The 112,413-nt window shown below is 42.7% G+C and overlaps 3 protein-coding genes across 5 annotated transcripts; 1 reads left to right on the forward strand and 2 right to left on the reverse strand.

Annotated features, from left to right (window-relative positions):
- Window positions 1–3,648: 3,648 nt before the first annotated feature.
- LOC127582106 (probable galactarate/D-glucarate transporter GarP) lies at window positions 3,649–30,285 on the reverse strand. 2 transcript variants are annotated; one of them, XM_052037117.1, is made up of 9 exons: window positions 30,030–30,285; window positions 25,002–25,120; window positions 21,967–22,114; window positions 20,534–20,696; window positions 18,909–19,134; window positions 10,564–10,757; window positions 8,407–8,491; window positions 7,522–7,719; window positions 3,649–3,824 (listed from the first exon to the last, which is right to left on the reverse strand). In XM_052037117.1, exons 1-9 carry the CDS (start codon window positions 30,245–30,247, stop codon window positions 3,676–3,678), a joined length of 1,500 nt encoding a protein of 499 aa, XP_051893077.1. In that variant the 5' UTR covers window positions 30,248–30,285; the 3' UTR covers window positions 3,649–3,675. The 2 variants fall into 2 exon arrangements, with proteins under 2 accessions (XP_051893077.1, XP_051893078.1); XM_052037118.1 differs by lacking the exon at window positions 30,030–30,285 and adding an exon at window positions 28,748–28,917.
- Window positions 30,286–31,909: 1,624 nt separating this feature from the next.
- On the reverse strand, window positions 31,910–69,888 carry wdr5 (WD repeat domain 5). The gene is made up of 14 exons (XM_052036866.1): window positions 69,672–69,888; window positions 64,437–64,617; window positions 54,632–54,740; window positions 53,207–53,280; window positions 47,026–47,115; window positions 45,438–45,527; window positions 44,199–44,282; window positions 42,607–42,662; window positions 41,560–41,606; window positions 39,190–39,265; window positions 38,382–38,415; window positions 37,161–37,235; window positions 36,024–36,111; window positions 31,910–34,085 (listed from the first exon to the last, which is right to left on the reverse strand). The coding sequence occupies exons 2-14, from the start codon at window positions 64,512–64,514 to the stop codon at window positions 33,985–33,987; spliced, it is 1,002 nt and encodes a 333-aa protein (XP_051892826.1). The 5' UTR covers window positions 64,515–64,617; window positions 69,672–69,888; the 3' UTR covers window positions 31,910–33,984.
- A 9,226-nt stretch (window positions 69,889–79,114) lies between these two features.
- Window positions 79,115–109,429, forward strand: LOC127581988 (bromodomain-containing protein 3-like). 2 transcript variants are annotated; one of them, XM_052036867.1, is made up of 13 exons: window positions 79,115–79,244; window positions 86,939–87,260; window positions 88,911–89,048; window positions 90,707–90,836; window positions 91,746–91,945; window positions 92,971–93,342; window positions 98,169–98,297; window positions 98,615–98,809; window positions 99,993–100,222; window positions 101,598–101,890; window positions 103,912–104,010; window positions 106,685–106,813; window positions 107,768–109,429. In XM_052036867.1, the coding sequence occupies exons 2-13, from the start codon at window positions 87,027–87,029 to the stop codon at window positions 107,893–107,895; spliced, it is 2,277 nt and encodes a 758-aa protein (XP_051892827.1). In that variant the 5' UTR covers window positions 79,115–79,244; window positions 86,939–87,026; the 3' UTR covers window positions 107,896–109,429. The 2 variants fall into 2 exon arrangements, with proteins under 2 accessions (XP_051892827.1, XP_051892828.1); XM_052036868.1 differs by lacking the exon at window positions 103,912–104,010.
- The last annotated feature ends 2,984 nt before the right edge of the window (window positions 109,430–112,413 follow it).

Consider the following 112,413-nt stretch of genomic DNA (forward strand, 5'->3'; position numbering starts at 1 on the left):
ATGGAGCCCCACCCACTTCCAGCCAAGGGATGGAGCAGCAAGAGCTGATGTATTAACAGATTGCTAATGGGGGATAGAGAGGGTGAAGTGAGGTAATCCCATAGCAATGCCTAATAATCTGATAATGGTGGAGAGAAGCGGAGCTGACAGCCTGTTACTAGTAGCCTTGCCCTGGTATTGATTGAAAGAAGGTCAGCTGTCGCTTAGTAGTGGGTTACTGAGTCCAGGGGAGAACATCCTCAGTCTCGTCTTGTTTTTACCCAATCTTCCCTCTAGTCCCAGTTTGGAAATACATTGGTGCCCCTTCATCGTCCATGGGTCAAAATCCTGGAACACATAACTGTGGGGCAGCTTCACAGCATCACCTGTAGTGGTTCAAGAAAGTAGTTCAACATCTCAAGGGCAAGTGCTGGGTAATGAATGCTGGATGCCAACAATGACTAAATCTTGCAGATGTATTTGCAACAAGTGTTTTTTTCTCTGTACTCAACATACTGTAAAGATTATTGGTCAGACCTGGGGATGGTTAGACTAGAGAGTGGCATAGAGGCTTAGAGCATGGAAACAGGCCCATCAGCCCGTTGAGTCCACGCCAACCACCAACCGTCCATTTACACTAATCCAACATTAATCCCACTTTTATTATCCCCACATTCTCATCAACTTCCCCCAGAATCTACCATTCACCTGTATACTCGGGTGATTTCCAGAGGCCAATTAACCTACCAACCCGCACATGTTTGGGCTGTGGAAGGAAACCGGAGCATCCAGAGGAAACCCATGTAGTCACAGGGAGACCGTGCAATCTCCACACAGACAGCACCCAAGGTCAGGTTTGAGGCTGGGTTGCTGGCGCTGTGAGGCAGAGGCTCTACTAGCTGTGCCAAAATCATTCAGAACCCCTCATTACTGGTTTGTTGTCAGTTAGTTGAGGTTAGCAACAATCCTGGTCAGGGGAGGTTAGTGCCAATCAAAGGTCTCTAGTGCCCATTGGTGGTGGCCAATGGTTGCCATAGCCTGTTGGTTGTGATCATTGGCAATCAGTACTAGTCAGCGCCAAACAGTAGCCGGCAATGGTGATGGGTCTGTCACGGTGGACGGTTGGTGTTGGAGACAGTCGGTGATAGTTAGTGCTAGTCAGTCCAGTTAGTCAGTGTTTCTCAGGGCCTTTTGAGTAGCTCAGTACTGATTAGTGCCAAACGGTGCTGGGCAATACGAGTCAATACTGGACCATGGTGGTCAGTGTCACTGATTGCTGGCCAGTGAAAATGTACCTGCTCAATCAACCAGTTTCTCCCTCTATCACACTGTTTTAGCCTCCAAGTTCTGAGGGATCACCAAGCCCCAGACTTGTTTTCCATACAGCAAAGGCAGGATCAGAAGAGCAGCCAGGAACCTCCACAGTTCAAAATCCCTCAAGCTGCCACCATTCCACGCCAGAAACTCTCTCCCACCCATTCCTATCCAGTGCACAAACCCATCCTGACCCAGGTACAGTGCTAATTCCTGGAGCAGGGTGTGTGGTGTCAAACACTGGCAGTTCACACACAACACACACGCACATGCATGTGCACCCACACACAGTTCACGTGCATGCATGCACAGAGTGCATGTGCACACACAGGTAAACACGTGTATGTGCACAGACACATACGCACAATGCATGCACACAGAGTGCATGGGTGTGTATGCACACGGACCACACGTGCACATACACAGAGTGCAATTATATGTAGAGTGCATGTGCGCGCGCGCACACACACACACACACACACACACACACACAAAGTGCTGGCCCAGTTGAGCCCAATGCTGAGTCTGACCCATGTTATATGGTGGACAGCATTCTGACTGGTTGCATCACAGCCTGGTATGGAGGCTCCAATGCACAGAATTGCAAGAGGCTGCAGAGGGTTGTAGACTTAGCCAGCTCCATCACGGGCTCAACCCTCCCCACCATTGAGGACATCTTCAAAAGGCGATACCTCAAGAAGGTGGCATCCATCACTAAGGACCCTCACCATCCGGGACATGCCCTCTTCTCATTACTACCATCGGGGAGGAGGTACAGGAGCTCGAAGACTCACACTCAATGATTCAGGAACAGCTTCTTCTCCTCTGCCATCAGATTTCTGAATGGTCCATGAACCCATGAACACAATCTCGTTATTCCTTTTTTTTTGGACTATTTATTTATTTTTGTAATTTATAATAATTGTATATCTTTGCACTGTACTTCCACCACAAAACAACACATTTCACGTCATAAAGCCAGTGATAATAAGTCTGATTCCGATTAACCACTCTGTGGAGTGGGTGAGTGTACTGTCAAACTGTCCCAGCCTGTTATACTTGTGTGAGCCATGCAAGATCATTCAGCAAGTGAGTTCCCTCATTCAATTGATGACTCCAACACGTGGGATGGGTCGGAGTGGCCATTTGTGAAAGAGCCAGAGGAACAAGTTTAATATTTTGGATCCAAGGCAAACAATGAAATTCAGGAAAACTGAAGAATGAGTGAATTTTTACACTGTGAGCAGGCAGCAGACACAACAACAGATAGTTCCAGCACATTCCCTCACTGGAACAGAAACATGAGGTGCAGAGACGCAATGTTGCTGTTTAGCAATGACCTTTATCAGCTAAAAGCTCACTTATTGCATTCAGCAGGGTGATCCCATCGGACTACTCCTCCTCTCCCAATTCCCCAGGAGCCCTGCAATTCTCTCTCGCCCATCAACTCACCTTTGATTCTTTTTGCTAATTACCAAACCGAGGGATAATCTACAGTAAGAAATTAAGTCATAGATCATACAGCACAGAAACAGGCCCTTCAGCCCATTGACTCCGCACTGACCATCAAGCATCCATTTACATTAATCCCATTTTATTCTTGCCACACTCCCATTAACTCCCCCACAGATTCTACCACTGACCCACACACTAGGGGCCGTTCACCAAACCATGGGATATAGGAGGAAACCGGAGCACCCAGGGGAATCCCATACAGTCACAGGGAGACCATGCAAACTTCACATAGACAGTGCCCAAGGTCAGGACTGAACCCGGATCACTGGAGTTTTACAAGCTGTACTACGGTGCCAAATGAACCTCCCAGCCCATCTTTGGGAGGTGGGAGGAAAGTGGAGCACCCAGCAGAGACCCACGGGGAAAATGTGCGAACTCCAGACACACTGCACCCAGGTCGATCCAAGATCGAACCCAGGTCACTGAAGCTGAAAGGCAGCAGCACTAACTGCTGCACCAGCCTGGCATTGGGAAGGTGGGAACTGTGGGGGAGCAGAGAGATTGGGAGATGCAAGAACAGAAAACACAAGAGCTAGTATCAGACACCAAGAAAAGATTTAAAAGGCCAGGTGTTATTGACCTGGTCCTGGTAATCTGTGTCTGTCACAGAAGATGCTCTCTGGAGTTTGCTCAAAGAATAAAATCATTTTTAAACATAGTGTTACATTAATTTACATCTTCCCAAACAGCAGGAAACCTTCATGACGGGCTGAAGGGCCTGTTTCTGTGCTGTATGACTCATTTTGCAGCACCTCAGAGCTCACTGTGCAATAGGCTAATTTCCCCTCCCCCCCCCAACGCCCCCCACAATCCTTGTACACAATCCCCAAGAAACCAAATCCCCGAGGCAGCGTCTAATAGAAAACATCAGCTGTCGTCGTGAAGCTCCAAATCCCCTATTAACCCATGGTCGAGGTCCAAACTCTCAAATCCCAACAGCGGGCGTGATTCCTCCTCAGAGACCTTCTTCTGTTCCCAGCGCATTACAATGAGGGAAAGAAGGAAGAGCAAGGACCCTGAAAGAAAAGACAGCCACTCGATATTAACATGTGCAGCAAAAGCATTTGGAGAAACTTTAACAGCAGAACAGCTTAACTACAGCTAAAGGAAAGATTGGTCAAAGAAGGGGGTTTCTGCAAAAGTATCTGAAAATCAAAAATCTGTTGGAAATCAGAAATAAGATCAGAAAATGCTGCAAGAACCCGACTGGTAAGGCTGCATCTGTAGAAAGAGAAACAGAGTTAACATTTCAGGTCAGGGCTCCTGCGTCAGAACAGGGAAGGAGCGATAATCAAGGCATTCAATGTCCTGTTAGCAGTTAGCAATGAATAAATCATGAGAAGGTACAGACCAGAGGTAAGGGTCCAGGTGGGTCCAGACTGCAGTGAGGACTCCTGGCCAGAGAAATAGGCACAGAGGTGAAGACAATGGAAAAAGAGTTCAACACTATGTTGGGCTCTCTTTCCCAGTTCTGATGAAGACTCCTGGACCTGAAGAGTTAACTGTTTCTCTTTCCATGGATGCTGCCTGACCTGCTGAGTGTTTCCAGTATTTTTTGTCAAAAGTACTTCAGGATGCCCACAATCATGACGCCTCATAATCCAGGTCTTCCTTTCTAATTTGCGTTTGTATAACAGCTTTTCACATTGTAGAATGTCCTAAGGCTGCTCACAAGAGCAAGTATCACCAAGGGTTGGACTTTGGTCAAAGAGGCAGAGTTTATGAAGCATGTTAAAGGAAGAGAGAGAGGTACAAAGGTAGAGAAGTTTAGGGAGGGATCTCCAGTGATCAGTAACAACCATCAGTGGTAGAGCAACTTAAATCAGACGGCACAGCGAGGAAGCCCAGATATATCTGAGGGTTTGAAAGACTGGAGGAGGGTACAAACTAAGAGTAGGATGGATGGTGGGGGAGGGAATTATATGAACATACAAATTAGGAGCAGGGATGGGCCAATTGGACCCTCAAGCCTTCTACGGCACAGTAGCATAGTGGTTAGCACAATGCTTTACAGCGCCGGCGACCCGGGTTCAAATCTGGCCACTGTCTATAAGGAGTTTGTATGTTGTCTGTGTGGGTTTCCTCCGGGTGCTCTAGTTTCCTCCCGTATTCCAAAGACGTACGGGTTAGGAAGTTATGGGTATGCTATGTAGGCGCCGGAAGTGTGGTGACACTTGTGGGCTGCCCCCCAAAATCACTATGCAAAAGATGTATTTCACTGTGTGTTTTGATGTACCTGTGACTAATAAAGATCTGATCTGATCTGATCTTATCTTATCTTTCATTCAATAAGGTTGTAGCTGGTCTGACTGCAACCCTGGCTCTGTTTTCCCACCTTCCCCAGTAACCTTTCACCTCCTTGCTTATCAACTATTGATCCAATTCTGCCATAAGATATTCAAAGACCCTGCTTCCACCACCCCTTGAGGAAGAGAGTTCGCATGACCCTTGGAAAGAAAAAACAATTGACTCAGCTCTGTTTTAAATGGGCACACCCATAATTTTAAACAGTGACCTCCAGTGCCAGATTCTCCACATTCTGCTGGTCAAGACCTCACAGGATTCTGCTAACCTTCCTGTAGACCAGCCTTCTGTGAATCATGTACTGAGACACTCAGAGCCACTGCATCCACAGCTCTGCAACCTCGCACCTTTTATATAATGTTTCTTTTTTTATTTTTCCTACCAAAATGGATAATTTCACATTTTCCAACATTATACCATTTGCTGGATCTTTGCCCATTCACTTAACCAATTTATATCCCTTTGTAGCCTCCTTGTGTCATCCTCTTCACAACTTCCTTTCCTGTCTAACATTGTATTATCAGCAACCATTCTGTTGATGCCTTCAGCCAAGTCATTAATACAATTTGTAAACAGCTAAGGACCCAGCACCAATCTCCATCATCACACCTTACCAACCTGTAAAAGACCTACTTCTGCCTGGTCGGTTTCCTGTTCCTGGATGGTGTAGTGATTGAAAGGTTTACACGGATAAAGGAGATGTGGGGTTGAAGAAGTTTCAGAGAAAAGGAGGGATGTAATCAAGGAGGTTACAGAGATAGAGAGTGGTGTGCCACTGGTGGAAGTTTCATACAGAGAGAGGGGCAAGGCTCTGGCCCTAAGCAGTAGCAGAGAGGGGAAAAGAGATAGGGGAATAAAGACACAGTGGCAGAAACTGCAGATGTCCTGCTCCATTTGTGGAATGAAACCCCTATCAGTCCAGGCAGAGGTGACCCACTGCACACAATCGCATCAATGTGAAGATTTAACTGGCTGGGCCAGACTTATCAATTCAGCAAATCACGAACAGGACAAGATCATCAGTTCCTTCAGCAAGTTCTTGTCAATTAGATCAGAGGTGATCAGTCGGTGTGGGACCTGAGCCATGAACAGGTCCAAACTAGATAGAGATAATAAGTTCCCTTCCCCAAATGGTACTGATAAAATACTTGTTTTTGTTTTTCGAAGATCAAATTTGAAGGCAGAATACAAGGTTAATGGCAGGACTCTTAGCAGTGTGGAGGAACAGCAGGATCTTGGGGTCCACATCCATAGATCCCTCAAGGTTGCCGTGCAGGTCAATAGGGTTGTTAAGAAGGCGTATGGTGTGTTGGCCTTCATTAGTCAGGGTATTGAGGTCAAGAGCTGCCAGGTAATGTTGCAGCTCTATAGAACTCTGGTTAGACCACACTTGGAGTATTGTGTTCAGTTCTGGTCACCTCATTATAGGAAGGATGTGGAGGTTTTAGAGAGGGTGCAGAGGAGATTTACCAGGATATTTGGAGATTTGCCTGGATTGGAGAGCATGTCTTATGAGGAAAGGTTGAGTGAGCTTGGGCTTTTGTCTTTGGAGAGAAGGAGGATGAGAGGTGACCTGATAGAGGTGTACAAGATGATAAGAGGCAGAGATCGAGTGGACAGTCAGAGACTTTTTCCCAGGGTGAAAATGGATCACGCGAGGGGGCATAATTTTAAGGCAATTGGAGGAAGGTATAAGGGGGATGTCAGGGGTAAGTTTTTTACACAGAGAGTGGTGGGTGCGTGGAACACACTGCCGGCAGAAGTGGCGGAGGCAGATATACTAGGGACATTCAAGAGACTCTTAGCTAGACACATGAATGATAGAGACATGGAGGGCTATGTGGGAGGGAAGGGTTAGGGAGATCTTGGAGCAGGATGAAATGTCGGCACAACATTGTGGGCCGAAGGGCCTGTACTGTGCTGTAATGTTCTTCTTCAGAAAGTTCCATTTTTGTGTTTACCTTTACTGATCCAAAAAGTTTTTTCCAGATTTTTTAAAAAAACTAAATTTAAGTTCTTATTCTGCCCACAGCGTAATTAGAACCTGGTTTCTCTGCATTCTCAGAATTCCCACAGGCTCACCTTTTTCTCCTCACCTTTTCAATGCACATTCCCTGATGGCACAAAATCCAAGCGGCACAAGTGGAGCAAAAAGGAGAGTGAGACCGTGAAAGAAGAAAGAGTGGAGGGAAATGAGGAATGGGAAAGGGGAGAAAGGAGATAGTGAGGTGGGTGAAGTGGGGTTGGAGAGAGTAGTGGAGGGACAAAGAGGCTGCGGTGGAGACTGAAAGGGGAGCCGGAGGGGGAAAGGAACATAATGTTCTGGCTGAAATGATTTTGTTACAACCACTTGGCCTATGGAATTATCACTGCAGAATCTGCCTGCCAATAAATGGAGCTTGGACGTACCAGCGATGTACATGCCAGGGCACAGGACCAGCAAGGCAAGCCGCAGGTTCCAACGCCTGGTTAGTGGAGTGACCAGCAATGGGGCATTGCCACCAATATTGGAAATGATGAAGATGTAGATGGCCACAACAGGAGTGCGAACTGTGGGTGAAACCAGCTCCACAACAATAGTCAGTGCGACCCCGATCCCCATCTCACCTGGAGTGCAAAGAGAAGGGTTAAAGCTCAAACCAAGAGAAACCTAATCTAGCAACATCGAGGGAGAGCAGAGACTCTCACATCACAGTAAAATCCATGTGCACAGATGCTCACTGGACATACAGCCTCTCAATGTGCACACAAACCTTCTACATGTGTGCAGAACTCCTCCGTGTGCACAGATTCACTCTGCACACAGCATCCATGAACACAGGAGCTCACCCTGCACTGTAGCTCAGCACATAGGGACCCTCTCCACAGCCACAGAATCTCAGAGAGCGACACAGATTTTCACCACATACAGTATGTTGTGCTCCCTGTCCATTGCTCCCAACATCTGCAGGGACACACATAGTGGTATAAAATCAACCAGCAGGAAGGAGATGTTGGACATTAATGAACACAGCACAACTGCACGTATTTACAACATGCTGTATGATTTTTGGGGATGGGCTTGGGAGTGGGGCGTCACAGGCTGTTCTCCTGATTGAACCCTGCCCCGGTGAATGTCTCTGCCTCTTTCACACTAAGTGCGCGCGCATGTGCGCGCGCGCACACACACACACACACACACACACACACACACACACACACACACACACACACACACACACACACACACACACACACACCCATCACCATGATTCCACAGAAGGTTAATCCCAGTTCCAACCACACGACACTCACCAATTATATTGGCTGGGATTAAAGAGAGGAAGGCATACGGGGGCTTCAGCCAGAGGGCTCCAGCGACAAAGGGAGCTGCTGCTACCTGTAAGAGAGAGACCATGACTACACAGGATAATCACACCAGCACGGAAACAAACCACGGGTCATGTGGAGATCAGCACAGGCTGGGAATGGAGCCTGTGCTGTCAAAGACCTGCCATCACTGAGGTGTCCTTCCAAAGCACTTTTTGGCCAATTAAGCACATTTTTAAAGGGTAATCATTGTTGCAATATCAGAATTGCAGAAACCAACCAGCAAATGGCAAGCTCCCACAAATGGCAGTCTGATTGAATAATTGAAATCAAAAGTGAAAAAGGGAGCGTTCACGGCCAATGTTCTCAGACGGTTGAAAAGTAAGGTCAACATGTCCAAGGAACCCTGACTTACGGAAAGATTAATGGATAAATAAAGAAAGAAAAGGATGCATAAGACACGTATAGGGAACAAAAAACGGAGGCTGTTCTTCGGGAGTACAAGTAGTGTGGGGTTCTTAAAAAAGAAACCAGGAGGGCAAAAAGGAGGCACAAAGCATCACTGACTGAAATATTATGGAAAATCCCAAAGCATTTCATAAGTATATTAAGAACAAGAGGGTAACCAGTGAAAGAATGGTGCCCATTGGGAAGGAGAGGGGCAACCTGTGTGTGGAACTGGTTTGGTCTTCAATAAATACTTCCCATCTATGTTTACAATGGAGAAGGGCACAGAAGGGCACTGTGTGTTTCGATGTATGTGTGACTAATAAAGGCACCTTAATCTTAAATTGGAGAATTCATGTGGTGTCTTTATTCAAGAGGGGCAGCTGGGAAAAGCCAAGTAATCACAGTCCTGTGAGTCTAACTTGAATGGTAGGAGAAGTTCTGAGCTTGGAGAGGAAGGATAATCAAAGATAGTCAGCATGGTTTTATTAGGGGGAAGTCCTGCCTTGCCTGAATATTTTGAAAAGGTATTGATGAGGTCGGTGCAGTTGATCTAGTCCACATGGACTTCACTTAGACCTTTGACAACATCCCACTTGGGAAAGTGGCACAAAAGTTACAACTCATGGGATCCAAGGCAAGTTGAAAATTTGGATCCAAAATTGGCTTGGTAATAGAAGACAGCAGATGAAGGTGGTGGGTTGCTCTTGTGATTGGAAGCCTGTGACTAGAGACCAGATGAATTGCTGCTGGGACCTTCATTATTTGAGGAATACATTGTGAATACGCCTGCCCAATTTGCACAGACAATTTGGATATGAATGTTGGAGGATTAGTAAGTTCACAGATAACATGAAAAATAGTGGTGTTGATAGTGAAGTGAATAGTATTTGGTTACAGGACAATACTAATGAATTGGTAAGATGAGCAGAGCAATGGAGGATGGAATTTAATCCAGATAGGTGTGATGATGAATTAGAACATAGCCAATGAATAATATGGCCCTTGGGCATATTGATGAACAGAGGGAGCTTGGTGTACACCCCAAGTATCCCTGAAGGTGGCAGCATGGGTAAATAGATTGGTGATGAAAACATATGGCATACTCGCCATTATAGCTGGGGTTTTGACTATAAGACCTGGGAGGTTGTGGTACAACATTGGTTGGGCCATAATGGAGCAATGTGTGCAGTTCAAGTTGCCACACATTGGAAGGATGTGATTGCACTGGAGAGGGTGCAGAGGAGATTCACCAGGAGAGACTGGATAGGCGGATTTATTCTCCTTGAAGCAGAGGAGGCTGATGGGGGAACCTGATAGAGGTGTGCAAGATTATAAGCAGCCTAGGTAAACCAGATAGTGCAGTGTGTCTTCTGTACTGCCCCTCTGACAGTACAGCACTCCCTCAGTACTGCCCCTCTGACAGTGCTGCAGTCCCTCAGTACTGCCCCTCTGACAGTGCTGCAGTCCCTCAGTACTGCCCCTCTGACAGTGCAGCACTCCCTCAGTACTGCCCCTCTGACAGTGCAGCACTCCCTCAGTACTGCCCCTCTGATGGTGCAGCACTCAACATACTACACCTGATACTGTGTATGACATACATCTTATCATATCATATGAACTTTCTTGGGTCTGAAGGACGGGTGGTTCTATTTGCCCTGCAGTGTGTGAGATAGCGACCGTGGAATTGCTCACCTGACTGAAGACCAAGACCCATACACGTGCGTACAAGCCTCTTCTTTTGACTAATTGATCCGCAATAAACCCTCCAGTAACAGCTCCAATGCAGCCCCCGACTAGCGGTATCCATGACAACCAGCGGCCCACATCCACACCACTATAGTACAGATTGAAATACACTTGGGTATTGTAGGCCCAAACGTACCCTCCTGAAAAGAGAAAAAAGCAGTCTATCAACTGATGTTGTTATACCAACCCCAGCCAGTGAGCGAGTGAGATGTAGTGGCAGAAACTGTGTACTGATCACATATCTTTTTCTATTATCCTGGGAGATGCTTACAGTTTAGTGTCTCACTTAGACATTTCCAAGGGCAATTAAGGTTCAGCCATACTGTAAGTAAATCAGCCTTGGTAAGGAAAGCAGGTTTCCTTCTCTACAAGATTTAATGAACCAATTGTACCTTGATGACAATCCCACAACATTCTGCTCATTGTTATTGATCTCATCTTTGTAATGACAAATCTTGAACTCAAACCCACAAACTGTCCATTGTGGGTTTTGAATTCCCAGCTTCTGGATTTCAATCCAGGATTGGAATCACAACAGGGATCAACTCTAACTCATATGGGCCAGCAGGCAGTGTACAGGTCCTGCCGTGTGTGGTACGTTCAGGGAATTCCATGACATTCCATCTTCCTTGATCTCAATGTGGACTGAGGCAGCTTCGGCCTATCGGACTTCTCTGTCAGGTGACTTTCTGGGAGAATATTGGGTCAAAAGCAGATTGAGGTGGCCCTGTGTGAAATGAGCCTGCAACAACCCCAGCCCACATCCCAGATAGACGAGGCAGAACGAACATTACCTTATGGTTAAAAATAACTCAACTGTGAAAGGTTTAAATACACAGCAAGAAGATAGATCCTGGTGCAAGTGCTTCATGTGAGTGTTTAATGGCACATTGTCGAGGGAATTTTATGCTGTGTGTTACGGACTCAGTGAAAGTCCCTTTAAGATAGAGAGTGGGTGTGTATGTGTGTGTGGGGCGTGCTTACGTCAATAGAAGATAAAGGACGTAATGACGTTGTTGAAGAAGAAGAAGAAAGAGAGAGAGAGAAGGGAGAGAGACACCAGCCTGCTTGTTTTCTCTATCGATGGATGAGAAACAATAACTGTGTTTACCACTGAAATCCATGTATGGAAGTTGGAAGTAATCCGGTGGAGTTCACTTTGTTGCTGACCTGTAGAAGGAAACAGGTATTTGTATGTGGACGACCACGGTTCGGATGCTTTTCGGGGTGAGGAAGTCACTACCGAGTAAACACTGAAGTGTCGTTTGGGTTCCATCGTGGAACATTTGGATTTCGTATGTACTCTCTCTATGTTTTTCTACATCTACATCTTATCTTCAGACAACGGTGGTTGTTGAAGAAGCCCTTGCTCATGTTTCACCTTATGGCTTGCGGAACTGAACTTTAAGAACCATTCAGGAACTGGGAGTTTTGGACTTTGTCACACACACACACGAAGAGTTTAGTTTTGGGGTTAACGTTCGAGGTTTAACATTTTTGAATTCTAACATACTAACATTTTTACTTTTATTTTACGTATTATCAATAGTAGTGATTAATAAAATAGTTTTTAACACTAAATCATGCTCAGTGTGTTTCTTTTGTTGCTGGTTCGTGACAAAATTGGGGGCTCGTCCGGGATAGTTCCCAAGGTTAATGAGTGTCGTCTGGGATTGTACCCCAGATTGATGAGATTTGTTCGGGATTCAATCCAAAGATTTTTGAGGGAGGTCTGATAAATTCTTTTTAATTGGCTTGTGTGTGTGGAAACCAGCAGCAATGGATATTAAGGCATTTTTGGAGTCACCAACCCAAAAGGGATTGGAGGTGGCGAAAAAGGATGATCTGATAAAGATTGCTACAAGGCTAAACCTTACAGAAGTAAAGCAGTCTATGAGAAAGGCAGATATTCAGAGACTGATAGCTGGCCATTATGTGGAAAAGAAGGTGTTTGAGAAGGAAGTGTTAAAACAGTTTCCTGGCAGTGAAATAGCAATTTCTGAGGCACAGGTGCAGCTGGCAAAGATAGAGGCTGAACGAGAGCAAACCCAGTTAAAGATAGAAGCTGAACGAGAGCAAAATAAATTAGAGGCCGAACAAAAGATAACTCAGATGAAGTTAGAGGCTGAACGGGAACGAGAGATAACTCGGATGAAGTTAGAGGCTGAACGGGAACGGGAACTAATTCGGTTAAAGTTTGAGGCAGAGGAGAAGGAAAAACAGAGGCAGCATGAGTTACAAATGAAGCGTAGGAGTTCGGAATCTGATTCTGATGATGGTTTTTCAGCCAGCAGGGAGGTTCGATTAGTCCCTCCGTTTGAAGAAGATCAGGTTGATCAGTATTTCCAACATTTTGAAAAGGTTGCTGTGAGTTCAAACTGGCCAAGGAAAGGATGGGCTCTTATGGTACAGAGTGTGATTAAAGGTAAAGCTCAAAAAGCTTATTCTGCTTTGTCTGTTGAGGATGCAGCTGATTATACCAAGGTAAAACAAGCTATATTGAAGGCCTATGAATTGGTTCCTGAGGCTTATAGACAAAAATTCAGAGACTTGAGGAAATCTGCAGATCAAACTTATATGGAATTTGCCAATGGAAAGAGAATATGTTTTGAACGATGGTGCCTGGCTAAAAATGTAGATGGGGATTATGATAAATTGACAGAATTGATACTAGTGGAAGACTTTAAAAGATGTGTTCCAGCTGAATTAACAACATATTTAAATGAAAAGGCAGTGGAAACTTTACAAGAAACTGCTAGGTTGGCAGATGATTATGCTTTAACCCATAAATCCAAATGGGGACAACCTAAAACCTTTCAAAAGAGTTACAAAGACAATCCAGGGAAACCGGAGAGTAAATTGGGAGGTAATCAAAAAGGAAAAGATGAAAAGAAGCCAGGGCTGGAGAAACCTGTTGAGCGTACTTGTTATTACTGTAGGAAACCTGGCCACGTGATATCTAATTGTGCCCTTTTGAAGAAAAAGAAGGAAGCTGGGCCCAATGCTTGCTTTCAGGCAATTAAAAATCAAGAAGGTTTAGGAGATGCTGTTAAAGATCAGTCCTTGCAAGAGGTAAAAGCGGAAAAGTTGGAGGAGGTGAGAAAAGAATTCCGTTCGTATGTATCAGAGGGTTTTGTTTCACTGAATGATGAGTCACCCCAGGTGCCAGTGAAAATTCTTAGAGATACTGGGGCTAGTCAATCTCTCTTGCTGGACAGTGTTTTAAATTTTGGTGAAGAAAGTGACACTGGTGAAGTAAATCTAATACGAGGCGTTACAGGTGAGACCATGTCTGTCCCTTTTCACAGGGTGATTTTAAAGTCAAAGTTCGTAGAAGGACCAGTCGAGATAGGGATAAGACCTAGTTTGCCAGTGGAAGGAGTTTCTTTGTTATTGGGAAATGACCTTGCAAATGGAGAAAGTGATCCTGTGGTACGGTTAACAACCAAACCAAGGATTGATGAGTCTGAGGATGATTCAGATGTTTACCCATCATGTGCGGTGACTCGAGCTAGAGCTAAAGAATTAGCCAAGACAGACAGTCCGGTGCAGTCTGATGTAGTTCCTTGTGACAGTCCTAAACAGGAAGAAAATTTTGATGCCTTATCTGAGACTTTTCTGTCTTCACTGGAGGATCAACATCCTTACAGTGAGCCTGAATTTAAAGATTTGTCTTTGTCGAGGAAGGATTTTATGGTGGAACAGACAAAGGACCCTGAGTTGACAGAATTGAAAGAAAAAGCTCTCTCATGTGAAGAGATTGAAAAAGTGCCAACTGGATACTATGTCAAAAATGGAGTGTTAATGAGGAAATGGAGACCTCCTCATGTTCCTGTTACTGAGGAATGGGAAGTTATTCATCAGGTTGTTGTTCCAAAAGTTTATAGGGATGAGATTTTAAACCTGGCCCATAGTATGCCTTTGGGTGGTCATTTTGGTGTGAATAAAACTGTAGGGAAGATCTTGAAACAATTCTATTGGCCTGGTTTGAGAAAAGATGTGGTGATGTTTTGTCGAACCTGCCACACATGTCAGATGGTAGGTAAACCAAATCAAAAACCCCCTGTGGCTCCTTTGAAACCAATTCCTGCTTTTGGTGAGCCCTTTTCGAAGGTGATTGTGGACTGTGTTGGCCCCTTACCAAAGTCTAAGACTGGAAATCAGTATTTGTTAACCATCATGTGTGCCACTTCTAGATTTCCAGAGGCAATACCCCTTAGAAATATTAAGGCCAAGACGGTGTCAAAGGCTCTTGTAAAATTTTTTACCTTGTTTGGTTTGCCAAAAGAAATCCAATCTGATCAAGGTAGTAATTTTATGTCAAAAATTTTTCAACAAATAGTCTATGAGCTGGGAGCAAAGCAGATTGTATCATCTGCATATCACCCAGAATCTCAAGGAGCTCTGGAGAGATTTCATTCTACTCTCAAAAATATGCTAAAGACTTATTGCTTTGAAAACACCAAGGATTGGGACGAAGGTATCCATTTACTTTTGTTTGCCGTTAGAGAATCGATCCAGGAGTCAATCGGATTTAGTCCGTTTGAGCTTGTGTTTGGACATAGGGTGAGAGGACCTTTGGAGTTGTTAAGAGAGCAATGGGTTAATGAGGAAGTTCACTTGAGTCTGTTGGACTATGTCCAAAAATTTAAAACTCGGTTGGAGAGAGTCTGCCAGCTAGCGAGAGAGAATCTGAAAACAAGCCAGATAAGAATGAAGACATATTTTGATAGACGTGCTCGGCCTAGGACATTCGCAGTGGGGCAAAAGGTGTTGGTATTTTTCCCTAGCCAAAATAATCCCTTGCAAGCTCGTTTTTCTGGACCCTATGTTATTGAATCTCGAGTGACTGATCTAACATATATAATCAAAACACCAGATAGACGCAAGAAAACACAACTCTGTCATGTAAACATGCTAAAACCTTATTATGAGAGGGATTCAGTTGTGGCCTTGGTGGATGGTGTAAAGGTTGTTTCTAGAATGCCTGATGTTGATGTTGAGGAAGGCCAATTTAGACCAAATATTGTTCCATCGAAACTAAAAAACCAAAATATCCTGGAGAACCTTGAAACGAAGTTGGACCATTTACAAGTTTCACAAAAACAACAGATGAGAGAATTAATTTTAAAATTTAAAAATCTGTTCCCAGATGTTCCAAACAGAACATCGATAATTACCCATGATGTTGATGTTGGGGATGCAAAACCAATCAAACAACACCCATATCGAATGAATGTGGAAAAAAGTAAACTTGTTGATCAGGAAATAAAATACATGTTGGAAAATGATATTATTAGACATTCTACTTCAAATTGGAGTTCGCCCTGTGTTATTGTACCTAAACCTGATGGAACTGTTAGATTTTGCACAGATTACAGGAAAGTGAATGCTGTAACAAAGTCAGATGCTTACCCTATTCCTAGAGTGGATGATTGCATAGACAGAGTGGGAAAGGCAAAATTTCTTACAAAGATTGACTTATTAAAAGGGTACTGGTGTGTTCCATTAACAGATAGAGGAAGGGAGATTTCAGCCTTCGTAACCCCTTCTGGATTGTATGAATACAATGTTTTGCCATTTGGAATGAAAAATGCTCCGGCAACATTTCAAAGAATGATTAATTCAGTGATTCATGGGTTAAAACATACAGATGCCTACATTGACGACTTAGTGACTGGGAATGATACTTGGGAAGATCACATCTCTGCGTTAGAAAGGTTGTTTGAAAGACTTTCCAAGGCTAACCTTACAGTTAACTTGGCTAAAAGTGAATTTGGCCATGCCACTGTGACGTATCTTGGTTATGTTGTAGGTCAAGGCAAGCAAGCTCCTGTTCAGGCAAAAGTTCAAGCAATATCTGAGTTCCCTATTCCCACAGGTACAAGGACTGTTAGAAGATTTTTGGGAATGGTTGGATATTATCGAAAATTTTGTAAAAATTTTGCTGATATTGCTCTTCCCCTAACTAATCTTCAGAAGAAGGGAGTAAAGTTTGTTTGGACAGATTCTTGTCAAGAAGCATTTAAGAAGCTGAAAGCCATTTTATGCTACCATCCTGTGCTCAGAACACCTGACTTTGAAAAGCCATTTTCATTAGCAGTAGATGCCAGTGATGAAGCTGCAGGAGCTGTGTTGTTGCAGAAGGGTGACCTTGATGATATTGACCATCCTGTAGCTTACTTTTCAAAGAAATTTAATGAGCATCAAAAGAATTATTCCACCATAGAGAAAGAATTACTGTCGCTTGTTTTAGCCTTGCAACATTTCAGTGTATATGTTTGCACCGCTCAGAAACCATTGACTGTGTATACAGATCATAACCCATTGGTGTTTCTGAGCCGAGTCAAAAACAAAAACAGAAGGCTGTTAAACTGGAGTTTAATTTTCCAAGAGTTTGATCTCATGATAACTCACATTAAAGGCAAAGATAATGTGATTGCTGATTGTCTTTCCCGATGTTAAATGGGAAACATGTATCTGTACTAATCTGATAGTCTGTAGTTGTGTAGCATGATAATTATTAACATTACTAACTGTATGCGCGGTTAAAATTTTCTTGGAAATTTTTTTTTTAGGTGGGAGGTGTTACGGACTCAGTGAAAGTCCCTTTAAGATAGAGAGTGTGTGTGTATGTGTGTGTGGGGCGTGCTTACGTCAATAGAAGATAAAGGACGTAATGACGTTGTTGAAGAAGAAGAAGAAAGAGAGAGAGAGAAGGGAGAGAGACACCAGCCTGCTTGTTTTCTCTATCGATGGATGAGAAACAATAACTGTGTTTACCACTGAAATCCATGTATGGAAGTTGGAAGTAATCCGGTGGAGTTCACTTTGTTGCTGACCTGTAGAAGGAAACAGGTATTTGTATGTGGACGACCACGGTTCGGATGCTTTTCGGGGTGAGGAAGTCACTACCGAGTAAACACTGAAGTGTCGTTTGGGTTCCATCGTGGAACATTTGGATTTCGTATGTACTCTCTCTATGTTTTTCTACATCTACATCTTATCTTCAGACAACGGTGGTTGTTGAAGAAGCCCTTGCTCATGTTTCACCTTATGGCTTGCGGAACTGAACTTTAAGAACCATTCAGGAACTGGGAGTTTTGGACTTTGTCACACACACACACGAAGAGTTTAGTTTTGGGGTTAACGTTCGAGGTTTAACATTTTTGAATTCTAACATACTAACATTTTTACTTTTATTTTACGTATTATCAATAGTAGTGATTAATAAAATAGTTTTTAACACTAAATCATGCTCAGTGTGTTTCTTTTGTTGCTGGTTCGTGACATGTGTCTAACCTGTGCTGTAACTGCCTCAGGAATGTTTGATGAAACAGTACAGAGGGAACTTTACCCTGTCTCTAACCCGTGCTGTACCTGCTCTGGGAGTGCTTGATGGCACATTGTAGAGGGAGATTTGTGTCTAACATTGGGTAGTTTCTCTTTGGTTGAGCTGACAGTGAGCTGTCATGGTAACAGATGGTGCTCGCTGATCCTTAGAACAGACCTGGTGCTTCTGAAAAGTTCATTTCAGAGCACAGGGATTGAGTGAGGCAAATGGAACAGAACGACTGAGGACTGGAGCTGGTGATAAATAGAATGAAATTGTTCCCTGGTGGGATATTGATGGGTGAGTGGATTGAACAGGAAATTGGGAATAGAATGGGTGCTGAACTAAAGGATATTGGGAGGGGGTTAGGCAGTGTGGGATATTAAACATTACAGGGAGCAAAGATTAGACTAGGTGCAATATTAATGGTAAAAGAATTGAGCAGAGATTGCAAACAGAATGGAAGGACATTAAAGGAAATGGGGACTGTGTTGATTAACACATAAAACGCTGGAGGAACTTCTGTGGAGGGAAATGGACAGTCAACATTTCGGATTGAGACCCTTCATCTGGACCCAAAATGTTGACTGTCCATTTCCCTCCATAGATGCTGTCTGACCCATTGAGTTCCTCCAGCATTTTACATGTTGCTCTAGATTCCAGCAGCTGCAGTCTCTTGCGTCTGCACAGCGTAGACTGCAGCTGCTGGGTTGAGTATTAAAGGGAATGGGGAGTGACCAGGAGGTGGACTGGACTGAAAGGACACTAAAGGGAATGGGGATGGAGGGCGACAAGCCAGGGTTGGGGGAGGGGTTGAAGGGCAAGTGCTATGTGCTAGAACATTCCATATATCCATGAAGCATTTCCATTTAACCTATGGTCTTGTGGTGTTTCTCAGCTCTGATAAGATGCAGGTTAAACACAGCTCCGTCTGTGTCTCTGTCTCCCACTCATTTACCTGCATTCCTGACTGAGCCAGCGAGAGAGAAGAGCAGGAGCGAGGGTGTCAGGAACGGCCGCAGACCCTGCAACAGTTTCTGCCTGAGGCCGAGGCTTCGTGTTGTGGTACGGAGTGGATCGTCATCTCTTCCCTTCCTGGATGGAACTTCCCGAACAGTCAGTAGCAGGATGGCGCTAACGATGAACCCTGGGATGGCGCTGAGGAAGAAGGTCCATCTCCAGCCCTGAGACAGACACGGCATCAGAAATCTTCCCTAAACTGCTCAGATTAAATCAGGGAGTGTCACTAACAGCAGAAAACCCATTCCCTCTCTCTGCTGGGGTTTCACATGGGAAATAATATTTTTCCCTTCCTGTCAATTCTGTCCTAAACACCTTACGTCATCCCTGGCTTGGACCAGTGGAGTAGTTGCCTGGATTAATGTGTGATTAGTGTGAAAGGGTGGTTGGTGGCCAGCATGGATGATGGGCCGAAGGACCTGTTTCTGTGCTGTGTCTTTCTCCATGACTCCTTTGGTCCAACATGCAACACAGAACCCTTTGATCCAATAAGTGTAATAATAGGGAATGCAGCAGCCAAACTGTATGCAGCAAGTTGTCACAAACAGCAATGAGATAATGAGCAGAAAGAGATGTTTGCAGGATAAATGCTGACTTGAACACACAGTCATAGAGCTATACAGCACAGAAACAGGCCCTTCGGCCCAACTCGTCCATGCCAACCAAGTTGTCCACCTGAGTTTGTCCCATTTCCATGCATTTGGCCCATATCTCTCTGAACCTTTACTATCCATGTATCTGTCAAAATGTCTTTTAAACATTGCAACTGTACCCGCCCCTACAGCTTCCTCTGACAGTTTGTTCCACATACCCGTCTCTATGTGAAAAACTTGCCCCTCAGGTCCCTTTCTTTTAAATCTTTTCCCTCTCACCTTAAATCTGTGTCCTCTAGTTTTAGACCCTACCATCCTGGGAAAAAGATTGTGACCATCCACCGTATCTATACCTCTTGTGATTTAAAAAACCTCTATAAGGTCACCCCTCAGCCTCGTACTCTCCAGGGGAAATACATCCCAGCCTATCCAGCCTCTCCTTATAACTCAAATCCTCCAGTCCTGGCAACATCCTCGTGAAATTTTTCTGCACCCTTTCCAGCTTAATGACAGCCCTCCTACAGCTGGGCGACCAGAACTGCACACAGTACTCCAAGTGTGGTCTCACCAATGACTTGTACAGTTGTAACATGACCTCCCAACTTCTGTATTCAATGCCTTGACCAACGAAGGCCAGTGTGCCAAATGCCGCCTTCATCGCCCTGTCTACCTGTGTCACCACTTTCAGGGAACTATGTACCTGTACCCCTGTAATGCCACTCTCCTATGAATAATGTCATAGGAACTATTACATCCACTTCAGAGGCTGAGGGCACATCATTTTAATTTTTGGGAGACAATCCCAGCTTGTTTCAATGATCTGTCCGACTGGGCTGTCCGTTGCATCTTAAGCTTTTACGTTTTGGGTTCTACCCCCAGAGAGTCTCCATTTGGGGAAACAGTGGTAGGAAGGGGGAGGGTTTTGCCAGTCAGTGGCTACAAGAACCACAAGACTGGAGATGAATCTTACCTGTCCCAGAATGTTGGCCCTCGTGACATAGTTCCCGACAGCATATGATAGACTGTAGCCAGCGTAGATCCCCCAGTTATAGAAACCAATGGCTGAGCCTCGAATCGCCTTTGGGAAGTAATCCACAATCAGACTGATTGCAAACGGTGTGCATCCAGCCTCACTGTGAACGGAGACACAAGGTGTGAAAATTCAAAACAAAAGTCACAACGTTCATGATATTGGGGAACCTGCTGGCACAGAGAAAGTTTTCAATCCATTGGGCCTGTGCCTTCTCTTGAAGGAGCTTTCAATCAGGCCCACTCTGTGCTCTTGACCCACTTTCCACCTGAAAGCTGTGACTGAATCTGCTTCCCCACCTTGTCAATCGATGCATCTGGATCATAAATACATGCAGTTCAAAATAATTCCATCTCCCTCAAGCTCTTTTGTCAATTATGTTAAATGGCTGATGATGGCCCCTTCTGCCAATTGGAATGGTTTCTCATGTATCCCAATATAACCCTTCACAAACCTGAATGTTACATCTCAAACGTCTCTGCTCCAAAACAACTGGCTCCAGCTTCCCTAGTCTCTCCACATAACTGGTCCATAATTGCAGGCACCATTTGAATAAATCTCTTCCAACATTCTGATGCCCTGGAGTGTGAAAGGAACCCTCACATGTACAGCCCTTCATGAGAATGAACAAGGTTCCAGGCTTAGCTTGCCTCTTGCTGATTCATCACTCCAACTGTTGCACTTGTTTAGATGAGTTAACCCGGCACAATGCCCCACTCCTTGAACCACACCCAGTCAGGCCCAGCTATCAAACCCAGCGATCCGCTCACCATGCTCAAAACAAAGCTTGCTGCCTCTAATTTCTTCCAGTCTGACCACCCCTCCTACCCATCCTGTCCCACCTCTATCCCAGTTCCCTTGGCATCATCAACCCTGCCCTCTTCCTTTCCAGTCCTGATGAAGGGTCTCGGCCTGAAACATTGACTGTTCATTTCCTTCCAGAGATGCTGTCTGACCTGCTGAGTTCCTCCAGCATTCCATGTGTGTTGCTCAATGTACCCCATACTCAGTTCTCCCTCACCCAATACGCTGCTCTGTCCTCATATAAGGTACAAATACTATACATAGTTGAATTCCTTTATTACTCCATTTGTTGCAGTCAAGGCACAGACAGGGGAACCTCCAACAACATCCCGATATCCACCCCTAATTGGTACTTCCAGTGGGGCTCCATGTGAAGTGGACCATTATCCCAGAGCCACGCCATTTACATCTCATTCCAAACACCACACCCAGACAGAGTGCTGAAGATACTACTGAGGAGAGATGGCCCCAGGCTGGTGATCATTGGCCTGGCTCCAGGAATTGCAGTAACCAGGACACAGACTGACAAATGGCAGTGAGGGTAAGGCAACACGGAGTGTGGGCATCACCTGATCCCTTGCCCAAAACGCAGCAGCACCAGGTGCCAGTAACGCTTGGCGAATCCCATCAGAAACGTCATGAGACTCCAGAGGAAGAGACTGGCTGACAGGAAATGCTTCCGATTCACAGAATCAGCCACGAATCCAATGAAAATCCCTGAGGCAAGAAGAGGAGAAATCGAGCATTAAGATGTAGCAATAAGATGTGGGGGATAGATCCGAACATTGGAGAATCTCTGATTCAAACACCACAACTCACACTCTCAAACACTGAGGTCAAGCCCATGAAAAAGCAGCAATGCAAAATCACACGTTGGACTCAGATCAAAGTCTCTGCTTTATGTTGAACCAAATTTGACCTCATCGCCTGTCGAATCTGGAGGGCACACCTGTTGGGGTTCTTGATTGCCGGCTGCCATCCTGTCTTATAAAATCATACATGCCCATTGTACTTGTACTACCCATCATATCTGTACCAACCCACAGCACCTACACCAGCCCACCACACCCGTATCTATCACTGTACCTGTACCTGCTCATCGTATTTATACAAAATCATTCTCTGTACCAGCTCCTTCTGCCCGCTCCAACCTAATATACTGTACCAGCTATCCAATTAATCCCACATCCAGTGGCCCTGAAAAACCATCCCCTTCGAGTATTTATCCAGTCCCATTGAAAGGTCATTACTGACTGAGCTTCCACAACCCCTTCAGGCTGTGCAATACAACTCACTGCATGAAAATACCTCCCTCGTGTCACTCCTGATCTTGGAAGGTGATATTGACGTTCTGAACAAGTGCTACTTGCTCACCAAAAACAAATTCATAAATGCTCAAGATCATTACATGGAGATCCAGAATTGGATAAAAGAGCTGAACTCCGGAGGTGAGGCAGTTATGTTGCCCTTGACATCAGGCAGTGTTTGACTCAAGGAGTTCAAAATCAAAGTCAAGGTAAATCAAGGGGAAATCTCTCACTGCACAAGCCATTCCGAGCATAAATGTGCTAGTAATTTGACAATGATCGTCTTTGCCCCAGGACATTGCTGCAGGAGTTCCTAGGGTCAGCGTTCTATGCCAAAACATCTGCACCCACTTCACCAATAACCTTTCTTCTGTCATAATGTCAGACCGCATTTAATCCCATTCGTAAACCACAAATAATGAAGCAGTCCATGCTGCAACAAGACCTGAAAAAGACCTCAACATTTAAATTTGTGTTGATAAGTAGCCAGAACAGGCATGTCACACAACTGCCAGCAATGACCATCTCCAATCAAAGAGAGTCTATACACTTCCCATTATCACTTGGCATTATCATTGTATTATCCCCACCATCAAAACCCTGACTGAAAACTTAACTGTGCCAGCAACATAAATATTGCGGCTCCAGGAACAGATGCTAAATATTTTGCAGCAAGTCACTCATGTCCTGACCCTCCAAAACCTTCCCACCACCACAGAGTTAGGAGTGGGATGGAATACTTGCTCCTTTACTGGATGCACAGCTTCAATAATGTTTAAGACAGAGCAGGCCACCTGACTGGCTCCCAAATACTGGCTCACCACCTTCAACATTCACTTTCTCCATTAACGTCATATTGGGGCTGCATTTGTAACATCAACAAGATGTACTACAATGAAACAAAACCTCCAAAGCCATGACCTCTAGCACCTAGAGGGAAAATGACAGCAGGTACATGGGGTCCCCATCTACATGTTCCCCTCCAAGTCATGTAGCAGCCTAACTTGTAATACAACACCAATCCATTGTCAGTAGGTAAAAAACCCAGAACACACTACTCTACAGCACCTCTGTGACAGGAGGTTGAAGGTGGGGATATTTATGGAGCTTCCTCCTCCCATTCATTGTCTAGGATGTAGTAGGACTGTAGAGCTTTGTTCTGATCCATTGCTTGTGGGGTACTTGGACATGACATCACCTGCAGTGGGTTCTGCTACTTTAGCATTTACAGTAAAACTCCAATAATCTGCAATCCGGCCATTCAGAAATCCCAATGATTCGGCATTTGGCTCACCAGGTAATGCTTGCCATGTTCCATTCTGACTCACCGACGCCCCATCTCCTGCTTTCTCTTCCACCTGCTGGGGCTCAGGATCCTGCACTCCTTTTCAACTCACTGGGGCCCTGTTTCCCACCCTCTCTTCAAAGTGACCAGGGTCCTGTTTCTCGTACTTCTTTTAGACTCACTGAGTTCACTGGAAAATTTAGTACAATAGTACCTCACGTCTAAAAAATGTGAATTTAAAAATGTGTTGGCATACTAATAATAGTATAAATTCATGAATACCAGATTTTGAACTGTAATAACCTATCTCATTTACAATAATGATAGTCTCATGTCACGTGATTAGATGCGCCTTCAATGTGAAGGGAGGACTAGTTTCCACAAGGATTATGCAGTGCTCAATCCCATTAATACAGATGTGGCAAAATGTATTTGCAACAGAAAAATTGATGAGGACAGCTAAAGTAAGGTGCATAGCTTTCTTGTTTGTTTACCTTACGTTTCTGTTAGTAAAGCCAAGAGTTCTATTTGCTTTTTGAACAGTCATCTTTATTAGTTCTACTATATTCAAAGATTTATATAAATATCCCCTCAGGTTCTGTATTTTAAAATTGTACTATTTGATTTATATTGGATCCCATTACAGTGGAATCTCCCTCTAGTATATGATGCTCACGGTTACATCTCAAAGATATTAAAATATTGGACAACTGCTAAAGTAATGAATGTTATAGCCAAGTCCAATCTTGTCTTCATGACCCACACTAATAGGCACTTTCCCACAGGAACAGAACCCTTGGCTTTCCTGCAACACCTCTGTAACCTGGAGTAGCATCACACCAGGACTGGTGTCCTCTGGTACCATGTGCCTCACACTCAGCAGGTGAGTCAATGCTTCTCAGATTTACAGAGATTGAGAAGAACAGGAAATGCCTGCTCCAAGCTCCAGTCGCTGGTTCTCTCATGTGCTTCTTAGATTAGACAACATTATTTCATTGATTGAGACACTGACCTGCGAAGGTGAAAATGAGGACGAAGACAGGACCAGCCATGATCTGATACTCCCATCCAGTCCCATCGTAGTTCCATTGACAATATTGTGTCTTGTTCTCATTCTGGAGGGACAGGCAGCTGGGAATCAATGTTAGGTTTGGTTACAAAAATATAAAACACACATAACTCACAGCTATTCTGTGCCTCTTCCTCTTTCATTCATTTTAATTGATGTTTCTTCCACTCCATGCCTCTCTCCCATGAATGATACCTGACTATTCAAACATCTATCTTAAGTCTTAGCCAGTTCCACAACATTCACATAGTGTCCAGGACTCATCTGTGGTCAATTTCACCTGTCACCATTTGTGTATTTCATGTAGTTCCTTCCCTGAGATGTCCTTCAAGAAATACCTAACAAATAAACTTGTGAATGATATAATGGGCAATGGTAGAGATATTTATACATATACTGCCTGTAATTACCTGGCTTATCCCTTTCTTGAACAAAGGTACCACATTTGCTGCCCTCCAGTCATCTCCCCTGTGGCCAGAGAAGATACAAAATTTTTTGTCAGATCTCTCATGCAGCCAGAGATACATCTGATCAGGCTCTGGGGATTTCTCCACCTTTAAGCTCAATAAGAGATCTAATATTACCTCCTTTTCAATAGGAATTTGTTCAGAATTCCATCATCCCTCTCCCTGAATTCTCCAACTACAGTTTCCTTCATAATGAACGCAGATGAGAAATATTCATCTAAAACCTCACCTTTGTTCCCTAGCTCCTTGCACAGATTGCCACTCTAGTCCCGGATGGGTCCTCTCATTCCCCAGATTACTCCTTGCCCTTAATTTACTTATAAAAGGCAATCTGCTGGTCACAGCCTTTCAACTCAGAAATTATTCCTGCTCCCTGTTTTCTGTCCATGAACCACTCCCCAATCCATGCCAGTATATTTCATCAGTACATTAATAGCAGATTAACTCAATGTGTACTTTGTATCTATTTATGTTCTCAAAGATAGAGCAGAAACTAAAACTAAATCAAATGGAGGAATGTACTGACTTCAATATTAGTTCTAGAATGGAAATGAGGAAGACAGTGGGACTTAGAATGGATAAATTTACTGGCCACTAACATTTCTATTCTGGGATGTTGAAAAAAGTTGGTAAGAAAATTGGAAATTATGAATATTGGTGTGTGTAATTTGGCAAAGGACATAGTTTTGGATTGTGAATAACACAAGATTAAAAATAAGTGCACACACACATTTGCACACAGTCGCACACAGGCAAACATGCACAAAACAAACTCACAGAAGCCTCAGCACACATACACTCATTCCATTATAGACACATATTCAGTCACACACTCACAGATCCATTGCTTTCTGTTAGGCTTAGATTAAAAGGTCGTTCAAAAAGCACCAAGACAAAGCTTTGGAAAGGCTCTGAAGGAGATTGAAAGAGGATTATTAGAAGTTATTTTGATAAGTCAGGCAGTATGATCCACTGATGTGGGAAGCCCTGGTGTGGTTATTATGTGCTTTTATCACAGAAAAACACATCGTACTGATCAGACTAGCAAGTCCAATCATACCTGTATGTCTATCATCTATGAATAAAGCAGTTTAATCAATCATAGATTAATAGAGTCATAGAGTTACGCAGCAGGGAAAATGCCCTTCAGCCCAACTCGTCCATGCCAAACAAGATGCCCATCTATGCTAATCCCATTTGCCTGCTTTTGGCCTATATCCATCTAAACCTTCCCTATCCATCTACCTGTCTAAAAGTTTTTTAAACGTTGTAATTGTGCCCACCCATAATATATCCTCTGGCAGGTCATTCCACATACTCACAACTGTGTGAAAAACCTACCCCTCAGATTCCATTTAAATCTTTCCCCTCTCACCTTAAAATTATGCCCTCTGGTTTTAGACTCACCAACCTTGGGACAAAGACTGTAACTACCTATGCTGTCAGTGGCCCTCATCATTTTAGAAACCTCTGTAAGGTCACTGGTCCAGGGAAAACAACTTCAGCCCATTGAAACTTTCCTTATAACTCAAGCCCTCCAGTCCAGGCAACATTTCTGTGAATCTTTTCTGCACCCTCACTAGCTTAATCACATCCTTCTGATAGTGTGGTGACCAGAATTACACACAATACTCCAAGTGCAGCCTAACCAAGAATTTGTACAACTGTAACATGATGTCCCAACTCGTATACTCAATGCCTTGGTCGATGAAGGCAAACATACCATAAGCCTTCTTCACCACTCTGTCTACCTATGTCACCACTTTCAGTGAACTAGGTATTTGTACCTCAAGGTTTTGCTTCAATAACACTCCCCAAGGCCTTGTCATTCACTGTGTATGTCCTGGCCTGGTTTAACTTCCCAAAATGCATCACCTCACACTCGTCTGAGTTAAATTTCATCTGTCATTCTCTTGCCCACTTTCCCAGATGATTTAGATATTGTTGTAACCTCAGACAGCCTTCTTCACTGTCCACTATGCCACCAATTTTGGTGTCATCTGCAGACTTACTAATCATGCCACCTACATCCTTTTCTAATATACATGAAGAATAAAGGATCCAGCACTGATCTCTGTGGCACATCACTTGTTACAGGTCTCCAATCTGAAAAGCAAGAGTGGGAGAAGGTAGAAGGTTCTGTTGCCACACCAAGGTTACGTTAATACGTAGTTACATATAGGACATCATGAGACCACTCCTGATCGTAAAGAGCTCAGATTACATGTAAGAGTGATCAGCATAATACTAAGTGGATGTGTATGGAAGACCTTAAAGTTGTAACAGATTATTTTTAACATCTCATATTGCATATGCATTTGTAATCTGAATCCAGTCACAAGGCCCCATCTAATTCTTGATTTATTCCCTTTGACATGTGACTAAGAACTTGAGCTGCCCAGTCACTGAGATTGGCTGGTTTAAGTAACATGGGTTCACCGCAGTAATTTCACTGAGTCACTAACACCCCTGCTTATTAACAGTTTCTGGAGAGAAAAGCTCATTTTAGGGGCTACTTCAATCCAGTGTTCCCTATGAGGGACATCCCTACCTGGGAGCATGCTAGAAATCACAGGTGCACAGAATACAATTTTCCACTCACTTATTTAACACATCCCCAGTAATTTTTAAGAAGTGACATTAATTTTTCATGTAGCAAGTGGTTATGAACTGGGGTGCCCCATTGAAATATGCTTGCATATTCATTGCTAGCTTTCAAAAAATGATTAAATAAGTCGTTAAAGAGGAAAAACGTCCCTGGTGCTAGGAGAGAGTAGCTCAGTAGGATTAATTGGATAACTCTTTCAAAGGGCCTGCACAGATAGGATGGGAGGAATGGCCTCCTATCTGTGTGATTCCAATGCCCATTCAGCCCCCACTCAGCTCTGCATTAAGCTCTCAATTCAATGTGAAGATTTTTTACTGATTTCCATTTGAGATTCTTGTCAATGATTTTCCCAGTGAATTGGTTTAAACTCATATCTCCAAAGGTGGCCTTTTAAACACCACGTGTGGGAGCTTGGGCCTCCCCAGCTATCAGCCTGTCCCACCCATCACTTTCGGGTTAGATGGAGAGTGAAGATTTCCCCAGATTGTGCCAAAATCAAGAACGTTCCTCTCCCGTTACCAGTTCAGCTCAGAAGGCTGGATTTCCAAAACCCCACATTTCAAAATTGAATGCTAAATCAAGACACAATTGAGTGGAGTACCACATTGTCAAACCTTCTGCTGAGAGGTCAGACCGAGGTCGGGTTTCACCTCTCACACATCCCCACTCTGATACTCCGGGAAAAAAAAGCGGGGCAAATCCTCCCCGCTGCTGTAGCCGGCGGTCGCCCCTCAGTCATTCATCGCCGATCTGCTCACGAAAACGCAGCCACCTTTCTGACAACAACGACCCATCGTAAGTAGTTAGTGGGACGCGAATCACTTGGGCTGCCTCGAAGTTATGAAAAGTGTTGCCGAAATATAAGGTTCTGATGAAAGGTCATTGATCAGAAGCTCGAACTCCGTTTCTTTCTGCTCCCTGACCTGTAGATCATTTCAGCATTTTCTGAGTTCTAACTTCTTTCTCAGTGGCACTGAATCCAAACCCCTCCGTCCATGATCATTGCCATTTCAACTTCCTAAAAGCTCAGTCACTCACCACCTGCCACTTTCATGGGTTCAATGCTCGGAAACCGCAGACCTACTTCCGAGTTCTAATTAAATTGGCTGAAAATCCCCATGAAAATAACCTTCCTGTTTCCACGTACCCCGACCGCTTCCTAAAATGTACGCTTTTGATCTGGCGTCCTCGTCCTCCACCAGATTCTTGCCCCACGGTCATGCCCGCGTCCCGGGCCAGCACCTCCCCAACGCCGCGCTCCGGATTCCTGGCTCACATGAGCTGACTCCACCTGTTCCTCAAACATCTTGTTACCTCCACACTCGACATTTCCCTCTCAGGCCCTTCCAAAATATCCAGACTCCAAGCCCATTGACACCTAATACCCGAATCTCTCAACTTGTTCTCTTCCCCCAAGGGTTGGAGATGTCATGGCCACATGAACCCCAACTGCATCCCTCCCACCACAATCCCGTTTATTCCCAATCCTAATCCTCACTGTGCTATCGACTCTGTGCCCCAATCCTCCCCTCTTTCTCAATCACCTCTCCCTCGAGCTCATTCATCCTCTCACTTCCCGAGCTCACTTCCCGCTCATCCACCCCCCCCCCCCGACTCTATTCAAGACTCCCCAAACCAGGTTCCCGAATATCCCCTCCATTGATTCCCCCCAACCTCATTCCCCAATCTCCCTGATCCCATTCCCCATCTCCCCTGACTCAGGAGATGCCGGAACACTCAGCAGGTCGGGCAGCGTCCGTGGAGAGAAACAGAATTGACGCCTCAGGTCGCAGCCCCCTTTGTGAGTTCGGATTCCCGATTCCCCAGCCCTGGTCCCTCCCGCAGCCCCGGTCCCTCACGCAGCCCCGGTCCCTCACGCAGCCCCGAGGTTCTCACCTCTCCTGGGAACTGGCGTTACGGCACTGCACCCCGCTCCGCTCCGCACTGTCGACCGGGAGACAACTTTTGTCCCCAAACTCAAGCTCCTGGGACAGGGGCTGGATTACGATGGCGAGGTCATAGCGATCAAGTTGGTTGAGGAGGTAAGCAACGAGGAGGCAGCAGAGCACGTAGACGGGATAGGCGCCCGCCTGGCAGAAGCCTAGAGCGCCCATCTACCGAGGTTGGGGCAGAGGTCCCAGAGCAGGTTCAACCAGAACTCTTCGCTCAGCCTCAAAGACTGAACAAGACTCGCAGTTTCTCGCGTTTGTAGAAACATTTCCCCAAAATTACGGGAGCTCAGCGTGGAGGCAAACGGCTTGATCGCAGGTTAATTTCACTTCCTGAAACCTTCCAGAACCACATATGGTAAGTCAAGGTCGAAGGCGCCCGGAGACTCCAACTACTCAACGGGGAAAAAACTCCTGCATGGAGTCGGTTGGGGGAAAGAGATCATTGGAGAGGCAGCTGGGATAATGAGACTTCAGATCCTCAGAGAGAGTGGGCTGGGGGAAAGAAATCGCTCAGCGAGACACAAGAGATTCTGTAGATGCTGGAATCTGGAGCAAGACACACAAAATATTGGAGGAACCCAACAGGTCAGACAGCATCTATGGAGGGAAATAAACAGTCGACGTTCTTTATCAGGACTGACGAGGGGTCTCGACCCAAAACGTCGACCGTTGATTCCCCCTCCATTGATGCTACCTGACCTGGTGAGGTCTCTCAACGAGTCACTCGGCTGGGAGGGAAAGTAAGCAACCAGATAGACAGGAATGACAGATCCGAGAAGGGGCTCCTGAAAAACATGAGCGGAAGGAAGGGATGCCAGACTGACAGCCGGCGAGGAGACAACCCGAGAAAGAGAAAGCCACCCGGAGAAGATACCGTCGCAGGAACAGCTTTTTTTTGGGGGGGGGGGGGGGGGGGTGGTTGGCACGTGTATATATACCATTCCATTAAATTTTGGACAATTTAAAAGTGACCCCAAGGGTGCTATGATTTGATAACGGTGGTATCATTGCACATCAGAGGTTGATGGTTAAACTCTGTTTAAGTTTCTCATTGTTCAGTGTCAATCTCAGGGTTTGCAGTATCTTGATAGCTAGTGGTGATACTCGCGTAACACAGTTACTACCTGGCATTATTAGTCAAAACCTGGATGATGCCGAGCTGAATTTGGAACAGAATTTAATAATCTACAATTATCAGCAGATTGACAAAGAGCTGAAGATAGTCGAACCTTGTAGTTTTCTTAGGAACTTAGTATCTTTGGGCCGAGATGAACTGTCCCCAACAAATACATTCTTTGAGCTCAGTGACTCCAGCCAGCAGTGTTCCCTTCAATTCCCATTGACTAGTTTTGCCCCTTGAAACCAGTTGTTCAAGTTAGTTCCTTCATGTCAATGCATTCAGATCACACCTGGACATCAGCTTCTGTACACGTTTGGACTGCGGTTTGTAGTGTGCCTTGGTTCCAGCTTCTGGTCATGATCTAGTCACTCAATATGCAAAGAAACGAACGATCTTACACCCTTGGACAAAAACAATGCTGAAAGATGGTACAGACACTTGGATCATACATCCTGGTAAACACAAGTGGAGTCAGTACCCATATTATAATGATTGACCCATATCCAAGTGAGCCAATGTTCACTGAACCCTTACTCCAGTGAGTCAATGCCCATGAATGCTGTATCTCATTGGGTCAGTGCCTGTGGAACTGTTCAATGCAGTGTGTTACAGTGGCAACTCTGCACCTATCAATACTTTCCCCCCATGCTACAGATTTCAAAATATCTGTGCAGCCACTGAGCTTAGATAGCAATTTGAAGGCACCATTAGAATTAAAGTCTCCATTATGCAAGGATCTGCATATTTTACAGAAGTAGATCACAGCTCAGTACCTGTTCCCAGTTGACATGTCACTGACACCTGGCTAAAACAATACAAACACAAGTTTTATGTTCAAACTTCTTGTATTAACAGGAAATCAAGGGGAAATTACACCAAAACCTCAGAGAGCTGGAAGGACTCAACTCCAATGCTCCAGGAGAGATCATCACTACTATAACACTATTCACAGGTAATGGAAAGATTTCCACAGTGTCTACTTATTACATAGTACTGTCATCAACTCAAACTAAAATATTAAAAGGTACTGGCTCCACAAAATCATGAGGCCCTGTACAAACCATGACCAGGAAAATCTGTCAGTGCTGGAGATCAGAGGAAAATCTGGGGGGAAAATTTCAACCCCAATTTCCATACAACCCTTCCATCTCCCACATTACTCCAGACATCTCCCTGCTTCAAACTCCCTCAATTATCACCAATTCGGAGGATGCTATAAATTTCAGCCATGGCTCTGCCACGTTGCCTTGTTCAAATAGCTCAGATGAGGAAGATCCAGGTCTCAATCCTGATCTGTGACTTCAGCTGATTCCAAGCAGTCTTGGGGAACCTGTTTACGAATTGAAGGCTCTGGTCAGGGGCAGGGACCCTGGCTGGTTTAAAGCCTCTTTGCCAAGTGGCATTGAGACCACAGATAAGCCTCACCTGCCATAAGCCAGAGCTGGCGGGGTGAACCAGGGGCCTGTTGTATCACACAGTCCCGCATTGAGAGGCACACCTAGCCCCAAAACCATCCACCGACTTGGAATGCTAACCTTCTGATGCTAAAATGAGTTAAAAATGTCTCCCTATTCAATCAAATGCTTGCTTAGGAGACTTTTTTCCTGATTTGGGTCTGTGCAATGGAAATCGAATCACAATTATTCCCACATATTTCTGAACTGAACTTCAGAGCTACTAGTGCCACATGTCCGATCCCTAATGCTCTCACCCCAGGAGACCTATCACAAAAGAGGCGGGTGAATGGAGAGAACCATAAAGGCACCCAAAGTTACAAGCAACAATCAGCTACAAAATTGCTTTGAAACCTGGAGGTATGGTACATGTGAGCAACTCATAACTTGGCTCCTTCTGGCAACCTCAAACACAAGAGCCCTGCAGATGACTATCAATACTATGTAAGGGCAGGTGGGGAATGACACCAATACATCTCTCTTGGCAGAGCTGTTTCACTCAAAACCTACAGGCAGGGGGAGGCCATCATGTAGCACCAATCCCAAAACAGCTCACCCCCAAGCCATGCCCAGGATAGCTGGGAGCACTGCCTATAATGCTGTGATGGCTAAATACTGTTGGGAGTATTCTGTATGGAGAAAGCAGCAAGGGTACATTTACCAATCGGAATCTTCCCAGAAGGTATAAACTATCTTATCCTGGGGGAAAGAGTTTGGCAAACCTGTAGCAGGACTCTCCAATGTCCCTAGGCCAGAGGCAGTGACTGATCATTATAACTGGTATGTTACTCAGGGTCAAGGCCATAGCAGCACTTGAGGCAAGGGCAGGGAAATGTGGAGGGCAAGAGCAAAGGGTGATGGTGGACAATCAAATACCAAGAGACACACAAGAAGAGGAATTTAAAAGACAAAAAAAAAGGTTGACTGGCTAATTTTAAAAACACAGCCAACCATCAACATCAAGTTATATAAAAACATTCCACTACCAACTAAACCCACTAATTAAAAGAGAATTTTCACAAGAATGGAGATGGGATAAAGTCACAAGTGATTTGGTCACAAAAAAAATCTTTAGTCAGGGGAGTTTGTGAGGGTGCATTTCTGTGCACGCGCGGGAGTGTGTTTTAAGCATACAATAACTCGCTAAGTGTTATGAATCCGCAGTAAAAATGGGATTTGTTGCAATGCTCCCACAGGGTCTGTAATCCTGTGTCACCAGTTCAAGCAGGGACTGCACAGTCTCAGACGTCAGGAGTACGAGGGGCCTGCCCCTGTGTCAGCCAAGCAGGGACAGGGCACAGTTCTCATGGTGGTAACGGTGCTCTCTAACAGTCACTTCTCCACAATTTGATCGTCTTGTCGTTCTCCAGTGCCGCTGAAGCAATGATGTTTTCTGTTGGGTGACAGGCTGTGGAGATAACAACGTCTGCAACAGAAGAGAAAACTCATGAGACAAACCCCAGAAGTGGGATGGTGGGTAGGGGTGAGACTGGGGTAGAGAAGGGAAAAAAGAAAATCGCTTCAAGAAAAGACACAAGTGAATTTAAAGAGCCATTAGTCACAAGACTGAACATACAACTGCTCAATCTCAGGAATAAAATGCTAATCTGACTCAGAGCTGTGTGTTCAGGGACTCTGGTTTGAGGACACCGTGTTCTGTCTAACACGAAGGAGCTATCGACGTCTAGAACATGAGACATATCTAGAATTAGCACAAAGAAATTCGGGAAGGATGCCTTAAACCACATTTTCACATGCAGTGCATAATGGCTTTCTCCAATTCTTACGTTCCCAGTATTTCTGAGAGTGGATAGCCCAACCCAGGTCATAGGAATTGAGCATGACTGTAACAGGTTTTAGCTAACCATGGCTGCACAATGGCAAAGCTCGTGGAGCTGCCGCCTCACAGCTTCAGCGACTTGGACTCAATCCTAACCTCTGATACTGTTCATCGAATTTGCACATTCTCCCTGATCAGGTGGGTTTCCTCTAGGTGCTGTTTCCTCCCACATCCCAAAGATGGGCAGGTTGGTAGGTTAATTGGCCACTGTAAATTACCCAAAGTTTAGGTGAGTGGTAGAATCTAGGGGGAAGTTGATGGTTGGCATGGACTCAGTGGGCCAAAGGGCCTGTTTCTATAGTGTATAACATCATGCACTCTGTAATTGGGAGACTCTGAGGAATCTAGTTAAAGGTGGATATAATGTACAAGAAACCTTCACAGTGTAGTGTAGCGCAAGAATAAGTCTTCATTTATATCACTGTTGTCACATCACTGGGTTGTCCCAAAGCATTCCAAGTATAAAGGACTTTTAAAAAGTAACCCAAAATTCTGTGGGAAACATGCCAGAAAAGATTTCAACAAAAGGGTTTTAAAGCACACTTTTAAAATTCTACTTCACAATTACATTGCCTGCACCTCCATCACAAAATCCTCTCTGACATTGCCCTTTCCCTCAGTCACCTTCACAATGTGAGACCTGATCCCTTTCCTACATCTCAGAAGAACATGCACCCTCAAAGATTCTATTCCATCTTTAAACCATATTTATTCCTTTAACCAAGTGATTTATGGAGAGCCACATGGGGCGGCAAATTGGGAGTAATAATTTGCAGAGGGACATCAATGGATTAAAGCAGTGAAAAAAAACTTTGGCAGACAAAGCTCAGTGCAGGGAGGCTGGGGCTTGGGGGGCAGGAGAGCATGCAGTTATTTAAAGATAGATAGATCAGAGGATTCTCTAAATGGTGAGACACTTGGAACTGAGGACGAGGACAACAGCAAAAAAAAAATCATTAAAAACAAGGAAACAAGCACAAAAATTTAAAGCAAATGGAATGTTATCTTTCATCTTATGGGACTAGAATACAATGGGAGAAATTTACATTAGAGCTGCTAGTTCTGTTGGAACCCATATGGAGCACTGCATTGAGTTCTGGATACTGCATCTCAGTGAGAATGTATTGAGTTTGGAAGGATGTGAGCCCAGTTCACTTAAATGAGCTAAGATTAATAAGGGTCACGTTGTGAGAATTTGATATTGCCTCGTGCGAGTGATCTCCTTGGTGTTAAGATGGAAGGATTTGATAAGGTAGAGGCCAGAACAAGGAGGAATGACATTAAACAGCTACCCAAAGGTTGCATCAAGAATCACTTCATCAGATAAAAGGTAGTGGAAATCTGAGAACATCCCTCCCTCTCTTATACATATACACACGCGCGCGCGCGCACACACACACACAGTATATATAGATTCTGCTGCACTTCCAGTACTTCACTGAACAAGGGGAGTGTCCATATTGAGCCATTAACATGTCTAATCCCGCAAGCATTGAGCACAGGCAGGGGTTCCTAGTTGCTCACCTGTGTGACCCTGTAACTTCTGCACTATCTCCTTTGTCTGGAGATTCCAGATATAAACAAAGTTGTCCTCAGATCCTGAAACGATCCACTTCAAAAAGGAAAACCAGCATTATTCATCAAAGGAAAGAAGAGTTACAGATTGAGATGGCTCAGGAACAAACCATGCACCCCAACAGGTCTGTATGTGTTTATGTTCCACAAGAGCCATCTTCCATTCTATTTCATTCATTTTATATGGATCTTCTTCCATTCCTTGCCCCCAAACCTTGCTTCCCCTTAAATGCTTTTCTTATTCATTTCAACCATTCCATGAGCTGGAAGTTTCACATTCTCACCAATTGCCCACTGAAGAATTCTGACTTCCTCATTGATCTGTGTCACCATTCTCTTCATAGATTAAAACTAGAAATGAAGCCACTGCACCTCTTGGAATGACTCACCCAAATTCACACTGTTGCCTCAGAGCTGTTGCCAATCTGTACACTGTCAGGACAGCGGGCTAAGCTACAACTGCTCTCAAGGCCTCTGCCTTGCTATCCAGTGAGCATCCCATTCTACGGACACATCCTTGTTTGAAACTGATGGCATCAGACCCAAGTGCATTGCCTGGCATGGTTCATCAGCTCGCCAACCCTGCTCACCTGGGGGCTTGCAGAAAGAACAACCAAGACACTGGCAGAGAGCCAAAAGGTAAACAGGGAACTACAGCCTCACCACAAAAGCTGGGCAATGGCCCTGCAATAAAAACTGCACAACAAGGAGGGTCCATTATACTAAAGTCTTGTAATGAAAGCTGGCGGATGAGAAGCCTCACAACAGTATAAAAAATACATAAATTTAAAAAAAAACACTAAATATGCTAGACTCATTAAGTCAGGCAGTATCTGTGGACATAAAAACAGTTAACGTACTTTGTTCATCATTACAATTATATAATAAAAGCTGGATGAAAGGGAGAACTGATTATGCTTCAGTCCTGTAATAAATACTGGGTGGAAGGCAGTTCCAATATAGTCCTACAATCAAAGCTAAATTATAGGCAACTGCAAAGCACTACAGTCTTGAAATAAAAGCTATGTGATGATGGAATGTCACTTAACCACAGTTCTGTGACCAAAAGCAAACAGTTGGTCTTACCTTCCCACCAGTAACAGAGAAGTTGGCAAATATGCAGTACTTCTCATTCTTATGCCCAGTGTAGGTCTTTAAACACTGCAACACAACATTAGCACAATCACCTCATCTCAGCCAGAGTCACGTACACAATCAGCAAACATCAGCTAAAGGCAACACACAAAGGCAAATTAACAATCATTTTACTAAAACAAAATGTTCAGACAACAAATGTTTTACTAAGACAAACTCTTGCAACCTTGCTACACTGAAGCCCAAAGCAAGGGGTGCATTGCAGAGTAGCAGTGGCTACTCAAATGCCTTTTTGGTGCTGGCACAGAAATCAAGGACTCTACTGCCTGAGTCTTGAGGTAGGAACATGGTGGAGCAGGTAGACATTTGCAAACAATTAAAAAAGAATTGTAGGCCTCCTTGTGGAGTGAATGATAAAATTATCTTCAGAATAATAGTGTAGAGAGAGGTCTTTCTGCCCATCCTGCTTACATTCCTTTGAAGAGTTGTTCCACTAGTTGCACTCCTGCTGCTTTTTCCTCATAATCCTATTATTGAGTTCTTTTCCTATATATTTCCAAATTCTCTTTCTAAAGTTACAATCAAATTTGCTTCCAGTGCTTTCTGATAATAAAAGCTTAGTAAAAGAAAAATCCCTTCAAGTTTTTAATCCTTTATTTCTTAAATTTCAATGTCAGGTGCAGAGCTCTGGAGACAAGGCAAGTCCCAGGTTCCATTACCTAACTGTGGTGTGCACCGATCAGAAAGGGATAACGAGGTAAAAACTGTTCATAACATATGACCTGTTCAATGCTGCTAGAAAGTGCAATGCAACTGAACACCAGACAGGATGGCACAGCTGGGATTCCACCAATCCACACTGACATTCAGCAACTATGAACAATGCTCAGCTGAGACTGCTGAGGGTCAGTGTGTGGGACCCGCCCCCAGCGAAGGTCAGTGTGTGTGGGACCCGTCCCCCAGCGAGGGTCAGCATGTGTGGGACCCGTCCCCCAGCGAGGGTCAGCATGTGTGGGACCCGTCCCCTCACAGCAATCAGCATCCCCTGCAATCCATAACCAAGTGAAATGCCCACAGAACCTGTATTCCATTTGTCAGTCTCCATGGGGCTAGTGCCCCTGGAAACTGTGCTCCAGCACCACTAGATTATGCACACCAGTGAATGTAAGTCGCAACAGAACTAGTCAGAAAATCCAAAAGTGGAATATGTACCTTTCCTTTACTGTAGTCCCAAAGCTTCAGAGTGCTGGAAAACACAAACATTTATTTTAGAAAATAAAATTCAAGCTGGGAAGATGGATCCCAGTCACAAATCCCAGGTCACTGCCATTCATCCTTGAACATTTGCCCAGGTTACTGGCTGCACTGGATCACTGAGATTTGCTTGCCCAACACAACTCAAATCATGCCCAAAGTGCAGCCCAGAATCGCCCCCTACCACCAACATAGGCCAGCTGGCTCAATTACTGTGTCTCTACTACAGTGTCAGAGAACTACACTTGAAATATGAGAAGACCATCCATAGACCTATCCTTTCTCTTAGTGCTTGTTACTAAGTCCACAAGGAAATGGGCCTGGGCACAAGGCCAACCATTACTCAGAGTCTACTTGGATCAATGGGCCCATTATATTGCGTTAAACCTCTCACTGGAGTAATACCAGTATGTGATCCAGCCTGGTGTTAGATCAGGAGACAGAGAGATAGGCAGTAGAATGGTATGGGACACTGGAGGAGATACGTAGAATCATGTTAATCCCTTCCTGAGCTGCATCTTCTGTCCCCCAAGTGAGGAGATTTCAGAATGGAGAGGTTAGAATGAGCTGACACTCAGGAACTGGACCACAGGGTGCCTCCCAATGAAAATGGGAAGAACACCAGTGGCATGGGAGAATGGATGACTGTCCTTGCTCTAGTAACTACTCAGCTTTGTCTCAATACATTTGAGCTTCAGGTTGATCTAGTTGTGATCATTGATCTAGATGTGATCATTGAACAAGTGCTTGATAGGAGTTTCCTTACTTGTCAAGTGTTGCTGCCAAAATGTATTTCCCATTTGGGGAGAATTTCACAAAAGACACAGGAGGATTATCATCATCTGTTGAGAAAGAGACCATTAGTGGGGGCTTAAGGTAGCCCTGGACAAACCAAGGCTGCACAGAGAACTGAAATAATTTATGAACATAACCATATTAAACAGTTACATCTGTGTGCACACTGCTAAATGTTATTAACTCAATTCCCAAGCTCTGATTAATGAAGACGCTACCTGGTGTGCACCTGAGCTCTGCAGACCCAGAGGATTCCAGGCTCCTCACCTTGGCTAGAGCAGGGTTACTCCAAGATGGCAATAGTGATTAGAGTAGAATTGTAGTGTTGGAAAGGTTGGATGCCCTTCTAGGGCAAGGACAATAAACTAATACAGAGTTAATTTGGTTTTGAAATATTACCGGCAATATTTTATAGACCTCAAAATAGTGGAAGTGGATGCGAAAGAGGAGCAAGTCGGCAGGGAAACTACAGTGACATGCAACAACAAAAGAAAGGAGAAATTGGGGCTCTTTAGTTTACAGAGAGGGAGGAACTTCTTGGATGCAATTAGAAGAACCTCCTTTTTCAGTATAATCTTGGTCCAACTAAGAAAGAGGAGATGTTTGTGCTACAGGTTAGGTATATTCTCAGAAGACACAAGAGTAGGGGATCCAAAGTCTCCTTAGATTATGAGGCTGACTAATATAATGAAACAACAAAACATGGGTGCCTAATTCTTGTCAGATAAATAATTTAAGCAAGAATCAGGCTAAATACTACAAGGGAGAGAGGAAGTGAAGACTGGCAAAATAAGTCTATGAGAATGGTCTGGCAGGGAACCAAAAGTCACTTACCAGCATGTAAATATTAAGTGGTGGGGAAGTGGCAGGGTGGGACCTAACAGGGACAAAGTAGTGCAGTGCAAGGTTAGAATACCTAATGAGTACTTTATTTTTCCTTTTCACTCCCCCCATCAACTTCTTAAGCTTAGCCTGGTTCTCACTTGAAAAATTCACCTGACGTGCATCATAAATCTACTTTCATCATATTCTCCATATCCCTCCTCAACCAAGGCAGGACACACTGGAAAGGCTGGCTGCAGAGTAAAATTTCAAAATGTGTCAATGACACCAAACGTGGAGTTGTGTCAAATAGTAATAACAGTGCCAATCAACCGCAAAATGACATGGGCAGGCTAGTAGAATGGCTGCAGACATGGCAAATGGATGGAATTTAGTACGTGTGAGATGATGCATTTTGGAAGAAGGGATGGGAGGAGGCAGCACAAACTAAATAGTAGAGTTCCAAAAAGGAACCCAAGGATTAGTGTACATAGATCATTGAAGGAGGCTGGACATATCAAGCACATGGCTATGAAAGCACATGGGATACTGGACTTGTTAAATAAAGACATTGAATACGAAGGCAGAGGAACCATGTTAAACTTTTACAATTCTCAGGTTATGCCACAACAGCAGAATTATGTCCAATTCTGGTCACCACCCTATAGAAAGGATTAAAAAGTGCTTGAGGCGCTGAAAAAGAGATTTATCAGTATAGTTCCTGGTATGAGCGATTTTAGCTACAGCGTGAGGTCAAAGAATTTGAACTTTTTTTCTTTTAAACAAAGGAGGTTCGGGGAGATTTGATTAAGTGCACAAGACTGTGAAGAGGTTTAAATAAGGATGGCAAAAATCTGTTCCTATTATTTAATGGTGATACAAAACTGGGATTTAACATTCTGAGAGATACAAGAAAGGCGTAAAGAATAGTCTTTATTCCAAATGAGTTATAATAACCTGGAACTAGTTACCTGAGGGTGGTGGAACTGAAGACAACTAATGATTTCTAAAGGAAATTTGAAAGGCACTTGTGGCAGCAAACCTGCAGGTCTACAGGGATTGAATGGGGTCACAGTACTGACTGGAATGCGCTTCAGAGTGCTAGCGCAGACTTGATAAGTGTAACAGCTGTCTCCTGTGTCATAATATCTATGCCTTTACTCCACCTGACTGCTGCTCACTGACTCTCATGGTTACTGACAGAGGTAGAACCAGAGTTTCTGCTCACAAACTCCAGGAGAAAATATGAATGAGTCAAAGTACAACTTAAGCTACAACATCTGACCCAAGGGAATACTTTGCCAATGCTCACTATTTCAGCTCACCTACAACTCAGGGAGAGACAAGCTGAGATGCCCCACCGGCATTTAATATGTTGGCTTGCTGAGTGCCACCGTGTAGCTAGATCCCAATGAACTTGGCGATCACATCAGCCGTGGCTGGTGAGAGCAGGGTGGATTTCTACTGTTCCCTGCTTACTTGCCCCACAATATCATGATCAGGTTTGACAATCACTTACCAATCAGTGTTTTAAGGCATTGCCCTGATGCAGTGTCCCAAATTCGGCTGCAAAAACAGAAATAGGTACTTAAAAACAATCTCTGACCTAAGTGTATCTTTCTTTCAGATGTTGACCAACATTCAAATTTTGGCCACTGAATAAGACATATGTATGAATGTGGGACTTCAGTGTTCCCAGTGGGAGAAAACTACAGGGGACAGATTCTTGATAACTGAGCAAAGAACCCAAAGGAAAGTTGGGAAGAATCTATATAGTTTTCAAAAACAGTTATCTTTTTGGGAGTTTGATGCAAATTCAAAAACATTCAAAAGAGAACTGGATAAACACCTGATTTTGACAGAGCAGGGGTGGATGGGAACTTTGGAGCTCTGAGGAAAGTTGGGGCTGTGGAACTGATTAGATAACTCTACCAAAAAGCAAGACAAGCCAACTGGCTTCCACCTGTGCTGAAATATTTTTAAGATTCTATGAGGCTCTGCTAAAATTCTTTCAAATTACTAAAATTATTCTGCATTTAATTGGAAGCTTCAATACTAAACATACTACACAATCTGGAGCAGTCAAGGGCACCACATGCTGCTTGTTTATCTTTGTGCTTCAGAATAAGTGAAAAGGAACTTCAGACATTCACTGGTGCTGCTTGAGAGACAACACTCCTCAGAGGCGTGTAATTACTCCGAAATTGCAATAGTAATTACACTTCAAAAATACTCCATTAACCACAAAAGTGTTGAGATGTGGAAAATGACTATGTAAATAAGACATTTATTTATTAGTCACATGTACATCAAAACATACAGTGAAATGCATCTTTTTGTGTTACTGAGAATGTGCTGGGGGCAGCCCGCAAGTGTCACCACTCTTCTGGCGCCAACATAGCATGCCCACAGCTCTCAATCTGTACTTCTTTGGAATGTGGGAGGAAACCTGAGCACTTGGAGGAAACTTCTTTCCCCTTTATTGTGGCCCAGATTCTGGTCACTTCAAGGTTTCTTATCAGTTAGCAAAATATGAACCAGGCAAAATTCAGAAAGTAACACTTACCACAGGCCATCATAACTACTGGAGACAATGAGGGATCCATCTCTGTTAAAATGTACCTGAGAGGATGAATTCAACATACATCTCGTCATACAAACAGCTAAGAGAGCATTACCGTGCCACATGAACTTCCCTATTTCCACATCCACATATTTCTCTCCAACAATATCTAGTTCATGATAAAGTAAACCTGTGCTGTGGGAAGGATGATGCTATAATGAGGTGAATTTTCCATAACGGAATAATGGTAATTATTTTACAAACAGGGGCAATCCAAGGCTGAAGTTATGATGAATCTATGCAAACTAATAGTATCTTCAATGTTAGAGCATGCAGTTTAGGCAGAAATAGAGTTTTAAAGTCATAGATGGCAGATGCAGAGCGATGCTCCTGAGGATGGGCAATTCTAGTTAAAAACAGGCTCATATGCTTGGTTTTTTCAACTAGTGAAGAAATAATTTAACACTGGCAATTCATGTTATGGGAAGGACTGCAATCAGGTGAATTGGAAAAACTTTAGTTCTCTAGCGGGGGACTTGGTGAGGACAGACCAAAAAAAATTAACAACATTCAGGGGGTAAAATCAGGAAAAATTGCTTCTCAGAGGGTCACTGTACTAGAATACTTTGCCATAGGAAAAGGCTATTGAATCTTTTCATATATAACTAACATAGAAAGTGATAACTGGAAACAGAGGGGACGTGGTGGAAACAGGAAATGGGATTGGGAATGGGAAGACTGGGAATGCTGCAAGCTCTTAGTTTGAGGTGGATGTAGGCAATGCAAAGGAAGTGACACAATGGGATTGGTGCAAGCTAAATAGAGCAAAACTTCAATTAGTCACTAACCCGTTATTCAGAAATCCTGATGGTTTGGCAACTGGCTCAGCAGGTGGTTTTCCACCCTCCCCCAAGACTCACCGGAACCCTGGTTCCAGAGGACCCAGTGATTGTTCCCCAAGCAATCACTGGGTCCACTGGAAAATGTATTGAAATACTGAGTAATGTCTAAAAATACTAATTAAAAATGAGTTGGGGTATCAAAAAGATTAAGATCAAATAATCTGGAAAACCTACCAGCCTGGCATGACCTAATTGCTGGGCATGCCAGATCATTAGAATTTTACTGCATATGACTACTGGGAGAAAATGGGGCAGTGGAATTAGTGTGGCATTGACGCAAGGTTATGCAAATATGGAAAGTTTAGGATTAATACAAGAATCTGACACAACTGGGGATCCAACAATTGATACAAGAAGGTGGGGAACATGCATGTCAACAGAATGAGTCTGGGGTTGATACGAGGCTTTGTGGAGAGCGTGAGGTACTTTGGGATTGATACAGGGCTGTGGGGAGTGTGTGTGTGTTCTCACGTGTCGGGGGGGGGGGGGGGTTGGCAGGGGAGGAAATTATCTGGGATTGTGAGCGCTGTCAATTTGAGAATGAGATAGGTCCACGGATTTTTTTCCTGCACTGTAAAACTCTCTGGATCAAAGTAATACCTTACTGTAAAGTATAACAAAGCTAAAACCCAAATATTTTCAGCTTCTGATTTAACTCTGCTTCCTCGGTGAGTCTAAGATATCAACACTTACAGCAGATACAGGGTCAGAATGAGCTGGCAGGGTCTTCAGGCACTTCCCAGTCTTCACGTCCCAGATCCTTACACTCTCATCAAACTGTTACAACAGAAAAGTAAAATTTAAGATCAACCAAGGAACGCAAACGGAGCAGTTGAAAAGCTTGGACACTTGTCTACACTGTGAGAGTAGATCAACAATTACAGAGCACCTTAATATGGGAAAACATTCAAGGGGTTTCAGGAACTTTACAAGAGATTGGAGGAGTCTGAAAAATTGAAGGACTAAAAGGGAATTCAGAAACATCCACACACATTTTTCATCTCTAATGTGAAAAATAATTGGCTTTAAAAATAAAAAAAAGTTGTTTTGATTCGACAGCTTTACCTCTGTACTGAATCAGAACAATAAGAACAATTGTGCTTCAGCATCAAGAATCAGTCCTGGTTCAGCTGGTAGCAGTCCCATACAAATGTTTCCCAATGGGTGAAAGTTCCCAGGTCTGGGACATGAACAGAAAGCCCAGGCTAACACCCCCAGCACAATGAAAAAGGTATGCTGCACCTCCAGATGAAGCAGGCTGAGGGACTGATGCACTCTCAGAGGTGACACCTTTTGAAGGAAACACTAAATGCATGTGAATTTAAAAGACCCTGCAGTATTTTTCTGAGTTTGAAAAGCTGTAGGGAGTCAGAAAGAGATACGCAATGTGAGACCCTGGACTTAAATTAAGGACATGAATCTCAAAATCAAATGGCAGCCAAATGAAGAGCCAACGCAGAGTTAATGATTTAAGTAATAACAAGTAAAGTGGATGAGGTACAAATTATGATGGGTCAGACTTCAGGATAAGTTGAAACCAGGACTACTTTGAAAACTTGCATTGCAGGGAGAACAGGCATCACTGACTAGGTAAACCAGTACAGGGTCAGTGCCCTATGGGGGCCCACACCCCAGTGAAGGATCAGTGCCCGTTGGAGGGGCCCCCACACCCCAGCGAAGGGTCAGCGCCCGTTGGGGGGGCCACACACCAGCGAAGGGTCAGCACCTGATGGGGGCCACACCCAAGGACCAGTGCCTTTGGAGCATTCGCATTGAGAAAAGTATCCATACAACCGATATCCCCACTGAGGGTCACAACCTTCCCCAAATAAGTAACTACACTCTCAACAATCAGGATCAATGCTTGAACATTTGCAGATTAACACCCAAAACGGCAAGAAGAAACTTCTAATCCTTGAACCAGCTACTCACCGATCCTGAAACAATCAGGTTAGATTGAGGGTTGAAATTACAGCAGAAAACATAATTACTGTGACCTTTCAGCGTCTTCAAACATTTTCCCTGAAATCACAGTCACAGCCAGAGGTCAATTCAATGTGCTAACAGGAAACTTACATCTTTACAGTACATTTCACAACCCTACTCCAAAAGCACTACACAACCAAATGATACAAAGTCGCTAGCGTAATATTGGAGGCTCAGCACCCAAATTGGGCAGATCGCAGTGCTACAAATAGCAATGTTAAAACCCACAGATTACCTGCTTCAGTCATGTTGGTTGAAGAGTAAACATTGGCTAGGGCATTTGTGAAAACTAACCAGATCTAATATATATGAGGGAGACTAAATTCATCCTAAAGACAGAAACTTCCTTATAAAATAGAACTAGAAATAGAACTACAAAATAGTTCTTTAGTGCCATCTCTCTGACATGCTCATAATTGCATTCGTCTCAATTAATGGATCAAATCTCCAAAATGGAATGCAGCCTTCTGACTGAGATGAGATCCACATACTGGGATGGTTGATATTCTGCAGGGGGAGGGGTGGGGTGATGGATAAGCAGCAACACATCCAGAAAGAACTGCAGGAATTGAAATCGAGCTCCTCATGATTCTAGCCATAGCATGTTTACAACATCAGTCCCAGAGCAACAGAGTGCATTTACATGGCATTCCCAAGATATCATTCACTGGCACTTCACAAGGGTGGTATCAGAGAACAAACTATGTTCTCCTGGCTTTGTTCTAGATGTGAACAGTGTGGTTTAACTTGAAATAGTGGCGACAATGGTGTTAGTGGCAAAGGAATTGAGTTCATGTTCAGGGCACACAACAAGCCGACAAAAGTCTGAGAGGCTTCCAGTGACAGAATAACAGGATGAGAGTGGTGGGAAAGAAAACTGGAGGGAGGGGGCGATGTAGAGAGTGTAATGCTTGTGGCCAGAAGGATAATTAGGCAGAATGCAGCAGAGCACTGGTACCTCACAGTATGACCAAACAGCCCATTTCTGAATCAAAAGCACTATACATGAAGTTGGAGTCATTCAGTTCAGGCTGTTACCTGGTTCCAAGTTCTTTCCCTGTATAAAAAAATGTGGAATATTTCGTTCATCACCATTTGCAGCTGTCCATAGGTCTCAAGATTCACTCGGTAGCAGATATTTAAGGCTTGGACTGTGAGTACTGTAGTAAACTAATGAACTGCACTATCAAACCACACCTTTGTGAGAATTTGCAGAACCATAGAAGGGTGAGAAATGGGTAGGGAAATACTAAGCATGGATAACCTGCCAGGAACCTTTTTAAGGTGAACTAGAGTGGAGGGTTAGAAGGGGTATTGGTGGTGTCTGGAGGAAAGAGTTTTGAAAGGCAAGATGGTAAAATAAATTAAGTAAACCAGACATTTCTTCTCAATAATTCAGTCACTGAATAAATTACAAGCCAATTCACTGCTTGCCTCAGCCTCAGGGTAACCAGTGAAACCTAACTTTTAGCTAGGCTGCAGTCCCCATGCGGGTGACAACTCACTCCCTGTCATTCGCACTGATTCTTCTTACCGAGTTCACGTCCCATATTTTAAGGGTTTTGTCATCTGAAGCCGAAACAAGCAAGTTTGAATCCGTTGACCAGGCAACATCTGAGATTCCCTATTTTAAAACAAAAAGAGGAAGACGAGCACTTAAAAAGACAGTTTCTCTCTCTTAAAACAATAGGACACCACAATGACAAGAATACAACGATCTCTTTAGGCTCACTCCCAGAACATTGCCACATTCTTAAGAGGTTCATCTGCTACTTTGCGTACAAACTACAGACAGCAATGAGCTAATTGAGTTATCCAATGGGTTAGCTTAAAACAGTTTGGCAGGGTACTGAAATGAAATTCATGACAGTCTTGGATGCATTTGGTGTTCATATGTATAAATGCATCTGGCATGGTATGCAAGGTTGTAGGCACAAGTACATGTGGAATTATGATATAGTGACAATAATAGGAACCTGGCTCAGACAGGTGGCGAAACCAGAAATTAATACAACTGGCATTCAGGAAATACAGGGAAGAAAAAGAAATCAGGACATCACAGAACTGATCAAAGATAAATGCGACCCATACATATGACTCATATCTGTGCCAATGCTACTTATTTTACCATCTGTTTCACTATTATAACATTGTCTGATTCTGTCCTGCCTGTATTAACTAATATAGCAATTTGGTCCCTAAATCTGTGCTGAGCGACAAACAACCCACTTTACACTAACCTTAAACTAAACCCACTTTATTCTCCCCCCATTCCCATCAACTCCCCGCAGATTCTCTCACTCACCTACACAAGGGGCAATTTACAATGGCCAATTAACTTACCAAGCCACACATCTTTGGCACGTGGGAGGAAACCTACATAGTCACAGAGACAATATTCAAACTCCACACAGGCAGCATTAGAGATCAGGATTGAATGCAGATTGCTGGAGCTGTGCTGCTATGGCTTTACAGGTAGCATTGTCACCTTACTTAGGTTCCAATTTTCATTTTAGAGATTCAAGCACTAAAGTCTAGGCTGAAACTTTAAGCTAGTAATGAAGTAGTGCAATACAGTTGGAGATCCTGCCTTCCTGACAAGGCACCAAACCGATGTCACCCAGGTGGACATAAAAGATGGTATTATTTAAACAAAAAAGCAGGTAAATTAATCCCAGCAGCCTAGGACTAACTTAATCTTAAATCAGAAAAATCATATTAGCTGGTCATCATCACATCACTGTTTGTGGAATGAGTTGTGTGCAAATTGGCTGCTGCATTTCCAACATTATACTAGTGATTACATTTTACAAAGTATTTTATTGCCTCTAACATGTTAAAGTGCCCCAAAGTCACAAGAAGTGCTTTAAAAAAATTAAGTCAATTTTTCTTTAATATGCTGATTAAAACCTCATCCATACCTCTGTTGCCTCACACTCCTCACCAGCCTCCCTTATTATTCTACATGAACTTGAGACCCTGCAAAATCTTGCGCCCAAGTTGTATTCACCCTCACCTGTGCTCACTGACCTATACTGACTCCTTGTTAGGCAATGTGTTGATTTTAAAATTCTAGTTCGTGTTTTCAGCCCTCTCCCTTTCCCTAATACCTTCCAGTCCCATAACCTTCATATCCAGCAACAAGTTATCTGCACTTCTTCAATTCTAATCTTTGGAACGTTCACAAATTTAATCTTCAGCTGCCAAGGCCCCAAGCTATTCCCTCTTTAAATCTCCGCTTCCCTCCTTTTTTTTCCTCCCTTGACATGTTCCTTATAACATCAAGCTTTTGGTTATCTGTTTTGACAGATCCTTATGTTGGTCAGTAGCAAATCTGATTAGACTCCTGTGAATAAATTCAGGATGTTTTGCTACATTAATGGTGCTATATCACTGTTGAAACAGATTATGTGCTTGAGGGTTTGAGGTTAAAATTTCTAAATTTGAGGATGATACCAACTTTTTTTTTGGTGGGGAGCTTCAATGTCGAGGAGGATGCAACAAATTACAGTGGCCTTTAATGAACTTGAAGAGTGGCAGGTAATTGACAGAGTTCAACTCAGATAAATGTGAAGTAGTACATTTTGGTAGGAAGATTAGGGGAGTCTAATTAGTTGGAAGGTGCCAGTTTAGTTGGAGTAGAAGAACAAAGGGATCTCAGGGTACAAATGCACTAAACGTTGGGCCACAAGCAAGACTGTATTATAAAAAGAATATGGAGTCAATGGAGTGCTGCAGAGATTTTAAAGGATGAATGCTAAAATGCAAGGGTATATGCATCAGGAAAGGATGAACAGACTGGTCTCTTTCCTTCAGAAATATAGACTGAAGGGCTGAAAAGTCTCAAACTGAAGACTGAAACTATAGACTGAAAAGTCTCAAAAATGGCTTTGATAGAGTGGAGACAAAGAGAATGGTACCACTTGTGGAAGAGCATAATTAGAGGCCTTCCATGTTAGACAGTCACCAAGAAATTTAATAGGGAATTCAGAAGAAACTTCTGTACCTGAAGAACCATAGAACCATACAGCACAAAACAGGCCCTTGGGCCCACCGTGTCGTGCCGTCCATGAGACCACCCTCACACTACCTAACCCCTTCCTCCCGCATATCCCGCTATCTCACGTTCCTCCATATGCCTATCCAACAAGCTCTTGAACCTGTTCAATGTATCTGCCTCCACCACCACCCCAGGCAGTGCATTCCATGCACCAACCATTCTTTGGGTGAAAAACCTCCCTCTGACATCTCCCCTGAACCTCCCACTCATAACCTTAAAGCCATGACCTCTCGTCTTGAACATTGGTGCCCTGGGAAGGAGGTGCTGACTGTCTACTCTATCTATTCCTCTCAATATTTTATATACCTCTGTCATGTCTCCTCTCATCCTCCTCCCTTCCAGTGAATAAAGCCCTAGCACCTTAAGCCTCTCCTCATATTCAATACTCTCCAACCCAGGCAGCATCCTGGTCAATCTCCTCTGCAACCTCTCCAACGCCTCCACATCCTTCCTATAATGAGGCGACCAGAACTGAACACAGTACTCTAAGTGTGGCCTAACTAGAGTTTTGTAAAGCTGCATCATAACCTCGCGGCTCTTAAACTCAATCCCGCGACTTATGAAAGCCAACATCCCATTGGCCTTCTTAACTGCTCTTTCCATCTGTGAGGCAACTTTCAATGAACTGTGAATATGAACCCGCAGATCCCTCTGCTCCTCCACACTGCCAAGTACCTTGCCGTTTACCCTGTACTCTGCCCTGGAGTTTGTCCTTCCAAAGTGTACCACCTCACACTTCTCCGGATTGAACTCCATCTGCCACTTGTCAGCCCAGCTCTGCATCCTATCAATATCCCTCTGTAAGCTCCGACAGCCCTCCACACTATCCACAACACCGCCTATCTTAGTGTCGTCCGCAAACTTACTAACCCAGCCCTCCACCCCCTCATCTAAGTCATCTATAAATATCACAAAAAGTAGAGGTCCCAGAACCGATCCCTGCGGGACACCACTAGTCACTGCCTTCCAATCCGAGGGCACTCCTTCCACCACAACCCTCTGCTTTCTACATGCAAGCCAATTCCTAATCCACACAGCCAAGCTTCCTTGGATCCCTTGGCCTCTGACCTTCTGAACGGTGAGAACGTGAAACTTGTTACAATGGGGACGGCTGAAGCAAGTAGCATTGATGTGTTTAAGGTGAGGCTGGACAAGGCAGGGAAATTAAGGGTTTTGTTGATAGATATAGATAAGGAAAGATAGGAAGACTCAAGCAGAGCATAAACTCGGGTTGGCCTAGTGGCCATATATCCTATAATATATGAAGTAAAATTAATTAAGGAACAACGGAGAAGCAATAATGCTAGCAGACTTCAAATAACAGGAAAGGGGAGCAGATAAATTGCAGGAAGATGAAAGAACCAGGGTGAGCTTGGGACTTCAATTATTCTAATAGACTGGTGAAAAAAAGTGTTTAGGGCAAATAAAAGGGAGAATTACTGAAATATAAAGCAGGGAACTTCATTAATGTGCTCATAGCCCAACGAAGGGATGAATGCTGCAGACAATTCTGGGGAAATTAATGATTTCACAGGAGTGCATTTGGGAATAGTGATCATAATTCTAGATTTAGAGTAAATATGGTAATGGACAAGAAAATACAAATGTAGGAGTACTTAACTAGTGGAGGGCTAACTTCAGTGAGTTGAAAGGCAATAAGGCCTCGGTTCACTGGAATCAAAGACCGACAAGTAAAATAGACAATGAACCGTGGGAGGCCTTCAAAGAAGTAACACGAGAACATATCAGAAAAATTCCTGAGGGCAATAGGAAGACCATCTAGAGCTTCCAAGACAACAAAGTAAATTTAGGTCAAAAGGAAACAGGAAGAAGGATTATGGTAACTGCCAGATTCATAGTACCAAGCTGAACACATGTGGAACATGAAAGGAAACCCAAGTCTTTTGTATTCATTAAGACGAATTGTGTAGTCAAAGGTGTGGATAAATATGGTCCGATAAAGAGATTTTGTAGAAGGAAACAGAGGACAGGGCTGAGATGCTCAATGAATAACTTGCAGCCATTGCTGAAGAGAATTGTGCCAATGTCACAGTAAAAACGTAAGCAGATGGAAAAAATGGATAAGATATACAGGCAACCCCACATTACAGTCATTACAGTTTACGGAAATTCACCCTTACAGAATTTACAAATCACTCCTCGGAAATTTGAGATGCGGAATAAAATTTGCTCACAGAATTTGTGTGGGAAAAAAAAATAAATCAACACAAAATTTAGATTTTTTTCGATGCCTGTAGGTAAGAAGGTAGTAAAGCTAAAACCAGTACTCAAAAATAAAAAAGCTCATATGATCCGAAGGGGATGTATCCTAGTTTATTAAGGGAGGTAAAGCCAGAAAGAGCAGGCACTCTAAAGACAATCCTTCAATCCTCCTTAGAAATGCGACAGATAAATGTTATGGATATGTTCAAAATAAGGGGAGAGAGATTAACTAAATAGGTACACACCAATCTGTGTATATTGGGAAAACTTTAAGGCATAAACCAAGTGTCACTTGGAAATAATACAGATTAATGAATGAGAAAAAGTAGATTTTGTCAGGACCAGTTATGTCCGACAAACTCGATTGAGTTGTCTTATGAAGTAACAGGGAGATGAAAATAAGTTGGTGCTGTTACTTTCAAAAGGTGTTTGATAAAGTTTTTTTTTCATTTGTTTGTTCAGGGAATGCGGATATCAATTCAGTTGTGTTGAGGATTAAAAAACGAGGATTATTTTCATTAGAGCAAGGAAGTCAGTGGGAGATTTGATAGAAGCGTTCAAAATGATGGGCGGTTTTGATATCGCAGATGGGAAGAAGCTGCATTCACCATCAGGAGCCTCAGCAACCCAAGGAGCAATATTTAAGTTGACTGGCAAAAAAGCCAAGTTATAATGATCTGCAAGAATGGTGGAAGGATTCACTTCTTACTCTCAAAGTTATATGTGTATTTATTTGAAAAGAAAATTGAGGGTCAATGGAGAAAGGGACAAAGAACTGATTTTGGCATTATTAGTTAAATGTGCTCCTTTTGTGCTATATGATTTTAACATATAAAATTCCATTATGTGGTTCATGACAAATTTTGGCCAGTACACCAGGGAGAACACTTCTTTCATTTGCATTCTACAGGATATTTCCAATCTGCCCCCCACCCTGAGGTGTTGAAATAATTTGAACATTTCATCAATGGAACTCCAGTGGAGATGATGTATTTGAACCCTCGAGTGGAGGATATTGACCAACACCTCATTCGGATGTGGGGCTGAGAGGAGCATTGGCTGAGTTACACAGCTAGGCAGTGAGTGTGCAACATACTTCCTGCAAATACAGTAGGATGCAGGCACAAACTCTCAAGTCTACGCTACTCCAAGTCCTGCCATTGCAGTTGTGTCTTCTATTCTTACCAATCTCCAATATCTACCTTGCTGGTTTCTTGCCTGTCACCTGTCAAGTTTTCTGACACACTGAGCAGAAAGGGTCAGTGATGACAATAACACAGATTAAGTGTGATACTCACAGGCTATTTCACAATTTAACAATGCCACTCACCAGTTATCATTTGCACTTTACATAATATTATTCTCAATAATGTCCATTGGCATTGGGCTACAGGAAGCACTGAATGGTTGTATTAGTATTTCTCACACTCACCAGTTTATGTCCTGATATGGTTTTCTCAAACTTGCCATCATAAGCACCCCATATTTTAATCATTTTATCAGCAGCTGTAGAGTAAGACGAAACAAATGTCAGGTTCCAAACAGAGCAGATCTCATCACCCTCTTCTAACACCATCCATAGGTCCTGAGAAACGCTCTAATCAGTAACTTCCCCTGATGGAAAATTTAGAAGAGGATTCAGCTCATCTGCAATTTCATCCTGTATCCCTGGCCTGAGCACAGGGACACACATGGTGCAGTGGTTAAACTACTAGATTAGCAGCCAGAGTTCTGAGCGTTGATGTGTTCAAATCCCACCATGGCTCCTAGGGAATTTAAAATCAAGTAATTAAACAAAGCTAGAATTATCTGGGTGATACAGTGGTGAAGCCAGTAGAGCTGCTGCCTTATAGCACCTGAGACCTGGGTTTAAACCCGAGTCAGGAGTATGCATGTTCTTTCTGTGACCATGTGGTTTCTTCCCATTCCCAAAGATGTGTGTGTGGTAGGTGAGTTGGCCATTAAAAGTTACCGCTTGTGTGTAGGTGAGTGGAAGAATCTGGGGGGACCTATCGGAGGATAAAATTGGGATTAATGTAGGATTAGTGTAAATGGGTGATTGATAGTCGGCACAAATCCAATGGGCCAAAGAACCTATTTCCATGCTGTATCTCTCTCTGACTATCATTCTGTCTGGGTACACTTTCAGACTTCAGGAGGTGCAAGAGGAGCCCCTCAATCTGCTTTCCCTCACCTCTGTACAACTAATCTAGCAATGCTGGAAACCCTCCCTCCCTCCAGAATTAGCTGCCTAGGGCTGTAGATCACCACAGAGACTAGAAGGTCTTGTTTTGATTAGTGGCTTGGTTTAGCTTCAATTGGCCTTAATGTTATGGAGTGAGATAAACACTGACAGCTCCTGCTTTAATCACATTCCAGATACTCTTAGGGCAAAATGAGGCGGCAGAAGTTGGGCAAAGACCAGGACCAGCCTAATTGGAATTCCTCTGGTAGATGAATAACCTGCCAAAGTCTTTGTTTTGTTCTGCACATGGAAAGCAGCCATGGTACTAGAGAGCCAATGGGGGTCTATTCCATTCAGAGTCACCCCAGTCGAGTAGACCCATGCTAACTGAAGGCAACACATGCAAACATCCCTATACATACCCATTAAAACTAGGTGGAACTGGCTAACTCAACACCCACTGAGAGTTGTAGCTGTGACCTTTCTGGCCATTTTGGTTCAACCATACACCTGGCAGGGCAGATTCTCTGGGCTGCCATACTGATTGAGACAATTAGCCATTGACCCCTAGGACTGATTCCTGAAAAAAATCAAAACCTACTCCAAATGCTTTTATGTTGTACAATTATCTAAATTTATTCAATGAATCAAAAATGAAATGGGTTTACTCACAGGAACTTGCCAGCCATTCTCCATTTGGACTGAATTTAACTGAGGAGACAGCTTTTGTGTGTCCGGCCAATGTAAATTTCAAGGTATAGTTCGGTTTCACTGCAGAAGGCTGTTAACCAAACAGAAGTAAGATTTTATTTAAAGCAACTTTAAATCAATACCATGTGAAACTGTAATTGCTGGTAAAGTGTGCAAGTACTATTGCAACATATGCCCAACCTGCACTCATTTCCCAGCCACAATAAGGCAACAATTTGAAACATGTCACCCCAAAAATCAATAAGTTCTTTCTTCAGAGTTTCTGTAATAAATGTAGTTGATTATCTCCATTGTGATTTCTTTTAAAAGAATACCCTAGCTGCTGAATCAGTTCAGATTTAAGGGCCCTGCTGTGAAGGTTCTGTTCATCATCCATCTTAGCTAACAGTCATCGGCACCAATTGTCAACCTTGTGTTAAGGGACAACGTCTGCTCTACCGTTCAGATATCAGATTACACGTATCAACTATGTAAACTTCTGATAAGTTCAAAAAGGAACACTTTTTCTAGTTTATAAAGATCAGGGCAGAGTGTGGAAAGTTATTTTCCATACTCTACATGACTGCAAGATCAATTTGATTGTTATCATCTCCCTCACTCAGAGAAAATGGATATCTCACTGGTGGTCATTTGGTCCACCATGCCATTCAGACCAGAAAAGTGCTACTAAGACTAGTTGTACCTTCCACCTCTCGGTCTGCAGTCCGAGAGGCAGTTGCACGTTAAAGTGCTTGTCCAGATACTTGCTTTACAATATTTTTATTGAATCCATGAAAAAAATAGAGTACATGCATCAAGAAAGAGAATAAAAATACTACTAAATACGTTGTATTAAATTGTACTTAGATTACAATACTCTAAATTAATAACCACATACAGTAGTTAGTTAATAAAGGAAGAAAAAAATTGAAATAGTTTATTATAAAAAAAACTGCTCCACTACCAAAACCCGAAGCCGTTAGATGGAAAAAACAAAGAACAACTTTTAAAAACGTAACCGTGTCAGCCAATATCTGCATTTTAGTCCCCAAATCCAAGATTTTGAAAATAATTCAAAAAAGGTCCCCACAGGGTTTGAAAGTCTAGGTTAGGTTCAAAAACTGAACAGTGAATCTTCTCTAGATTCAAGTATGACATAACATCCTGTAACCACTGAGCATGAGTAGGCAGAGTAACTTCCTCCCATTTAAGCAATACAGCTCTCCTGGCTATAAGAGAAATAAAAGCCAGAATATGTAAATCAGAAGCCTTCAAAGTTATATTTTTTTCTCCAACAATCCCAAATAGTGCAGTCAAAGGATTAAGTTTAAAATTTATTTTGAAAAGTAAAGAAAAAGTATGAAAGACCTCTGTCCAATATTTCTTAAGACTGACACGTCCAAAACATGTGAATTAAGGAAGCCACTCCATTATTGTATTTATCACAGTAAGGAGATATGTCAGAATAAAAACGGGATAATTTATCTTTAGACAAGTGAACTCTATGGACCACTTTAAACTGAAGGAGGGAATGATGAGCACATAATGACAAAGTATTAACCAACTTGAAAATTTCATTCCAAGTTTCCTCAGAAATTGACATCTGCAAATCTTGTTCCCAAGAGTTTTTAATTTTATCTAGTGGCACCTTACTCATTCCTAGTAATCTGTCATAAATATTAGATATAGAGCCATCCTGAGAAGGTTCCAAATTAAAAATTACATCTAATAAATTCTTATCAGGACTCAAAGGAAAAGGTTGTATTTGAGATAGAAGAAAATCTCTAATTTGTAAATATCTAAGAAAAAATGAATTTTTGGTAAATTATACTTGGTAGGCAATTGTTCAAACGAAGAAACGTTTCCTCCAACAAACAGATCTTGAAAACAAGTAATACCTAACTTGTCCCACTCTTTAAAAACTACATCAGTCATAGAAGGTTTAAAAAAGTAATTAAAGAAAATGGGACTGGACAAAGAAAAACTCAATAAACCAAAATATTTTCTAAATTGTAACCAAATCCTCAAAACATGTTTAACTACTAAATTATCTGTTAGTTTATTTATTGATATTGGAAGTGAAGAACCAAGCAAAGAGATAATAGAAATTTTTTTTAACAGACTTCATTTCCGAAGAGACCCATACTGGACAAGCCTCTTGATTAATGTAATGTAACCAAAACGTAAGATTTTGTTTATTGACTGCCCAGTAATAAAATCTAAAATTAGGTAAGGCTAGACCTCTGTTCTTTTTAACCTTCTGAAGGTGAACTTTATTTAGTCTAGAATGTTTATTATTCCATATATAGGAAGAAATAATTGACTCAAGAGAGTCAAAGAAAGATTTAGGAATAAAAACAGGAAAAGCCTGAAATAGATATATAAATTTAAGTAAAATATTCATTTTAATAACATTAATTCAGCCAATAAATGATATAGAAAGGGGAGACCAACTTGATAAAACCCTTTTCACATAGTGCAGTAAGGTCAAAAAATTTTCTTTAAATAAATGCTTATAATTTTTAGTAATTGACACCCCCAGATAGGTAAAATGATTTTTTTACAATTTTGAAAGGAATGTTAATATCAACTGGTACCAAGTTATTCAGAGGAAAAAGTTCACTCTTGTATAAGTTCAATTTGTAGTCTGAAAAATGACTAAAACGAGAAAGTAAAGAAAGCATAGGAGGTAAGGAGGCTTCAACATTAGATATAAAGAGTAATAAGTCATCAGCATATAAAGAAAATTTATGGTTAATACCTCTCTGGAGATACCAAGGATATCTCTAGATTCTTGGAGAGAAATAGCTAAAGGTTCTTAGGCCAAATCAAAGAGCAAAGGCATCAAAGGACATCCCTGTCTGGTTCCACGTTGAAGTTTAAAAGATTTAGAATTTTGAAAATTAGTAAGAACTCGAGCAGAAGGGGATAAATAAAGTAATTTAATCCATTGGATAAAATCAGGCCCAAAATTAAATTTCTCTAAGGTTTTAAATAAGTAATTCCATTCAATCCAATCAAAGGCCTTCTCAGCATCTAGAGATATCACACATTCCAATATTTCCTTAGAGGGAGAATAGATAATATTCAATAAATGACGAATATTAAAATGAGAATATCGATTTTTATTAAAACCAGTCTAATCATCAGATATAATTGAAGGTAAAATATTTTCCAATCTACGAGCTAGAGCTTTAGATAAAATGTTAACATCCACATTGAGTAGCGAAATTGGTCTGTACGAAGCATATTCTGTTGGGTTCTTATTTTTCTTAAGAGTAAGTGAAATAGAGGCTTCATAAAAAGATTGTGGTAATATACCTGATTTAAAAGAATCCGAAAAGACAAGACATAAATGAGGTATAAGCAAAGAGGAAAAGGCGTTATAGAATCTTCCAGGAAATCCGTCAGGACCCGGAGTCTTTCCAGAATGTAAAGATCACACAACCTCGGCGATTTCTTCATATGTAATAGATTGATCCAACTGTTTTTGATTTTCAGTGGAAAGTATTGGAATGTTTAATTGGTCAAAGAAACTATCCATTACTGTATTATCTTTAGGAAAATTAGAACTATAAAGATTAGAGTAGAATTCCCTAAACGTATCATTTATTTCTAAAAGATCAGATGTCCTCTCGCCATTGGCTTTCGAAATTTCTTTAATTTGCCATCTAGCTCTGGAGATTTTTAATTGGTTAGCCAGTAATTTACCTGTTTTATCTTCATGAATATAAAATTGACTTTTATCTTTTAAAAGTTGACTTTCAATTGGATACGTTAAAAGATCATATTTAGTTTTAATTTCAACTCGCCTTTTATATAAAGCCGGATCTGGATCCAAAGCATATTTTTGATCTAATAGTTTCAGTTGATCAACTAGATCAGCTCTTTCTCTGTTAGCTTTTTTCCTGATGCTTGCCATATAAGAAATAATTTGACCTTTGAAGTAACTTGAAGGCTTTAAAAGTATCCCAAACGATAAGACTAGTAATCTCTTCTGACGAATTCTCTTTAAAAAAAAGAGTAATTTGTTTCTCCATAAATTTGAAAAATTTTTTATCAGATAATAAAGTTAGGTTAAAACACCAAAATCCATTTATCTGAGGGAGCCCAGGGAAATTTAAAGATAGAAACACAGGAGCATGATCTGAAAGAGCAATCTCTTTATAGTCACAGGATCGAACTGATGAAATCATTTGATTATCAATAAAAAAGTAATTAATCCTGGAATATGTATGGTGAACATGAGAGAAAAAGGAATATTCCTTATCCTCTGGATGCAAAAAACGCCAGGCGTCAATGACCCCAGTTTTCATTAAAAACGATTGAAGAAATAAAGCTGATTTATTCGGAGCAGCTAATTTAGTGGATGACCTATCTAATTTGGGATCTAACCAGAGATTACAATCTCCTCCCAACACCAAAGAGTAAAAGTTCAAATCTGGTAAGAATTGACAAAAATCTTTCAAAAAATCCTGGGTCATCCATATTTGGAGCATAAACATTACCCAATACTATTGGTCTATTATTTATTTTCCCTGATATTATAACAAAGCGACCATTAGTATCAGTTATGACCTTATGTTGGTCAAATGAAACTGTCCTATCTATAAAAATTGAAACCCCTCTAGATTTGGCTTGAAAAGAATGAAATTGGAGCCCATTCCATCGATTAAAAAAAACGTAAAATATCACAGTTGCAAATATGCGTTTCTTGTAGGAAGATAATAGAGGCTTTAAGTTTTTAAATATAGGCAAAAATCTTTTTCCGCTTCAAAGGATGATTTAAGCCTTTTACATTAAAACTAAGTAAATTAATAACTCAATCCATTATAATATTATTTAAATGTGGGTAAAAAAAAGAATAATGAGCAAACCGTTGAAAAGTACCTTTAAAAAGTACTGCAGTAGAATTACAGATAAGGTAACTGGGCAGCAGATTTGGCTGACAACCCAGAACAGCTTCCCAGGAAAACCCCCCACCCAACACCCAAAGAAAAGAAGCCAACTAAGAAACAGCTAGCAGCTAGCTAGAGACAGCATAACCCCAAATTATCTCTGCTCAATAGCTTCAAGGTTAGTAAAATTCCAACCCAGACATAACAATGAGATAAACAAAGAAACCACAGTTAAGCCTTCTTAGTTCAACGCAACTTAAAATGTTGCTTTTTGCTTATTTCAAGTTATATTGAAAAAACAATTAAAAAAAAAGCAAAAAAAGAATTTAAAAAATCATCCCAAATATTAGTAAATGATTACTAGAAAAAAAAACGAAAGAAAAAAAAAATAGAAAACAGAAAGTGTTCATAACGAGGAATATGAAGTCATTCAGTAGGAGTCTCCAGAAAAATCCAGGCTTCTTCCGAGGATCGAAACCATTTTTGTGAGCCGTTTTTAAGTATGATCCTGAGTCTTGCCGGGAATCGAAGTGACGGCTTATACCCTTTCTGATACAGATCCGAGATAACCTTTTTGAATTTAACCCGTTCCTTCATAATCTCTGGTGAGTAACCTTCAACGATTCTAATTTGACAATCTTGGTAATTAAACATGCCTCTATGATGTGCCTTCCGAATTAGAAGCTCCTTAGTTTGAAAGTCGTGGAGAGAGATGATAATTGATCTGGGTTTAACTTGCGTAGGTGGTTTGAAAAAAGGTATTTTTTTATCCTGTGTGCTCGATCAATCTTAGGCAAAGATTCTAGAATACCAGGGAATAACTGAACCAAAAACTTTGCAAAGAATTCCATAGGTTGATTACCTTCAGTCTTTTCTGGTAATCCTAGAATACGAAGATTGGATCTTCTGCTCCTGTTTTCTAAGTCAATAATCTTCATCTTTAATCTTTTGTTATCTTTGGCTTGTTTTTTTTTACAAAGGTTCTGTAAGTCATCAATTTTCCCATCCAAAACCAAAAGAGAGGCTTTGTTCACTTCAATTCGTCCTTCATGATCTTCCAGTCTTCTTTGAAAAGAATCGAGTTTGGCGTTAATGTGTTGAAGCTGCTCAAAAATAGCTTCCAGAGTTACAAGAGGAACGTCTTCCTTAGTGGTCTTCATAGCCTGAGCACCCCTTGTATTCATAATAAAATAAAATCACGTTTAAATTTACTACCAAGGGTGAAAAGGAAGGATTTCAAGTCAGGTTGAAAAGGTTAGATATAGTGAGAGCAGCAGCAAATAGCTGTTACTCCATTAACAGCCAGCAGAGATTCCCCAGATACTTAATGATTTTATTTGTAGGATGTGAGCTTTCATTACTCTTCTCCAATTGCCCTTGAAAAGTTGTGATGAGTTGAATTTTAGAACTGCTTCATTTGTTCTGGTGAAGAAACAATCATTGCTCTTAGATTAGGAGTTCCAGGATTTAGTGATAGTGAGGGAAGAGTGAGATATTCCCAAGTCAGGGTGTTGTAAGAGTTCAAGGGAACCCTACAGTTGGTAGTGTCCCCATGTGTTGGCTGCCAGTGCCGCCGTGATGGTAAAATCTACAAGTTAGGGAGACACTTCTGGAGTAGTCAATGCAAAAATCCACAGTGCCTTTTGTAGGAAGTACACAGTGTGAGTGGTGGAAAGGATGATTAAATAGATTGGCCAATGAGGTGCCATGAACATTGCTTTGTGATGATTGATGATAAGCTTGAGCTCTGTTACAGCTGCACCCAAGTCAAATGGAGAGTGCAGGCCATCCCCTACATACAAAATACTATTAAATTCAGAAGTCCAATATATGTACATATGTTCATTTCTAAGAAATACAGAACTAGTTTCCACTCTCTCTCTCTACTTTCAGTAATTGTTTTATCGTATCAGTCTTAATGCACTTTTGATGCCATCCATTACAAGGAGGTGTGGTTACCACTTGAGTAATTTTTGTGTACTTTCTGACTTACGGACAAAATCTACTTATGAACACCAGCAAAAACAGAACCCGTTCATTACCCAGGGAAGGTCTGTATTCCTTTGCACTACTTCCTTGTCTTGTAAATGGTGGAAATGCCTGGAATTTCAGAGTCACTTGTTGCAGTATACTTGGCTTCCAAACAACTCTTTTGGCATATTAACCAGTCCGGTTAAGATCCTGATCACCAGTGACTACCAAGATTGTGACTGTGAGTGCGCCATAAGCTGGTGCTTAATAGAGTCTAAAGATCATTGCCAAGCAGAACTTACCTGGGTCATTTTGCATATTGTCCAGTAAATATGACGATGGCTTCTGCCTGAAATACACTCCTTCAACTCCTTGCTAATACAATTCTTACATCTATTCCCCTAATTATTGCCCTTTCTGCTTAGAGCAACAAACTCTTCCTTTTCACAGCCCAGTATCTCACTATTGGTTAAATCTCTCTTCAGCCTTCTCTACTCTCAAGAAAGCAACGTTAGCCTAATTAATCTTTCCTCAGAAATTTCACCATCCTCGGCAATGTCTCTTACATCACCCAGAATGACCTTCTTGTAACGTTGTCAGTACTGTGTGGACATCTAGCTGTGGCCTAATATTTTCACACATGGCCTCCTTGCTTATATGTTCATGGCTTGATTGATGAATTATCCCACATGCTTTCTTAACCATCATCTACCTGCCCTGTCATTTTCTGGGATCTGTCGACATGCACTCCAAGATCTCTCGCCTCCCTTGCACGTATCTTACTGTTTGCTCTCTCCAAACAGATTACCTTACCTTGAATTTCATTTTCATTTTTCTGCTGAGATGATTAACTCATTATTATATTGTCAAAATCAACAGATTTCTTTCCTATTAACAATGCTGTGGACAATTTTTGTATCCTCTGCAAATGTTGTAATTATGCCCCGACCTTTAACTCTAAGTCATCAATACATGCAAAACGGACCCACAGCACAGAACCCTACCACAGTCTCCCTGTCAAAAAAACAATTTTGCATTCTATCAATGAGCCAGTTTTGAATCCAACTTGCCACTTCACTTGGATCCCATGAGATTTTAATTATCCGATCAGTCTGCTAAGTAGGACTTGGTGAACGCCTGGCTGAAATCTATGCATGTTATATCCAATGCATTCATTATCTGCACTGAACTTCCCTGCAACTGCTCAAAATTTTCAGTTGTTAATCAGACACAACCTTAAATTCATGTTAACTATCTTTGATTAGTCTTTCCCTAAATTATTTAAATTGTTCCTCTGAATATTTTCTAATAACTTGCTCAGCACTGATTGTAGGCTGAATGCCCTGTAATTACAAGGCATGTCCTGAGCTTCCTCTATAAACAACAGAACTGCATTAGGCATCTTCTAGTCATCTGATAACATGTCTGTAGCCAGAAGGGATTGCTTCTCTTAACAGCTTTGGACACATTTCATTTGAGCCTCCCGTATCTTTGTCCTTTTAACTATTTTTTCATACCCTTCCTTCTTAACTGTGTTATCTGAGGCTCCATCTACAATGCATTAATTCAGATAACTGCATCCATGAAATTATAAACTTGTGCTGCTGCCCACTCAAATACCACAATAATTCCACCTCTCGTAGCACATTTTCTGGCAAATGAAGCATTTACTTCATTCCCCTAGTTCAATCCCATTTGAGTCTTTCATTGTTTATCTCCACCACCCCAACTGCTCATTTCCACAACTGACAAGTTAAAACTAGAACTGGTTTCCTAAGAAGAGGGGTATACTTCACCCATTCTTCACAGTAAAATGGAAGCAGCTTTACAATAAATGATAAAGAGGGACCTCACCCACATAGAATGGGAGGTCATTTCCTGCCTGCATCTAGTGTAGTAGTTAGCGTAATGCTTTACAGCGCCAGCGACCCAGGTTCAAGTCCGGCCACTGCCTGTGAGGAGTTTGTACGTTCTCCCTGTGTCTGCGTGGGCTTCCTCCGGGTGCTCCAGTTTCCTCCCACATTCCAAAGACGTATGGGTTAGGAAGTTGTGGGCATGCTATGTTGGCGCCGGAAGCGTGGCGACACTTGCGGGCTGCCCCAGAACACTCTATGCAAAAGATGCATTTCACTGTGTGTTTCAATGTACATGTGACTAATAAAGATATCTTATCTTGTATAAAGGTAACTTTTCCTGCCAAGAAGTGGTAACACTGCAATACTATTTATACCTTTCAGACATTTATTCATCCTATTCCCTGACATTTTAATAGAGATGAAACATCTTAACACCATGCAAATAGGTTCTCAAAAGCCTATTTTAAATCAAAACCTGCTGAAAAGTTACACTCTGGTTTGTAGGCACAGCCTCAATTCAAGGAAAGCAAAATTACTGCAGGAAACAATTGTCAAAGAGCTACTGAAGCATTCATGGCATTTCTTTTAAAATTTCAACAAAGTACTATATAAGAGGATTATTTAATTTGTCATACACAACTTGCTTTGCAATATGCTCACTGTCCTGGATTACTGCAAGTTTTTTCAAAGTGAATTTTAAACTCCTTCCCTTTTTCTGGTCTCTGGAAGCTTTCCTGATGTGGATGATAAACTGACTGCTCTGGTTTCTCTCTTTTTGAGCAGAGACGTTACCTAAACAATCTGTCAGTACTCTGGCAAAACATCTATATTTAAAAACATTTAAAAGATGGTGATTAGAGACTTTGCCCCTCTGACATCTCTCAGATCCAAGTATGCAGCCACCAGGATTCAGAGACCTTTTCACGTGGAATTCCACCAAAATAGGGACAGGACAAAGCAGAGCATGCCAGCAGATGCACACATTTGGGTCCCTCAATACCCTCCCTCAGCCCCAGAGACAAGAGTGCCTCGTCTATGAACGCACTCATATGTTTCACTTGCCTTATTTTGATTGGAGGAGGAAGGCGCTGACTGTGTTTTTGTGCACTCTGTCTCGGATTTTTTGTCTTCGGTCGCCATCCTTGCTGGCTATATAAACTCAGCAGAAATTCTGATGAAGAAGGGTGTAGCTTGTGCCCGAACCCTGCTAAATACAACCACCTGACCTGGACACAAGCAGTGTCTACAAAAAAAAAATCGGAAGCACAGTATAAATCCACAAGTATCACAATAAATCATAATAACATTTCAGAGATGGAGAATGTAATCATACATCTCTTGAGCACTGATTTGGGAAGAGTTTCCAATTAACAACATTAAAAACTCCATTAACTTTTGACTCTGCAAAAGGCTTATAGTGGAAAAAACAGTCGCTGTCAAAAGGCACAAGTACGCTGGTTCCCAATGTGAGAAAAGTGAAGGAGAGTCAGAGACAACCAGGAGTAAGACAGGACAGGATGGAGCAGGTTTGGGGTAGTGAAGCCATGGATGCACAAAGCTGCCCCTGGTCAGTGACTAGCCAATTACACAAAAATAGGTTGGAGGATATTAGGAATCTCTAGCTGATTATAGATAGCTTGAGTGAGTGAGTGAAAGTTTGGCAAAAGGAATTTAATGTGGGAAATTGTGAGGTTATGCACTTTGGTAAGAAGAATCCAAAGACAGACATCATCCAATGGATAAAGATTATGGGTGAGTGCAATACAATGGGATCCAAATATTTCCGTGCAGGCTGTGTTGGTCATCCTCAGTACTCATCTATAATTGCCTTAAGATTTTGTTCCACCTGTTGCCAATATGATCCTTTAATTCAAGCATGATTTTTACCCTCAGTGTACAGTCAACATACTACAATGAACCATGGCTCGGTCTCTGACCAGTCAGGCATTTTGGGAAGGAAGCAGAGTGCAGCAGGAGAGCTTTTCTTGCACCAGTTATCCTCATAGATTTTGCAAACCTACACATGGAGCATGGATATACAGTTGGAAAGGATATTTACAATTAACTTGAACCTAATAAAATGCATTGAAGTCAAAGTGAAAAGGTCTCTGAATCCCAATAGCTTACCCTGGAACCCTGCAAGAAGGCGGGGTGGTGGTAGGTGGGGAAAAACAATTTTCAAACATTGTCGGATATGGATGTTGTGACAGGACTGATACCTCTGCTCAAATAAAAAACACCAAGCTGTTATCTATAGTAGGGAAAGTTCCAGTATCCAACAGGCAAGCCATTTCAGACAAATACAAGAGTTTCAGAAAGCAGCAGATCAGATTTATAAAGGAAATGCTGATTCTATTGTTTGTGTTTTTCCAAAGTGCATTTAAGAATTTATTTCTTAGGTGGTTTGATGGTAAAATGAAGACATTTTATTAATGAGAGGTCATTAGCGTGGGTAAGAAGCTGTTTAAAGAAAAAATAATGACTTTATGGACTTTGTGCAAAGACGTACTGGTAGGTTAGTATGGGTTTAAAATGGGCAGCGTGGACTCGTTGGGCCGGAAGGGCCTGTTACCACGCTGTAAACAAAATATTAAAGGATTTTTTAAAAATTTAAAATTTAAAAGAATTGAGTCCTCTTCATGTCAACTGGCCACTGCAAAGTTTACAACTAACACAATAGGGAAAGTGGCTAACTATGAAAAGAACTGCAAGTAATTTTGGCTGGGTTGAGGGAAAAGGATGGGGGGGTGGGGGTAGTTTCATAAAACGAAAAGCATAATCCTGCAGGTGTTAAAACTTGTAATTTTTAACTTGTAATTTAAAACTTCTAAAACTGAACAAGTCAGGGAATATCTATGGACAAAGGAAATTGATGTTTGCACTTCAGGTCCTTTCCTACAGTCGGAAATGGCAACTTTATTTTAAGATGAAAAGAAGCGATAAGTAAATATGCAATAAAGCGTATTGCAAGGTGACACAGTTTGGAAGGAAGAATATAGGAGAGGAAATGCACATGGATAAAAATTCAACAGAAAGAGAAAAGTAGAGTCAGAAGGGCATAAATATATAGACTGTAAATAAACTTGTAAATAAATCACTAGAAGCTCCAGGTTTTATTAATAAATAGATGTTTTACAGAGGAAGTGTTAAAACTGTGCAAAAGATTGCTCTCACCCCAGACAGCATTCTGTGTTCAGTTTTGGGCCATCCATTTTAAGAGGGGTACCATAGACAAAAACAAATTCCAGAAAAACTTGCCCAGGACCCCAGAGGGAAGAGGCTTTAGCATCAGCAGAAATCAGAAACTGAGACAATTAGGCTGAGAAGAGGTCTCAGAGATATTTAAAAATCTTATGGGTTTCACCATGATAAAAAAAAAGTTGTCATTGAGTCAATAATCAGCAAGCAAATTCAAGACCATCACCAAAATAATGGGGAAGTTTGGGAGAATTGTTTATTTATATATACGGATTGCTGTTAGGACATCAGGAATTGGAAGCAGTCACAAGAACTTTTAAAATGGAAGTGACTAAATAAACAGATATATTTAACAAGGTCTGGGCAAAGGGAAGAATTAGCAGTGAGCGGAATGGCTTCCTTCCATACTGCAGTTTCATGATACAGTCCTGCCTTTGTAGCAACATAATTAACTGAAGCAGGAGCAGGTCACAATGCCCCATGTCCCCACTTTATCATTTAATAAGATCATGGCTGATTCTGTACATCATACACTTTCCTATCCAAACCCCATATTCCTCAGATTTTCCTTTGCATCAAAAAATCAGCCAGTCTTGGTAGTAAATATATTCAATGACTTGGCATCCTCAGCCTCTAAGGGTTGAAAATTCCAAGGTCTGCACACTTCTAAGTGAAGAAATTTCTCATCTCAAAAGCCAATTCCTTATTCTAAAACCATGCTCCTGATCCTAAACTGTCCAGCCTGAGGAAACAGCTTCTCTGCATCAACCCTGTCAATCTGCAGAATCTTATATGCTTGTGGGATCTGCTCTCATTTTCAAGTGAGTAAAGGTGAATTTTATTGTTTCTTAAGAGATAAACTGCCCATTCCAGGAGTCAATCCAATGAATCTAAATTGGACCATCTCTATGTCTTTAAGTATGGAGACTACAAATAGAGTCAGTGCTTCAGCTGCAGTCTCAATATGCTGCATGAATTCCTCACTTCTGTATTTCACCCCAAAGTCCACCCTGCACCCCCACATCACCATTTCCAACTGCTTGTTTGTTACATTTCCACAGTTCAAGACCAGCCCACCGATCCTTTTTTTTGCCTAGTTTCTTCCATTTTAAACAGATTTTTCTATTATTGTTACCAAGGTGATAACCTCACATTTTTCCACATTATGCTTGATCTGTCATATCCTTGTACTTTCACTAAAATCTATATCCCTTTGCAGACTCATTGCATACACCTTGCAACTCAATTAGCTGTAAAAGCAAAGCAACATATCTCTCTCAAAAATAGATTACATATACTGAGTGCCAAGTACTGATCCCTGTGGTACCCCACTAGTTATAGCCTGCTAACATAAAAGCAACCCATTCATTCTAATGGTTTTCTATTCTTTAACCAATGACTCCACCTATCGCATGCTAAGCTCTTGCTCCACTCCTTCCCTCCACCTTTTTATATTGGCCATCTACCTTTCACTCCAGATGAAGGGTCTCAACCTGAAACGTTGACTGCCCATTTCCCTCCACAGATGCTGCCTGACCCACTGAGTTCCTCCAGCACCTTGTTTGTTGTCCAATTCAATATATTGCCCCAATCCCTTGATTTTATGGAACAACCTTTTGAATTTCAGGTTTGAAATGCTTAATACTTGTGCTGGTGACGAAAATGGCGACATGAGTGAAGTACCGGAAATCATTGTGGAATCAAATTGGGAGAATAATTGGGAGAAATAATACAGACTACTCCTCTACAGGAATCATATTATAATTTTTAAGCTCGAAATTATAAAACACCTGACATGTCTGATTATCATTTCTGCTGCCTCTCAGCCTGCGATAGTGCTTCCAAAATACCATATTAGACCCCACTTCCACCTATCAGGGATGTTGATTGACAACTGGCTAAAACTCAACAGATGCATGCAGCTTTCTGCTGGCTCAACATTCCTTGTGTGAAAGTAGCTGACTGCCAGTGAGATGTGTAACAGAAACTGCAGATGCTGGAATCTGGAGCAAAAAACAGGATGCTGGAGGAACTCAGCGGGTCAGGCAGCATCCATGGAGGGAAATGGATAGTTGATGTTTCCGGTTGAGACCCTTGATCTGGACTAAAGGATAAAGGGGAGATAGGCAGTATACAAAGGTGAAGGGAAGGGGTGGAGCAAGAACTAGCAAGCAATAGGTGGATCCAGGTGAGGAGGGAAGAGTGGAAATAGAGGCTGGGAGGTGGTAGGCTGCAGATGGTGGAATCTGATTGGAGAGGAAGGTGGTCCATGGGACCAAATAAGGGAGGTGGGGTGGGCAGATGGGAACAGTGGGGGGAGAGGAACCAGTGGAAGGGGTGCATGGGTGATGGGCAAATGAAGTGAGTGGAGGAGGAGAAAGAAAGTGTAGGAGGAACTGGGTAGATCAGAAGAGAAAAAAAAGGAACAGAGAAGGAGCAGTTTATCTGAAATTGGAGAATTCAATGTTCATGCCAAATGATGTTGGACGTTATAGCCTGACCCTGCCTCCGCAGAACACAAGGGATCACTGGGCAGTTATTGTGAACCCCAACGTGTTCTTTCTCCCATTCCAGTCCTAATTTCAAATCCAAGGATATTGAAGCTAATTTAGTAGCCCTCCCCAGCACAGATCAGACATGGAGTTCAGATGCATGGGCTACTTAACTGGGCAGTGACTCCACGTGAGCCCAATAACTGTAAGAGAAATGAGTCCCGATGAAATGGAAGCCCGTGGAAGTCGCATGACAGCAAAGGGGATGAAGAAGGGGATTCAGTGGGGGAGGGCGAACAATGGGAATGGGATACGTTCGGGGAAGGAGTTATCAATGCATAGCACTGAAGATGTGGAGGGTGGGAAGAAGACGGGGATGTGGAGCTGGGGGTCGGGGAAATAGGAAGGCTTCCTGGGGATATGGGGTGGGGACATAGGGAAGTAGGATAGTTTTGGGGGTCCGGTGGGTTGGAGAACCGATTGCACTAGTAAGAACGGGCCCAGGATCGGGCGCTTTGGGTGATAAGATCCCCGGGCTATACCCTTCGACTGGGGCTGAGGAGCGGTGCCCGAGCCCCGGGCCCATGCTCCCTCCACCCGCTCATACCTGGCTGGGGCCTGGCGCTGGCGCCGCTCTTCTGGCACAGCCTCGGCCTGACCCTGCTACCGCCGCGCTCTCGGTGCAGCTTGGGCCCGGCGCTGTTGCTGCTATCGCCGCCGCCGCGCTCTCGGTGCAGCCTGAGCCCGGCGCTCCAGCTCTCCCTGCACCGCCGCTCCTGCAACTCGATGTGGCGGGAGGGCCCAGTGCGCCTGCGCCGCGCCAAACCCGGGGCCCCGGCCAACGCTGAGGAGCTGCAGTGGACAAGAGAAGACCCGGGTGTGTGGACTCCCGCTCTGTCGCCCCTAGCGCCTGAGGGCCAGATCCAGAATGAGGGCCAGAGAGGGGGTAGGAAGAAAGCAGATTCGATAGTAGACTCGAAAAATGATAAAATACTTGAAAAATACTTGATAAGGTACTTGAAAAAGGATAAAATACAGGGCTATGTGGAATGAGCAGGACGTAAAAGATACGTCCAACAAAGAGCTGGCCTGAGCATGATGGGCTGAATGGCTTCCTTTTACATTGTATGATCCCACGAATGGTGATGTACCTGCTGCTGTATAAAATAGATTTAGTGGGGTCCAGATACACAGCTAAGATATAATTGTCAGAGGCAAAAGAAAACAGAAAATCTCAAAACGTTAGCCTTCATAACTGAAAGCCAGACCATAAAGTGGAAGAAATTTGCTCCAACTGCACAAAATCACAGAGCACCTGAGTTGTCTTCTGTTTCATCTGGAGATCCAAAAAGGATTGTGTTCAAAAGAATGTGATGTACCATTTGAACTCCCTCATTCTGATGGCCACCTTTATCTGTAGGTGCATCAAGCTGTGGATTGTGAAAACCTGAAATAAAACAGAAAATGTAGAAAATAATCATTATATGAAATTGTTGAGCTCCGTGATGGGAAGTGCTTAGTGTGCCTATTGAACGATGAGATGTATTTATTCAAGCATGCCATGAGATTCTTTGGCTGAGTGTAGGAGGCTGAACAGAGGGAGTTTTGACTGGGAGTAGGATTTAGAATTAAAGTGGCAGACAATCAGAAGATTGGGGTTAGTGCTTGCATATCAAATGGAGGTGTTCTTCAAAGCTGTCACCCAATCTGTGTTTGGCCACCTCATTGTAGGAGAGATTTCAATGTGAGGAGCAAATTCAAGTGTTAGTAAATCATTGTTTCACCTGTAAAATTTATTTGGGGCCTCAAACTATGGGAAAAGAGCAGGTAAAATAACGGGTATTGCATCTCCTGCAGCCCCACAGGAAGGTGATGTGGAAAGGGTTGTGAGTGCTAGTGGTGTTCAAGAAGGGAGTCAAAGCATCCCAGAGTGAACAGTCCACCCAGGAAGGATACATTAGCCCTGGAAGTTGTGCTGGTTAAATTTATCAGAATGCTGCCAGAGCTTCAGTTGTATCAGACTGCCAGATATGCTGGGCTTTCTGAGCATTTCTCATCGATTTCAGATTTCCATGAATGGCTCTGCATCTCACAGTTCCAGCAGTTTTTTTTCTCTCTTCTGGACCTATTTAAATCTCCTTCATACACGAAACCAATAGGTGCAAGCTCAATGAATATCTTTAATTCAGGGACAGAGTCATAGACTGGAGAAAAAGGTATATGGAGAATGGGTACATGGAATTAAGACGCCAGTCAGCTAAGATCTTACTGAATGACCAAACAGGTTTGACAGGCTGAATCTCTTACTCTAGTTCCCATGTTGCTAGGCTATGTATTTTTTCATGTTTTCTGTTTACCTTAATTTTACAGAAAAAGATCAGGGATGTGGAAAGGACACCTTCCTGTTGGGGATCAGGTTCCAGAAAGAATTTTCACTGTCAAACTAAGAATTCTTGTGGCTCTAAATTCCAGGAACACTTGAGAAGTCTCTTTACACAGATGTACCCCTCATGTGCTCTTCAACATACTGTTTTGGAGAAGACCGGGCTGTGGCTCACGTGTGTTGATAGGGGCGTTCTAGTTCAGAGGGGCAGGGAACACAATGTTCATTGTACAGTAAGAGCCTGGTGGCTGATTGGACAGCACCAATGGTGAGAGCTCATAGGCCTATGCTTTAATAAAGTGCTGAAGGTATTTCTTCAACTGCATTTTTGTTTTTCTGATTATTTTTGAGTTTGCATCATGGAGACTCGAGATTTTGCAGATTCTGGAATCTGGAGCAACACACACAAAATGCAGGAAGAACTCAACAGGTCAGGCAGCATCTATGGAGGGAAATAAACAGTCAACGTTTCGGGTCGAGAACCTTCATTAGGACTGAAGAGGAAGAGAGCAGAAGCCAGAATAAGTTCAGGGGAGGGGGGAGCACAGGGTGGCAGTTGATAGGTGAGTCCTGGTGAGAGGGGGAAGGTAGGTGGGTGGGGGAAGGGGGATGAAAAGGAGTGATTTAAGAAGCTGAGGTGATAGGCAGAAGAGGCAAAGGGCTGAAGAAGAAGGAATCCGGTAGGAGAGGGCAGTGGACCTCAGAATGAATACGTTGTGAGAAAAAGGTGGTCCTGTTGCAGGAGTATTAGGAGTTAGAAGCTAAATTAAAATGGAAGATCTCTGGATTATTACCCAAAATTCATGCAAATTAGAATGGAGACACCACATTTATGGATAGCAAGATTATTGAAATATTACATAATTTCATTGACCACCAGCCCCAACTTTAACCAAGTGCTTGGGGGACAGGGGAAAAAGTTTGCCACTATTCCTGTGTGAAGAGGTAATTTTAAGATTTGTCCTGGACTCTCCTACCAGAAGACATTGTTTCTCTCCATCTCATCTGCAAATCACCCTGAATATTTCTTTTAAATCATCCTTTAAACTTCTATCTGCTGTTTGTTTATTGCCATCAATTTTCACTGTTGCTAACCCAATGAGTGGGCAGTGGATTGGGCCTCTAATTACCGTCAGAGTTTGCAATTCATTGTTAGTTCACCATGGAGAAATTTGGAATATACAATTTTAATTACAGAGAGATTAAAGGAGTTAGATCTGATCCAAACATATGGAAGCTTCGTGGTTACAATCTTGCATCCTATGAGCATTATAATAGACACAGGGTACTACAACAGGCAGCCTGAGCACTTAAGGGAATAACTGACACCATAGAGTCCTGTTGATACTTTAACTGAAAGGGAGTGGGTCCTGAGCCCTTGAATCCTATAAAAGTGCTCATCAAATATTTAAATCCTGGCTGTGCAACAAAATTACTGATTTCTAGCTGAAATAACATTGGACTTTAGAAAGATGGCATAAATGGTGAGAAAGGAGGAAACGCAGCAGAGCAGAAAAATTTACAGTCCAGATTTATATTATGGTATTTGTCAATTTGTGATTAGTAATTGACAAATACAATAAAACACAAAAACCAGGGGAACGAGGGCTTCTATTCAAAGGGATTGGAATTAAAAGTTTAGTTGGATCCCATCTGAAGTGGTGCATTCAGATTAGGAGGGAAAGAATTCACCAGATTGATGCCAATCTTAAATTACAAAGAAGGGTGGGGACACGAGCTTTGTATTCCTTTCGAAAATATAGGGCTAAGGGGTGATCTCATTGAGATATTTAAAACAATTGAAAGACATGATAGGGTAGAAATAATTCTATTCTTTAGAGTGGGGTGCTTAAGAGAGCCATGTTAGGGGTGAAATATAGTCACATTTATGTCAGTGGTTCCAAACCTTTTTTAATGAAAATCCTACTTGTTCACACTTAGAAAATTATGCAGACCCAACGAGTAAATGCCCGATGATATCATGGGTCATATCTTTTCAGGCAATGGAATTGTCTTAGGGATTCTTGGGGACTGGTGGCAGTTCTAGGGCCTTTAACTTTGTGAACATTTTAATTAACTCAACCATATGAACTCATCATTAATATAATAAAAAATAGAAAATGCTGCAAACAATCAATAGGTCAGGTGACATCTGTGAAGAGAAACAGTAATTTTTCAGGATTGGGACCTTCATCAGAACTGGGAAAGAGAGAAAAACCAAATTAGTTTTCAGTAGGAGAGAAAGTGTGTGGAAGAAGGATCGGAGTGGTTGGAACAAAGGGACTGTCTCTGAGAGGATAAGACCATCGCTCTGTCTTTTCTCTTTTGTTTCAATGTGATCACTTCTCATTCTTTTAACCTTCAGAGAGGAGAACTCTACTGAATCAATTTCTCCTTACAATCTTTTCAAGCCAGGAATCAAACTAGAGAGCTTTTGCTGTACCACCTCCAAACCAAGGAAGTCCTTCTAAATATACAAAGATGAAAACTATACATGATACGTAGTCCTTCTCAACTGCAGCAAGATTTTGATGTACTCCAAGTGCATTGCAATAAAGTTAAACAAACCTAACTGCTTGCTGTAGCTTCATGTTAATTTTGTACTTCAGGTAGAGGATCACTGAAATCCCACTGAACACCAACATATAAGATCCTCACCATTTAAAAATATTCTCTTTTGGTAATTCTTACTTTTCCACCTAAAATCTGTTGTTAGGAAATTACTGGGGTCTATAATTATTGTCAGAACATCTCTAAAATTTACAGCTGACTTGAGAGAGAAAAAGATTTGTTACGGGTCGGTTATACCTTGAATATTTTTGAAGCAGTGGGTAGGAAAATGTCTAACTGGGTATTTATATGAATTTTTAGATGGCAGTTGTAACACTAGAAACTGTTAAGTAGAATTAAAGCAAAAGTTAGAGTAAAATTGTTGATCTGAAACTGGATGAGTGACAATATGAAGAGCAGTGGTTAAAGACAGTTATGCAGATTGGGTGGCGTGACCAGTGATATCTCACAAAGATCAATGTCAGGTTTGCAACTATTCATCTTATTTAAAAGTGATGTAGATTAAAATATAGAAAGCTACATATCCCAGGGGTAAATAGCACAAATGTAGGTAGAACTCTAAACAATGTAGATAGAAGCACAAACCCATAAAAGGATGTTAAGCAAATAAGTAGAATTTTGATTAATGGATTTAAATGCAAGTCCATTCACTTGGACCTAAAAAGGATATATCAAAGTTCTTTTTAAATAGTGAAAGGCTATGAGTAATGGAGTTCAGAAACGGAGGGTTAATTAAAACATCATGGAGAGGTATAGAAAATAACCAGAAAGAAAAATAGATTGCTGCCTTTCCCTCCTCTGGACTTAGACGTCACCAAACCCAAAGACCCTCAGAGTTGGATGCAGCAGTCTGAGAGCGATATTTCTTGCACTTTTATATGTCTATTTGTAGTGCTAATACTTCAATGTATGAAATTTATAGAAAAAAAACATTAAAACACATTTTTCTGCATCATGCTAATTACTGCAAGATGAGAGTTTCCATTCTAGTCATAATTCTTTGGAAATCTGATTGACATATTGGCAAAGCAGAGTTGAAGGAGTTTGGTTAGATGTTGATTTTTAAGGGTTACAAGATGCTTCAATTCCTTAAATTTCAGAATATAGTAAATCAGAGTGATTTACTGCGCCAAAAGTTGAAACATCAATCTTGATTCGAGAGTATTTTGTTCCTTTAGGCATTTACTTCCAGAATTTGACTTAGATTCTCTTTTTCTGGAATTCCAGTTCTCCAGTAGATGTTGCAGTGACCGTGATTTTGAGAATTGCACAGGGTTTGTTGATCACATCAATCAAGAGTTTTATGAGGAAGGTGAAGCAGGATCTCCATGTATTCCTTGGGTTGGTAACAACTTTGATTTCTGGTAACATATTTACTCAAATTTTGAGATGGGGGAAAGTGATACAAATCTCTTGACTGTTTAATTTGTTCTGGAAGATGAAAACTGAGTAAGGTCAGATATTCTTTATCCTCCCCTTGGAGTGTCAAGTTGAGATTTTGCAGATGCCCCATATCAGTGAAAATATCAGATCATTCATCCATTGCTCATCTACAAGTTGTGGACAGAACTTTCTATTTTCTTCAAGGAAGACAATAAAGGAGAACAACATTTCCAGAAATTTATTGGTGGCACAGCTCCTCAAACTGCTGCCTCACAGCTCCAGCAAACTGGGATCAATCTTGACTTCCTGCGTTGCATGCGTGGAGTTTGCTAGTTTTCCTTGTGACAATGTGGGCTTCCTCTGCATGCTCTAGTTTCTTCTAACATCCCAAAGATGTTTGGGTTGGTAGGTTAGTTGGCCCCTGTAAATCGCCCCACCCCTTCTCCCCATGTTGGTGATGGGAATGTGGGGAGAATAAAAAAAATGGTATTAGTGTGTGTGGGTGATTAATGATCATTGTGGACTCAGTGGGCTAAAGGCATTGTTTCTGTGCTGAATGACTCTAAGACATTGCTGGTTGATAACCACCTCATAAAACAATAGTCGGTATTATCTCCAAGTTCCAAGTCTTCAATGAATGTTTTGAACTGTCAATTACTCTTCCCATTTGAGCAGATGAAATGGACAATTTCTGTAACACTTACATATTTCAGTTATCTGCTGGTAAGATGTTCATGATGAGTCAATGAACAGGAAGAGATTATTGAAATTAGGGATCACGTTTCAAGAGTCCAGTGAGGTCTATTTTTTTTCCAACCACTGCAAGTGCTCCATGCATTGTAACACTGATAAGCTTATGCAGTGGTATATCGGCATTTTCCAATATTTGTCAAGTATGTTCTTTATGTCAACACCAAAGGTTGTTTCTTTTATCACCACTATTCCTTCTTTCGCAGTTTCATCCACATAAACATAACAGATATTACTCATTGTGATTTATCATCTGTGTCAGTGGATTCATTGAGAATGAAGCTGACTGCCAGAGGCTTTAGACCATTATTGAATCCTGTTTGTGACACAAGCACTGATCTGGGATAAGTACCTGCCGTGGTACAGCATTGATTTACCAGAACAATACATGGATTTCAAGTATTAAAATAGCAAGAAGTGGCAACGTGAATCAGAGTTTTGTTCCCTGGAATTTAGTGAAATAAATCTATCATTTTAAGGGATATGGAACAAAAGCAGGTGTACGAAGTTGGGTCACAAATCAGCCTAAATTTAAACATAATGCTTTTTCTTCCTAGAAGCTTAAGGAGATTTGGCATGTCACCAAATACTCAAACAAACTTCTACAGATGCACTGTAGCAAGTATCCTGACTGGTTGCATCATGGCCTGGTACGACAATTCCAATGCAAGAGGTTGCAGAAAGTAGGGCACACGGCCCAGTCCATCACGGTCACAGCCCTCCCCACCATCGAAAGCACCTACGAGGCGCTGCCTTAAGAAGGTGGCATCAATCATCAAAGATCCCCACCATTTGGGTCATGTCCTCTTCTCACTGCTATTGTTAGGCAGGAGGTACAGAAGCTTGAAGTCCCACACCACCAGGTTTAGGAACAGCTACTTTCCTACAACCAGTAAGTTTTTGAACTGACCTGTACAACCCTAATCCTACCTCAGCAACGGAACACTACAGACCACCTCTTGCACTACCATGGACTTGTTTCTAATTGTGCTTTTGCAGTAATGTCTGTTTTTGCAGCCTTTTTCCTTCACTATCTCATATAATTTATGTTCTGTGTGTTGTCCAAATCTATGTGCCTGTGATGCTGCTGCTGCAAACCAGTTTTTCATTGTATCTGTACCAAACCATACTTGTGCGTATGACAATAAACTTGACTTGGTAAATCCAACATCTTCACAATTAATTTCAGCCCCATTTTCATCCTGACAGTTACCCACTTAAGTACATCTTTCACAGTAAAGCTATGTCCAAAATGAACACAGTCATCCAGTAGTGTGCCAGCCAAAGATTTGTACATTTCCATCTCTTTATATTCTAGTCCTCTTGAGACAAAGGCAAGTATTTCATTAGCTTCTAATTATTTCATGAACCTGTTCACGATCTTTCTGCTTTTTCCACAGATCGTAGTTTCAACCTTTAAGAAAATAACCTGATCTATCTTTGTTTCACTGTAGATCACCTTACACAAATGTCCTTGTACTCCCTTCTGCATTCTTTGCACTGAAGAGATCGCATCGAAACAAAATTTCTATGGCACCCGACTTGGTAGATGGTGGGGTGACGATTCTCCTGGATGGGATATCGAGGGGAGGTCAGAGTTTTGAAATGAAGAGTCGGTCATTCAGGTCTGAGATGGGATGAAAGTTCTTCACCAGATAGTAATGAATTTTAAGAATTCTTTGTCCATTAGAGCTGCGGGGGCTCATTTATTGAGAGAATTCAAGACCAGGATTGATAGATTTTTGGGAGTCATTAGATATGGGATAGAACAGGAAAGCAGTGCCGAGTTAAAAGATGCTCCAATTGCTCCCACAATTCACACATGGTGAATTGTGAATTATTTCCTCGCCCCCCCCACCCCACAAACAAAATTCCCAAATAACTAGCAATGATAAAATTCTTGTTCATGCTTTGTAATTTCACAAAGTGTAGTGTTTAGGCATCCAACTCATCAGAATATTTTAACCCCAAGAGAAAGTCTAACAATAACAGATTAGCAGTGATGGTTATATATAGATTTGAGTGTTTGGAGAATTCGAAAATAAAATTAGGAAAAATATTTAAAATAGGGATCTTAATATCTCGTGAATACTGGTGCAGTGGTGTCTCAGCATTCCTAGGCCCCTATTTTCCACACCAAAAAAAATCCACGGCTCCTTTCGTGCAAAGGGCGTCGAGGCCAATGAAATTAGATCCACACACAAAAAAAACAAAGCAATAATGACTGAATAATCTGAATTTAGTAATGGGGAATAAATATCGACTGGTACACCAGGGAGACTTTCCAGATCTACTTCAAATCACAGTGGGATCTTCTACATCTGCTCAAATCCACAACCATCTGGATCAAGCGCAAGGTTTTTTTACACTGAAGTCATTTTGAAGACGCATATGTCTGGAATGCTACTATAGCAAGAGTTCCACCCTAAACAACAAGTTTCAAAATTGACAAGAAACATTAGGAAAATGTAACTTGAAACAATATTTCAAAACAATACTTGAATCGGGCAGGGGGTCAGCGAGTCAGCCAATCAGCCTCCCCTGTACGGTAAGGCAGCCGCCTCTCTCGCCCGCCCGAAATAGGGAGAGGTGCAGAAGCGCCATTATGTAATGGAGCCGCGACTTGGCGCCCAGAACAACCTCACTGACAGTGCAGCGTCCACTCTCCCGCCCATGTACGATTGGTGAACAACTCTGCGGCGAGGAAAGGCAGCACAGGAAAGAGGGGTGGGTCTCCAAGATCCCCAGCCAGAGTCCTCCACCCCCGGGATCAAGAAACTAACCCAACTGGGATCAATTTTGTTGCCGCTACTTAGTTTAGCTTTTTTTAAAAAAAATACACCCCTCAAACACCGGGAGACCACGTCTGCGCAATGCCGGCATGCTAGGAGTTGTAGTCCTTACACACTCAGCCCAAACGCTTCCTGACCTCCGGGCCCTAGAGGGGAGAACTACACCTCCCATCGGGCCCCGCGCGGTCAGCGCAGGCGCAGTGTCTCGGCGGGCTCCGTATGTCGCCGCGGAGGATGCACGAAGATTAGAGGCGAGCCAGCAAGCGGCCGCTGGTTACAGCGCTGCGGAGCCGCGGGGCAGGTACCCAGTCTCCCGTTTCTTGTATCTGCAGGACCCCCTCGCCCCAGCCTTGGGGGTTGCAGGAGGGTGAGGCAGGTCTAGAGTCGGAGCCTAGGAATAGCGGCGCTAGCTCCCGGTCGATACATTGTATCCAGGGGCCGCCGTGTAACAAAGCGCCCGCTACATTGTTTCAGCTCCAGTTCGCCCGCCGCTAGCAGCAGGGCGAATGTCTCATTCCTCGCTCCGCTACGATGTCTCCGGCTCCCGGGTATCGAGCACCGGGAGCCGACAGCGGTAGCCAGTATCAAGGACAACCCGCGGGAGGTGGCTGTCCAGCCCGCCATCTTTTGTAGCCGCTCGGAAAAGTGGGGAGGGGTGGTGGTGGTGTTGGGGACGAAGGAAAGCGAGCACGGACGGATCCCGCTCTCGCTACTGGGGGAGGCGGGTTTCTATACTACCGCCCGCTTCCCAGAGAAATGGAATCCGACTGTCCGTGGCGGGCGGGAAGTAGGTGGTCGTGCAATAAATAAATGAATGATGGAGCCGGCTAGTTTGTCTCCGGGATTGGTTGCAAACAAACACACCTCGGTGTTTTGGGAGGAGCAGACACTGCTTTAAGGTTCAATGTGAGCCCGCAGCATTAAACCAGCATGAAGCTTCTTCCCTTCTCCCACCTGATGTGATTCCCGACCAACCGGATTGGTGAATAAAGATATGGGAAGTTCCAGCAATTTTGAATATTATTAGCCTTTTAAAGAACAAAATTCTCACCAATGATCAACCCTTTTCCGCTGTTGGAGGCGGGGCAGCCGCTTAATAAATTGTCCAAGTGTGAACTGTGAATCTGTTTGGTCGTGGTCCGGATCAGTGCCAATAGCAGAGTGGCTCGGAGCAGGAACTTCTTTCCATTTTAGAAGTGGAGATTCATCCAGTTAGGAATGGACTGAGTTTACAATCTGCAGCTCAGTTACCCCCTAATTGGAAAATATATCATTATGTATCGTATTTAAAAGAAGCCCCTTTTGACCCGCCCATCTCTTCAAATTGACGCTGTCTTTAACTGGATTCAACTCGACGACGTTAAGCAAAAAGTTCAAGGAATGAGCATACGTTGTTAAAACGGTGACAGATTTTAACAACAGCCCCTCTGAATCGCTCTATTTTTCAGTCTTTTCTGAGTAGGAGAGCATTCGGATATTTATTGAAGTGTTAGTCTATTTGGGGTGGATGGGTGTTGGATCAGATTCATGCTAACCCTCTAACTGTTAGTCTATGATCCTTAAATCCAAGTCGACAAAGGGAGAGACTGCAGTCTCTGGGGAGGTTCCTTCTAAACAGCAACGGGTTTTCCTATGGTTTATATGTGGGAATACCTTTAATTCACATTTGTAGTCCTGATGCTGCATCAGGTTAGAGGAACTCAATCTGCAAGCAAGACTTTGTCAACTCAATCAGGGGATGCAAACCAAGCCCACAGCTCCAGGTTCTGTTTTACGTCTCTGTAAACCAGAAGTAAAAGAGGACTTAATGCCTGAGAACTGGATAAAACCATTCACCCTCTTGACCCTGTCCTCCCAGTTGACCACTGGTTATCAGTCAACTATGGCTTACCTGTCACACAATTTCTTCGATGCACCCCAGTTCATATGCTTTGATATAATTACCCAAAAGAAGTCCATCGAGCTCTGTTTTGAAATTTTCAACAATTTTTTTCCGCAGGCCAGTTGAAAAATGTTGCACATTTCCACTTTTCTCTATGAAGAAATGCCTCCGGATATCACCTCAAAATAGCACACTGTAATTAAAGACAGGAAATGCTAGAAACACTCAGAGGGTCAGGCAGCATCAGTGGAAAGACAAACAGAGTTAACATTTCAGTTTAAGGACCCTTAAACAGCCAGTTGTAGTTATAAGATTGTGTGCACTTGTGTGGATCCCCTCCCCCAGAATAGTTTCTCCCTGTGTCCCCAGTGTTTATTTTTAAAGAAAAGTTTTCCATTCTTATATAAATTTTTTTGAAACAGACTGTTTTAATTCAAAAAGAAGTAACTTTAAACTGCATAATCTATTAATTTAGCTGATGTGCAAAAGATGTGCTTTTTTTTGGTTCTGCAAAACAGAATGGGGAGCTGTGGGACTTGTCTTGCGTCCCAAGAGTGAGTGGCTGACACCTTGCTTACAGATTTGGTTCTCTAAAAGCAGAGCCATGGGTTTGCAATGAATAACTCACAATTCTGTTGCGCTTGTGTGAAACCATGAACTTTGAAAGCTGTTGTTTGGAGATCACATTCCAGGATTTTGAGTACAGTAAAGCTCTGATAATCCGGCAGTTGATTGAAGGTTTGACAGCAGGTTTGCTCCTAAATCCAGAACATGAGGCGGGGTCCAGAATGCCGGCAGGGCATATGACCAAAGCTGGGAGTCTGGACTGTGGACTGGGTGTGCAACCAGAGTCGGGTTTAGGGTCCAGAACACCAGGATCAGGAATGTGGATACACTTGTGCCTGGAGCCAGGGTCCAGAGGGTTTCTATATTTCATGCTCCCTTTAATCCCACCAGGACACAGGAACACTTATTATACTATTGTGTGACATCTTAAGGAAAGTGAAGTAAAAGTGTGCTTGGGTATTAATAGGATTAACATCCAGTAGCCTGGAGAATCTGCCAATCTGGTATTAGCAAAGTCCCAAGAGTGCTGGATTATCAGAATTTTACTGTATTTGGTTTCAGGGTTTGGTGGAATATTTGATGGGATTTTGAGGGGCCTGTAGAGTATTTGATGCGCGTTAATAAGTTTTTAGAGAGGAATTTGGTTTGTGTGATGTTTTGTGGTTTACTTTTGTTTCTATTATCTGCAGAGTCGCAGGTAGTTTTACTGGGTTTGCACCAGTTTGAGTTCTGTTGGTAATCAACAGATGTCTGTGATTTTGTGTGTAGTTGATGGATTCAAAGATAAGATATTAATTTTTTTAGTCACATGTACATCGAAACACACAGTAAAATACAATTTTTTGTGTCACTGAGAATGTTCTGAGGCAAGTGTTGCCACTCTTCCGGCACCAACATAGCATGTCCACAACTTCCTAACCCGTACGTCTTTGGAATGTGGGAGGAAACTGGAGCACCCGGAGGAAACCCACGCAGACACGGGGAGAACGTACAAACTCCTTACAGACAGCGGCGGGAATTGAACCCAGGTGACTGGTGCTGTAATAGCGTTACGCTAACCACCACACTACCGTGCTGCCCTGATTGTCTATTGTGCGTAATATGGTGATATTTAATATATGGTGATGGATTTTGTGGGGTATTGAATGAGTGGTGATTGGCTTTTGTTGGGTATCTGCTGGGCCGTGGGTATTGAAGGGTTGCAGTAGCTTCTCGGGTGTTTGGTTTGTTGTTTGGTTTTGGATCTTTGAGTCATCAGGTTTTTGTGGGGTATTTGTGATGTGGCTGGAGATTGGTTATTTGACAGCGGGGATAGTTTCACCGTGGGTTTTGGAGAGTTTCAAGTGATGTGATAAAAGACTCTGCAGTGAAAACTGACATATTATTACAGTCCTTTAACATAATGTTCCATCGTTTTTACTAGTTATGACAGTAACGCCTTCAGACTAAAGTTAACACTGTATTGTTATGGTGTCATTTGTGTTGTAGATATCAATGGCTTTCACTTCAGTCCAAAATGTCAACCATTCCTGTGCTTCCACAGATGTTGCCTGACCTGCTGAGTTCCTCCAGCAGATTGCTTTTTGCTCCAGATTACAGTATCTGCCATCTCTTGTGTCTCTGGCTTTCTCTTTGTTGGATAACAGTTAGTTTTAGTACCATAAAACCCACTTGTTTCCTCTATTCCCAGCTCTGACAAGGGGTTTTCTTCTGTGACTGGTTTCTATTTTTATATTTCCCAATGGACTCTGTTGTTTTGTCATGTAGTGCGATGCCTCACTGCCCATGAGGTCAGCACTGAGCTTGTGAAATGCTCTGGGGTTCAGGACTTCATGAAATGCACTCCTGAAATCATCTATGTTGCCCTTCTGACTCTTTTGACACAATAACCAGGATTAATTGGATGCCAAGAAAACATTGTATCTGATGGTTAAACCCAGCATTTATTTCTAAATTTCCTCCTTACTGCAAGGAGTTACTTAACCCCAGGGTTCTAATTGGGGGTTTTGGTCAAGGACTTGGATACATTATGTAATATTTAAAATGCTCATGAAATCTTGTGCTGACAAATAATTGATATGATGCATGAAAATGTCTGATGTAAAATGGGTAAAAAATGGAATGGAATCAGCAGAGGGAACTTTATGACTGGCATTTCATTTTTTATCTTTGGGGTCTACAACAGTAGTTAATTGAAAATGGCCACTACACCATTGGTGGACATACCTTCAGCTGTATTATGTGCAAGCTGTGGTTTTCCCTCTTTGAAATCATTTTGTCTTTTTCCTCTTTTAAGATGGTCCTTAGATACCACTTTACCCAAACTATCCTAATAGTTCTTCCATTTTGCTCAGTGTCCAACTTTGGCTGCTAATCTCTTTAGTGAAACATCTTGAAATATTTTATCACATTAACAGTGTGATTTTCAATGCAAGTTGATGCATTGGAATGCTGTGATATTTTCTCCAACAGTGGAGTATAAGTACTGAGGCATTGCTATGCTTTATAATGTAGTAATGACAGCTGAGTCACAAGTTTGATTCCCTTCTGTTCGTTTATTGAAAGGACTGAATGATCCATGGGAATGAAAGAATGCCATTTGGCACCCTAAACCTTGGGACATAAACAGACAGAAACTGTTCAGCGCTTTGTACCTGCTGTATAGAAACTGGAAAAAGCCCTTCAGCCCATCATGGAGATCTGCATCTCAACTCTTTACCATGTTTGCTCCATATCCATCTCCCAATAGCATCCACAGTCTTGGAGGATGATCACGTGTAAAAGGGAAAGATGTTGAGCAAATGATACAGAAGCTCCGCTTGTGGAAACCTTAAAGAAGATATTAAAGTAATGGTTTACCAAGGTGGTTGTAAGCTATTAAAAGTTTAGATAAGGTTTTGGGAGCCTACAAGTAATTCACGACTGGAGAGGGAGTAGAAGTGATTCAATAATGTAATCTTGATGGGGGAGGGATTTTTTGAGAGGGGAAAGTCAGGTGCACTTGTGTCTTGTCATTGGAATTGAGAAGAGTAAGTTACTTGGGAAATATGGAAAATAATTGGGCATGTATTTTTCCTGGTGATCAATTACTGAGTAATCAGGGAGCATAAAATTAAAAGACAAAGGGAGAGTTTTGAAGTCCCCTTTCTGTGGAAGCAAATTGAGAATAACTTTAAGTAGATAAATACTAAAAGAACTAAAATGTAACATGCTCTATGGAGTGGACAATATATGTGTACTTTCACAGAAAGGGTATAAGTGTGATAAAATAAATCTGCTGCAACACATAATGGTTCTTCAATATTTTCAGCGTAGTATTGAGCACGTGTTTTTAAGCTACTAAAATTAACTCTCTCAGTTCCATGAAGGATGGTGAGTGGCAGAGGCTGGATACCAAAGTGAAAGATTGAGTTCCCAAGGGATGATGCCACGATGGACTGAATGGGCTTTCTTTATCTCAAACCACGTGTTCTTTTGTCCATTGGCCCCGCAGAGTGTTCTGCATCCCCAACAGCATTCACGCAAATAGATGCTGAATGCAGATGGATGCAAGTCCAAATACAGGTAGCTCTGCTTTAATGTGTGTTTTCATAAGGCAAATTGGTTACAATGTGATTGATGGATTAGGGAACGCTGTTTGCATTCCGCGGGCCACATTGGTTATAGTGCAGTCGGGAAAACTTGGTTAAATCTGTGCTTTGAAGGCCTGTTTTGCTATAAACAACTTTCTATAATGCAAGGTTTTTCTTAGGAATATAACTGTCGTGTTATAGCAGAACAACTGGTACTGAGTGTCAATGGAAAATTGAATCATAGCATTCGACGCTCAATTGAGTAGCAATGACCTAGCTCCTGAAGCAGCAATCCCAGTTGTTTTCCCCATTCCTCCTCCTGTCCGGGGACTAGGGCTAATTGTGGCACTCTTATCTGGGAGGCAGCAGGCCCGCTAATTCGGGAACTTGTGATACCGGATTGGTTTTGGTGGGTGGGGGATGTGCATTCAGCCACCAAACCAGTGGTTTCAGCCTGCGACAGTCTGGTTTATAGAGAAGGTTGCTGACAGGCAATGAGATAATTATGTTCAACAGAGTGTTCAGCCTTGGGGTGGAGGTTGTGGAGAAGGGGAATGTGATGGGGAAATGGACAAGGAGGTGTGGAATGATGCCAGGTATCCAAGTTTTGACCAACAAAGAATAGATGCAGTTGGGAGACTAGATTGCGTGAAAATGGCAGTGAAATACTGGGTATCAGGATGTAAAGAGGTGGCAGGGTGAATGGTGGTTTCAGTAATTGGAGGGAATCTGAAGGCAGGGTGGCTTCTTACCCAGAAGAAGGGCAAACGATAGCTGTGCTCAGGTATACCCCACACACAGGTTATATTCCCACTCCATTCTGTTGACAGGTTTGGTGTTCTACTTAACCATGAGCTGAGCTTCCTGCCATTATTCTCTCTGTGATTAAGATCACCTGCTTCCATCTCTGTAACGTGGTTCAGCTCTGTCCCTGCCTCAGCCAGTCTGTCACTGAAAACTCTCGTCCAAGCCCTTGTCACCTCTGGCTGTGATTATTTTGAAGCACTTGTGGCTGACTTTCCACCTATTTTGCTCAGTCTGCACCTACTGTAAATGCCTTTGGTGGAGATTGGGAGGGGGATAGAGCACAGGTACTGAAGTGGACTGCAGTTTCTATGCCCTGTTTTTCCAGCCCTTTCTCTTTTTTTACCCCTTCTTGTTATCCCACCTTTATTCTTTTCTGTCTTTCCCCCTCTCTTTCACTACCTCTTCCCTCTCTTTCACATCCCTGATACCTGAGCATCAGAAATTGGGGCTGAGCTGTATCTTGTTGCGTTGGGTGCTCTAGCTCTGGGTGAGCCTGTGCATCTTATTGTCCTTTCCTGCAACATACTTTGGGTACTTTAGTTACTTGGTATTTCATGTCTTTTCAGTGCTTGACCCCATCAGTGAATTGGCATGAGTTGGGCACGTGAAGTGGCCTGTGCACAATTCTCATCACATAACCACCTGGGATGCCCTGATAGTTCCTGTTGATTGCCATGTTTTGCTGGTTGAGTGATATTTAAAAAAAACATTAACTAAGGCACATCAGGCCTGTCTCATCAGCTTCCTTGCTGCTTTGGTCCTAGCTCTGTTCTTTAATGTGAAGTTCTTATTGCAAGCACCTAATGCCAACGCAGACTGAGTTTGCACTTCACTAGTGGGTCTGGGATTTGCTAATCTCTGGGGTTTACTGAGAATCATGGCAGTACCAGCCCTGTTTGAAAGTCGGTCACTGGCTTTTGTTCCCAAACATATCTCATCTGGGTAGAAAACACATGTTGCAAGCAAAATAATTTACAGGATTGCAGTGTGATTTGTTAATACTGTGCCTTGGGCAAGACCTCTTCACGACACCTTCCTTGAACCAAATGCACTTTTAATATCATGCCCAGTGCAAGCTGTTGTTACAAAATAGCTTGTTCGATTACCAAAGAGCAACTTCTCACGTTTGGACATTCTCTCATTCTAACGTGGCCCTTTTACTTACAGGTTGCACCGTGGGGGAGAACTTGGAGATGGGATTTGAATCGCCTTTGGGGACCATTGAGCAAAACACAGAGTCCGGAGGTTGCCATTGATGTGTAACGTATTGCGGTGCCTACAGATGTCAGCAGCAGCTCCAGCTCCTCAGCCACTGGCCTCTGTTGGGACAGCTCTCGCTTTGTCTCCAGAGGTTATGAACCCCAACAAGCCTGGGCGTGTGACTAACCAACTCCAGTACATGCTGAAAGTGGTGGTGAAGACCCTGTGGAAGCACCAGTTTGCCTGGCCTTTTCATGTGCCGGTCGACGCGCAGAAACTTAACTTGCCGGTAGGTCACACTTTTTCTAAAACAGCACAATTGCCATTGTGAAGTGCTTTGATTAAAGTTGGTGTTTTATTTATTTTAGCTTCAGTGGTTGCTGGCAGGTTGACCGTGTGTGGTATTGAGGTAAACGGGAGTTTCCACATTCCAACCCCACCAGGTCTGCACCGTATGTTTTGATCTCATAGGGAAGATAAAGCTTGTGACTATTGGCCTCGCTGCTGTGGTTATGAAGGATGGGGAGATCCGCTCATTGCCATTGTCTGGTGACCTCTGGGTTAGATAGAGGGGAAATCCAAGCCAGATTAGTGCTCCTGATCACTGTCTACTATCTAAAGAAAAGGGGAAATCAGGCAGAATTGCTGTTCCTGGTCACTATTCAATGACCCTTGCATCAGAGAATGGGGAAATCAGCCAATTGCCTGCTCTTGGTCAATGTCCAGTGTCCTCTGGGTTAGAGAGGAAATCAGCTAAGGTTCTTGCTTCTGATCACCATCTGGCGACTCCTGGTATATAGGGAAAGGAAATCAGCCAGACCTCCACCTGATCATTCCTTATAACCCTTGGTATAAAGTGTATGAGTGGAGACACAGTACGGGGTAATAAAACAGGCTGGAAATAACAAAGTAGATGGGGATGGAGTCCTCGAAAAGTACTGATTTTAAAAATGAGCTAGCTGGTTGAAAAGGTGATCAAAAAGAGAAAGAGTCCTTGGATTAATCACAAGAAGTAATAATGTAAGGGGAAGGAAAGGCCAATGTAGTTGCACATGTGATTGGAAATCTGATTTGGAACTTTGTGGCAATTTCTGTTGTCTTGCCTGGGGTAGAATGTACTGGCCCCAGGAAAAAGTTCAGTCATTGATGCAGGACTGAATTTTGTTGAGAGGCCTCGTACCTCAGGAGATGAGGTTGTTAAAGGTTGGTTTGACAAGGTGGGGTGCTCTAACTGGACACTGATAGGGTATGGTGGCTATGGATCAAAGGGTAGATATTTTTTATTGGGTGTCCAAAACAGGAGATCAGGATCTTAGAATTCCAACTAATTTGCTTAAGCATCTTCACACAATGTACTGTGAGATGGTAGAACATAGTAGCAGGAGCCTGGGTTAAAAATCAAACAGGGTTTTTCAAATAGAGCTGCCAGGTAAGTGGAGAAAAGTGGGATTTGGGAGATGGGTGGAATATCTGGCTATGGCCTTGCATTTTGGATTATGTGGAGTTGCTGGCCTAGGGCATCAGAATGGCAAATAGTAGATGAGCTGAGGAAACACCTGATCCATTTAGGTGGTAGTTGGTCGTGGTATCCATAAAATTCTGAGTACTGATGTGTACGGTGGATTTTAAACAGACCCATATCCATGCGTGTATTTCTTAAATGAACTTCTCATTTTCCCTTGGAGGGAGGGAGGGAGGGTGGTCTCACTGAACCAATGAAAGTTTAATGAATTTGTACCAAATATGTTGAAATAGCTATGCAAGGGTGACAAGCTAATTGAATAATGGCAGTCAGATTGTCTCTGGGTTACTGTGCTGTACATAGTCAGATATGGGGGTTAGTAGGTCAATAGGCATGAGGTTAATGCATTCATGTACAAGAAGTGTTTTCAGTTTTCTTGCAGGATGTTAAATCATTTTCTGAAAACCCTTTTTCCAGGATTATCATAAAATCATCAAGCAGCCCATGGACATGGGCACGATAAAGAAAAGGTTAGAGAACAACTATTATTGGAGTGCGAGTGAATGCATGCAGGATTTCAACACCATGTTCACCAACTGTTACATATACAACAAGGTAATGCATCCACAGTCAGTCTTTATAGATATACCTATATTTCCCATTAGTTACCTTCACATTTTTTTTTAAACATCCGTCCCCTTTTGAGCAGGAGTTAAGTGATTTAAAACCTTTAATAGAGACCTCACTCAATGAGTACCATTCAATTGGCCTCAGGGTCTTCACTTCTGGATCACTTCCCCTTGGAGGAGAGCTTAGCTCTGTCCTTAAAAGGGCAGAGAAGGATAAATTCTCTAACAGTGAAAAGTGTCCCCTGGGCTTCCTAAGCATCTCTCAGTAGAGAGAGTAAATAATTCAGGCCTGTCCATTAAAACCCAGGGTGCTGGGTGTCATCTGAGAGAGAGAGAGAGAGGAAGCCTCTTGATAGCCCCAAGTATTTTCTTTTAGTTTCTGATGATAAGCTGTATATTTCCAGAATATTCCATTCTTATTTCACAGCAGCTTGTATTGTGGACTTCTGTCTGACATTCTGGAAGGGTAGAATTAATACTTATAAGGATTCTTCTCCACAGGGCCGAGCAGGTTAAGGGTGGGACTTAGTAGAGATGCTCAAAATCATTAAGATTTCTTTAAAAGTGGCAAAAGGCAAAGTAATGAGAGTCAGGATGAGAGTTATTTTATGCAGTCGGTTGTTATAATCTGGTGTGCACTTTTTGAATGAATGATGGAAGTAGTTTCAATAATATCTTTTAGAAGTGAATTGGATAAATACTTAAGATAGATTGGGACAAAGAGCAAGGAAAGGGATGAATTGAATGTACAGTATGTTCGAAAGAGAAGTAAGAACAGGAATAGGCCATCTAGATCATTACAGCGTAATCTGCCATTCATCAGGTATGGCTGATTTTTCATCATTTTCCTGCACTGTCCCCATATCCCAGAAATCTGTCAGTGCCTGTTTTGAATGAACGAATGGTTGAGCTATCACAGCCGTCTGGGTAGAGAATTCCAAGGTTTTACTACCCTCTGGATTAGGAAATTTCTCCTTATTTCGGTATTAAATGGCCTACCTTGTTTTCAAACTGCATGTGCTGGTCCCAGACTCCACAGATAAGGGAAACATCCTCCCTGCATCTGACCCGGAAACCCCTTTGAGAATTATATAAATTTCATTGAGATCATTCATTTTTCTGAACTCCAAAGAATGCATTTTCAGTCTGCTCACTCTCTTCAAACGGCAAACCTGAAACCAACCGAGTGAATCTTTGCTGAACTCCCTCTATGGCAAGTAGTTCCTACTGAGGTAAGGAGACCAAAACTCCACACAGTACTAGAGGTGTGGTCTCACTAAAGCCAGATTCAATTGCAATAAGACTTCCTCATTCCTATAATTAAATACTTTCCTACTAAATTTTATTTGCTTCCTAATTGCTTGTTAACTGCATGTTGACCTTCGGTAACTTGTATACAAGCAAAACTAGGTTCCTTTAACATCAACACTACCCAATCTCTCACCATTTCACAAATACTTTGCTTTTCTGTTCTGTGCACCATCAAGGATCCATGGCCAAACTCATTTATAGTGTTGTAAGAAAGTATGGATCTCTTAATTTGAAAACTAATAAAAAGATTGAAAAAGAAAGAAAGTATGGATCTCATGTACATGCTCCTACCCTCCCCCATTATTTGCTGCTGACCTTGTTTCTCTCTCGCAGCCCGGTGATGACATAGTGTTGATGGCGCAGACTTTGGAGAAGATCTTTCTGCAGAAGGTTGCGCAGATGCCTCAGGATGAGGTGGAACTGATGCCCTCGGTACCAAAGGGCAAAGGTCGAAAGCAACCAGGTATACTAAAGTTTCCAGGTGTAAAGTAAATATTTGGAAATGAAGTTGTACCCTGGGGATCAAGTTAAAGGAAAGTGGCCTCTTGGCTTTGGAGCCTACACTTTATACCAGAAAGTATCATCTTCCAGCACTGGTCTCATCAGGTCGCAGGGTATCTATAAGGATGCAAACCCATTCCCTAACTCAGATATGTAACTTTAATGTGGTTTGTTGTGTAGATTATAGTTAAGGTATTGTGTGACTGCTGTGGGGAGCCCAGTTCTGCTGGCTGTGCCTACGGGAGCAGGTGGCTGGTTGGTTCCCAGTGCTAGGCTTTGGCTGGTGGTGGGTCAGCTCACAGTTCCAGGCAGGGCAGTGGGGATACAGTTTCCAGTCGTGGCTGTGTGCTGGATCCTGGTGCTGGGCAATGCCTGATTTCTGATGCCAGTCCTGGCTGGGAGTGGGAACATTTCCTGTTGCTGGGCATGTCTGGGAGACCAGCTTAATATGGTCACTTGCTTCCTGGTGGCAGAAGCTGGTTGCCCAGTACTGGTTTGGCTGCTGCCAGGTTAGCCCTGGTTGCCATGTTTGGCTTGGCGAAGCCAATTCCCAGTTGGTGGGCATGGCTAGATACCAGTTCCTAGTGCTAGACACAGCTGGGGAGGTCAATCCACATGTTGGACCACCCTTGGTGAGATTCCACCTCTGACAGAACCACAACACCGTGTGTGGCGAGACGCTTCCAAAGGTTGTGTGAAGTGTCAGCTGCAGCAGGGTGTGTAGGGGATACTGCGGAGGCAATTGTTCTGTGATAAAATACTGAAAGCCACCGAGTGCCAGAAGGTCTGATGTGTATCTTGAGTATCCCCAGTTTTGGTGTGGGATTTGCACTGCTCTTTACCCCATTGTGCTGGTGCTCGTTCGTTGCAGGAATGCAGCAGGTGGCGGCGGTGTCTTCAGCTAGTGAGCCAACGACTTTCCCGGAAGCTCCTTCCGAAGTCTCTCCAACTCCCATCATCATCTCCACTCCGGTGCCAACCACCCTGCCCACCCAGGTCACAGCAGCTCCTGCTCAATCTTCCAGTCCAATGATGTCGGTGATCCCACCACCGGCACAGCCTGTTACCAAGGTAAAGGCCTCGCCTTGTTTATTATTCTGTTAGTCATTGTGCTGTGATGGGCTTGAACAGATCCTGTGCCTGGGCAGCCAGACGTAGCATAGGATTTGTTTATGTGCATTGCAGATTGTTTCTGTAAATTATGTAGCACTGAACTAAGTAGAACAGTTGATCTCTGTATTGGCACCCAGTTTGTGGGATTCGGTGATGGATATGATCCTGTGTGAAGTACTCGGCCCTCTAGGTCAAATCCACGATCTCCAGCCTACAGTCCTGGCTTTCTTTTGTGGTGCAGAGCTGAGGGATTGCTGGACTGTGGAAGGGTGGTAGTGATTGTTGTACTTAACAGAACCTTTTATTCAATGGTTTGGTGTAGAGTGACTTATAGTCAAACTAACTCATGCTGTACCTTTGCTGGGAATACTCAATGGGACACTGTAGAGGAAGCTTTACTCCAAATTTAATCTGCTTTCCCTGCTGTATGAATGTTGGATACAGCAGTTCTCTTCTATGCTGTATTTGTCTCAGGAGTTTTTAATAGTTCCTTCAAGGATACCATACTGCGTTTGTTAATTTGTACAGGCGACCCCCCCCCCCCCCCCCCCCAACCTGGCATTACCACTGTTTGGTTTACAGAAATTCATCCTTGTTGAATTCACAAATCTCTATCCAAAAATTTGAGATACGGAAAAAAATTCACTCCTACAGAATATTTGGGGGGAGGGGGGGGATGTAACTAAATAAGCACAAAATTTGTATATCTTTTCAATTCGCGTTTCTTGCCACATGCACGGATGTTGTGGCCTCATGTTATGGAGGATTGTGATACAGAGCCTGTTCTAGAAATGTCACCTTCCATAACGCTGGGGGTCACCTGTATGTGTAGCGTTCTTGCTGCAGGGTCCAGAATACAATTATCGGGAGTTGCTGCTTAGTAGCTGAGTTGGATTGGAAGATGTAGATGGTTGTGGCTTTGGATGGCAGTTCGGTTGTTAATGGATCGTGTTTTTGACAACAAGAGCCTTTTCTTGTTTCAGAAAAAAGGTGTTAAACGGAAAGCGGACACCACGACTCCCAGTACTTGCGCCATCACCACAAGCAGCTCTGAGTCTCCTCCCCCCTCCTTGACAGAGTCCAAACCTGCCAAATTGACGTCACGGCGGGAGAGTGGGCGCCCAATTAAACCGCCAAAGAAAGACCTGGAAGAGGTGGAGCTTCAGCAACCTCCTGGCAAGAAAGGGAAACTGACCGAGCATTTGAAGCACTGTGACAGCATCCTGAGAGAGATGCTGTCTAAGAAACATGCAGCCTATGCCTGGCCATTCTACAAGCCTGTGGATGCTGAGGCCCTGGAACTGCACGATTATCATGAAATCATTAAGCATCCAATGGACCTCAGCAGTGTGAAAGTATGTCAGCATCTCTTTGTCTTCTACTGTCAGTGTGGTGAGCATGGCTTATACTCGCCGGAATTTAGAAGAATAGGAGGTGATCCTTTTGAGACAAGAAGTCCTTAGAGCCCTTAACAGGGCAGCTTCCAAGAGGCTTTTTCCTCCAGCCTAGGACTAGAGGACATGGTGTCAGTATAAGGGAAGCAATTTAGCAATGAGATTAGGAGAATTTTCATTCAGGCAGTGTTATAAATTTTTGGAAGTCTTTACCTTGGAACTGTGGCTGCTCAAAGGTGATATCAATGGACAGTAGGAGGATCAATGGATCTGGGGATCAGAGTGAGGCACAGAATCAGCCATTATGTTATCAATCACTGAGCAGGCATGAGGGGGCCTCATGGCTTACTCCTTGTTTTTCTTATGTTCCTATGACTGCCTGGTCGCTGTCTTTTGAACAGGTTAGGTTCAAAAGGATGGAGCTCTGGTCTCTATGATTCATATCTCCAGAATTTTGTGTTCAGTGGAGCTTCAAGGTGGGGAGTTGATGGGGGAGGGGGGGGGGAGGTGGGAGGAATAGTGGCCTGGTGTAGAATCTGACTTCTCAACCGATTCATCTATGTGTTGGATTCAAGTTGGGTCAGCTTCGAAGAAAATTGTAGGTCCATGATCTCAGATTGAATCGAGTTGCGTTACTCTCTGCTGGCTCTTTACAACTGAATGAGCTTGGGTTTGAAGATTGGCCAAGGCCTTCATTGCTCATTGGAGTGAGTGTGTACTGTGGTGGCTGGGTCAGGTGCAAAAGTAATTCCAAGTCCTGGTGTCAGATTGGGTTAAACTGGTCATGGTCAAGACTGGTTTTAATTTGTACCTGAGCTCAGCTCTGTGTGGGTGGTCGGTATGGAAGGAAGGAATGAAAAACAAGTTCAATGCTGGAGGTTTATACTCACTGCCCCCCCCCCCCCCCCCCCATGTTGACTCGCATACCTACACAGATTCAACAAGCACCAATTCCTCCCTGTGTGACAAGTAAGAGCTTGCAATTACACAGTGCCTTTTAGAGCCTTGCAATGTCCCAAAACACTTTACATTTGATTAGTTTTTTTTAAGTTTGGCTGCCATTGCAATGTAGGAAACTCTGCATAAGTTGCACAAACATCAATGGAATAAAGTCGTGCACAACATGCAGCCTGCTGGCCACATCTACACTGCAGTTTGGGTCCATTTGGCCAGTAATTGGCATCACCTGACTCTTGCTCACCCAGTCCCAGGTGTACTGTATTGGAGGATGCAGGTTTGGGAACACTGCTGGTGGGTACAGATCTTTCAGGTATAACACTGGGTTATGGTACTGGTAGTTACCAGTCCATCACTGTACAAAGCTGAAGTACAGTGTTGATGGGTACAGGTCTGGCAGGATGGAAAGGAGCACCAGAGATGTGACGAATAAAGCAGTAAAGACACAGTGACTGGAGCCGTGACTAGGCAGTGAGTGAAGCGGTAACCTCGATGTCGCTGAGCTCAGTGTTAAATGAGATGCCAAGGTTGCAAAGAGTTGAGTTTGTCTTAAGACAGTGGCAGGTAGAGTGAGAGTTTCAGGAACCAAAGGAATGGAGTTTGTGATAGAGATTAAATGCAATAACTTTGGTTTGAATATTTAATTGGGGAAAGTTTCTGTTCATCCAGTATAGACATGAGGCAAGTAGCGTGACAAACCAGAGGTACTGGAGGGATCGGGAAGCTCCAAGTTAGATTACACTAATGCACAAATAACTATAATGTGTTGGGTGTGTCAACATGTGTTTTGGACCCAAGTCTCTAAGAGTAAACTGCCACTCTGACACTTTTCTGATCATAGTGTATTTGAGTGATGCATACTTTTTTTGCGGACAGGATCAAGGTGTACAATATAAACCACTTCCAATGTCCACTCAACAGAAGCATGTTTTATTCTTTTAAATGGTGAAGCATGTTTGAGGGGCTGAATGGCCTACCCCTGCTGTTAATTCTTATGTCTTACGTCTTAGCTAGTTACTGTTGCTTTTCTAGTTATATGTTTGTTTGAATATTTTGCCTTCCAGCCCACGTTATATTGCTTATTTCCATGTTTTACTACAGTGGGTGCACTGCTTGTTAAGATGGAGCGTGAGTAGACACTTGTGTGCAAGTCCTTGCAGTAGAACCTCATCTCCTTGCCACTGGACCAAGACCTTGCTCTGTCAAGGCCAAAATGGCAGCTGGTGTGCAACAGCCACCCCGCGTTGAAAGAATTTGTACATGGGCATCATCTGTTCTCCACTGTGGTGGAAACAAGTCATCTTTGACCCAATGAGGTTGCCCAAGAAAAAGACAAGTATTGAGCAGCGCTGTACTGTGCTATCTTTCAGACGAGAATTTGCCATCAAATCTCTTGGATGATGTAAAAGATCCCACAGTACCTTTAGAACAAAATCAAGAGACTTCTCCTGTATGTTTCTCTGATATATTTGCCTCTCAACCAGTGTTATTGAAATAGATGATCCAGTCATTATCTCATTGCTGTTTGTGGGAGCTTGCTGTGCACAGATGCCATGATTCCTACAATAAAATAGAGAATACATTTCAAAATAAGAAGTATTTCTGTGGCTGTGAAATGCCTTTGAACATCCTGAAGATTTGAAACATCCCATCCAAGCAAGTAGACAAGGCTCAATATTCAAGCAACACCATTTTGGACAACGTAGAAGACCTACCATGTTATCCCATATTCAATGCATCCCCCCCCCCCCACAGCACCTTGCACTGCATTGTTCAAGGGATGCTCCCTCAGTGTGTCCCCTCCAATGATGCAATGCTCTTGGTGCATGGCTCCATCAATGTGGCCCCAACAGTGCAGCGTTTCCTCGGTTGTCCTCCCTCCTTTGTGTAATGCAGCATAGCACTCCTGTCTTATCATTTGCTCAACTCTCTGGGATGAGACAAAGTCACAGCCTTCAAACTCAAAAGAGATTGTGCAGCAAAGAACCACAGTGGCATACAATTACAAATGTCGTTCCACATTCTGGCATTGTTGTGAGTTTCCTTTACTGAATTTCAGCTTCCGCACAACAATGTAATTTCCCACTTACTAGGCATTAGCAGAAGTTATCAGTTAGAATGGTTACACTTATGTAAATAACTAAATTGATTTCTGTATGCTGTGCAGATGTTAAAATAGTGTATATTGGAAAGAGTGCTTACTGTACAACCTTTGCAACGGCCCAGTGACTCAACATGTGATAATGTGGTGCGGAATGGTAATCAGTGCCCAGGATGCTAACAACTTGAACCTGGGGATTCCTTATGTACACCACCTCTCCAGACATGCCTTAAACTGGGTCGGTGAAGCTGGGACATTCTCAGCAGCCAATAGGATGTTATGTATTTCACCAAATAATAAAACCAAGCTGAATGAACACACAGTAGGGCAAAGGTGATTAATCTTAAAATTAGACCAAAGCCATTTGGGGATGCTCTTACAAAACATTTCTTTGTGGAAGGGCAATGGAATCCAGGAATCTTTCCCCCTCACACCCCAAAAAAACACTTAAGTGTTGTTTTCAGTATGGTTTTATCAACAACTTGCATTGATATAACACTTTTAATCTAGTAGAAAACCCCAAGCCGCTTCATAGAAACAGAATCAAACAAAACTTGATATCTGGTCACATAGAGAGGTGTTAGGCAGACAGGTTTTGAGAAGTGTCTTAAGGAGGAAAGAGAGGACAAAAGAAGGAGGGAGGAAAATCCCAGGTGTAAGGCTTCAACAACTGAAGGCACAGTTACCTGTTGTGGAAGATGTCAGAGGGGGAGCAGGTGTATTGGAGATTGTAGAGCTGGAGGGGCAGGCTAGAGTGAGGTCATGGAAGAATTTGAGTAAAAACTATTAAAATGAAAGTGATGCTTATCAGTGTAGAGTAATCCGGATAAGAAAATGAGAATAAGGAAATGAATAGCAGGACTTTAGATAAGCTGAAGTATCTACGGGTTAAAAAAAAGGAGAGCTGCCTTACAAGAGCATTAGCATGCAAGGAATGGATAAGGGCTTCAGCGGTGGGTAAACTGAGGCTAAAGAGGGTGATGTACGCAGTTCGGTCTCAATGATAGCGCAGGTGTGTGGTTGGAAACTTATCCCACGCTGAACCTGGACAGTAAAGTCTGGTTTAACCACAAGTATCACAGGGTGGAGGCTGGAACTGGTGGCTCAGGAATGGCTTGTTAAAGGGACTAAAGACCGACAGTGACAGATTTATGTTAACTAAGGTCAATGAAGAATACGGAATCGGGTAGATAAATGTGATTGAGATAGAGGTCATCCATGTTCTGATTGAATGGCAGTAGAGGCTCAAGTGGATGAATGGCCAACTCCTTGTATTTTGAACCTTGATTTACCAGCTGATGGACGTCGATGCGTATTTTCATTATTTCCTGGAGTTTTTTTTTCCAAGTTCACAGAAATCAGTTTCCTTTCTGATTTGTTTTGTGACAGTCTTCAGTTGCTATTAAAACCAGAGTGAATAATTTATGCATTTGACTGAAGAACCAATTGGATAATTTGCAGTTTTGCACACAGTTTATTCTGGGTTTGATTCAGCCATATGTTCTCTTTAGCAAGATGTGGAGGGATGGCAGAATCCTGAAGAATATGGCATGTCTGCACTCCTAAAATCCCTCAATCCTGATCCTTGCAAGGAAGGGAAGCTGAGGCACCTTTTTATTTCAGTCGGAAATTGTTTGGTTCAAGTTCTATGTCGGATGTTCTATTGTAATCAAGTGTCCTTTTTGGAATGTTAATGGGCGTCGCTATTTTATTGTACTTCCTTTTGCAGAAAAAGATGGACAGCAGGGATTACACAGACGCCCAAGGGTTTGCTGCCGATATCCGGTTAATGTTTTCCAACTGTTACAAATACAACCCTCCAGATCATGAAGTGGTGGCAATGGCCAGGAAATTGCAGGTATGGTGACATCACTGCCATAGCCACCTCCCATCACTGCACTGTGATCCCGGCTATCAGTCTTGCAGCCTCTAGTTGGGTGTATCATGCTCATGACCTTGCACTTTAAGACTCTAGATCATGCATCCCCTCCCAAGCATGTATGCCTTCCCCTGGCCAACAGCATCTACATCATGCCCCTGTCTCACAACCCATGACCCTATGTCTTCCACCCATGGCACACCAATAGCCCTGAGCTGTGACACTGATAACAATGAATGATAAGGTGAAGCACCTTTTATTACAGCCTGACTGTGAATTGCTTTATTCTGCCTTAGGACGTGTTTGAAATGAGGTTTGCGAAAATGCCAGACGAGCCTGTCGATGTCTCCCCTCCCCCTCCCCTCCCACCCCCAGTCGCTGCCAAACCCAAGTTGACGTCGAGTGACAGCAGCCGGGAATCCTCATCCAATTCCAACAGCTCGGATTCTGAAGAGGAGCGGGCAAATCGATTGGCAGAACTGCAAGAGCAGGTAAGACCACATGGTGGACATCTGTCCCTTACGTTGTGCGTGCTTTCTCCCGCACTCACCTACACAGCAGCAACACTGCTTACTGCACGGAGAATATTTCCAGGGTCCGGATCCAAGCCTGCTACTTGGGGTCTTGGGTTTACCCTGCCTCTCACTCTGGATCACAGTAGGACTGTGGATTTAGGGCGAAGAAACTTAGTGCTCTGATTGGCTGGTTATCACTTAGATGAGGCACTGGTGTAGAAGGTAAGTGCCCTAAGTCGAATGGTGATGGAAGCCTTTCACTGTGGCATGGGTTTCGGAGATACTGACATAAGTTTTGCCTGCCTACTTAAGGCATATTGACCCCCCCACGGATATCAGGAGCAGGGTTCTTGGCCAATATTCCTGGCTCGAGTAATTGGGCACCAAGCCCAACTGAGTGCCACGAGGTTTCACTCTGCTGAGGATGGAACATAGATTCTTACTGCTCTTGTTTGCTCAGTAGTGGACGGGTACAATTACCCACTGAGCCATTAAAGGAATAAGTGGAAATACGACATTTATTTATCCTGTTTCTTGACTTCAAGCCTTCCTAAGAACCCAACAGTAAATTATCTATAACTGTTTTAATGTCAGTCATGTGGGAACATAGTAAGTTCCCACAAGCAACGTGATGAGCAGAGAATCTATTTTAGTGTTTTTGATTGGGGGATGGATGTTAGATTGTGTACCTTGGTGAACTCTCCTGCACTTCCTCAAGGAGGAAAGTGATAGGTCAGATAGAACTTCAGTTTAGCAGAACATCTGAGCAATGATCTGACAGTGCAGCACTCCCTCGTTACTGTTCCTGTGGCAATGCAACTCTCCCTCAGTACTGAGCCTGTCCCAGTGCAGCACTTTTTCAGTAGCATTCCTATAACAGTGCTGTCCTTACTCGTGTACCTATGGAAGGGAGTGCTACCCTGAGAGCATTGCCTGCATTGTGCACACTTGCATCTGGAGTTGGAGGTGGGGTTAAACCCCTACTTCAAGGGGAAAATGCAATCCAATGAGCCATCATCAATATCTGGTGCAACAGGTTTCAGTTTTGATGCTGGTAGATTAAGAGCTGAGCTAGAGTCCTGTACTGGTATAAAAGTTTCCAGATTAATCTGTACGTCGAAGGTAATAGTCAATTTAATTGGAATTGTTTTCCCCTCAGCTGAAAGCTGTTCATGAGCAGCTGGCAGCATTATCCCAGGCTCCTGTCAGCAAACCAAAGAAGAAGAAAGAGAAGGAGAAAGAGAAAGAAAAGAAGGAGAAAAGAAAGAAGGAAAAACATAAGGTGAAAGTTGAAGAGGAGAAGAAGGGGAAGTCATCACAGGGGACTAAGCCAGCACAGTCCAAGAAGCACAGCAGCAAGAAGCCAAGCAGTGGGAACACAGTGCCCAGGTGTGACACACAATTGCCACTATATCACCAATAACTGTGGATACATACACCTCTGTGAAAGCTAGAAAGATTTGCTCCCTAAGTTCATGGTTAGGCCCTGTTATAGTACTGTATTTAATAGTGGCAGCACACTTTGGGAAGGATGTCAAGGTCTTGGAGAGAGTAGAGAAGAGATTACTGGAATGGGAGAGGTTGGAGGGGGAAGGAGGGGATAGTGAGAGGAGTGGGAGAATGGTGGAAGGAGGTTGGGGAGGGGAGGGTAGAATGAGGGGCAGGGAAGGAGGGTGGGTAGGACAAGGAGGAGAGGGTGGAAGGAGAAAGGGTGGGGAGGGGGGTGAAGAACATAAATATAGGACAAGATGCTGGAGAGGGGATGCTTGACTGTAGGGCAGCAGCAAAAGGTTGCAGAAACGTGGTGTAGAGGAGACAGGAAAAAGGGAGATGGGGGAAATCTATCCTCTCTCACAATAAGAGAGGGAGTGGAAATTCATAGTGTGCATGATAGGCCATACCTGGGTAACGAGCGCCCAACTTATGGACACACATGATCGAGCTCCCACAATACTATTAAATTGAAATGTCCGATTTACAAATATATGTTCATTCCTACAAATAGCAGAACTAGATTCCTCTCTCCACTTTTAGTAATTAATCTTTCATATTGGTCCTATGCACTTTTGATGCCATTCATTACAATACCATGGAGTTATGGTTGCCATTATCAGGTGATTTTTGTGTAGCTTCCGATTTATGGACAAAATTGACATAAGGCCATCGTTAAAAACAGAACCCGTACATTATCCGCAGATGGCCTTTGGTGTGTGCAACAGTCCAGTGTGGGACCTACCAGGACTTAAAAACTAATCTTTAATAAGGCTACTTGTTATTGCCAACCCACCTAATTCCTTCAAATCACCTACCCATCATTTCTCCATGTTCCCCAAGCCCAGCAGGCACCTTCTGACCGTAACTTCCAACCACAACAATTCCTCAAACCCATTATGCCCCTCCTTGCTATATCCCTCAATTTGGTCCATCTCCAGAAATGCAACCAGTTGTTTCCAAAGCCCATGTGGTTTCTTACTACTATTGTTCTTTCCCAGATCTTTATACCATAACTTAATTATCTCCTAGAGTGAAAAATTCCCTCTCTCGAATTAAAGTAAATTCCTATATTTAATTTTTATTTCCCTCCTCTGCCCCACCTTTGTATTTCTTGGCAGGCAAGACCTATGAATTGTAATAAGTGACTTGTTTTAGAAGTAGCTGGTTATTTGGTAAATGTGTTGCGAGGTCCTGAGGGTGTGAGGTGTTGAGTATGAATCTGCACTCCTTTATTTGGCCCAGAATATTTCTATCACTTCCTTGTGTTCAGACCCCTGAAGAAGGCTGCAAAGCAGGTTGCTCCAGTGCACGACTCTGAAGAGGAGGAGGAAGCTCAGCCAATGTCCTATGATGAGAAGCGCCAGCTGAGCCTCGATATTAACAAGCTGCCAGGTGAAAAACTTGGTCGGGTGGTGCACATCATTCAGTCCAGGGAGCCCTCTCTCAGGGACTCTAACCCCGATGAGATTGAAATAGACTTTGAAACTTTGAAGCCCACAACTCTGCGAGAGCTGGAGAGATATGTTAAATCTTGTTTACAAAAAAAGCAACGGAAACCATACAGTAAGTGAGAACATTTGGGATTTGGGGGATCACGGTGGATTTTGTGTATGTGAATTGTAATAGCATAATGAATCATGAGTGTATGATTTGCATGGTTGTGTTTTTCGTTCATTCTCCCCCTTCCTCTAATAGCATTCTGGTTCCATGCAGCTCCAGTAGCTTGACCAATCACCATTTTCCATATGTCATCCATCAGTGAATGCGACATGTTCCACATTGATGGCCATCTTGTCCTCATCCACCTTACATACAATGGAGTCTTTGCACTGCGATCAGTCAAGGGAGCACAGGCATCCTCTAACTGCTGCTCCACACCTTACCTTGTCAAGAAAGGATAACTCAATGTAGGCCTGGCTCACTGCCTGGCTTTTCCTGTCCTGTGTGAAACTGATGCTGTCTGGCAGTGCACCTCCAAACACAGTGACAGCAAAATAGTAGGCCAAGCGGAGCCTTGAGGAAAGGGTTAACAAACCTGCTTTGAGTTTGCACATGTTGTTTCTGTCTCAATAAATAGGTAAGTTGGATGCTGGAGCTGATTCTTCAGTAATAAGATTACTGAGTTTGCTTGCATAACTAGCAGGTTTTGGCGTAATCATCCAGATATTTTCTATATCTGTGCAGCGCAGTTCATTTTATGGCCACAGGGGGCACCAGATGGTAAAGGGCTGCTGATCCGAGAGGTGATTCGAGGCTGATGCAGAGTGAGTGGGATGGTTGGTTGGTTGGTGTTGCATTGCCTTGGGAAGGCATTGTGGTATGTTAGGGCATGGAGAGCAGTAATAGAAGGTGTTTCAGGGTTGGGCGGGGGTGGGGGAGATGTTTTCGAGCATCTCTGTAGAGAGGTGGAGAAGGTTGGGTGGGCTGATCTGGGTTTAAAGGCTCATTGATGCTTTGCACCTGTTTTTGAGAACTGTGGAGCCTCTAGACTGTTACCATGAGAATTTATGGACTTCAACTGCACCCTTCCTCCCTGCAAACTGTTCCCTCAGCCTCCCATAGGTGCTGCTGCATACATTACTGATGGGCAAGAGTAGAGCATCTCTTCTGTTCAGCATGTCCTATCACAGTGCAATGCTTGTGGACTATTTTCCCTCATGTTTTCACCCAGGGTTAAGGAAAGAGCACTTTGGACTTGTAGCAGTACCCCGCTATCAGTCTTGTGACCTCCTCTGAAAACTTTCCGTGGTGATTCTGTCAGTCACCTTGTGAATGTAGTGTAAATGGACACTGTTCTAGAATTAGCTTAATTAAAGACTTCCACAAATGGGTACAAAGGTGTCCTAGTTCTAATACCAGCTAAATAATGTGAGTTTAAATCCCACCTGGACAATTTTTAAAAAGTCAAAGATAAAAAGTTGGTACAAGTTAGACTGTAGATTATCTTAAAAAAATATCCAACTGGTTCTTTATGCTCTTTGAGGAAAGAAATATGCATTCCTTGCCTATTCTTGGCTTGCATATGTCTCCAGTCCTGCACCAACATGCTTCAATCTTAACTGCTGCCTAAAGATTCGCAGCAGCAGGATACAGTGTTGTATCAGATTGCAAGAATGCCACTTTTTCCAGGGTAACTGAAGGACAGGTGATAAATGCCAGCCTTGCCACCAGTGCCCACAACCTGAGAGTGAATGTAGAGCAAATTGTATAATTGTCTTGTGTTGAAAAGTCTTGGGAAACAATTTGTTGCTTGGTAGCCTCATGGCACTGATGGAGAAACATTTACTGTGATACCTGGGCCTTTCTCTCTACTGCAGCTTTCAGCATATTCCACACATCTGTGCAACGTTACAGTGATAGCCTGTGTGTCATACACATGTAACTTTACATTGGCCTGTGTATTTTTCACAGGTGTGTAGTGTTACATTGGCTTGCATGTTTTGCCTATGCATGTAACGTTACATAGGTTTGTGTTAGCTGATGGCTGTAAGACATGAGCCCACTTGCCATTGCATCTGGATCTGCTTGTAATCTGTTTTTCTCATCTAAGGTCCTTTATCTTTGTTTCAACCACAAACTTGCAGACAATTCCCCCGAAACGTTCATTGGTAGAGACGGTGAAGAACAGCAGCCCCAACACCGATCCCTGTGGGACTCCACTAGTAACCGGCCCCCATTACCAGGTATACATCGTTAACCGGGTTACCTACCTCCATCAAACTAGTAAATTCCTCCAAGGGAAATTTAGTTAGTTTGCTAAGATTTAACCTTTTCTTCTCCAGATGTCATTTCGGGAGTCTCAGCTTACCTTGAATAACCTCTTACCTGTTCATGATCAAATGAGGAGTCGCAAATGATCCCTTTAGTAACTGGCTGCTAATTTTCCAGTTCTGATTTTCTACCCCCTCTGTTCAGGTTTCTCCAGTTCAAGGAACAATCCCACACCATAGCAAACTGTTGAAATACCTGATTCTTTAAGTGCTCTGGGATAAATGACACTTGTTCTCATAATGTACTCCCAGTTTAAGTACGACAGGAGTACCAAACCATCAGAGGTGTCATCCTTTGGTTGCGACAATAAACTGAGGCTCGGTCTGCCAACACACTTGGACATAAAAGATTCCATTACATTATTTCAAAGAATGACAGGGAGTGACTGTCTGCTTCCTGGCCAATACTAAAACCTCAGGTAACACTGAAAATCAAATTTTAGCTCATTATCACATTGTGGTCCATGGGATTTTGCTGTGTTCAAATTGGCTGCTTTGTTTCTTACGTGAAAGGTAAACAGTGGGTGTAAAGCACTTTGGGACATCCTGTGGCCATGAAAGACGCTGTGTATATAACAGTCTTTATTTTTTTGAATTAGTTTACTGTATATCTTTTTGTTTTAAAAAAAGAAAATTAATTCCAAATGGCTTCATCTGATCTGAAGCCAGAAATTTCCAGTAGTTGCTACTGCTGCTAAATTGGTGAGTCAGAAGGAAGAGCAGGTCCCTGGATTTTGCTCTGTCAACATGTTTCGGTCCAGGGGCAAAGGCCTTAATGGATCAGTCCAGGGGGTTATCACCTGAACTATACCACAAAGCAACTGGTGAGAAACACCATTAGAGGTCTGTTAAAGAACCATTCATTTTCAAAATTATGCCTCCTTTGTCATGTTTTACATTCCTGTCAGTGTTCTTCAGATTCTTCATAAAAATGGAGCTTTTAATCCATTGCACAATTATAATTTCATTCATCCATTCAATTTTTTACAGTTTTTCTTTTCAATCCTTACTCTACAGGCACTGACTCTCACTGGGGCATGGGTTCCAAGGGCACTGACTCTCTGGGGTAAGGGTTTAAGGGGCATTGACTGTCACTGGGTTAAGGGTTCAGGAAGCATTGCCTCATTGGGGTAAGGGTTCAAGGGGCATTGATTCTCGCTGGGGTAAGGGTTCAAGGGCATTGACTTGTGTAGCCTCTGGTTCCTATGTTACTGGGGTCTGGGTCCTATGGGCACTGCCTCCTGCTGAAATGTCTGTTTCAGTGGCACTACCTCTGTGGGACATGGGTTCTATGAGTGCTAACTTACTGGTGTGGTTCACAAGTGCCGATTCTCACTAAGATACAAATTTGCTGGGGATTGACCTTAACAAGGGTAAATTTTCTGTGGACACCTTTTTACATGTAAGAGTCTAATTAATAGGTAGAAATGGTGTTTTGCAGAAGTGGAGTCAGGTTTAAGTGTGTTGCAATCAGGTAGGAGTGTTCTCGATTGTCCTCTTCCAATCCAGTTTTTAGAAATGTTTGTGCCTGTGCCCTGATACCTCCTGCCTTTGGAACTGATTTTTCAATAGTTATTATAATTATTTTTTATTTGGGGGGGGTGGTTTGGGGGGGATGTGGGCAACTTCTTGTTGATGCATTCAACTGATTGGCATGTGATGCTGTTTCAGATGCATTAATGTGAATGAGGGCACTGCTGTGCAATCGAGTCTGAGATTACAGATTATGTTCCATTGTCTCTTACCTGCTGCCCACCACAACATACTGATTTATTGAATTTGCTTGACCTCTGGGGAACGTTCCACTATCATTCCACTGTAGCATCCCATTCCTCTATTGTTATGGTGTGGTTGGGTGAGTTGAAAAATATTGTGATTGTGAGTGAATTCATTGAACTTAGAATGTCCACATAAACGACAAGCGAAAACAGGCTGGATCTTCTCTCATCTTAAAGACAGTGCCACAGACAATGCAACGCTCCCTCTATCTTGCTCCTCCTCTAGTGTAGCATGCCTTCTGTGTTTATATTAGTGCAGCGCTCCTTCATGACTGTATTAATGATAGTACAGCACTGCATCTGTGATAGTGTGGTAATGCAGTACTCGCTTAGCAGTGCCCCAACACTGCATAGCTCATAGCTCCGTTAGTACTTTCCCTCTAAGAATGCAGCAACCCTCAGAAGTACCCTACCTCTGGTGAGCGCTCATTGATACAGTCCCCCTCACAGCATTCTTCCGGTATTACCCTTCTGATGTTGTGACGTGCTCTTGCTTCTGCTCTCTGAATGTTGTGTTGATCCCTGGAGAGTTCAGCAGTCCCTCATTCTGCTCCTGCTCTGTCAGAAAGGTTGCACACCCCCAGCACTGACCCAACCAGTTCCATCCCCCACTACTGCACTTGCACTGTTTACCTGGATTAAGGGCTGTAGTCCGGGAAGGGTCTCGGTCCCACTCCTTCCCATGATCACTTGACTGAGGTGAAAAGAATGGTATGGGACCGAGTAGAATGTGTGGATTCACCTGGTTAATTGGTTTATTCCTTCCACAGTTTGATCTACTTTTTAATAATTGACCCATTATGATTTAGCTGCACCATCAAAAAAGAGCATGGGAAAGACGAAGGAGGAACTTGCTCAGGAGAAAAAGAAGGAGCTTGAGAAGCGATTGCAGGACATGAGTGGACAATTTAATCACAACAAGAAACCCAACAAAAAAGGTAAAGGCTCCACTTGCAACAGGAAAAAAGTCATGCCAGTAACCTCAGCTTCTTGTTGGTTTGTTAATGGATCTTGTGGAACGTGAACAGAACAAGCTAAAGAGGCTGAAAGGCCTTAGCTATGATGCTGTTCGCCTTCTGGCCTGTCCGAGGATGAATGGTCTCGTTTGGGCAACTGAGGTTTGCTTGCCCCATGATCCACTGCAGCGAAGGATCTCCTCAGACGGATTTTCTAACAAGCTGGTACAAAGCAGGAAAGTTCTGCTAAACACTTGTATATCAGTGGTCATGTGGCAACTAGACTATTCTGAAAAGTACGTGAAGGCCTCAGAGAATGTCCAGAGCAGATTTGCCAGTTACATGGAGATCCTGGAATAATCTTTGATCTTCTGAGAGCTAAGACAGTTGGGGGAACCATTAAGATGGGTGTTTAAATATTGAACTGGTTGATAGATAAAACTTTGGGGACAAAATAATTGGTAAAATAACTCTTTGAGGTACGAGGACAAATCTATTTCTGCAGCAGTTTTTATTTTCTGGAATGCAGCACATAGAAGATTGGTAGAAGCAGGTTTCAGAAGGGAACTGGATAAATACTTAAAACAAAAGAAAATGTAATCTGAAAGGAAAGAGCAGGGGGTTAGCAATGAATAGCTCTTCCGAAGATACACTGTTGAGGTGGGACATATAACCACCGTCTGTGCGGTGAGATTTTGTATCACTGGATCAAAATTTTGGAGCTCTCAACCTATCAGCATTCTGGGAATGCTTTTGCTGCACTGACTATAATGATTCAAGAAGGCCCACCATCATTGTCTCCTCAGGAGCATCTAGGGATGAGTAATAAATGCCAAATTTCCCAGATATACCAATTCCTATGAATAAAGTTTAATTATTGCATTTTGTCGGTTTCTATGGTGATGTTCAGGTGTTTGTTTTTTTTTACCCCAACAGCAGAGAAGTCTGACACCGGGCAGGGAGGGGGCCCTTCTCGGCTCAGTGGCAGCAGCAGTTCGTCCTCGGATTCGGGCAGCAGCAGTTCCAGTGGGTCCAGCTCCTCGGACACCAGTGAATCTGAATAGCTCTGGTCTGGTCTTGCCTTGCAACCTGGATGCTGGATGTACAGTTTAGGCACAGAGGGCTTGCCCTGCTCCCGGCTTGCACAACCTGAACCTTACCTCAACAGATTCTAAGGCTGTGCTATACATATTTTAATGGCTGAACTCAACGTAAGGGGACCCTGACAAGCACATTCCATCGATGATCATTTACCCAGCATACAACCCAATGAGTGCGACTGGATGTGAGTGTTACTGCGACTGAGTAATTTGCTTGAGTGTTGCCTATGACAGTGTGGGTGTGACTGCATGATGAGTGTGTGCGTGCGTGTGTGTTTGTATGTATCAACCTAATTTATTGACGTTAGACAAATAAATCAATTCGGGACCAATGGAAGAAGATGCCAAGCAGGATTCCATTATGTGCGTGGCCTACGATCTGTGAGATTCTTCACCTTTTTATCCAGGCAGTACACAGGCCGGTGCTTAGTCACTTTGGGTGCTCTACTCAATCTGTACTTTTTCTTAAAAGACTTTTGTCATTTTATTCAAGTGGGAGGGATGGGAGGGACAGGGGAAAGTGTACAGAGGGAGTGTTAAAATTTGGGGATCAGGGTTTGAAAATAAGCAATTTCAGGTTCTTTCACCTCTTTCAGAAATAATTAGGGAAGGCAAAGATGGTGTTTTAAGACCAAGAGACTTGAAAATCATGGCTGTGTTTTTGTCCTTTGCATTTGTGGATATCTGAGTGTGTCTTGTAATGGGGTATTTTTTTTAGTTTTTACTCCTTCAGATAGTTTATTCTCTTAATCAGAGTTGAGCTTTGAAGCTCAGAAATCCTGATGACAGACTGATACCGGTGGATAGCACTGATTGTGATTATGAGCTACTCTATCCCTAGGCTAATGACTTCTTGCTCTCTTTTACTCATCTGTCTCTCTCTCTCTCTTGCTGATATGAACTCTTTCTCCCTCTGCCATAGTCTGAATTCTGTCTACCTCTGTTACAGATTACTCATCTTGTTACTAATTGCAACCTCTGGCTTATTTAATGACTGCTTGCTGCGATCTTACATAATAACTTGTCTCACCTAATTTCTTGATTAATTATTGGTTTCTTTTGTTAATGCATGTCCTATACCTCTGAACTTTTCACTCATTCTCCCAATTGTAGAGGTCCAAAACCTGACCTGGAATTTGGACACAAACATCACACCAAACCTCCCTGGTTTGGGTTCTTAAATATTTTCTTTTCCCTTGGAAACTTGCCTTTTTATGTATTGTGCATGCAGGTTTACAGTAACTCCTAATATTTTTAATGCTGTTTACAGTTATAATTTTAAATTCTGTTGATAGAAAATGTTAGGTACAAGTTGATGTAGTGATTGCTTATTGTATAAAGCAATGTGTCAGTACTGGCTGCCCGACAGAAACAATCTACTCGATTATTGTGTGACCTCTTATTATTTTGTTTCTTTGTTGACATTCAGAGGAGGGAATAACGTGGGTCCCATATTGCAGGGTTCAGGTTTTCATAATAAATTCCAAAAGTGCTTACATATGTTTGTTGATTGTACCTCTCTCGTTTACTATCTGTCCTGATCTGCCCTCTGTAGTAATTTTTGCGGTTTCCTATCTATCGTGACTCTCTACTTCCTGCCCTCATCTCTAACCTGCATCATTCCCGCAGTACCTAATGAATTGACTTAACGTCTTCTGTATTGTTTTTAAAAAACCCTGAATCTCTCCAAATGATGTGGACTGATCCTCTTTGGCTACAATTAGACCCAGGCATCTTGCTTGCCACCCCCACCCCCCCCCGGCCCCATTAATGCTCCCACCTCTTCTGTCCTCTATGTTGTGTGCTCTGACTATAACCTCATCTGTTGCCTCCCTTCTACAGTTCCTTCAGTTCTCCTTTCTGGAGAACTGAATATTTCTGGCCCTATCTCCACTGTTTAATGCTGGGGTAAAGCTGAATGGGGAACACTATATTTAGGAATGACATGTGGCAATCTTATATTAATTATGGATAATAATTGATTTGTTTAAACCTGATGCCACTGCAGAAGGCTTTGGGAACTAGGCCTGACTCCAATGAGCTTTTAAAACATGTTGAATGTGAGTTTTTCCCCTTATGATTATATGGAAGATTTTGTGAGAAGTATTCACAAAAATGAAAAACATGACGATGCTGGAGGAACTCAGCAGGCCAGGCAGCAGCCGTGGAGAAAAGCAGGCGGTCAACGTTTCGGGTCAGAACCCTTCTTCAGAAGTACGAAGTTATTAGATGGAACCAGACTACAGAGTTCAAGAAGGTCCAAGACAGGTTCACATTGCATGTATGTAAATGCAATAAGTGTATTAAACAAGGGTGGTGGGTTGTGGGTGCAACTAATCATGTCGGATTATGATATTGTGGCAGTGACAAGGACCTGACTTTAAAAAATAAAGGCAGGAATTGTAAGTAATGCTGGATACAACATGTTCAGAAAATATAGGGAGGAAGAGGCATTGGCAGTATTGTAATTCTCGGATGGGAGGATATTCTGAAATAACTGAGGAGGGAATCTACTGTTTAAAATTAAGAACCAATAGAGATGTGATTACACAGTAGTGGGAATGATATGGAAGATGAAATTTTCAGTGAAATGCAAAAGCCATAAGAATAGTAATAATAGAGGACTTTAATTGTCCAAATATATGGACTGAAATAGTAGTAATATAAGGGGCAAAGATGGGGAGGAGTTTCTAGCCCAACAAGGAAGGTAGAATTGGAGCAAGGATACGATAAGATATCTTTATTAGTCACATGTACATCAAAACACACAGTGAAATGCATATTTTGCGTAGAGTGTTCTGGGGGCAGCCCGCAAGTGTCGCCACGCTTCCGGCGCCAACATAGCATGCCCACAACTTCCTAACCCATATGTTTTTGGAATGTGGGAGGAAACGAGAGCACCCGGAGGAAACCCACGCAGACACAGGGAGAATGTAGAAACTCCTTAACAGACAGCAGCCGGTATTGAACCCAGGTCGCTGCCGTTGTAGTAGCATTACGCTAACTGCTTAGAACAAATTGCTGGAGGAACTCACTGGGTCAAACAGCATCTTTGGTGGCAAAGGGATAATCAATGTTTTGGGTTGAGACCCTGCAACAGGACCTGTAGGGACTTGACCCAAAACAACGGCGACTATGTCTCCCCACCAGACTCACAGATGCTGCTTGACCTGCTGAGTTCTCCAGCAGTATTTTTTTGCTCCAAATTTCAGCATCACAGTCTCTTGTGTCTCCAAGGAAGGTAGAATTGCTGGACTTGTTCTAGGAAACAGCAATCATGATGTCAAAAGGTTTAGAATAGCCACAGAAAAGTATATAGACCACACAGAAGTGAAAGCAGTCAATTGGAGAAGGGGCAATTTTAAAGGAATGAAAACAGATCTGGTCTAGGTAATGTTGAATCAGTTTAGCAAGCAAAAATGTATTCGAACAATTGTAGGCCTTTAAAATTTGAGATAATTTACTTGAGGGAGATGGGTAGGGAAATTAAACCTACAACCTTCATGGGTGAGCTAAAAAGTAGGGAACAAAATGGAGCAGCAAAAGAACATAAGACACATGAGAATCAGACTGATTATTGGACGTTCACTCAGAAAGGAAATAAAAGAAGCAGAGAGAAGCCAATGAGAAAAGACTGGCAGTAAACACAAAAAGGAATCCAAAAATATTCTATAGGCATGTGAACCCAGGTAGTAAGGGGAGAAATGAGGCTGATTAGAGACCAAAGAGTAAACTTACTCATGGAGATAGAGGACATAACTAAAGTTAATAAATACATTACATCAGTCTTCAAGGAAAATAATGCAGTTGGGGTCAGAGCAAAGTGTAATTGAGATTCCAGATGTACTAAAAATTGAAAAGGTGGGAATAGAAAAGCAGTCAATGTGCATAAGTCACCTGATCCAGATGGAATGCATCCAAGATTGTTGCGGGAAGTAGGGGAGGAAATTGCAAGGCCTTGGCCATGATTTTCCAAGCATCTGTAAACTCTGGATGGTGCCTGAGGACTGGAAAATTGTTCAGAAAAGGATGTAGGGATAAATCTAGCAACTACACACCAGACTGTTTAACTTCTGTGGTGGCAACATTTTAGAAACAGTGGAGAAAGGCAGAATAGATTTGTAAAGGCAAATTACATCTAATTAACTTGACACAAGTTCTTTGACGAAGTAATAAAGAGGGTTGATGAGGGGAAATGTGTTTGATGTACAAGTGCCACATAAAAGACTTGTCCTCAAGTTTGAAGTCTGTGGAATAAAAGGGATTGCAGCAGCATGGATAGATAATTATCTAAATAACAAGAAATAGACTAGTGCTGAAAGGTTGATATTCAGACCAGAAGGAAGTGTACAATGGAGAACCCAATGAGGGGTACTAGGATCACTGTTTTACTTAATATACTTGGACTTGGCTGTGCAGGGAATAATTTCAAAATTTGCTGCTGGTATAGCTTGGAGGTGTAATATTATATAGGAATTAAAG

Source organism: Pristis pectinata, chromosome 23 (assembly GCF_009764475.1).
Source record: "Pristis pectinata isolate sPriPec2 chromosome 23, sPriPec2.1.pri, whole genome shotgun sequence".
NCBI lineage: Eukaryota > Metazoa > Chordata > Chondrichthyes > Rhinopristiformes > Pristidae > Pristis > Pristis pectinata.

Bases quoted from the DNA above. Each gene is read 5' to 3' on its own strand.
- LOC127582106 (XM_052037117.1), bottom strand. From the start codon at position 30,247: ATGGGCGCTCTAGGCTTCTGCCAGGCGGGCGCCTATCCCGTCTACGTG. The intron at 19,135-20,533 runs GTAAGATTCATC...TGTCTGTCTCAG, and splicing joins GGGCCAACATTCTGGGACAG to GGCTGGAGATGGACCTTCTT. The intron at 8,492-10,563 runs GTGAGCAATTCC...TCTCTCTTACAG, and splicing joins GGGTCTTGGTCTTCAGTCAG to GTAGCAGCAGCTCCCTTTGT.
- wdr5 (XM_052036866.1), bottom strand. From the start codon at position 64,514: ATGGCGACCGAAGACAAAAAATCCGAGACAGAGTGCACAAAAACACAG. The intron at 47,116-53,206 runs GTGAGTGTGAGA...GTTTTAAAATAG, and splicing joins CCATATCAGGACATAAACTG to GGAATCTCAGATGTTGCCTG. The intron at 41,607-42,606 runs GTAAGTGTTACT...CTGTTTTTGCAG, and splicing joins AGTAGTTATGATGGCCTGTG to CCGAATTTGGGACACTGCAT.
- LOC127581988 (XM_052036867.1), top strand. From the start codon at position 87,027: ATGTGTAACGTATTGCGGTGCCTACAGATGTCAGCAGCAGCTCCAGCT. The intron at 90,837-91,745 runs GTATACTAAAGT...CGTTCGTTGCAG, and splicing joins CAAAGGTCGAAAGCAACCAG to GAATGCAGCAGGTGGCGGCG. The intron at 104,011-106,684 runs GTATACATCGTT...ATTATGATTTAG, and splicing joins TAACCGGCCCCCATTACCAG to CTGCACCATCAAAAAAGAGC.